Source organism: Erithacus rubecula (assembly GCF_903797595.1).
Source record: "Erithacus rubecula genome assembly, chromosome: 6".
NCBI classification, from domain to species: Eukaryota; Metazoa; Chordata; class Aves; order Passeriformes; family Muscicapidae; genus Erithacus; species Erithacus rubecula.
The window spans coordinates 46,155,208-46,299,386 of record NC_136688.1 but is presented as its reverse complement, the minus strand read 5'-3'; the positions used below and the strand labels follow the sequence as shown (position 1 = coordinate 46,299,386).

The 144,179-nt window shown below is 39.8% G+C and overlaps 5 protein-coding genes and 2 long non-coding RNA genes across 7 annotated transcripts; 5 read left to right on the top strand and 2 right to left on the bottom strand.

Annotated features, from left to right (window-relative positions):
- Positions 1-51,208: 51,208 nt before the first annotated feature.
- On the top strand, positions 51,209-65,305 carry LOC306804102 (alpha-1-antiproteinase F-like). The gene is made up of 5 exons (XM_079310280.1): positions 51,209-51,267; positions 53,158-53,803; positions 59,906-60,176; positions 62,705-62,852; positions 63,979-65,305. The coding sequence occupies exons 2-5, from the start codon at positions 53,170-53,172 to the stop codon at positions 64,165-64,167; spliced, it is 1,242 nt and encodes a 413-aa protein (XP_079166406.1). The 5' UTR covers positions 51,209-51,267; positions 53,158-53,169; the 3' UTR covers positions 64,168-65,305.
- Positions 65,306-75,605: 10,300 nt separating this feature from the next.
- LOC306804100 (alpha-1-antitrypsin-like) lies at positions 75,606-82,493 on the top strand. The gene is made up of 5 exons (XM_079310278.1): positions 75,606-75,758; positions 78,470-79,135; positions 79,931-80,201; positions 80,835-80,982; positions 81,794-82,493. The coding sequence occupies exons 2-5, from the start codon at positions 78,490-78,492 to the stop codon at positions 81,986-81,988; spliced, it is 1,260 nt and encodes a 419-aa protein (XP_079166404.1). The 5' UTR covers positions 75,606-75,758; positions 78,470-78,489; the 3' UTR covers positions 81,989-82,493.
- A 3,913-nt stretch (positions 82,494-86,406) lies between these two features.
- Positions 86,407-105,880, top strand: LOC306803552 (uncharacterized protein). The gene is made up of 10 exons (XM_079309100.1): positions 86,407-86,543; positions 87,271-87,957; positions 88,387-88,657; positions 89,385-89,532; positions 90,264-90,468; positions 91,631-91,688; positions 101,042-101,700; positions 103,175-103,445; positions 104,093-104,240; positions 105,211-105,880. The coding sequence occupies exons 2-10, from the start codon at positions 87,288-87,290 to the stop codon at positions 105,400-105,402; spliced, it is 2,622 nt and encodes an 873-aa protein (XP_079165226.1). The 5' UTR covers positions 86,407-86,543; positions 87,271-87,287; the 3' UTR covers positions 105,403-105,880.
- On the bottom strand, positions 90,851-98,642 carry LOC306804103. The gene is made up of 2 exons (XR_013774800.1): positions 94,485-98,642; positions 90,851-93,844 (listed from the first exon to the last, which is right to left on the bottom strand). It is a non-coding gene; the product is annotated as an uncharacterized lncRNA (long non-coding RNA).
- Positions 105,881-113,972: 8,092 nt separating the features above from the next.
- On the top strand, positions 113,973-116,720 carry LOC306803224 (alpha-1-antitrypsin-like). The gene is made up of 4 exons (XM_079308359.1): positions 113,973-114,614; positions 115,261-115,531; positions 116,060-116,207; positions 116,365-116,720. Exons 1-4 carry the CDS (start codon positions 113,987-113,989, stop codon positions 116,572-116,574), a joined length of 1,257 nt encoding a protein of 418 aa, XP_079164485.1. The 5' UTR covers positions 113,973-113,986; the 3' UTR covers positions 116,575-116,720.
- LOC306803225 lies at positions 116,500-119,749 on the bottom strand. Its single transcript, XR_013774582.1, has 2 exons — positions 117,844-119,749; positions 116,500-117,167 (listed from the first exon to the last, which is right to left on the bottom strand). It is a non-coding gene; the product is annotated as an uncharacterized lncRNA (long non-coding RNA).
- A 16,862-nt stretch (positions 119,750-136,611) lies between these two features.
- Positions 136,612-143,758, top strand: LOC306804101 (alpha-1-antitrypsin-like). Its single transcript, XM_079310279.1, has 5 exons — positions 136,612-136,683; positions 139,514-140,155; positions 140,802-141,072; positions 141,601-141,748; positions 143,430-143,758. The coding sequence occupies exons 2-5, from the start codon at positions 139,528-139,530 to the stop codon at positions 143,637-143,639; spliced, it is 1,257 nt and encodes a 418-aa protein (XP_079166405.1). The 5' UTR covers positions 136,612-136,683; positions 139,514-139,527; the 3' UTR covers positions 143,640-143,758.
- The last annotated feature ends 421 nt before the right edge of the window (positions 143,759-144,179 follow it).

Sequence of the window (144,179 nt, the reverse complement as noted above, 5' to 3'; positions counted from 1 at the left end):
TAAAGCTGCTTATTCCTTCACTCAGTCATCTACTTTCCAAGTTGAAGACTAATAGTCTAACTGATCTTTCATCTAATGGAAACAGTTTAATGTACTTGGTAATTTCTGTAGACATATACTTTCTTCTTTTGTTGTATGTTCTGTTTTCATTGGATGGATGGATTGGGCATGGTCATGGTCATTGGTCATGGTGATGATTTCTAATATTTTCCTATTCTTTTGCTTTTTTGTTTTGTTTTCCTGTTCCTTTTTTGTGTTTTGACTGCTGCTCATGATTTCAGATGATTTCAGAGAACTTTTACAACAGGCTTGCCCCCATATTTAAGGATCTTTAAGCAGCTGTTCTCCCTCCCAATCCTGCATTGCATTTCCTGACACTGAATTACATTTACTCCTCAATTGCATAGACATTCAGTTCCATATGATTCTTTTGCAGTTACTTTGGATCTGTGGCCCTCTGCAATACCAGATGAAGAGTCAGCACTAGAGCAATTGATTTGCCAAACTGAATGCCAGCCATATGATTATATGTGTATCTACATACGTGTGTGTGTGTGTGTGTGTGTGTGTGTGTGTGTGTGTGTGTGTGTGTTTGCTCATGTACTTCCCAAATGATGATGCTGAAGCTCAGGATTGCTTTCAAAGGAGTCTGTTTTTAAGTCAGAGCCAGGACTGATCATGGCTTGTTCTTGGGGATATACATTGTACAGGTTTTTGAAAAATCCTGGCATGTACTAGAGCATATGAGATCACAAAAAATATTAAATAAATAAAATTAAATAAATTAAATAGTCAGGGGAAGAAAAAGAAAGGAACTGTAAGGCTGTGGGTACATAATGGATAAGAAAGAAAAAGAATCAGTTTCTGGTCCTGTTTGTACTGTTTATTTCTTCAGCTCTAAGATGGTAATGGCCACCAACCTCCTCCCAGTATCCTTGGATTATCCTCTGTGTGGAACAACTTCCTTCTGATGGAGGCAGAGCTGGCAGGCTGTAGACACTCATGTTGTCCAGAGAGCCAACAAGCAGCCTGGGGCAGACATTGTCCAGGGGTGATGTGTGGACCCTGAGGAAAGGAGAGATGCACCCAGAGTACATTTTGGGTCTTTGTAGTTGGGCAATAATGCTGCCATGCAGTTCTGTGAAGAGGCAGGCTGAAAAGCATCACTCTCAAGAGAAGGGAGAGAGGTTGTTGTGTTGTCTTGTCTCCTTTTGTACTGTTACTGCTTTTATTTCCAGTTTTTAAAAATATTATCTTAGAGTAATACACTGATTGTGAAATCCCTCTGAAGCTTCCAACGCCTTTCACTACTGGAGAAGAAATACCATTTGCTGTGCTGCCATCTAGTGCTTATGTGTGCTACTAGTGCTGCTTTGATTTCGGGTGCATGCACTCCTTTCTATTTTTCCTCTTGCTTTTGAACGTTCTCTTCCCCATGAAACAGCACTGGACTTACAATTCGAGTCTCTCTCTTAGACTGGAAAACAAAAGAGCATCTTGATCTGGATATCTGCTGCAAAGAATTTGGGAAACAATGAAGAGTTAGTCTTCACATAGGAAGAAGCTCAGACACCCTTTTACAGATGAGTGGGGTTAATGAGGGACAATCCCTACAATTAGGAGAGCTGTTACTCTGAACAGTCAGTTTTCATCTGTTTGCTTTGCAGAATACTTTAATCTAAATCCATTGGCATCCATTTGGTGGGAAAAGAAACTTTCTGGATACCTAAAGAAGCAAGCACAAGTGTGTTCAATGACTTATCTTTTGTTTGTAACAGGTGTGATACAAACAGTTCAAACTACTCTCTGAGGTTAAACAGTTATAGAGAAGAAATCATAGAAAAGATGTATAGCATGCAGCATACAGCAGAGTGCAGTGTAATACAGTTTCCACTGTGGTCTGTTCTGTTTCCAGGCTTTAATACTGTTATGGTTCAGGATAGGTAAATGGAATCAGAAAAAAGTATAAACCCCAGCCTGTTGTGCTCCCCATCTTTTGGGATGCCTGTGAAGGCTGTATGCAGGCACTCATGAGACCCAGCAAATCCTGCTGAACTATCTCCTTAAAATTTAACAGTACACAGGGGTCCAGCTGGAATTTACACCCCCTTGGCCCCCTTCAGAACTGTAAAATCTAGGATTGTGTAAGATTTCTTCTGCCTTCTTCCTGAGAGTTTGGCAGTTTTTGCCAGGAAGGAAAGGTGGGATCCATATATGTTGCAGGATTTTATAGTCCCTCTGCATTGCTGGGGCTGGCCCAGGTTTAGTGGTTGCCCTTGAGTATTCCTGAATTTTCAATGAAAAGTCTGTGCAGCTAATGGGAGGACTGGTGGCTACTGTCAATTTTGCTGAAATGTGTAAAGGGGCCATCCCAAAGCTGCCATTTCATTGGAGTGGAGCAGGCCTGGCCACCTCCTATTTCAGAGGAAGAAAATAAAGGGGAGGAATGTGCTTTATTTCTAGTGAAATCTTTGGCAATATTCTTGCCTTGTATGGTGGTTCACTGATGGTTTGAGTGCACTACCCACTCTACTGGCAGTAAACTTCACAACTTTCTTGTACTTGATGCACTGATGCCTAATTCCTGTGAGGATTTCTGCACAGTGGATCTGAGCCCATATTCTATTTACATGTCAGTTGGAGATACAGAGAAAGACCCAGGAGCTTAAAGGACAGGTTTGCATCTGTGCAATGCCTTACCCATCCTTCTCATGGGTAAAATGTATCCAAAAGGCAGATAGATCCTTCATGCTTTAAAATGCAGTGTTGGTTTGATCCCTCCTTGAATTTTTTTTTTTTTTTTTTGCAAAAGGAATGACTATATAAAAGCAATATACTTCTACCTCTTATACATTCTATAGCTACCTCAGATGTGATTTACCTTTTTGTGCTTTAAAAATTAAATGAAATTGATTTTAAACTAGAAAACTGAAGGGAGAACAGTAAAAGGAAAAAAACCTTAATCAAGACTTTCCCTACAGTCTGCCACAATAACTTGTACACTCTTCTAAGGAGGTAAACAGGAAAAAATAAAATGTAAGAAATATTGTAGTCATAAAAATAATTTTCTGTTTATTTGTCAATATCTGTGATTTAACTTTAAATACTCAAGCCCCACCCTTACCCTCAGGAACTGATTCTGCTGTGCATGAACTTTTCAAATCTAAAGGAAAGAAAACATCTGGTGTATCATCTGGCCAAAAAGACCATACACATTGCACTGCAATAAGTTATGACTGTACATCTGATGGTTTTATTGCATAAATGAATAATGTATTCTTTGTCTATGTATTTGTCATTATAATGTCCCTGCTAAAATTAACCTGTAAATCATGCTGAAGAAATATAGAAATGAATAAATTAGTCAGGTGCTTCACTAATAGCTTGACATCTGAACATGAGAGTTGAAGATGTCTGTGTTTGGAAAGCATTGTCCCTTAGTAATTGCTGGTATTTCTCAGAAGATGAATGTGAATGTGTCCCTTAATGAGTTTTGTATATCATCTGTATTCTTTACTAGTTAATTACATAGCTTTTATGTCATAAAGTCTAATTTAAACTATCTCATCCAATGTCACTTATCTTGTAAATGCTTTTGAAGGACAGAGGCAGATTTCAAATCCTTCACAGTCCTGCAGATGAAGAGTCCAAGGCTTGGGAAACTGATCTGGTTTCTCCTTCAGGCTTCATGGGCATCCACAACCTGGACTTGTTAGTCCACTGGGTGGACACACTGGGTGAGCAAGGACTGAGTTGTGTGTGTTAATCACATTTGTTTCCAGACTTGGATGTGTAAAGGGTGTGAGATACTGGTGTGCCAGTACTGCTTAATTGTGACTTTTTCCTTTTAAAGGACTGGAAATAAGTTTGATCAGTGTGAGGCACAATTTTAGCAGAGGTTAGAATGTATTATGCTAAAGAACAGGCCAAATGAGGCATTTCTGTTAAAAAGAAAAAAAACCAAAAACAAAACAACAAAACAAAAAGACAGACCTACTGGAAGTGTTTATGACAAAACAAAAAAAATCATGAGGTCCAGGCCTTTGGGCACCTGCTCTCCATTTGAACCAACAGGGCACTTGGAAAAATACAAAGCTCTCTGTAAAACCAGTCTGTAGTACATAGCCAGTAAAGTGCACTTTTCATGGCCAGAAGGCCCACAAAGATAATTTTATAATTAATGAAAATCTGGGTGGTAAACATCAAAGTGACAGCAAAACCTCAAAGGAGTTTTTGTTGACACAAGCAGGTGCAGCCAAGGCTTTCATATCACTAAGTCATAATTAATCATCAACGAAGTACAGTTTAATTGTACTTAAGAATTCATATTTATTGAGTCTTCTCCTTGAAGGTGAAATGATGCATTTTGTATATTTTTGCATTATTCAACAGCATGAATAATGTAATCTCAGAAAAGTCACATACAACCTGTATTTATAAGGCTTGAAGACGCTTGTCAGATCAAGACAGCTGAAGTACACATGACAAATGTCATTTTGCAGTGCTTAATACAGTTAATCCTTAAAACATGGAACCAGGAAACCCTTATTCATATTGGTATTTGAAACCTGTAAGCAATCTCATGTTTCTAATGCTGATTTTCTTTTTATTCCACAAAGAAAACAGTACCAAGGCCCTTTTCCTGGAATATTACTTGAGGCTATTCAGAAAAAAGAAAAAAAAAAGCACAACAGGAAATTTGGCTCTTTAGCCCTAATAATGGTCTCTTTATTGAATGGAGACTTACTTTTTCTTTTCTTTTTCTTTTTTTTTTTTTTTTTTTTTTGTTAAACAGATTTTCGTATAAAGGGTTAGAAGTGAATAAACAACAAGTTCAAGCTCATCAGATTTCTTCTGATTTATGTTGACCTTGAAAGAGAGAGAGGTCATGCTGTTGGCAGGCAATAAGAACTAATCTGTTACTAAGTGAGTAATTAAAAGTGAGGCCTTATATATTTTTGTAATGAGTTGACAGCAATTCCAGCCCCATGTCATATGGTTGCTCTAATCAGCATGGTCACAGCACTTAGTGCCAAATGAGAAGTTTGCAAGAAGTCAGATGACAAACTCCAAAATATGCAGCACTTTCAGATGAATAGACTGACTATATTAAAGAGGAGGAAAAACTGCAATAAAAATTAATGTCAAGCTGTGTGCAATTAGGAACTTTGCATTTTTCTAATGAATTGGAGTGGATGCTTATTAGTATGCTCAACTGAAAGAAGTGAAACTCTGCTCAAGAATAAAGATAATATGAGTTTTGGCAGCTGAGTCTACTGTTCAACTGACAGGACTTAAGACTGTTCTGACATCAGACATGACAATTTTGACTTCCACGTCACCAAATAACCTAAAGAATGGTCCATATTTCAAGATGCATTAAGAAGTCTGGTTTTTTAAGTTCAAGGAAATTTTCTAAATTGATCCAGGGTCTGGATATTCTTGCAAAGTACTGAATGACTTGGCCCTAATCCAGCAAAATGTAGTAGATATAACTTCAGTTATTTTTCAGAGTGCTCTGAAGGCTGGGATTGAGGCCAAATTTACTGATCCCTCATGCTTTTCACTGAGAGGACAGCACTGAAGACAGGGTTAGAGACAAGTGGGAAGAGACCCTCAAGTTTGTTTTCTGTGTTTCCTGCCTGATCTTAGATGTTACAGCAGCACTGTTGAGCAGGCAGGCTGTCCTGGGTAGCACAAAGCAATGGATGAGATGTCCCACAGAAGGATTCCACTGCTGCCTGCTATGAAGACTGGCAGCATTTACAGGCTGTTGAGGCTGCTGTAAGAAAATAGGCTGATGGAACACCTTGGGTCTCTGGCCCCTGTCAGAATCAGTAACCTGAGTGTAATTGCTACCTCAAACACCTGCTCAACTGTTTCTTTTTCAGGTAGTAGGATTATATGCATAATGTGCTTTGAGTTTTCAGACATATGCCCAAATACTTTTCCAAATTTGGGCAAGCCCTGGCAATAGTGAACCTCCAAAATCAGAGGTATTGGCATGTGCTGCAGGCAAATCATGGAAGTATTTAGCATACTTGTACTGAAAGCATATCCATTTTTTCCAGCTATACCACTTGGTATAGTTAAAGTATTACCTTACACAGCAAGTTTTGCCTTACCAAAAATAGGGAAGAATGATCTGTCCCAGAGAAATGATAAAAAGTCTTTCACTTTTTATTCTATGGAAGGATTTGTTTTATGTTTCTCAAACATCTGTCTTCTCTTGTTTAAGAAACCACTTAAAGGGGAAACTTTAGTGAAGATATAAATGTTAACTACGAGGAGATTTTTAGCATCACTATCAAATGTGCTGCAAAATCTGCCTGTCATTGAAAGAACAGGAAACACTAGTCTCATTCACAGATTTGCCATCGAGTTTATTAAAATATAATTATGGGTCTCATTTGGGTGTTTTAGTTTTGGTTTATATTTCCTACACCACCATTAACAAGACATCCATGGAACTTGCATTTTAAGGTTTCATGTCAACAATCACACTGCTCATGGTTTGTTCTTATGTTGCTTATCACCATGTGAGATTCAATTATTTAAGCTTAAATCTAATGTTAAAGGTGGGATTAGATGAGTATCATTGCTCATTAGGGCCACTTCTTTGCCCAATTTCCTTAAGTTACTGAGCAGCTTCTCCTCCAGAGCTACGAGTGCCTACAAAGCAGATTTCACATCATCCACTCATGGCTCATTTTGGCTTCAAGTTCTGTTACGTGTGATAAAATCTGCAGAAATATGTGAGATCGGTGTGATTGACATTACAGTCAGGCCAAAGATATTTCCTGCCAGTGGCAGCAGCACAGTTGTGAATCCCAGCCAGCATTTGCTCAGCTTCAGGATGGTTGTGAAACAGGCTGGAGCTGCTTGTGAATGGGTGACTGCAGAACAGATGGTTCCATGTAAAGGCAGCCAGGAGACCATGCATGAGCACTGTGTGTTTGTGGGGGCATGAGCTGTAGCCAGAAATGTCTGTAAAGAATCTGCCCTAAGCTTTCTGGTCCAAGATTAAGCAGATATGTCATTTCTAATCCATTTTTGGGGTAGACTTCAGAATTATTAAAAAAGAATGTTTCTGCAGCTGTTTCTGCAAAGAAAAGAAAAGGGAAAAAAAAAAGAAAAAAAGATGTCCAAAAGAAAAACTTAGCAATGTGGATCAGGGAGCTTGAAAAGGTTGGTTTTTAGAACTGCTTTTTTGCATTTCCTAGTTAGACCTTTGGACACCAGCCAGCTTTCTGCTGAGTAGGTTGGCAGAATTTGGATACACAGCAGTCTGCTGCCTTCCATGTGTAGTGCTCCTGCTGCATAAAGCCATTAGTGACCAGATTACAGAAAACATAGGGCTTTGTTTCAGAGCTTTTATTTGTTGTTCCATTTCCTGTTTCATTTCTATTTAACCTCTGCTCTTTCTAGTTCAGACATTGTATCAAAGTGAATTTGGAAATGAACTTCATATGGATAAGAATTAATTGTAAACCAAACATGCAATATCCAATATCACTTATTTTGGTAGAATAAAACGTATAATTTTTTTTAATAAAAAGAATATATTTTATTAATTTAATAAGTTTTAATAACAGTAAATTTCTCCTCCCGTCTTTCAACCCCATTTTTTTTTAATCAAAACTATCCTCAAAATTAACTCAGATATGCAAAGTCTTTTGGGGCAAGTAGCCTTTGAATTGCATAGATAGAACCTGTAATGAAGTGGGCAACTCAATGTTTTGATTCTCACTTAAGTTCTTTTACTATTATAAATAGCAAAATGTTCGGATTACTATTCACAATATCAGAAAATTACCCGGAGTTAGATGGAAGGGAGGGTTTCAACTGTTACAATATTGGGAAGAAATATGTAGGAGATCTCTCTGAGCATGGTCAGAGGAAAGTGCAGCTACTCTTCACAAATAAATCTTCTTGAGGCGTTCCTTTGTTGTAAAGTTCAATTGATCATAACTTGGTGTTACACTGTTATGGATCCATCTGTTCATGATATTAGGAGTTGCCATCCTGAACCTGAGTCTAGGGGGATGCACCTGAGAACACTGAGTTTCAGATGTTTCAGAGAACAAGGGAAGATATGGCACATGATTTTATTTCATCTGTTAGTACTTAAGAGATTAAGGTCTGATATACATTGTCTGACATGCTCTTCACACAGTTTTTATTGTTGTATTATGGGACTGTCGCTACTACATAAATACGTAGTTGCTTTATCATGTAAGTTCTCACTCTTTTTATCTTTTTGTAAGAAGAAGTTCCCCAATCAGTCATTCTATACACAGACTTTTCTTTTTTACTGCATTTTTATGTTCCATTAATTTTTTTTTTTAGTATTGGCTTAAATTTTTTTTTAAATATTTGTTTATGTTACTTAGATACTTCTTCTTGTATTACAAAACATGACACAAAGATCTAGCGTACTTCATTAAATTTTTGTTTGTTCATCTCCTTTTGAAGATAAAGCTATCCCAATCTTCTCTAGCTCCTTTCATGGAATTTCCAGGTCCAAGATTACTGCTCATATTCTCTCCCCTTCTCTTTTAAATTTTCAGGCCTGTGTCTCTGTGCTATTCCTTTTCACCTGTCTGTTCTGCAGGATCCTTTGAGTCAAATGTTTAGCCTATCTAGGATATGTTCTTGCTGTCCTTTTCTATAAAAATTCTCTATTTTGTCTGTTTCTTGTGCAAAATGACATCGTTGTTACTTATCGTGTGCAATGTAATGCAATCGTGTACAGTGAAACAAAGTTCATTTCCTTTTGAGTTTATGAACATGTAAGTATAAATATATTCAAATATAAAAATCTGTATTTTTTTTGTTTCAGTGCATGTTTAAACTGAAATTACTTCTACTACATGTTTTCAGAAAGTTGAGTATTTTCTAGGTAAAAGATGAAGACTTTGAACTTTGTTGCAGCAAACTAATGTGGCCACTGAAGTGAAGGGAGGATGAGCCAGTTGTTTTTATGGAAGATTGTGCTGTTCATAGGATGTCCTGTGACATTTTGTCCAGCTGGAGCTTCTAAATAAACCTATAATTTCAAATAGACAGCTGGAAATACAAAGAGCTCGTGGTCTTGGAAGTAATGGCTGTTCATTGATATTTATCATTAGATGTCTTCAGACTGAAGGAGTCTATTCACTCTAGAGGACTACCTGGACTGCTAGTCTTTCCCAGGTGTCTGAGCAGTATTTTATTTGAATTATATTGAATTTGAATCTTATGTGTCTTTACAGAAAGAAATTAAATTCACTAAAATGTCATTTTCATCTCCTAGCCTTACGTTCAGGTTGTGCTCTGTGTGAGATACAATCTCACATAAGATATTCTTAGTACAGACTAGAGCTACCTTTCCTAAAAGCTTTCTCATGATTTAAAGGCTTGGAGGTTTGGACAATATCACAACATGGAATGTTTTCTTCTGTGTGTCTTTGGCTCCTGTACTTTTGAAGGACCAAGGAAAGTCTTTTCTGGCAGGCTTGTTGGCTGTTTTAAGACATGACTACCACTAGATATTTTTTTTACCTTGGTATTACAGGTGAGGAAAGAGATAACCTAGATTCACAGTGCTGGTATCATGATTTATGCACACTGCACAAAAAAATTGCAATCCATTAGGTACAGACCTTCCTGTGAGTGCCATGGGCAGAGTGCCTAACATCTTCACTGGAGTCTGGGGGGACATTTTCCTTGGCTTGTGCTGCAAATTAAATTGCATATTTTGAGGAATTATTGTTATTTTATTGTGTCTCTTTCAGCCCTCTGCTGTTAGCACTTGGACAAAATAATTTGTCTTCCCCTGGCAGGCACCTTTCTGGGTGATGAGGAGGGGTAGCTAATACACAATAATAATAATAATGATAATTCACCAAATTAGCAGATCTTTGCCATGTGGATTCTATATGTGCTATGTGCAGTCCATATTTCTATATTTCTATGAGTAGTCTATATTTCATCCTTTAAACTGAGTTAAGGATGTGTCCTGCACTCTTTGTTGTGTGTTGCTTTCCTTGAAAAGAGTTTTACAAAATGGTGGAGTCCATAAATCTTTACTTCGATTAGGTTCTTGAATGGTTCTTGCTTGACAAGTGTTGATTCCTTAGTGCCATCTATTAACGAAGTATTTCTCAACAACAGAGAGAAAAATCAGAGTTTTTGGGTTTGGATTTCACTATAATAAAACTGACACATAGTCAAAAAACAGCAATATTCTAATGACAAATAATTCTTATCATATAAAGAACCAATTCAAAAGAAATATGCTGAAACTGAGTGAGAACAATGTGAATTCTTGCATTTAGGACAGTGAAAATCCAACACAGAGGTGTAATGGGAAATCTAAAAGGAAAGGCCACAGGAGGGACCTTGAGAGAAACCATGGGATTATTGGTTCACAGCTTATTTTTAAATTGCGTGAGTAATGTCTTTGCAAAACTACCAAAACTATCTCTGGAATAAATTTAGCTGAAATGTGTACATAGGAATAGGAGACAGCTATTTTCCTGGTCTGGCATTCATAAGATCTCATCTGGATTACTGTCCAGTGTGGAACATTATTCTTTGAAAATGACTAAAAAAATTTTGAGTTGTTCAGGGGGGAAAATAAAAGCAATGAAAGATCTAATCTAAAATCCTACCCTATGCTAGTCTAAGAAAGAGAACCATTATGAAAGATCCAGTAGTTTATAAATTTCCTTTTGACAAGAAGGCCAACAGTAAAATGCTACCACTGTTGGCTGAGATAAGGCCAGAGATAATCAGCTGACATGAATGAAAGATGTTTGTATTAAATTCTATAAAAGTCTTTTTGTAGGATACTTTAGCAGTCGGACAGGTGAGGTTTTGTTGGTTGTAGAATCTCCATCTTTAGAATTTTTGAGAACAGGGTTTCAGGGACAGTGTGAGTTTAGTCACAAATCACAGGATGGGTCGGGTTGAAAGGCACCACAGTGTCACCTGGTCCAGCCTCCCTTGTCAAGCAGGACAATCCCAGAGCTCATGGCACTGGCTTGTGTGCAGACAGTTCTGGAAAATCTCCAATGCAGGAGACTCCACAAACTCTCTTGGCAATCCATTCCTGTGTGAGGTCACCTGCACACTAAAGTTCTTCCCCATATTCAGGTGGAACTTTCTGTGTACCAGTTTCTGCCCCTTGCCTTTTTCTACTGCTTGGCAGCACTGAGCATCTGTGCCACCTGAGCATCCTCTTGCCACCTTCCCTTCAGATAATTACCCACATTGGCACAAGTATGTATATCTACATTGGTACTCTTCTTTTTCATAGCTAGGAATTAAAATCTCCAACATTTCTGTGGTTTGGTTTCTATGATCTTAACGTTTTAAAGGTGTATAAAAACTGTGCTTTAAATGCAGAATTGACAAAAAACCAGATGTGTTAGGCCTCATGAGCAGGAGTAATAGTGTCTTCTGGACATCAGAGGGAGAGAAAAGAACTTTCAGTTTGGACATCCATCTTTGATAATGTGTGTTGAGTTGGCCCAGAATGACAGATCTTTCATGAGTATCCATATTGAAGTACCACTGGACTGACCTTTAAATTATTTATCTTATGTGACTTCATGTTTAATTGTTTTTATTGTTCAGTAAATGAATCCAGTGGAATTAATCTTATATAAGGACCTGTCTTTTGGGAGATGGTTCATCCTACTTGTGTTGGGTGGAGAATCATTGGTTAGTACAAGGCTTGCAATGTCATCTAGCTGGATCTCAGTGATGCAAGCTGCAGTGGATGATTTGTTGTTAATGACTCAGATATTGTTTGCTCCTGGCAGGTCTTCCATTGAGCATATCTTTTTCTTCATATCTGATTATCATTTGGATTTACTTCCCTTTTTGTTCAGAGTTGTACGTGAAGCTAATCTTAATTTTCTGGGCTTTTTATCTAACTATTTACCAAAAACTTCCCTTTGAAAGACTGCTTATGCCTTTTTATGTTACTTCTTTACTGCTGACATACATAAAATTACATTATCTTCTATTAGTGTTTCAGGTCTTACATGATAACTAATATGTATTAAATAACTTACGAAACTTATGAAACTTATGAAAATCCAATATTCTTAAAAACAGCTGTTCCAAATTTCAATAGCTTTGTCTCCAGTACGAATGTCTCATTAGGAACCAATTCCTGCTTCACTGTAAATATGTAGTATTTTATTAATGATTTTGCAAGGCAGTGTGAAGAAATGAAAGCAGGGCAGGTAGAGTGGGAGGTGGCTCTATAAGGACATCAGCAGGACTCCAAGGACCTTGCTCTTGTGTAAAGCAACCAAATGTTTGAACACTTTACTCAGTTTCAAAACTACTGTAATACAGTAATAGGTAAACACTCATCAGTATTTCAGTGACATAAAATATGTTTACTCAGAAGTAATTAAGAACAATTAAAACTGAATTTTAATTGATCTTCTTGACTTCACATCTGTCTGGCCTTCTATGGTTGCCACTTTGCTTTCACACACTCAGAGAGTTTCATAAAGAGCTTGGGCTGATGCAAAGCCATGCTGCCAACATCATCCATGCCCAGCTTTGCCCTCCTTGTGTGCTCCTGCCTCTTCCTTTTTACAAATTCCAGCTCTCAGGAGGCCGTGGGAAAATCTGAAAGCTCATCCAGATGAAATTTAACTGAAAATTAAGAAGTGGTTTAAATTAGATTAGCGATACGATCTGATGTGCACTGAAATCGAATAATTGCTAGGGCTGAGGCAAAGGATGGGCCAGGACTGCAGAAGAAAAGGAAGGTGACCCATTTGCAGTAGCCTGCAGGCAGATCAATTGAAGAGTTGTAATTTTATTATGCCTGTGTTGTGCTCAGCAATTTGCGTAATACACTTGGTAAATGACAAAAATTCTGTTTGAATTTCCTTTGCATGTGGGTGATTTAATTGCCAAGTTCCTCTGAAGGGTTTACATGCTTTTATAATATTAATCTTGCAATTTGTAAATAATGTTGCTGGTTTGTTTTCATCAGGTAGGTACGTCTCGTACCATACTTAAGTCTATCTTGTTTTGAATCTCACTTCCCTCCCTTTCATTCCTGTTACTTCTGTTTAATAGAGTTTATTGTCTGGATTAATATTGCTTGTTCAGGTATCAATGAAATTTAGGAGGTTGTATAAGGAATTGCTCCTAACAATCACCTAGTAAGTTAGTGCTTAATCCACCATTGTTTCTTCTCTTTTTGATGGTGACAAGTAGGATTCATTGGTTGGTCTAGAAAGAAAAGGTATCACAGCTTATGTCTGATTTCCTTCTCTTCTAATTAGTTGTGCTGCAGACAAGAACCAAAACAGAGGAGACTAAACAAGTGCTATGTAAGGTCTTGGAAATTTCTGAATTGTGGTCATGGTGTAGCATGTAAGTAACCTAGTGACTGAAATAGATTTCAGTTCCCTCTTTATGTGATAAACATCAATTATATTATTTATTTGTCTGCTATACCTGCTTTTTCTGCAGCTAAAAATGCTGACACTCTCAGATGCTTTAAAGATGAAAAATGCAGTTATTGCCACTCTTCTTTTTCTGCTTTTTAAGGTTTAAAAATCCATAATCGTTGACATAAAGATTTTCTTTTCCCTGTATGTTCTTACATACAAATCTTATTTTTTAACTTAGACCAAAGGTGCCACATAAACAAAAAGTTAAGTCCTACTAGTATTGGTAACACCAGAGCAGGTATGTAAGTGCTTGGCTTAGAGGGGTCTCAGCTCAATTTTTGCAATTCAGCCATAGAAGTGCTTATGGGGTAGAAAGTCCCTTAGCAAAGGTCTGGGAAACCTCACACTGAATTCCTCAGCCAGGCAATTAAGCCAGCCTAGAAAGCTCCAGACAACAGTGTGCTTAACAGAATGCAAATTGCATTTCACAGATCTGGTTATTTTAATTCAGAGCAAGACCATCAGTGTGAGTATTCCCTTCAGCATGCTTATAGCCAAATGCCATTGCCTGTTGAACTGTAACTACCCTTTAACATTTGTGGTTTTAACCAAATTCTTTTTTTTAAACATATATCTGTCCTCCTTTTTTGTCAAATATTGCAGCAGAAGTGTTTTAGTAGCAATATCTGCTCACACAGAAAGAAAGGTCCTGGAAACTTTGAAAGGAAAAATATGGGCTCATTTTCGTATCTACTTTCCAACTTTGAGCAAGCTTAGTAAAACATGTGGATTATTAGGTATGTAATTGTACTAAAAGGATCCTCTGGTATCCATGTGGCACCTCATTTCATGGTAATCATTTAAAATAACTGGTAATAGAAATCAGATGAAACAAAGCCAGTTTTTAAAGACATCCAATCTTAAGGCCAGGAACCCCCTGAATCTTGATTGTTATGCTGGTCTTTAAGTGAGAAATGAGTAAAGCTGAATGACAATTATTCTGTTATTTGGAAGTATTATAATGTACTTGGATCTGTATGATTCCTGGAAGGGTTTCTTACAGCCCTCTCTGAGTGCATTCTTAAGCAATTTCTGGGTGAGGACTTGGCACTCCTTGTGAGTACAGTCAAAGCAACCAGTAAAGTACATTCAAGACTCTTTTGAGATGATTTCCAGAACCTACTAATCTATGCTGAAGCAATTTCTTTTCAAAAGGTAAAAGAGACTTCAGCTTTTTCAAACAGGAAGAACTGGGACCTGAAAGTCATGTCTGGAACATTTTGCAAGAAAAAATGGATACTGATGATTGAATGTCATGCATAAATAATTATTTTGGAGAAAGGTTTTGGGGATTGATGTTCTTGAGATGGTAACCTGAAATGGCTGTTTCCTGTTAGAAATAGTGGAAGTTGTTCTGTCTGCAGAGAAATTAGCATATTTTACTCTGCCAGAGTGTAAATTATCATGACAAGTGTAAGAAATGGAATATCCTGTTACATTTTCAATTTTCTTTGCTTGTGCAACAGACAGATTTTTCCTATTAAGTTCATTTGAAAATATTGCATATACACCTCATATATGTTGTTTTGTTTTTCCCCCCTAATGATCTAATCTACAATCTTCTGTTCTGTGTAAATGACCTATGATTCACCATGCATGTTTCAAAGATTTTAAGTCTAGAGCAATATCTGTATTGTGATTCTCAATAAATCTGTGTATTCAGGAAATATGCTACAAGTCTTCATTGTAACTGCAGCTATTGTGTTGTGTATTTGAAAAGTATTTTGGATATGTTTATTACCACCAATCTTATGGAATTTGAATACAGCAGCTGCTATAGAAATATCACCTGTGTCAGTTGTGGAGAGAGTTTTTTCATGTAGGACCAAAGGAAGAAATCTGAGGGATATAAAACATTCTTGGTATTTCAGACATTTAAAAATGGGTAACTTCAAACTATGGTATAGTTCATGCATGTAACAGCTGGAACTGCTGACATCTGTACCCTGGCTGCTCCTTCCTTAAGAATGAGGCTGGATGGTGGCTGACATATGCTTTTCTCTGAAACCCATGATGACCAAAGGCTCCAAGATCTGAGTTATCAGTCAGTGTCCTCTCTTGATACTGGCAGCTAAGATGTTCTACTCACACAGAGCAAAATTGCATGTTTTTATTGCTATGTGCCAGTTCCCAGCTGAAACACAGACCTTTCATTTCTCAAAAGAGGAAACACAGGCATCTGGCACTGTTGTGTCACCAAGCTTGTTGGCCTGAGTTCTCTTTTGCTGCCCATCTATCAGTGAATTTCCTTGGGGGTTACCTGGACAGCACTCAAACTGCAGATACAGGTGCATACAGATGAAGTGCAGGACTGCCGGTAGCTTGCACTTACATTCCTGATTTTAAGTGCATTCATTCTAATTGTGGTCAAGGGAAAGTGTGCAATTTAGCTGGTCTCTCCTGTCCCTGGCAGTCCCAGGCATATATGCCAAGCTCACTTGTGAAAGATTTTTCCCAGCAGCAGCATGTGGCTCTCTTTGGCAACCACGAATCATTTTGTTGGCAGCTGCTAAATGGCCTCTGGATCTCTAACACAGGGAGGCTGCTGCTTTCAGTTCTGCAAATGCTCACTTGCTTTATATTTATAAATTTGGTTCCAAACCCCACATAAGCCTCTCAAAGCATATAGATCCACTTACACTTGAAAGAAAAAATTTACATTCCAGAAATCCATGCTGTCCTTTGCCCTTCAATTTTTCACTTGTACACTGCATTTCCATTGTGTGTCTGTAAAAGCTCTGTGTTCTCCAGAACCCATGTCCTTGCTCCTTATTTGCTTGGTTAGGATATGTGAAATCGATGGGATAGATGCTGGCTGCCTTTGAGTACCAGCTTGAGACCTCAATACGGTCGTTCAACTTTTCTAGCACTTCTGCAGTGGCAAGTCAGATATTTCCCATGACTATTAGCACAGCTAACCATGACTGCAGGAGGTGCCAAGAGAGATTCTCTCTGTATGGCAAGTGCTGACAGGATTGAGCCTGATGGCACTACACCTGTCTAGCAAGAGGAAAGAAGTTGCATTCCATACCCTTTCTCAGGAAACACTTTGCTTCCCCCTTCTTGGCACAGGGAATGCAAATGCAAAGCTAACTGCCCATCTCTTTTAAGTGTTGCCATTTGTACGAGCCTGTCAACTTGCATTTCCTGCTGGCAACCACTGCTCTGCTCTGGGCTGTTACTTCTCATTACACAAAACAGTCACTCCATGGCTGTCTGCTCCTTAGAAACACATGTGAATTAGACCTCAAAACATGTGACTTAATGTATAAAATATATAAGGGAAGGGGAAATATTGTGGAGGCACAGAATCTGTATTAGACAGGAGTTCCAGAATAAATTTCTCTCTGGTCAGAGCAGAGTTCCTTGTGTTTTCTGGCACCGGATTTTTAAGAATGAAGAAAATGGGGATGATAACTTAAAAATCTTGCAAAATGAAAAAAATCCCTCATAAAACCCCCACCATTGCATATAGTTTCTGTGTCATTTGTATAACTACTGTACCATACAAGCTATTCCTGAAACCATAAGGAGGCCTTGAAAGCTGAGAAAAGGATTCCTCTTAATGGAATGTCACAGTTAACTTGTGTCCAAAGCTTGAGTTACACTGCCACAACCTCTCCAAAGATAAAAATAACTTCTTGGGTTAAAATGTGAGTGGAATTCTGCCCTAAACTCCTATCAGGTTATTGTCTGTTTATCATATAAATAACAATAGGTGCAAGCCTTTCTATCTTCTTTTTATTTTTTTCATGTGCTGGAAGAAGGTACTATGCCTGGTCTCAAAATGCATGTACATATGGATAAAAATGAGAAATAAATGGAGAAAAACCTCAGCTTTCTTTATAATCAGGGGTTTGGATGGAAAATACTGCATTTTTCAAACATGCATTTCAAGGTGAGTGAAGTCAAATAATGCCATGCCAGCATTTTTACAGTTAATATATTCCTGCTGTTGACTTTTCTCATGAAGAAACAAAGACAGTTCTCTATTGACTTTTCATGAGCTTTAGATGTGTTGCAGGCAGGAAGCAGATCTGTCATATTTTCTATTCATCAGTGTATAAGTTCAAAAAAGTAATTGTGTAATGTGATGTTGTTTAAAGTGATGCTGTCAATAAAATTTCTCTGTTTGAAGCAGTTAGCCTCCATGGTAAGTTTTGAATTCTCATTAGCTGAATTCTCCTCCTCATCATTGTCCCAAGTGAACGTACCAATCTTATCACTGAAGTATTCTGGCTCAAACTGAGAATGCTTTTGTGAGGTGAGAATTTTCATTCCTTAAAATGCAACAGAAGTGTTTTCTCCTGTGGCAAAACACACTGAAGAGAACCCAGCCATGAAGCTCCCCTCTGCATGTGTTTTTGCAGCCTGTCTAGATGGGAGTGCTGTGAACTGGTGCTGTAAACTCTGTGGTTCCAGTGGCTGCAGGGGAGGTGGCTGCAGCTCAGCACACGCCTCTAAATAGTGCACCACAGTACCAGAGCTTTCTGCTTTGGTGCTGGCTGAACATCATATAAATCTGCAATCACAGCATAAAAGAGCTTTCCCCAGATAATTAGGAATCCTAACACACTCCCCCTCTCTGTCCCCAATGCCAACGAATTGCTGCTATTCATGTACTTGGCTGGAAACCAGCTGTGCCTGCCAAGCCAAATTACTGGAAATTAATTATCTGGAGCCTGATCTGGAAGTTTTGACTCAGCTTTTCAGTAGGCCCATTCAATCCAATGAAAGTTTTTGGAGTAAACTCAGATCTGGAAGCTGTGTTTTTGCTTTGTCAAGCTCTACCACTCTGTGTGGTGAGTAGCAGCATCACACCCTCACACTCCAGCTTGGCTTTCTGTCCATGGCTTAAATCATGGGTTGAGAACATGTAAGGCTAATGAATTTCATTAACTTTCATGTCCATATTAAAGCAAGACAAGGTGCCATCAAGCAGACCTCTCACTGACAGGAATTCATTGACTGCACTCACTCACATTTCTGTTGCTTCACGTAGACATAAACCAGCTGCTTCATATGGTTCAAAGTACAGACAGTCCCTGCTAGATGGAATATGTTCAAGGAAATTTTTAAGGGGTATCTGTGGAGCTATTATTTAGAGTGTTTTTCCTCTCTGCATGCAGAAATGTTCTGATGGGTTCTAAATTAGGTAAGTGCTAGAAGAGAGACTTACCCATGGAGCTATCTCCAAAACACCCTGGCCCCATCAGGAGTACTGACATTATGCAGTGAGTATTTCAGAATGTTTGTATGTACATTAGCATCTACATTGTGCTCAGAGCTGCAACATCAAAATGTGAGGGTTTTTTTTCTGAAACAAGACTGTTAATGCACTCAAAAACTATGATGGCAAAGAGGCAGAATATCACATGGAAGGGTGATTCCTTTGCATTGGGAACTTTGTGTCTCCTGGAAAGAAGTGAGTGCTCTCTCTTGGCATATCCACTGTGTTATGCTCCTTAAGAGTTTCACCTGTTTTTGTCATTGCAGCATTCTCTTTGTAGTCTACCTTTTCATTGTGTGTTTTGCCAGAATCTGTTTCTGTTTTAAGATATAGAGCTGCAAAAGCAAGCATCCAGATTTGCTGTTGATGAGATTTAAGCTATCTTCTTCACCCTCACAGGCAAAGGGTTAGAAGCAAAAGATCATGTAAGGCAGTGAGTAAATTGTTCAGCTGGGAAAATCCAACTGCTTTTGATCTTTTCCCTGCACTCCAAGATTACGGGGTCTTAACATCTGAAGTTAAAAGAAACATTATTGAATTAGCAGTAAAACTTAATTTAGTAGTGGAATAAAGAAATTCAAAGTTAACTTTTGACACCTCAGAAAAGTATCTGTAAAATGCAAATCTTGAGTTTCCTTCAGAACCAATAAAGAAACAGAAAACCCTCACATATTTGCCAGTTTTTGCAATTGCACAGAAGTAAAAAAGCAAGCAAACTATAAAGTGGGAAGCTACTGGTTTTGTGGTCATATCATGGGAGTGAAACTAATGGTTTAAATCTGTATTAAGTAGCAATTACCTTGTCTTAATGATTGCATTCAAAATATTGGGCAATCACAGTTGCAAGCTTCTTTTATTGATTTTTTCAGATCATAAGATCTGCACACATACAAGCATTTTTGGCACAACCCATTTTGTAAGTGGCATGAGCAGTCCTCTATATTACTGTTGTACTAAAGACCAAGAAACCACAGTATCACAACATCTAAGCTGTGGAGGAAACATCAAATGAAGCTGAGAATGACCTCATGTTTCTGGGTGCTAATGTCACAAAATCCAATATGAAAAGTACAATTACATGGAAATAATATTTTCCAGAATTGTATTGCTAAAGGTATTTTCAATTAATCATGCCACATGAATGTTTAGTAGAGAAATAAACAGTTCCTAAAAAAGAAAAAAGAGGAGAATAAGAGATCATTCAAGTGAATAAAGTTTCTGGGTGCACTGATGGGAATCAGACACCTTGTGCTTGAAATGATGAAATCTTATGCTTAAAATAAAGGAAATTATGTAACTCCTCCTGCCATCAGAAAGACAAGAATGATGTGGCTTACTAGTCTCAGTAATGAAACAGTTTAATATATGTTCACATTTATATTTGAACATGTTGCAGAGTGGTCTCATTTCCCCACTGAGGTGTTTTTTGTTTATTTTTTAAGGATGAGAAATAGGGGTATAGTGAACATTTTATTAATTCCTACATAAAGATGTTTAGGGTTTTTTTATGATTCTACTGGCCCATTGCAGAATCTGATCTATGATGTTGTGTAATCACCAGCCAAGCAGCAGTTTAGATTCATGCAATCTAAAATATCTGTGTGCAATCCAAACCAACAGTAATACACTCAGATTTTTCTGAATAGGACATCTGAAGAAACAGAACACTAGTCAAAATGTTTACCTGTCATTTAGAAAATGAAAAGCCCAATTTAAAAAGTTTAGAATTTGCTTCAAGACATACTGTATATAATTGATGGCTATATGGCAATAGCAAACTGTACATCTTCACTGATGGAGGAAAACAGTTACAGAACCATTTTGAAACCCACTTGGGAGCATTCCTATGGCCTGCTTGCTGCCTGCATTATATTCCCCAGCAGCTCTTCTTTTGTTGAGTCTGAAGGGGTGGAAGTAGAAACAAAGCAGGAAGAAATGCTGCAAGTTTCAAGATTTTATAAAGAAAGACATCTGCACACTGTTCCCCAGAGGTTAAGACCAGGCTGGCATTAATGTCTTTATTCCTTTTATTGCCCTGGGGCAGGTGTGGTGAGGGTATTGACCTTTGGGCAAAAAGATACTGCTACAAACTCATGTCCTGCTTGTAGTAATTTTCCCACTAAGCTCAACGGGACTTTCTTGATGCCACTCACTTGACTCAGTTTACACACCCATGTGATAGAGACAGTGCCAGAGGACCTCATCTAGAGCCAGTTTTCTTATATTCCAAATTATTCCACTCTGCCTGGAAAGTGCAGCTGGACACATCAGAGGAATGTTTTCTTGAAATGCCTGATAGATTTTTCTTTCTGTATGTTCTGGCTGTAGAACAGAGTCCAGCCTGGATAAGTGTTTCCAAACAGCAAATCCTTCCAAAAAGGGAAAGATTAGCTAAATATAATTTGAAAGCATATAAAGGCTTTCTTGTATTTCCACTTTTTTTGATTTCAATATGATTCACTTGGACACCTGAACGAAGTAGTTCAAGTATGCTGACACTTTCCTACTTCAGGAAATGAAAATGAAACGATTCTCAGAGGATCCTCATAAAAACTTTTTGCTGTGTGCTTAGTCAGAGACAGCAGGAGGTGCAGAATTCCATCAAGTACCAGGGGAGCTGCACATGTTGTGTTTCCTCTGCTTTTTGTGCCTGGGCTCACAGGCACTCACACTTCCACATCGCTTCCTGAGCACAGAACTGGACTTTGTTATACTCAAATTGTCTCTGCAGCAGCTGGGGAGGGTGAAATGGAAACCCAGATATAAAGGCAGAGTGCTGCTCTTAACGGTATCAGCTGATAGATTTAATTATATGTTTATTTTGGAACTGAGTTTTCAAAAGGGACATATAATTTTGAGAGTTTGGTTTGAGACATTTCAGATATTTTTCTTTTATTCTGAGGTCAACCAGTGTTGGTTGTTTCTGCGCATTACAAGTGGAAGTATGGGGGCTCAGCCAATTCCCCTCCTTTTCAAACAGAACATCATTTATGTTTAAAGCATCCAATGAGTGCAGATACTGGGCAATGTCTCTAACCCATTAAAGTCTTTAGTGTCTCATTTATATGGAAGCATAATCAAAAGGAACATGAGGCACTTAGAAATAAATAATCATCTTTTACCAAGTTACTTACATTGCAAATCATACTTACAGTGACTTTCCCACCTTCTCTTTTTCTGTCACGGTGATTTCTGCTAAACACGACAGATAATTACACCTTAGTTGATCCCTTAGCTATTGTACTTTTAAAATGGTTGGTTTTGCTTAATTCACTTTTGATTCACCAGTTGCCTGCAGCCTACTATAAAAATGAATACAAACTATGTTTATAAGCTTTAGAAGGCAGATCTGACAAATGCACCATAAGATTTAGAGACAAAAGGCAATTGGCCACTCCTACCAAATCATATCCCAACTAATGAGAGGGTTTGGGATCAACAGAACTATTCCATAATTTGGAGTCTTCTGACAGGCAACTAAATCTACTTCTGTCACAAGCTGGACACCATGTTGAAGTCAAAGCAGAGAACATTCTGGGAAATGTGGGAACAGAGGGCTAGCAGGGTTTGTCCAGGTCATCAAGTCCGGTTTTCTACTGTTGTAGACATCCATGTTTCATAATCCCTTTCATTAAGTTACCAAGATCTATCTTAAAACTAGTGAGACTGTGTGCCCCCACCTCTCCCCTTGGCTGGCTGTCACAGAACCTCTTTCTTCCGATGGTTAGGAGCCTTCTAATTTCCAACCTAAATATATTCATGGCCAGCTGACGCCCATTTCTCCTTTCGCCAACACTGTCCTGAAACTGAAAAAACCTCTCCTCTCTCCTCCACTTCCATCCCCTGATGCAAAGATAGCATGTCTCATTTACTCATTCTGCTGCACTATTCAAGTTAGGTCATTTTTATTTTTCTTCTATAAGGGGATCTTCATTTTCCAGGGATGCACTTCCCTGAGGAAGCTGATCACAGGTGGAGTTCAGATTTTTGACTAGGAATCAGAAGATGAATGTTGCAATTCATCAGCAGAAAGATAGGTCATGCTAAAAAATAGGTCTTACCCAGTATCCAGGCTTACTGGGAGAAAATTCTAGTTTTCAACAGGATCATAATCATGTCACTCTAATTAAAGCTGCCCACGAATTAATTTGTCCAACATGGTTTTATCAATCACCTTCACATAATGTGAGCAGTCCTCTTTATCAGGGCACATGAGATTATTTGCAAAGAATCAACACATTTGTATATAGTTAACAACTACTGGAAAAGAGTTTAAATAAGTTTGGTAGTGAATTTTAAGTACTTAGGAGTTGGAAATCCTTGCTTTACCAGTAGATGGCACAAATCTGCTTGGTTTGGTTTCAGAACACATATAAAGAGTACATTGAATAAATGATGAATTAAAAGAATAATAAAATTCTTCTATTTATGTGTCTAGAGGAGTATAAAAATTACAAACAGAGAGTAGCATTTAAATATTCTGTTATATTTTGCTGGTGGGATTTTCAGTTGAAATAATTTATCTGCCAATGTGTCTTAAGGGATCTTGACCGGATTTTGGCCTTCTGAGATCTAAGCAGAAATGCCAAGGCAATCAGTGGGTTTGGATCTGGTCCTGGTTTCATGAGTGCAAATCTTCTTGTTGTCTCTAGATACTTTGCCTTGCACAGAGAGATTTGTGTTTGTTTATTTCGTTGGTAGGGTGGTTTGTTTTGTCTTGTGAGAGAGAACACACTCTCACACTAAATCTTTCATTTCAGCTGTCTAAATACCAGTTGGTGAAGAGTTTCATCCATTAAATTGCCAGCTCCTTTTAATTGGGCTGGTTTTAGCTCAGGGCATTTGGTCCTTTAGAGAACAGCTCTGTATCTGGGAAGCCTCATCCCACACTGAGATGTGGAGGAGTGATTCTGACAGAACTCTTGCCTCATCCTCCACCCCTCCCTTGCCAACCATGTGGCCAAGTTTTTCATGGGGAATCCCAGCCCTGGTGACTGGACAGATTGGCTCCTTACTTTGCAAAACAGGGCCATATTACAGAGCAAGGGGACAGTCCCAGGTCAGCCAGCTACCTCCCTGTCCTCCCAGGTGCTGCTTCCACCCTGCTGACAACCCACCATGGCCCACCTTCTGCCTTTGTCCCTCTCTTTCCTCCTTCCAGCTCTTGTCATTGTAGATTTCTTCCAGACAACATCACAGCACACTTGCTGTAGAATACAAGACCAAAGCCTTCATATGACCTAATTGAAGATATGCCCCGAAAGAGGAGCAGATTCTAAGAAGATAAAAATTGGATATGATAATTAGCCTTGTTTGATATTTGGTTTTTTCATTGTGACAAGATGAATTTGATGCTGTTGTTCAACACAAGGGAATTATAGCTCAACCTAGTTGTTCTGTAAAAGGTAATCAGTAATTGGATGAAACAAATTGTTTCAGTAAAAGAGTTTGGAACACCAACACAAGATCATGAAACAATTTTATATTTTATTCATCGAAGAGTTGATCAATAGCTGATTGGTTTGGGGATAAAAAAAAATCCCTCACAGCCAATTTCTTCTCTCCTGAGCAAAATTTGTTAAAGTCTCCTTCAAATTGTACTGAGTAAACATTACTTGGACAGACATTTATCCAGTTATGAGCTGCTAAATGTGGACTTTTTTTACCAGGGAAAACAGCACATCATGTCATATAATAAAAAAGGCAAAATAATGACCTTTCTTCAAATAATTTAATTTCTTTGTGTGCAATGAATACATTACACTTTGGCCAAGGAAGTCAGTGGAGAAAGCAGGATTTAACCAACAGAATGTGAAAATTGGGATTGAATCATGTTCTAGCTTGAATGCTTTTTTATTCTCCAGTACTGGAGGGGGCTGTGTTGGGATCTCTGCCAGTGTGTGTCACTGTCCTCCACTGTCCTGGAGGAGCTTAGGTGTTAATGGGAAGGTGCTCAGGATTGATGGTCATTCCAGAGAAACTCAAAAATCCCAAAAATACAACACAGAGGTGAGTATGCTACTAATGTCAACATCCTTCAAATTATGTTGCTTCACAGCTCCTGAAAGGTGACTCTGACTTGGCTCAGGTGTGGTAGATCAGAACTTGAATTAAAAAAATAGGTCTGTTTTAGGAGCTGCAAAAGCAAGAAGGCAGAGAAGTGACCCCTCTTTGGTGATGTGAGTGTCTTGGGTCGCTGGTAGGTGGCAGTAGCACACATTTATGGGGCAGAGGTGGTGTGTGTCCGGGCAGGCAGGTTTCCCCTGGGATTCCTGCCAGAGTTCTGACAGCACAACTGATGCACAGTGTCTGCACATCTCCTGAGACTGACCTCTGACCTCATCCCTCCTATTGTGATGGGGTTTTAAGGATGAAAAAACAACTTTCCATTGCTGTAAATAAAAGGTATATTTCAGTGATTTTAAAGTCTAAAGGTGTTTTGTGATTCTTGGAGGATGAAGGATTTTGTGCAAACTTAATTACTATTTTGACACTGGAGAGAGTCTGCACAGCACAAAATACTGCATGGGTGAAACTGGGCTTACACATGAGAGCAGCATTTCAGTGCAAGGCTTTGGACATTTTCATAGACAGGACTATTTTTTAAATGTTCGCAGCAAGCAGAGAAAATTAAATTCAGTCTCATGGGACTCACTGTGCAAATGGAGAGAGAAAACACATAAAAACCATCCTGGATGATCATCAAAGCTTGATAATTATTTTTGTTAGCTGTGCAGCACCATTTCTGATTGCATTGGCAAGCCCAGTAAAAGGCAGTGTGTGCTTTATGAGGGATTAAGATGAAAAAGAGGGTGTCTGCCTTTCCCTGTCCTTGAGGTGGAAGGAGTTTGGTGTAGAAGGGAAGTGGAGGCAGAGGGAGTTCCCGAGGAAGCAGTGCTGCCAGAGGCACTGGCATTACAATGGAAATGAAGAGTAGGAGTAATTAAGAATGGGGGTGCAGGGCAGGGATGGATTTGTGCAGGGTCTGGAAGATTCCCCCTTGCTTCTTCTGATTTTCAGGCAAAGGCACACTCATTCAATCTTTGCTAAGGGGTGTGAATATTGCTCTTAAAATGTATGACTATATCTGAAAGTATCACCTTCCTTCCTTTTCCACATGGCCAAAAAAGCAAATTGGGCTATCCAGACTAGACACTAGCTTCATTTTAATCTGCTGCAGAGTTCTTGTATTGTTTTTATATGCTTGTCAGGTCATATGTACACCTTACACATGAAAGCAGAACTCTTGGGATGCCCACAGCACCATTTGGGCAATATATTCATGGGGTTTATCCAGACACAGGCAGCCGAATTGTTATTAGGGTATATATATTTAAGGGAGTGTATGGAGTTACAGCCAACATGGACTGAGCTCAGGTCTTTCCCAGAAACTGATAGGTAACAAGTTTCGGAGGGTGCGAGATTGATACAAAGATATCCTTTGGGAAGGTTTCACCTTTGACACTTCACTCAAAAGAGAGGATTAAAAAAGGAACCTCATCAGAGTCCAAACTCCATTCAGAAAACTCTTAGGAGTAACCAAGGACGTTGCCTCTTCAGGTAATGATGTCTCAGCTGTTCTTTAATGCCTCTGTGCAGTTGCTGTCCAGGCTTCTGCCACAGGGCAAATCTGAGGAAACAGGATATCTTACAGCACTGCTAGATGTGTAGCTTGAGGCTGTCTGCATGGTTTTGGGTCAGGTTTATGGTAGTTGTAAATGACAACCTTAGTAAAGACACTTTAGGCACAAGGTGCCAGTTATCTGATTGTGATAGAGTGGATGTCTGTGCTGGATTTCTGGGTGCTTTTAACAAAGAACAGGTCTGGGATTTTTCAGTGGAACTACATTGTTGCTGCTATTGTCTGAATATACATTGAAGAGTAAATATCCAAGATGAAATATCAGGCCAGAAATTCTCCATATCTGTGTAGCCAGCCAGCTAATACCAGCCAAACTCTCTTCCCAGGTACAGAGGGATGAAGCCTGCTGAAAGACTCTCCAGAGCCTCCTGGCAGCAGTCAGTCTACACCTGTGTGCTCATGAGCATCGTGTCTCAAGTGAAAGCACAAGAGGCAATAGCCTTGGGTGCACCAATGGAGATTCAGGCTAGATATTAGTGAAATATATTCCCCTGAAAGAGTGGTTAGGCACTGGGATAAGTTACACAAGGGGGTGGTGGAGTCACTGTCTGGAAGTGCTCAGGGGGTCTGGATGTGGGATATGGTTTTGGGGTCATGGTGGTGCTGGGCTGGCACTTGGACTGGGTGACCTCGAGGGCTTCTTCCAACCCTGATGATTCTGTGACTTGTTTCAAATTCAAGCTCTACCAAGCCCTGTTAAATGCAAGTCCTGTTTTCAAAGTTTTCTCTCCATCTGCCAATAAAATTGGAGGTTTCTATGGAGCTGGCAGTTAGCAAAATGTCATTTCATTTACCTGCTAAGGAGAGAGAGGGAACAACAGAAACAAAGTTTTGAGGTGCTGGCAGGAGTTTTTTTATACATGTGATCAAATTTCTGAAGGGGAAAAGAATATATACATTTGGAAGATGATTCTCATTTAAAATGGTAGATAATAGAGAGATTTCAAGCTTGTTTCACAAAATATATTTCCAAATATTTTGAATTTTCTGCATTTTGGTATCTTGTCTCCTTCATATTCTCCTTTATTATGATATATATCATATATATCATATATCATATATATATACATATGTGTATATACACATCTATATTATATATATTTATATTATTATATATTATATATATTATTCTCCTATTATTAGTATAATAGGGCAAGTATTGTCAAAATACGTCAGCTTATTTTCCTTTTTTCTTTTTATTTTCTTTTTTTTGTTTTGTTTCTCTCTCTTTTTTTTTGTTTTCTTCTTCTGGAACTTACTTGCAAGTTTCTAAAATATTTAAGAATTATTTTATAGCTTTTCTCTTTTGGGAAAAGATGTAGGGTAGTGAGGGAGAGTATAATTTTATAACACTCAGTGCTTATATTTTTTAAAATTAGTTTTGATTTTCTTTATTTTCCCTATTATCTTATATTTGGTGGGTATTTTAATGCTTCCAAACTGAGAAAATATTCAAAATATTTAATTGGCCTAAAAAGAAAAAGGAAGGATGAATCCCCAAAATTATTTTTTTGTATTTAGTTAGCAAAAAGAAGTAAGAGGGACAGAGAAAAAATTAAAAGTCAACAGCCTTTCTGAAAGAAATTTGATGACTTTGGTGAAAGTGAGATAGTTTAATGTATGAAGCATTTTCTTGAATTTTGTGTTTCAAACATTTGTGGTTTTTTTATTTATATCTCTATTGCCCTAAGATTAAATCTATATAAAGTATTTTTTTGGCTATGCTAGTCACAGGTAGAATTTAAAATTAATATGAAATGTTAAAATTAGTGATAGTAGTTTCCAAGTCAGAAGTTGCTTACAGCAGCACAAAAAAGTACTTCAACAGACAGCCTCTTACACAACTGTGCCTGATCTAAGGCTCTACTGGTATGTTTAAAACTACATAAGTTTATGTTGTGAAACAAATCTTGTGTTAGACATGCTCTGAATGTTCCCATGGTGTGAGCACACAAAATACTTCTGCATAGCTTAGCTCTTAGGTACACACCTGGTCTGTTATTGGTGTCTAACTAATCTCCATAAACAATTTCATCTAATTGGAATCTAATCTAAACCTATCTAATATTAAATTGTAGGTGATTTCCTTCAAACCCTTTTTTCTGTATATTATTTTAAAGCTCTGTTTCTCATATCACAGTCTTTCTTGTGGACTAATTAGGGTAGAAAACTCCTTTAATGTTGTAGTGATTGTGGCAATAAATACTATTTGCTTATGCTTAAATGTCACTATACTTAACCAACTGAGATGAATAATATAACTCCTTCAATGTTCAATACATTTTAATTAGTGCTAATTAATTAGTAATTTAATTAGTACTTAAACATTAATACTGATATTTTACACAGAAAAGAAATAAGTAATGCATGATGATTTTTAAGGTAGTCTGCTACTCCAGAAATATGTGCTGAGACTAATTGATGTACTCTGCCTGGCACTGACAGCTGCACTGCTGACATGTTGTCTTACTGCTTGCTTATTTAACCTCCTGCCCTCTTACCTCTCACAGTCATGTTTCTAAGCTTTTTCACATCATCACAGAGTAGTTAGGACTGGAAAGGACCTCTGGAGATCCCCTAGTCCAACACCCAGGCCAAGGTACCCCCATATCAATCTTTGGCACAGGTGACTGCTTTTCCATTGCCTGTATTTGGCACAAGGACCCTCCTGGGTGCTCTTGCAGTGCTAGTACTGTAATAATTGGATTGTATAATTATTTGGAGTTAATACCTATATTACCTCCCAACACTGATTAGAAATCAGACAGGTGCTATTAATTCCAGTTATCTTTTGTGAAAGTAGATGCCTGTAATATATCTATGTAAGTTAATGCTCTGCAGAGCATTAGTAAAGAATACCTGTTCTCAAGCTGAACTCTGTATCTTTGAGAAAAAAATTTGGTTGTGTTTGTTAAGAGGGTAGATTGCCCCATTATTGTTACCTATATTTTTATTGGTAAAGCCAATGAACAATTTCTAACATAGAAAAGGGGGGAAAGTTGTTAATGAGAAAAAAGTCTATAGGCAGTATGATTTTTTTTCTGGTTAGTTTTATTAAAGGTTGTGATGGAGGTTCATAGTAAACATTTTGTTACCTTTTTACTGCCTAGCATCAAGAAAAGTTGGTTATTTGAGATCAGATCATTATTTGCATATGGAATTCTCATGGTTTGTGAAGAATCCATGGGACTTCAAAAAAGCAAGGTGATAATTCGACAGCCTACTACTTCTACAAATTCCTTTAAGAAGGATTTAGATACATACAAAGATAATGAGAGAAAGATGGATCATGTAAGAGGGAGCAAGGACAGACAGAGAGAAAGAAGGAGCAGGTCAAGGGAGGTTACTCTTCCTTTCTACTCATCACTGGTGAGGTCACACCTGAGAACAGCTGGGTTCCCTGTATGTGGGAGACCCAGAGCATTGAACAGTGTCCTGAACAGGGCCAGGAAGATGAGTGTGGGAGCAGACCATCTCTCCTGTAAGGAAAAACTAAGGGGATGGGATTGCTCAGCCTGCAGAAGAAATGGCTCAGAGAGGGATCTCATTAAGTGTATAAATATCTGAATGGTACTTGTAAGGAAGATACTGGAGATAATTTGTACAAATGTGTACTTTTGTACACAGTCCCAGTCAAGCTTCTCTAGGTAACCCTATTTGAGCAGGAGGTTGGGGATGGTGACTTCCAATGGTCCTTTCCCACCTCAACCATTATGATTCAGAGTAGAGAAAAAGTGCATGAGGGTGGAAGAGGGGCTTGTTGAACAAGTCTGAGACATAGAGAACATTATACATGGAGCAGGCTAACAGGCAGCCCTGGAGGGGAAGAATATGCCAAGTTGGAAGTGCAGAAAGTTGTCATGAGATTTTTTTAGCCCCTCAGTACCACCAGCCTCCATGCCTGTGGTGGTGCCTATCAGTGGACAGTTCCTCTATCTCAGGACCTGGCCCCTCCCCAGTAACATCCTTTCCACAGTGAATACACCCAGGCAGCAATGCACTGGTCCCAGTGCTCCCATCCAGGCAGCAATGCACTGGTCCCAGTGCTCCCATTCAGGCAGCAATGCGCTGGTTCCAGTGCTCCCAGAGCGGTGAAGTAAGGTCACACAGGGCTTGACTTTCAGGTTAGAAGGGTGTGCAGTGGGACACCAAGGAGCCAGCAGTTGCAGGTATGTAAGTCACCTGCAGATGAGCAATGCCAGAGTTTAGGAATCACAGTGATAAAGTCTAGTAGATAATCAGAGATGGGACTACGCCTACAGGAGCAGAGAAAACAGGACGTACTGCTGGTGACAGTGGTGCTCCACCCAAAGGTTCCTGCTGAACAGGAAATCCCCAAGTGCCATCTGTGCTGCATGCCACCAAAGAGCTTGAAAAGGGAGAAAGAAGGGGAATGACACAAAAATTCTCAGAAGAACTCATAGGAAGTGCAGTAGGAAGTATATACATGTGTGTGTGTATACAGGTATGCACACATACCTGCATCCTGCCCAGCAAATTCCAAGAGATCTTAAGCAAAACTGAGCAACAGTGGGCAATATGGGTGTGCCTGTGTGTAAGCATTTGCAAGATGCAGGAAAACAGAGTATCCAAAACATAATTTTAACTGTGAGCACCATATGGCAAGATATTGCATTGGTAAGATGTTCTGTGTATATACCCTCTCTCCTGGACTTCAAAAACAGTAGAAGTGCAGCAATCTGACAATGGTACCACATATTACTAATTACCAGTAGGTTATTAGGGGCAAACTGAGGGATGTCTTGGTGACAATAGGATTTCTCATGTACAGCCCAGCTCCTATTAGTTCATTCATACTGTGGTTGTCCAAACAGCAGCCAAAACACACTGTGTGATCAGCATCTTCACTATTGTCTCTGTGTTTGCATTGTGGTCTAATCTGTCTTGCCAGATCAGATCCTGGTTTCACAAAAGGCTCTGCATCACACATAGAATGAGTGGTGAGAGACAAGTGAATTTCTTATCCTCCAGCATATCTTTAAAAGCATGCTTTCTCCTGGGAATGTTTGCTGATTTTCTCTTTGTTCAGGCCAGCTCATTCACTAAGCCACTGCTGTACTTCTTTATCACCTGTAGTTTCATGTTCTTGCATCAAATGCTTATAGAAAATCTCTTTTTCATTAATGAAGACTGTGTTACCTCAGTGCTAGAGCCAAGTATTATCCATTCACCTGATAGTGGCAGAATGTAGTTGCATCTCCTTTTATCCTCTGGGAAGAAAATGGACCTTCAGAAATGCTAAAATGTTGGGAAGGTGGCCAAATAACTTCTCCTACTGAAGGAAAGAACTGAGTACAGGGAAAAGGGAAATGCTTCCACTGAAATTGCCTTACAGATCATCTTTTTTCCTGCTGTTTCCCAGTGAAGCTCTCCACACAGGCAGCAATATAAGTTTCTGCTATCCTTACAGCTAGAAAAGATGTGAAACATTATGATAAATAAGATAAAGTAGCATACAAAGTATACTTTATAAACTGCAAATTGATTAATTGTTTTAATTGTTCTCATACGAAGATGAACCTCCGGTGAATAGAGTTTATATTCAGTCAATTAATTTTCTTTGGTAGACAGGGGATATTCAGTAGATTATTTATTTTTCAGTAGGTACACACAAAATATATAGCTTAATTTTGTGCATGGTGGTTAGCTCAGGTCTGTTTTCTTAAATAATTTTCATGTGTCCAAGAGAAATATGTTGATGATGACAGTGATTTGGTGCTTTGATAACTGCATGGTGCTTCACTAGTCACAGGTATCACCACACTTGATTTGTTTCATGGCTTTTGTTGATAGCATCAGCAATGGAGATGCTGAGAACTGAAAGCTTTTCAAGAGGTGCTGCTGGATGCATTTCATACAAGATTTCAACCTATGTTAAAATAAGACTCTTTAACAACATTTATTGGTTTTTTTTACCCCATATCATGACATGTTCTGCAGTCAATTGTTGCAGCACTAAGCAGAAAAGGTTAAATTTTGGAAGCTAGTGACAGCAAGACTTTGTTTTTTTCTTAAATCTCTGAATGCTTTCGTTATTTGAAAAACCAGAAAGAAAGATCCAATTACAGAAAGATCTACAGGTAATATGTACAGATCATGAAAAATGGCACCCCTGGGGATAATTCTTATTATTAGGAGCAGTCTGGACAAGGCACACATTGCTTTCTCACAGCTTCCAGTTTGTTGTTTTCTGGTAGGGCAGAGGCAGGTGAGACATCTGGTTGACAGCTTTTCTGAGGTTGTGGCAGATGAGAAAACCCTCCTAATCATCGTGCAGGATCACTCTGGCTGCAAGAGATAATCAGAAGTCTCTTTAATGGCTTTAGGTATTTTTTTCCTTAAACTTCAACAAGCTCCTATGTGTGCCACATCAAAGATTTTTAGTGAAGTCATTCAAAATGGGAGGCTTGCACATAGCTAACAGTCCCAAGTTAGTTTGTTTGTCACACTGAGAAAAGCTCAGAGGGAACTTTTTTTTGTCAATAGTGTAGTAGTGTGACCTTCCTTGTCACCTGTGTAATCATACATACACCAAACACGAGGATGGTGTGAATGAAGTGATGACAGCACAACTGGCAGTATTATTCCCTTATGCAGAACCATATAATTTGCATTGGTGAGAAATTCAGAAGTGAATCACTCCTGTTCTCTCTAAACTTTTGCAGTATTTCTTATTTGTAGTTGGTACATCCCACATAAGATTGGCATAGACCCCCTTCAGGAGGCAGCACAGTGGCAATACAACAGTGCTGTGGAGTACAGTGCTTACAGAGCAGAGTGATGCTCCAAGTAGATGATTAATTTGATTTGAATTTGCTATAGAGCAATTAGCTATATATAGCTGATTTGATGCAATCAGCTTCATAAGTAAAGAGCCTGGTTTCTTAAAAGTGATAAGACTCATTAGCTTGTTGGTTGTTTGGTTCCTTAACTGCCTAAGAGAAAAAGTACATGAACAATAAAGGACTGCCTTGGCATAGATGGGCAATGGTAGGTTGTGGTTAACAAAACAGGAATGGTGAATCTGTTCTCTGCACCTTTCCAAGCACATTGTAGGATTAGTGTGTATCCTGAATGATGTATGGTACCGTAACAACTGTAACTCAGTTTCTATACAATGTGTATAGCACACAATGGTCAGTCTACAGACCCCTGTGTGTTGTCCCTCTGTTTATGAAAGACTAAAAGAACTGAACCTTGTCCTGTTGGTCAGACACAGTATCTATACCTCACATGCAGTGGTTGCCAGCCACTGAGTGAAGATGCAAGATCTTTATGGTCATTTCCTCTGTTCCTTTCAATTCTGGATGAATTTAGTGCTGTCATAAGACCAATCATTTTGTGCATAAACAACATTTTCTTTCCGTCCAGTGAAACCAGAAGCGGGTGCTTTTTTGGAATAATAAATGCCTTTATTTTCCTGGTAGCCCCATCACCATTAAGAGCAGCCTGGGCTTGGCTAATTAGGGCATTGTCACTCAGCCTCAAGTAATTAACAAATGTATTTTTAGTCTAGGGGTGGGGGGGAAAGTAGTGCATAAATTTTAACTGTTACTATTCTGAGGGAAGACCTCCTGAAGCACCATTTAATTTGCATTTATTAGTATTATATTGGTAATTGCTGCTTATCATTTGCCTAGAATTTGCACAAAGCACTTGTCAAATGAGGTGTAAAATGTCCAACCCAGCAAATTTGTAACCTAATTTTAGGCATGTTCTCAAATGAGTTAGAAAAACAAGAAATGAAAGGAATGCAAACATGAAGCTCATTATAATAAGATCATGTATTAAACAAGCTTTGTCTTGAGTAGACAGAAAGTGTAGGAAATTTCTGAGAAAATAGTGCATTGTAGGACAAGGATATTATGACATCCCAAGTACACACATATGGAAAACCGTAGAAGCACAATATATGAAAGAATAAAGTATTTAGCAAACCAGAGAGGAAGAGAAAGAGCACAGAAAGTCAGGAGTCTTTTGGAGATCCATTGTAGCAATGCAAGAACTTCTCACATTCACGTTTTCTCTGATTGTCCTTCACTCTGTCAAGCCGTAGTGAGGATGGAATTCTTACTGCTGTGTGGCAGAGAAGGTGATAATCACAATAGTGGCCTGTAATATTCTTTATCAACAAGCAGGTGGGAATGAATCACAAAGAGGCTTGCTCATCTGGATGTTGTTACTGCTTTCGAGTGCTCAAGGATGCCATCTTGCAATATTGGTATCAGCAATTTCCCTTTCTATCTTCAGTGAAATCAGGCATGGTTCTTGTGCCATATGTATTTAACATACTAGCTCAGAATAGCTGCTCCTTGGGCCTTGTATCTTCTACTGTGTAGTGGTATCTCATCATTATTTGGTTTTGACATCACTAATCACCAGTACAAAAAAACTTCTGTGCCTAGGAACTCTTAGTTTATTAGAGAAAAGAAGAAATATGAATACAGGCAGGTTGAGGAGCAGCAGTGGCAGCAATGAGACTCTGCTGGCCAGTGTGAGTGGCACCGTTCTCATGGAGTGAGAACAGCATAATCTCTCTTCTTCACCATGGAAGTATCATAACAGAGGAAAATATAAGGAAGATTTTTAAAAGAATAATTAAATAATAGAATTATTTAGGTTGAAAAAGATCCTTGGGATCAGGTCCAACCACTAAACTACCACTGCCAAGTCTGCCACTAAACCATGTCCCCAGGGGTCACATCCACGTGTCTTTCCAATACCTCCCGTGATGGTGGCTCATTCACTTTCATGGGCTGCTTTTACCAATGCTTGAAAACCCTTCCAGTGAAGAATTTTTTTCTAATATCCAACATAAACCTCCTCTAGTGAAACTTGAGGCCATTTCCTTCTGACCTGCCACTTGTTATTTGGGAGAAGAAGACCCCACCTGGCTACAGCCCCTTTCCGGTGATTGTAGAGTGATAAAATCCTCTCTCAGCCTCCTTTTCCCCAGGATAAACATCTCCAGCTCCCTCAGCCCCTACTTATAGGACCAGTGCTCCAGACCCTTCACCTGCTTCAGTGCCTTCTCTGAAGTTGCTCCAGCATCCCAATTTCTGTCTAGTCATGAGGGGCCCAAAACTGAACACAGGATGTGATGTGTGGCCACACCAGTGCCAAGCATTGCTATCACTGTTCTGGGATTTGTTTAGCAAAAGACCAAGAGTTTGTGACCTCATCTATCAGTTTGGTGAGCAGCCCAAAACGAGTTGTTCAACTAGATTAGTTACAGGATGCTGTATTTGAGGAATGTATTGAAGGAAAAATTAAGGAGGTCAGAAAAAAACCAGATCAAGTCCTAGAAATCCAAGGAGAATAAAACTGCCTTTTCCCCTCAAGCCCTGAGATGCCCTGTCCCTTATATTTTGCTTAGCTTGTAATTATTCAGGGCTAAGTACCTGCAGCTATGCAGAATACATCACTCCTGCCCAAAGCTTCCTGTTCATTACTGTCACTCTATCCAGCCTCTGAATATGATTTCCTTCCTTGAAGGCCTGGCTTCCTTTTTCTGCTCTGCATTTAATCCAGAATTGTTATTCAGCTAGTTTCTTTCGACTTCATTCAACTAATTGTGCCAGAGGTGTGTTATAAAGTTATAACAACTCATTTTTGTGCTTTGGGAAGGATTTGATGCAGCCTTTGAAAACAAATAGTGAATTCCCCATATAATAAGGTCTTCTACAATTCAAGAGTTTTTTAACAACTGTACAACATCAAACTGAATGTGTATCTTGTACACAAGATATACAATTCCATAAATACACTTTCCCATAAATCACAGGTTATGATGTACCTCTTGGCTACAGAAGAATTATTAGCTATTCTGGTAAAAATGTCTCCATCTGTAAAGAGAAGGAGCCACACAAGCAGAGAAGCCCTGGGTTGAAATTCTAAAGGTTGTGTTCAAAGAGCTGCAGGTTGGAGTGAAGCTGGAGTGACACTGATGGAACAAGTTGGCTCAAGTGGGATGTTTTTATAATGGGAGTGGTCAAAGCAAGCTCTGGTGAGGGGATAATCCTAGGGAGAGTGCGAAGTTACACATGGTGAAAAGTAAGCGATGAGGAAGTATATGATGGAGATCAGGACAGACTGGGCTATAAAAGCAGGTGGAGATTGGAGCACACAAGAAGAGGAAGTTCTGCTTTCCAGGCTGTCCAGGTATGCACTGGTCTCCACCCGAGTCCAGTAGGTCTGGAGTTATCCCTGGAGTTATCAGGGAGAACCGTGCACTCCTGTGTTCCTCTGTGTTAGTAGGCACATGACACACTTCTGATGTTGCCATAATGCCAACAGGCAAGTTCAGGGCATTTGCTACATCAGATGGTATCTTTGGGCCTCGTGTTGTTTGTGCCTTACATTGCTCTAACTCCTTTGAAGTTGACATTGGCACATATTTTAGCCATTTGTTTCTGTTGTGGGCTTTATCTTGCGGCTTGACCTCTTTTCATGCTCTCTGGGCTGTGCCTTCCCCCATGACAGGGTGTGGGCAGGCCTGTTAACTTGTGCCATAAACACATTCTTTCAGGGTGGTACTGAGGATGAAGCAAGAGTTTAATAGGAACTTCTCCAAATAGTTACAGAGTTTTGTATGGCGGGATGTACTCCGTGCTCTGGTGTCCTATCCTGCCATACTGGCCCTGCGTGCCTCGCTTAAGTAAATCTCTCTCCAGTCATTGATGTGGGTGTGTCTGTCACCCCAGCTCTGGGAGGGAGATAGAGCCAAGCCTTATGTGCAGGGATTGTCTAACTGTAGGCCTGGAGCTGGCTCTGTGCTGGCTGCTCTGTGCCCTCGTATTGACACAGAGCAGATGACTCTAGCGTTGTTGAGGTCATGGAAGGTGTTGTTCTCTTTGGCCTTCCATACTGCAGGTCTCTGTGTAGTTCAAGGGGTTTATTTTGCACTGCATTTCTGCATCGTGATGCATGACCAGATATTTGTTTGCTTTTCAAGCCACAAAATTCAAACAGAACAAGAGAGTTCTTGGAGCGTAACAAACTCATATGCAAGGAAAATAATTCAAGTTAACGAGTGAGGGTAATGATGTAGTTAGTCAGCCAGTTTAAGACTGTGTGGGCTGGAAGATTCAGGCATTCAAATAAACACTCTTTTACTTTTCTGCTAATCCCTCTCTGCTCCCTCTTACTTTTTTTTTCCCCCTGACTTCCTCCTCCTGTGAGTTATTAATTGGTATAATACTCCACAGGGTATGTCTTTGATCTGAGGTACACATCTTAAGTAAGAAGAGTAGCTAAAAACGTTGTAACACTTTGACCCAAAAACATTTTGAGTGTTTTCTTGCTGTGATTCTACTCTATTTTCTGCCTAAAAATATCCTTTAAAATTTAAGATGATTCCTGCAACACTTACTGAGATGAGGTAATTGCTATTCCAAGGGTGAAAGCTGTATAAAGAATCATACTGCCAAAAGGCTGGACACTGGCTTTTGATCTTTAAATCTGATGTGTTTTTATAACCAAATATCAAATAAATGTAACTTGAGCTGTGTCTAACAAAAAAAACATGGCTGCAGGTAAGTGCAACTGCAAAGTGAGTTTAGCCAACAGATGTATGCTGATAAACATACTAATTTTGTGCATAGCAATATTAATTTGTAATCTTTCATTTACAAATGCAACTATGTTTGGAAAACAAAGCCTTTTTCAGAACTATAAGATACAAAAACATAACCCCTCAAATCCCAAGCAATTAGAAATACTCTCTCACTTATATATATATTGACTCATTAAAATGATAAATATATGTATAAGTCATAAGAAAAATAAAATATAGTTTGCCTAGGTAACAGAGTTCTGACTATATAAATTTAGTTTACTACAGAGGGTAGTGCTTGGTCATTCAGGGTATAACTTTGTGTCATTTTGAGGGAGGGAGCATCATTGGTCTCATATATGTCAGCTCTCTTTCATGCTAGGGACTCCTGAGTCCACAACTGTTTCAAAATCTAACATTTATTTTGAAAATCAGAATGTGGGTTTCTATTAGAAGATTTTAAAATTGGTTTTCAATTTTACAAGAATGGAAGAGAATAGGTTGTTATAAATTAGTTGTAAGCAGCTGTCTGCCTAGAGCTAAATTTTCACTTATGACTTCTAACTTTTCACTTATTAGCAAGTGAAGTGTCTTGCACTTTCTATAAACATTTCCTTTTGTCATTCACCAGGTACAATTTCCTTGTTTTCTTTGAAGAGGGAAAGAACATCCATCTCCAGGCAACCCAAAGGATAACTTCATGGACAAATTACCATGAAGCAAGGGAGGGTGTGGATTTACAGCATGTTACCTACTCCACCCAATGGCTTCTCTTCACGGTACATGTAAGGTCTGTGCCTCCCATCCATTGGGGTGCAAACTGCATTTTCCCCACTGGGGCTGGGATTGCATGGGCATCCAAGGGAAGTTGCTGCTCTGTACTGTAATTTCACAATCTGTGTTATCTCTTAGCAACTTGTTTGTGTGGTACACACTTGCCACAGCAAAAGGTTGCATGCAAAGAGAAAGGGAGTTTAGAAGGATGTTACCTTCACCCAGTATCATCTTAGCAAGAGGCAAAGCACATCTGCATTTGATGCAGTGCAGCATATTTGTTATTGTGAAATTCCCTGGTGGGGTGAAATATCCACAAGGAGAATTTTAGGAAAAGATCTTAGCTAAATAGTATTCTATATAGACTTTTTACTGAAATATTTTTCTACGGGGATTAGAGACATTGAGATATTCAGTCGTTGCAAGGAGACAAGAAATGTATCTAATATTTTGCTTCATGAATTAATGAGAGATTTGGAGAAACTTCTGCATCTTAAACCAAGGTTGATTTTTTTATCTCCTACAAAGTTCTTCATTATATTTTAAGAAAGCAAATAAGACTACTGTGAATAGTTTTAAGTTATTTTTTATAGATATAAAACTCTTTATGAAGATTATAGGAGGTGGCTAACATATTTAACTCAATTTTCAAAAGACCCTTGTTTTCTCTGTTTCTCCCTTCTTTTACCTTATTTTCCTGTTATTCACTCTAACTTGTTGTCACTCAGCTTTTCAATGGTTTCACTTTGTTTCCTCTTTATATATTTTTAAAACACATGCCCAATATTTCTTGGTTTGTCAAAGAGGACAACAGAAATCATACAATATAATAAAAGAAATCAAATCAAATCTATACTTATAGTTGCTAGTGCTGAAATGTCTGTAACTATGGTTTAATTATTAAACCCTATGATCAATGGGTCTCTAATTACTTAACTGCATTTGTAACTTCAGATTTCCTTTCTCTTTTTTTAATACTTTACTTCTGGAAAAAATAAAAAGAAAAATCTCAAAATGTTTTCAGATTTGCGCATTAATTTTTTAAAACTTTGCAACTGCAGTTTTCAGGGAGTGGGGTTTTGAAAATATTTATGCATATATAAAAATATGTCCTTTGTTTTCAATGGGCTCAAATTGGTTACATGCCTGCATATATGCTACTGAAAACTTAAATTTCTTTTTATACTAAATACCTTTGAAAATCTGGCTGGCAGTTAAAATCTCATTCACATTTGAAAATGGGACATAGGCTCTGAAAACATTATTATATTTTTCGCAGGATGCCTTCCCATCAACATTTATCTGCAGAGACTGCTGATAATGGTTGCTTTATCCAGAGAATGTTTACTTTGGCAAGCCCAGGTTCTTTTAGAAAAATGTAATAATTGGAAGAGTATTTTTAGAAGTGCATTTTTAGAGGAAGTATGAAAGGAATCCATTTAAGCATCCAAATCCATTGGATTAAAAGTGGCAGAGGACGAGAACAAAATGTATATTTTAGTATTTGGAGTTATTTAGCAATATGTGTTAATCATCACATGATGTGATATCTTTTTATATGTAATATATAGCCCATTTACTCAAGAAGCCTGTAAAAACTACTCCAGTAGTCTTTGAACCAATCTCACCACAAAGAGAGGAGCTGCTGTCTGCTTTTTTTGCAGTGTTTGGACTGGGGTATGAAAGCCTCTTCATTGGACTCTGCCATGTTTATATTTGCATGAGTGGCCATTGTTACCCTGCAATGAATGAAAGGTAACCTGCAACAAAATGCCAGAAAAGGAGATTTAGCACAATTTTACTGCTGGACTTGAGCACATATACAGGAGCTTAGTGGAGAGTATCTGGTGCCTACAAACTTCCTGCTTTGCTTATCTTGCAATAACCTGTTCTAAGCTCCATAGGCTCAGGAAAATATTGCAATGGGCAAAACAGTAAGTAAAGCTTGTGTTACATGATGGAAACTCATAGAGATTCCAACTTGATTCCCTTGAAAATTTTCAGAAAGCTGTAACAATTGGTGCTTTCACTGCTGACTTCAACTTGAATTTGTCTTTTGGTAACAAAAATAGGCTGGTGCAGCCTTGCAGGTTTTCAGGCTGTGAAGTGTCGAGGTAAATTTTAAAATCTCAACATGATTTTGGTATGCCACAAGCCAATCCTGCAATTTGCCCTGCAGACTGCTGGGCAGCCAGGGGGAGTGCAGAACCCAGCCCAGACCCTGCTGAAATCAGGGACGAGGGAGGGCAATTACTCTCATTAGGTTGCTTGGATGAGAACCTCTCCAGGAAGCAGCAGCCACCACCAGATGAGTCCAAAATGCAATTTTCTTTATTTCTTTTTCTGTTCTGCAGCTGCCAGAGCTCCTCCTGCTTTAGTAGCTGTTGAAGTGTCTCTTCACTTTGCAGCTCTTGAGCAACTGATGTATTTTTCCTTTCCTTTCAATGGGCCACAGCCCATTATTAAGCAACTTTTAAAATACATAGATACACAGATCTATAATATATACATTCTTCAATGACTGGCTTATACACTGATTGAAGGGGAAGAAGAGGCATGTGTCTATGGGAGGTTTTTGATCTTACTATGGCTTGAGAAAAACAAATTTACCAGATTTTCTTATTGCTTTCTTTCTCCAGAGGTTATGCCCCTCCCCTTTTGACACTTGAGAATTTTTCCTAGCCAATTGACCTTTTTGGTATTCCCACATATTCTCCTGTGCTCAGGAACACTTGGCCTATAGGGGAGGTGACAGAGGAAGGTGCCCAGCAAGACAAGGTGGTGCCTGTGCATACAAGATCTGAAATACTGTTTGTGGACCAATGAAACATCCAGTGTAAGGATACTGAATCCTCCTCCCAGCAGTGCAGTGGGAAGCACAGCAGCTGTGCTGTGCTGCTGATCATGGCTCTGCCAAGAATCCTAAGTCACCCAGCTTTCCCATGCCCAGTGCCAATGCAGTTAAAATCTCTCTGCTTCCAAACAGGTTTAAAGGCATATTTAGCTTCTGAAGATTTTCACAAATTACTGTAAAAAAAAAAAAAAGCATTTGTGAAATAATTGAGCTGAATCATTTGGGACATACATCATCTAGTGTGTGTTACATGGCAATTATGATGAATGCAATTCCCTTTTCAGTTAGTACCGCAGATATAACTCACATTACTTGTTTGGTGCTACACCCCACATTTTCTGTGTCTACCAAGTTAAACTACTGTAAGTACAATTCTCATCACTACACCTATTCTTCCCCCCTCAGACATATTAGCCATGCTGCAAAACAGATCCAGCCAGCCAGAAAGAGTTTACTATCTACCTGAATAAACAAGTGCAGTGCACCCCTGAGTTCCTTGGTCTTCTGGATATGTAGCTCTCTCTTTCAATATCATTACTATTTATTCCCATTGTTTATTGTCCTAGAGCTCATTTTCTTTGCTATTGTCAAAATTACCTAACAGAAACCTTTTCAGGCAGAGCAACAAATTCTATCCCTTTTATTTTTCTTTCAGAATTTGGAGATGTTTCTTAAACCTGTCTGTCCTTGAATTATGATCTTCATGAACCACTGAATATGTGCTTGTTATGATCATTAATTTCTAAGTGTGATTTTCATCATGATCCTGAAGCGAGGAATGAACTCAACATCCCAAATAAACAATTTAATTTCTTTTGAGATGTGCAGGACTAATGTTTCCTTGGCTGTGTCTTAAAGACTTTAAAGGTATTCACATTGTTTGCTTTCTGCTAAATTAAATATCTGTACCTGACAAATCTCATTTTGATCATTTGCTTGCCGATTGCAAAGTGCAAAGTCCAGATGAGAATTAAACTTTTCAGTCTGTCAGAGCTGATATAATGGAGTTCAATCTTCTGACTACAGTGGCAAATAGTTGCAGCAGCATAGCTGGAAACAGCATAACTGCTCATACAGTTGGTGTGATGGACCAGCAGCACAACCACATGTGTAGCTGTAATATAGCCCTAAGGCTATTTCTCAGGAGAGAAAATAACACTTTGGGGAAAAAAATCCAATATTATTTTTTCAACCAATGTGAATAAACCTTCAACTACAACTTTCCAAAAGGGAAAAAATTGCTTCTTTTGAAGTAAAAAGTGTGCCTTGCTAAGAAGTATGTTAAGTCCAAAGTATGTCCTGTGGAGAGGTCAGGTCTCAGATATAATTGGCATTCCATAGAGTGTCTTGCTCAAGGACACATGCTCAAGTTTTTGCTCAGTTGTTTCATTTGATTTCCACTTCCAATGAGTTTGTTGTCCTGAGTTTGGTGATCAAGGGCATAATGTATTTTTACTCATGAAAGGAGTATGCATTTCCCCCCTCAATTTATTTATCCATACATGTAATTCACATATTTCATCCTTGGACATCAGTTTGTTGGATTTCACTTGCATGATTTCCACTCCCTGAAGTTTTTTAGTTGCAATTTCAGAGTTTTAATCATCAAATGAGTCTATACACCAGGATCCAATCTACAAAGAGCAATGACCTCTCTGTTTTCTAATTATCAGTAATTCATGTCCTGGTGCAACATTGCCTAGTGCTTCTATAAAAAAATCCTTTGCAATAGAAGTCAGCAAGGACAAGGACCTCACTATGCTAATCCAATTGCTGTGGCTCATAAATTGTTCCAAAGTTACATAATCAATTACATTATTGCTTCTTTCTTCAAGTCTGCATTGCCCTGGGCTGGTTGTCACACGAGGCATCATGAGCTAGATCTTCTCACTTCCCAGAGTGTTTACTCTGTGCAAAACAGCTGTTTGCAGGGATTTCTAAGGGAGCAAGCAGCATGCTGTGTAGAGCTCAACTACTGAGCAGTAGTGCAGACACATCAGCATAATTAGTCTGAAGTCCAGAGGCTGCACCTCTCAGAGTCTCAGTTGTCTTAATTTCAGTTCTGGCATTACAAAGTGATCTGCTGCCCAACATGGCAATGTCGAGGGTAAATTCCTCAAGTGGGAAAATTTACATTTCAGCCCTGCTTTCTCACAGCTGTTTTCTTAGTTTTCTTTTCCCTTTGATCCCACAATAAAGTGCCTTCTTTTCATGTTTCAATCCTACATGGAAAGCAGTATTTGCCTTGTGAGACATAGCTTATTAATTGCCCTCATCAACTGGTAATCCCTGAGGTGTCACTGCATGTCTAGTAGAAGCAGCTCCAGAAAGTATGATGCTGAAGTCCAGATTAATCTCTGATGTTTCCCTCCTGCCCCCATGTCAAGTGCTAATGGATCAAACAACTTCAAGTACACTGCATGAGCAATAGCTCCTAACTAAATTATTACACCTGTTTCCAAAGTAATTAGATCATTGACTCTCAATGGTTTTCAGATAATTCAACATTTAACTAAACTCTTCAGAACTTGCTCTTATCCCTCACAAAAGAAAGGAATTTTTATGATGACTGTCATCCTCCTCCTTGGTTTCTGTTGTTAGTGCTGACTCAGTAAAGCTGTAAAGAACGTGTTGCCTGCATGTTCTTTAAGAAACAACTATTGATGTTTCTTTGATATGAAATGCCTTGAGATTTATTGCTAGTGTCTATTACCTGAGTAAACACTTTTTTTTCCCAGCTGCATGTTTCTAATGTAATTGAAGACTTTGGAATTGCCACCAGTCTGATTATCTGTGCAGGACACAAGACTCTTTAGTTTTGTTTATTTTGAGAAAGCTATTCAGAATGGAAGTCAAAGCTGGAGAGAGGAAGGAAGAAAAAGGAAATAATATATTCTTGGTATGATTGTCTGTGTATGGTTCATTAATTTAATATTGGGACTTTTCTCTTGATAGTCAGCTCACTTTGAACATAGGGGATTTTTCTGCACTGTTTTTGCCTCCACATTTACTTAAAATGTCAAGAGCTGATGATAAGAACTGACACTAGAAAGCAAACAGCCTTAGTGTCTGCTATCAAGGTGTTATGGGACAATGAGATTGTTGAAACTAACAGGAAAAGAATATGCAAATTTTCTTAGCAGATAGAAACTCAAAAGCTATAAAATTTCACCAAAGGTAAATCAAAGAAAATTTGAAAGAGCAAGCCATTTAAAAAGCCAAGGATATGAATTGTAGGTCAGTGTTTCACAGACCTCTTGGGAAGAGAAAAATGAAAAGATTTTTGGAGGTTTTGTTTTGTTTTTGTTTTTGTGGGGGTTTTTTTGGTGTTTTTTTTTTGTTTTTTTTTTTTTTTTTTTTTAGCAAGTCAGTCACATTTAACTGAAGGACTTGCTAAGGAGAAAGGCAGCTAATTTCATGGGAGAAATAAATCCTGGGGCTTCGAGGAGAAAAATAAGGAAACCAATACCAGTTTTGCAAATGTGTTTAGCTTTCTTGAAGCAACTGCTACCTACATCTTGTCCTGACCCATTTCTCTTCCCTTTGTGTAACACTGATTCTACAGGAGCTGCTGAAGTTGAGGGTGAAAGTGTCAGTACAATTTGGCAGTGAGTCTTTTAAGGAGGCAGTAACTGGAGTGGGGTTGGTGCTTGGAGGGCTTCTGGTGGGGGATTTAAGAGGGCATGAGAAGAGAGGACCAGAAAGACTCAGTTTCACTGTGTGAGGCAGTGTGAGGTTTACTCTCTTATTCAGTAGAAGTGTTACAGAGAGGAGGCCAATTGTGTCTAGAATTTCTTTATTCTTCCCGCCTCCTTCCCTGGTGCCCTTACTTCTGGCTAGGAAAGCAAGAGCAGCCAAAAGAGGGTAGAGGAGTCAGGGATTCCTGAGGGAATTGGTTGATGTAGTTGTGAAGCTGCTCTCCACGTTATTAGAAAAGTCATGCCAGTCAGGTGAAGTCCCAGGTGACTGGAAAACCAGAAACATTGTGCCCATCTTTTAAAGGGATAGAAAGGCAGACCCTGGATACTATTCCCCTGTTAGCATCAGCTCTGTCCCTGGGGAAGATCAGGGAACAGATCCTCCTAGACACTCTGCTAAGGCACTTCAGGGACAGGGAGGTGATTTGGGAGAGCCAGCAGAGCTTTACCAAGGGCAAGTCCTGCCTCATCAGCCTATGACTTTCTATGATGGAGTGACTGCCTCAGTGGAGAAGGGAAGGGTCACAGGTGTAATTTATCTGGACTTCTGTAGAGCCTTTGACATGGCCCCCCTCAACATCCTTCTCTCTAAATTGGAGAGAGATGGATTTGGTGAATGGGCTGTTAGATGGATAAGAAATTGGCTGGACAGCCTGATCCAGAGGGTCATGGTCAGTGGCTCAGAGTCCCAATGGACCTCAGTGACAAGTGCTGTCCCTCAGGGGACCAGCTTCATTCAGTATCTTCATTAATGACATGGATGAAGGGATCAAGGGCACCCTCTACAGATTTGCAGATGACACCCAACAGAGTGATGTGGTTGACACACCTGAAGAGCAGAGTGTCATCCATGGGGACCTGGACAAGCTTGAGCAATGGACCCATGGGAATATCATGGGGTTTAACAAGACCAAGTTCAAGGTGCTGCACCTGGGTGAGGGCAACCCCCAGTATGAACACAAACTGTGGGATCAGAGCAGCCCTGCTGGGAAGGACCTGGGGGTGCCGGTGGATGAGAGGATGGACATGACCCAGCCATGTGCACTCCCAGCCCAGAAAGCCAAATGTGTCCTGGGCTGCCTCCAAAGCAGTGTGGGCAGGAGGACAAGGGAGGGGATTCTGTTCCTCTGTTCTGCCCTCGTGAGACCTCTGCAGTGCTGCATCCAGCTCTGGGGTTCTCAGCACAAGAAAGACACAAACCTGTTGGAGTGAGTCCAGAGCAGGGGCACCAAGGTAATCAGAGGGATGGAGATCCTCTCCTAAGAGATTCTCTCACTCAGAGAATTGTGACTGTTCAGCCTAGAACAGAGACAGCTCTGTAGTGACCTAATTCAATAAAAGCTCATAGTGGTGTTACAAGAGAGTTGCATGTATTTGCATAGAGCCAAGCAATTCCAGTAATAGGAATCACTAAGTGTACTCGGGAAATATTGAAGAGTAAAATGCATGTATTTGTTAGTGTATAGCACAGGTCCTTGAAGAGAGAATGTAGGCCAAATGCAACTTTTAATCTGCTGTCTAAGGAGAAGGAAAAGACTGGAAATTAAGGAAAGCATTGACCAAGATTCTGGGGACAAAATATTCTCTCTTTCATTGAGTGATGAAAGAGAGGATCGAGAGATTGAGAAAGGTCTTGGGAAAGAAAAAAAAAAAAAAAGAGTTTGAAAGAAAAGAACACTTCAGCCTTTGGGCGATTGGGAGTAGTATTTGTCAATTATTTGGATTTATGTTTCTTTATAATTTCTTTTTAAAGGAGCTTAAAATAAGAAAATTCACTCTATTGAACTCAAACAATGTGGGCCTGTGAGAATCTTGCCCAAAGGCTGTTAGGGTGAGGCTCTCAGGTGAAGGAATGCTTCAGATAGTTGTGGGAACAGAAATTTTGGACATGCCAGCCAATTCCAAGCTATCCCAAACTTTGATGTTTTGGTGAATTCTTCAATTTGTTTGTTGTGTAGTGCAATAGATTGACTGGTAAGGAATCCTACAACTAAAAGAATTGTGAAAAGTCCCATAACTAAATATATTACTATCTAGTGCTTACTATCTCTGTAGGTCATCTCTAACAGTGCTCTACTTAATAAGCAATAATTTTTGAGAGATTCCTCAAGTCCAGAGCTGTTTATAAAAGATCATGTTTACATTATTGTAAAGAAACAGATGCCCTAAATCAGAATGATCACGCCTCAGTTTACAAAGGCTGCACACTCTCCCCTATTATGTTTTCAGGAGAAAGTATTACTAGGTTCAGAAAAGAACAACTTAATATAGATTTGTTTTCCAGTCCACGTTGCCTCCCTTTTTTAATTATGGTTATGAGGAAGTGCTTTAGTTTCAATGAGACAACAAATTAAGAAATTCCTCCAACTCTTTGAAGGTATATACACACCTGGTATCTGTGGTTTAGCACTGGCTAAGGAGAGTCTCTGAGGCCTTGTTTTTGCAGTAGAACACCCTGCTCGTGTCATCAATGGTTACTATATATAGCAGAGATAGAAACTTTGCATAAACAAACCGCTTTCCACTTCTTGGCTCAAAGCACATATATTTACACTAAATTTTGCCAGCTGGGGCTTAAGTACCTATGAACAGTTAAGTGCTAGCAGTGTAAGAGCTGTGGAACTTTTAGAAAAGTCCCCAGTGTAAGTGAGGAAATTCCCTGTTCACTATATGTGTCATATCTTCAACACAGGCAACATTACTCCGAAGTAGCCCAGTCTTCAAAACTCAGCAAAATGGCTAAACTATTTGTAAATCAATATTGTGCTTATAATTATGATAAAAATCCTTGTTGAAAATTTTTCATCAAATACAGATATTATACAGCTGGGTCTAGACCTGATACCCGTTCCTTTACTTCCCTTTCTGTCATGGCTTGACAATGGAAACATACGAAAGAAAAATTTTGACTTCCCTTATTATTAATGTCCAGAGATTCACATTATTCACAGACATTGAAACTGTATTTGTTTTTTCTGCTTTCTTTCCAATCACAGGGCAGCTTTCCCATGTTCAGCAGCAGCCTTTCTCCTGCAAGTGCTGTGAGGTGTGGCCTAGGTGTGTTCAAATCTGTCTTAGTCATTCGTCCGTCACCTTGTCATTAGCATGGCGTCTGTATTTAATTGGGCTTCCTTCCTTCATCAGAAATCAGTTTTTATATACCATGAAAACTGTAGCCCATTATTAAAAGCCAGCTCTAAGCAAGATTCTTGGCTCTTATTTATACAAGAAGCAGTGAAAATAGTATCTCATGTGCTCCTTCAGGTGAGTGGCGTGTGTGAAGAACACACTATGTGTGAGTCCTGTATCCTGACTCAAAGCTGGCTATTTCTAAAGTTTTACCTCATAAGAAACTTGTTTAAGGGGTTTTCTGCAATCTGTTGAACCTCTTGATAGGTCATAATCATCAACAACTTTCACTGGTGTCTTTGCCTCACAGAAAATATTGCTGAATTATTGTTGTGGTTAGTATTTCAATTGTCCTTAGAAACAGCATGGAGATCAGCACTCTATTTGTGTGTAGTAAGGATTGGTCATTCCCTCAAAATTGTTGCATTTTGAAGGGAAAATGAGAGAAAATATTATTCTAGTTTTAGAAAAAGAGATTCTGTGCCTGGGGATTAGAGGCTCCTGGTAGAGCAGGAGCTAGCAGTAATCCTTGCAGGAAATACAGACAGCACCACCACGCTGAGTGGTGCAGTCACCATGCCTGAAGGATGGATGTCATCCAAAGGGACCTGGACAAGCCTGAGCAGTGGGCCCATGGGAACCTCAGGAGGTTTAACAAGGCCAGGTGCAAGGGGCTGCACCTGGGTCAGGCAAGCCCCAATATAAACACAGGCAGGGAATGAACAGATCAGAGCAGCCCTGCTGGGAAGGATTTGGGGGTGCTGGTGGATGAGAGGCTGGACATGACCTGGCAATGTGCATTCCCAACCAAGAGAGCCAATTGTGCCTGGGCTGCATCCAAAATAGTGTGGGCAGGAGGGTGAGGGAAGGGATTCTGCCCCTCCACTCTGCTCTGGTGAGATCCCACCTGCAGTGCTGCATCCAGCTCTGGGGTCCCCAACAAAAGGATGGGGATCTGTCCAGAAGAGAACCTTTCCACAAAGTTGATCAGAGGACTTGGACATCTCTCCTGGAAAGACAGGCTGGAAGGGCTGAGGTCATTCTTCCTGGAGAAGGCTCCATGGTGACCTTGTTGTGGCCTTCTAATACCTAAAAATGTCCTACAGGAGAGCTGCAGAGAGGCTTTTCATAAAGACTTGTAGTGATAGGACAAGGCTTTAAACAGAAAGACAGTAGGTTTAGATTAGACATAAGCAAGAAATTCTTCACTATGAGAGTGGTCAGACATTGAAATAGATTGCCCACAGAAGCTGTGGCTGCCCCATCTCTGGAACTGTTCCAAGTGAGGTTGGATGGGGCTTTGATCAACCTGGCCTAGTGGAAGGTGGCTTGGAACTAGATGATCTTTGAGGTCCCTTCCAACACAAACTATTCCATTATTCTGAGTGTGTAATTCCAGCTTGAGCTGCATTAAGAAGAGTATTGCCAGCAAGGAATCCTTTCTCTCTACTCTTCCCTGCCATACATGTCTGGACAGCTGTAACCATTGCTAGGGCTCCACAGTGCAAGGAGGACATGGACATACCAGAACGACTCCATTAAAGTACCAGGACTGTCATTGAAGAATTGCAGCATCTGACATGTGAGGAGAGGCTACAAGAATAAAGGCTAGTAATGTTTAGCCCAGAGAAAAAAAGGCCTGTGTAGGTCTCAACAATGTATAATCACCCACTTTTTGATGAGAATAATAAAGGCAGAGATAGCCTCAGTGGCATCTAGTGACAAGAGGCAATGAGCACAAATTAAAATACAAGAAGTTCCATTTAAATGTAGAGAAAACTTGTTAACCTGATTTTGTGTTGGTGTTGTCAAACACTGAAATAGACATTACCCAGAGAGCTTGTGGAGTCTCCATTGCTGGGGGAGTCAAACCCAGCAGGACACCATCCTGAGCTCAGTGTCTATGACCTGGTTTTGGCAAGGGTTTGAGCTGTGTGGTCCCCAGAGCTCCCTTCCTTGATGCTGTGCACCCAGGAATAAAGCTGAGCCCAGGATACTAGGCTGTGTGATCTGACCCAGCTGAACTTGGCACATGATCAGAGGGGGTTGCTCCCCACATCCCAGATCATAAGATAGTAAGCTGATCCAAAGACTTGCTCTATTTAACACCCATGTTCCTGGCTTCCACCCCCTGTCCCCAGGCCATGCTTGTAACCTCGATCACCTGTGTCCAATGGCATCCCAGCCACATTCCTCCTCTCTGGGCACAGGGCCATTCCAGTGGCCCAGGAGTCAGTATCACAGCTCTTGCTGCCAGTGGATTCCCCATCTGGGAGTGGATAGCCAGGTACACCTCTGACAGCATTTGCTAGTGTGGCACAACAGTGTTTTAAACCCTGCACCCATTGGAATCATCACCGGCTTCACCTGGAGACAATCAACCTCAGCCTGGGTATGCAGGAATAAGACAAAGCAGGGTAGATCACAAAAATTCAGATTGTCCTGGTGAATTGAGCCTTCTCCTCCTGCCTTAGTGGCAGCAATGCTATTGGAAATTCTGGAAATTATGCAAATTATATTTCTCTGTAATTATTATTACTTCTGGTGACTTATTAATAAAATAGTCGATTCAGACAACTGAGATATGTATGAATGTTTAGTGTTAAACAGTAAGCTCAGTTTGAGGAAAATGGGTTTGAATCTAACCAGAGTGATCAGATAGTCATGAATAATAAGAAGTCACGTGTGAAACATATTCAGTAAAGTTAGGTGTCCAGTAAAACTAGTTTCGACATCATACTAATCTCTAAAATTATAATGTGTGAGTCACAGCCCTTAGATGATCTTAACCTTTACTAGAGGATACCCTGCTTTGTGTTCAGCAGCATAAACAACTGAGCAAGGACCCGTGCAGACGTAGTGAATACAACAGGACCCTTTTGAATTCACTGTAAGTAATGTTTTGTTTTGTTGGTTTTTTTGTTTTTTTTTTTTAATGTGGAAAAATTGTAAAAAATCATATTCAGGAAAAAAAATTGAATAGTCAGTTGAGAAATTATTTTGTTCATATTCAAGTTTTAGCTTAAAGCTCCTGTATTGTTTAATTATGATTCTGGGGATTTTTAAATAGAAAAGATAAGTCCTCTTTGAGATTGGCACATTCATAAGGCATGACTCTCCTTAGGAAAACTGCATTTCTAAGTGTTTTAAATTAAGTAAATTGATGATAATAACAAATGTAGGGCATGAAATGAAATGAAATGGAAGTGAGGACTTAAGCAATCTAGAGAGCATAAAAAATAGAAGCGGACTAAAAGAATTAGAGTAAGAGTGATGTTGGGGCAAGTCACAAACAAATCAGAGCTCAAATTTAAATGTGTTCTAGATATGAAAGTGCACTATCTGAAAGTGGTTTGTCATGTGGTTCAGGCCCTTCCTAGTAGTATTTCTATGACTATGATATTCAGAGTGTGAATTAAGGAGTATTTAAAGCATCTATTACTAAAGCTGAGGTCAGCATTCTGAGTTCACTGGGTTTTGGAGAAACAAAATGATGGAAGGTGGAGAACACAAATGTGGGATCATGGTGGGAGATGATAAGGATTCAGAGCTTTTACAAGGCAGAGGCTGCATTTCTCAGTGCAAGTCAAAAACCTGAGGTGTTTTTCCCCTAGAGAGCACTTAGTTTCATTAAAGGTTCTGTAGGTCAAATGATCACATATCACAGGAGGATGTTTTAGATTTCCACATCTTTACTTCTCTCTATTGACAGAAGTTATTGAACAAATTGTGATACAGTATTAATTTCTAGAGGTAAAAGCTTGCCATAGATGTGGAATGAATGGCTTCCATGCTGCTTAGGAAAAGGCTTTCCCATTCTATCTGTAATTTTTAGTGTCTTTGTTCCTCCAGAATTCACTCACTCATCTTCACTTTCAACCACTGCAGGCTTCTCTGCCAAATCACTCTTTTTCTACCTTTCTGATGACAAAGACAGTGATTTATCTGGAGTTTATCTGGGTTTTTTGGTTTCATTTTTTTTATTTGTTTCTTTGTTTTTGTTTGGTTTGGTTTTGTTTTTTAGTTTTGTTTTTAGGTGATTTTCATGCAGCAGGCACACTTATTTCCTTTTGTTGCTGTATGTACTTACTTATTTTCCCTTTCTTTATAAGCAGTACTGTATTCCAAGGGTCTTGATAACATCCTAATTGCTATTTCTTTCTTTTGTTATTTTTGTGGAATTTGTTTTTTTTTTCTTTTAGTTGTGCTCAACTGTTCAAGCTTTATGAAATCACCGTAAATGTTCACCACTTCCTCAGTGCATTTGCTTTCTCTTAGGTGCCTGCCCTAGGGGTTTACATGCAGCCCATTCAAAAATGTATGTTTCAGTTTTCACAAAAGAGGCATATTTTGCCTTTCTTCTGCTTTGATTTTTCATCTGTTAAATTTCCAAATTTAACTGATTACCTTTGACTGCATCCCTTGCTTTCTGCTCTATAAACCTATACTTCTGACTCTTTTGTCACTTAAAGCCACATTGAAAACAGAATATTGGTGAAAAAAAACCCAGTTTAAAATGAATTGTAAGTTCACTTTAATGAGGGCGTCTTTGGAATTACCTCATCCCTCTTGGACTTCAATTTTTATTATTTCATAACCTCTTTAGTTGGTTGAGTAATTTTCCAGAGCCTGCTTCCTTGAAATAGAAAGCTCATTTCCCTCAATTCAAATATCTCAGTCTCTGGTGCTAAGCTAACTCTACATAGTGAAGGGATTGATGTATTGCTAAACACAAGGTGAAAAGATTTCTAAGCCAAATATAACTTTTCTTCTATTACAGAATCACATAAATATGAAGATGTTGCTTTTCCTGTGTCTTTTACTTGTTGGAATCCATTCCAACAGTTACTGCTATGAGCTTTATCAACAAGGGGTAAGAAACCAGAATCAAAGAGCACAAGGAAACCAAAACATGCCATGGCAGGGTGTGAGCTACAGCGTTTGTCGATTTGCATGTTGTTTCTACAAAGAGATTTCTTCTCGTGAAAACAATAGGAATGTTTTCTTCTCTCCTTTGAGCATCTCTACTGCCTTTGCCATGCTGACTCTGGGTGCCAGATCAGACACCCTGACACAGATCCTTAGGGTGCTTTGCTTTAACCCTCGTCAGATTTCTGAAAAGGACATACACGAAGGTTATCGTCAGCTCATGCAGATGGTGAACAGAAGGAATGGGGGGTTACAGCTGAATATGGGAAATGTTCTCTTTGTGCTTGATCGACTGAAGCCACAAGAAAAATTTTTAAGCAATCTCAGAAACTTCTATGAAGGAGAAGCTTATCCTATGAACTTCAAGAAGTCTGATCAAGCCCAGCAAAAGATCAATGAATATGTAGCAAGAAGAACGAATGGAAAAATCAAGGACCTCATAAATAACCTAGATCCACTCACTGAAATTCTCCTTATTAGCTATATTTATTTTAACGGTAAGATATACATATCATGTTCTTCTACTCCATGAATTATTTCCTCAGGTCAGTCTTGAACTTCATCTTATTTTGCTATATGGTTTTTCAGATGGACTCATATCTTGTTTTCCTTTTGGTCCTCATTTATATTTAATTAGAAGCAAAGTTATTGGAAATTATGTCCTACTTGACACTGATAACTCCTAGCAAAATGCATGGCAAATTTTCCCATGTCTTTTAATATATAAACTTCTTTCCTTCAGAAAATTAAGTGCAATATATACATATATTGAGGAAGGCATCTCTAAGCAGTAAAGCATCAAATCCTGTACAATCTATTTGGATTCAAGCACTTTATTAAATGCTTGGTTGAAATCCGTTTCTGGAAATTTCAATCCAGCTGGTTGGGTTTTTTTTTTGTTCAGCAAGTTCAGAGTTAAATGCTAAGAATGCTATTAAAGGAAAACTAAGCATCTTATCAAACAGAATATATGTTTGGACAACAGCTTTGCTGCTACTGTGTATTCAAAACAAAACATGCTACAATAGCTTTAGTTTCACACTCATTCTCCTTAATTTTGCTAACTATGCCTTTTCCAATAGCATATCTGAAGTCCTAGTGTGTCTAGAGGCATAGGTTTCAACCTTTTTTTTTTGATTTGCAGATTATAATATTTTCCAGTGAAGAGATGGACCCACCAGTATCAAATACAAGCCTATTGACAATAAGCTTGTTTTTCTTAATTAACTTGTGCAGTCTGCTTAGATACAGTCTTCAGATCTTCCCAGAGCTTTTCAGACTTCTGATCTAATGAGAAGAAGAGGATCAAGGCTGTAAGGCTCAATCAGTGGTCTAATAACAGATATTGCATCTTATTTCAAACTTTCTCTCTCTTACTGATCATATGCTGAAAGCAAAGTATTTGTAGTAAAAAAAAAAAAATATTCTGTAATTTATCTGATAAAAGTATAATCAAGCTTTTTAATGGAAATAGAGATGGCATATTAGATTTTTTTTTAAGAAAAGCTATCCTTTTAGAAGTATTAACTTGGATGCTTGCACTTTACAACATAAGGCTTCCCTTGAAAATAATTTAGAATTATATTTCTGTTTTGTTTTGCTTTCCATTTGCATCTCTGCTCCTTGTATTATTGTCTGAAGATTTGGCCACATCTAAATGGAGCTAATTGAAATACAGATGATTGTTGTTTCTTAGTTATCTTGAAAACCTACTTGTTTATCTGAAATAGTGTTTCTATTTAGACTTTTATTAAGCATCAGGTATATCTTTCAAAACAGGCAAAAAACCTGATGATTTTTCTTTTACTGAAAGCTGTTTGAAGAATGAGCAATGAATTTAGAAGTACAATGGGGACAAAAGCCTGGGAAACCTTGTATTAAAAATAACTTTGTATTCATTAACTTTTACATGTTCTAACAATAAGGATTGTTGGGTTTTTTTATGAGATGTTCAGTTTACTACTGCAAAGATTTCCTAGCTCCTCTAAAGATGGTGGAGTTTCAGTTTTAGCTCTCCAACTTTAAAGCAAATGGATTAAAGAACAGCATTAATCACAATATTATATTAACATTTTTTAATGTTGAAATCAGGAGTAGGTTAATTATCTAGAGCTAGGATTAATCTGGAGAGGATTTCTAAACCTCACTTAGCTGTATAACCAGTCCATACTTTTAGGTGCTTGTCCTCTTTTTGTGCATTGCAAACTTACTCGCACATTACTGGTGACAATTTTTTTTTTCAAGGTGTAGTAAAGTACAGAATTCTTCAAGGACAAAAGTCTGGCAATATTTTCCTGACTCTGACCTACAAGACATGTTATTCCACTATATTGCACCAATCCCTTTTCATGCCTTAGTTAAGCTGGTAACAACAAATACTTCAAATTTCATTTTGCCACTTGAGCACTGTGAAGAACTTGATGAAGGTGCCTAAAGGTATCCCCCTGAGGCAAAAGTGAGAACAGGAATAAGAGTGCCTTTGAAATAGGAGGAAAGTATCAGTGAATATCATCTCTGTCTAATCTCTGTGTTAACTGATAGCCATGGTTTGGGACTTTAATGATCATCTAGTTCCAACCCCCCTGTGATGGGCAGGGACACCTTCCACAACAGAGAGCTCAAAGAGCTGTTCAACCTGGCCTTGATCACTGCCAGGGATGGGGCATCTACAATTTCTCTATTCCAGCCTTACCATCCTCATAGTGAAGGATTTATTCCTTATATCTAATGTGAATTTAAATTTGTCCTCTTTCAGTTCAAAGTCATTCCCCTTTACCCTATCACTGTCTGCCTGTATAAAAAGTCTTCCCCCCCTTTGTAGGCCCCCTTTAGGTACTGGAAGGGACTCCAAGGTGTCCCTGGATCCTCCTCTTCCAGGCTGAATAACCCCAACTCTCTCAGCCTGTCTTCGTGGGAGAGGAGCCCCAGCCCTCAGATGTTTTCCATGGCCCTGATCTGGGTTACTCCAACAGGTCCACATCCTTCTTTTATTGGAGACTCCAGAGCTGAGTGCAGTACTCCAGGTGGGATCTTGCCAGACTGAAGCAGAAGTTGAGCTGATCACGTTTTTTTTTATGCAGATCATCACGTGTTTGGCTTTCTGGGCTGCAAGCACACATTGCTGGGCCATGTGAGATTCTGATCTTGAGATTCTCATCAACCAATAGGACAGGTCCTTCTTTTCAGGTCTGCTTTCAACTCCATTATTTTCCAGTTGTATTTGTGTTTGGGATTGCCCTAAGCCACATGCAGGACCTTGGCCTTGTTGAACTTTGTGATATTCTAATGGGGCCACCTCCCGAGCCTGTCTCACTCTCCCTGGATGGCACCTCTCTGTCTGGGTGGCATGCCTTTCCTCTGGAGGGCATCCTTTCCTTACAGCATGTCAACAGAACACCATCTTGGTGTCACTGGCAAACTTGCTGAGGGTGCACTCAATTCCACTGTTCACTTCAGCAACAATGATATTGAACAGCACTGGTCCCAACACCAAAATCTCCAAGGAGCACTGACCATCCCTGATCTCCTCTTGGACAGCAAGCTTTGACTTCAAGCCATCAAATGCAAGCACCCAGACAATTCCTTATCCACAGAGTGGGATATCTGTCACACTCATCTCTCCAGTGTAGAGCCAAGGATGTCATGCAGGGCAGTGTGAAATGCTTAGCACAGCTCCAGGTAGATGACATCAATTGTTCCTCCGTACCACAGTTTACCCTTAGTGAAATCATGCTGGCTGTCACCAATCACTTCCTAATTTTCCATGTGTCTTAGCATAGTTTACAGCAGGATCTGCTCCCTATCTTGCTACTCAAAAATGTGAGAAAGACTGGTAGTTTTCTGGGTCTTCCTTTTCTTCATTTTTCAAAATGAGAGCTCTCATTTATCATTTTCAGTCAGTGGGAATTTCACTGGACTGCTGTAAATTCTCAAATACAATGGATAGTGGTGTAGCTGTTCCATCTATTTCCCTCAGGATCTGCAGATGCATTTCATCAGGTCCCATGGACAGGTTCATCTTCAGGTTCTTCTCATGGTCTTGAACCTGATCTTCTTCTACAGTGGACAGTTTTTCATTCTCCCAGTCCCTGCACTTTCCAGTGTAGACTGAGCCAAAAATGTGATTTGAGTACCTTATCCTTGTCCACATTCTGGGTAACCAGGTTTCCCATTTCCTTCTGGAGGGAGTTCACATTTCCCTTAGTCTTCCTTTCATCATTTTCATACCTATAGAAGCTTTTCTTGGTGCTCTCAAAGTCGCTGCCCAGATTTAATTCTATCACACATTTAACTTTCTTAACCTAATCCCTGGAGGCTCATAAAATCTTTTTTTATACTTCCCAGGTTACCTGTCTTTGCTTCCACTCTCTGTAGGCTACCTGTTTGTGCTTAAATTCACCAAAGAACTCCTTGTTCATCCACACAGGCCTCCTGGCATTTTTACCTGACTTCTTTTTTAGGATGAATGACTCCTGTGTTTGGTGGAGGTCATCCTTAAATAATAATAGAATCATAGGATAGATCATAGATTCAATAACATAGTATATCAAAGATCCAATATCTTGGAGTTCAACCTTTGACTGAACACCACCCTGTCAAATAAACTATTTGAAGTGAATTCCAAGTCCAGTAATTTCTTGAACATTTCCAGTGATCATAAATCTACCATATCCCTGGGCAGCCTTTTAAAATGCTTGACAACCACTCCAGTGAAAAAATTCTTCCTGACATCCAACCTGAACCTCCCCTGAAACAGCTTGAGGCCATTTCCTCTTGTCCTATTGCTTGTTGCCTGGGAGAATAGACTCAACCTGACCTGGCCACAGCCTCTTTCCTGGCAGTTGTAGAAAGAAATTACCCCTCCACAGCCTCCTCTTCTCCAGCTTAAAACACCCCAGCTCCCCCAGTTTCTCCTCATAAGGCTGACTCTCTAGACTCCTCCCCAGCTCTGTTGCCCTCAATGCTCCAGCAATTCAACATCTTTCTCATTGTGAGGGGCCAAAAATTGGACACAGAACTCGAGGTGTGGTCTCCCCTGTACTGAGTGTAGGGGGCAATCCCTGCCCAGGATACCATTGGCTTTCTTGGCCACCTGGGCACAGCTGGCTCATGCTCAGCTGCTCCTTCCAGCCACTCTGCCCCCATCCTTTAGTGCTCCATGAGATTGTTGTGACAAACCTGCTTTCTTGGGGCCCTCTTCCCCCCATGACTTTACCCCAAGCAGATCTCTGGAGAGGCCAAAGTTTGCCCTCCTGAAGCCCAGAGTAGTGGTCCTAACATCCTATTCAGTTTTCAAGCAAAGTTCATCTTGAAATCAGTTGGCTTTCCCTGAGTTGAGCACTAGGTAAATGCTGTTAAAGTTTTTCAGGACTTTCACTTTTTCAGTGATTCATTCTGCTTTTTTTTCACGCTTAAGCATAATAATGTCCTATGTGCTATATATCTGACGATCGAAGTCACTATTAATGAAGTATGTAAAAGTATATAAAATATATAAAAGTATCTACTTTTTCCTGTCCAGAGTATTGTGGTTGTCAGTCTATGCTTTCAGAGACAATACATGCACTGAAGAAGTTTAATTTCACTTTTTCAAAAGTTATTTAGTAGTGCAGGCTATGTCAGATGGTGGAAACAGCAGATGATAATTATTTCATTTCAACAAGTTGCCTAGTAATCAGTGTTCAAATAGAATCAGAAGTTAAAAGGGATTGCATCTCATTTAATGGTGTTCTTGATGCCACTTATTTTATTTAGTGTCACAGCTCTACTTTTGTAACATTTGATAAAATGTTAGTTTTGCTCTAGAAGGCAAAATTTACTACGGAGCAACAAGGCTTCTTAAAAATTAAAATAAAATAAATAAAAAACCCTTTCCAAAATGCCACAATTTTCCCCTTTTGTAAAAATTTGCTCAGCCTCTGAAACGTATGCTGTGGATACCTGGAATATGGCTTTGAAATTCCTCTCCACTGAGGATAAGAATCTTTCAGATTTTCAGTGTAGACGGTTTGTTTCATGACTAAGTGAGGAACTTTTGAAAATTTAATATGGTGAAGATGACAGTGCAAAAAGTTTCTGCTGTTGCTGTTTTGTTTCTTAACTCAGCACCCTGGTAAAAATAAGTTTTCTTGACTCTATACATTATCAGCTAATGTGAGGTATCAACACCTCCTGCAAGTAACCCAAATACTTTCAATTTTCTGGACAATTCATCCCTTGTGTCACCCTTGACAAGCCTATTTTGGTCTGGGAATAAGAAAATGAGAGAATTTTCTTCTGAGCTTAGACAAAGGCTGCATTATATGAGGATTTTACAGGCTCTTCTAAACTGCTATCAGGGAAGAAATTGCAAGTTAGAACCCTTGATAACTCATCTAAATAAATGTAAGGTCTGCTGTAAGGTCCGAGGGAGTGTTTATACATTACATTCTACCAGCTGTGTGTTCCTTGTTAGATCAAGTGATCATTGCAAATTGTTTTGCTTTTGAAGCTGATCCAACTATGCCAATTTCTGTCAACTAAGAATGTGTCCTATGTTAATACCTCCTATGGTTTCATGTCCTCAAAATATCCTGTAACTCTGTCTCTTATATTTCAAGCTGAATGGGAAAAACCTTTTGATCCAAAATACACTAAAATGAGCAAATTTTTTGTGGATGGGAGCAAGGCTGTTGAAGTCCCAATGATGTTTGGAATGGGCCTGTTCAAGCACGGCTACGATGAGCAGCTGTCTTCCACTGTGGTGCAAATGGATTACAAAGGAGGTGCTTCAGCATTTTTTATTCTGCCTGATAGAGGAAGAATGAGGAAGCTGGAGAAAAGATTGTCCTGTGAGCGTTTGTCAAGGTGGAGGACGTTAGTCACAAAAAGGTAAAATTCTGCAGTTCTTGTTTCAGATGGTAGCCAAGGGAACAAATGTGCTGGGGTGTAACACAGAATCTGTGTGCCAGTTTTAGTTCAGCTTTAACCAGAAGAAATCCCCTGAAAGTTGAATCTGGCTCTTTAGTGTCCATGTGTTTTCTCATTCAGAACTGCACACACTGGAAACCTTCACAGATTAGGACTTTTGCTATTTCTGCACTTTGTTTCCCATCTTCAGCTCTCAATGGGCCCAAGTTTTTTGACTTAGACCTCTTCTCACTTTTCTGGTGGGAGGTTTTCTGCCTTCTATTTACAAGTAAATTCCTACCACTTTGGCCTTTTTTCTTGTCTCTTTCTTAATTTCTACCTATTAATATTAACAGTAATTGTACAGTTAGTGCTGAAATAACAACTTCCATCCAGTAATTGTGAGGGCAAAGCTCAATGATATAGAGCAGAGCCACTTAACCAAGCTCTCTGAGGACTTAGGCAAAATAGGAGTAAGCCACACTCATTTCAAGGTAGCTTTGAGGCTAGAAGGCAGAAAGTTTATATGCTTTCAAAAATTATAGAATCTTTACATTTAGTGTCATGTATGGCAGTAGCCTTTCACAAAATACAAGCATAGGCACAATATGTTTACAACATCATGTCCTTGTATTCATTCATGAGTTTGATGTGTCACATTAGTGACCTTCACACAGACATTTGAAAATCATGTTTTAGATGGTCCCTTCTCAAGAAAAAAATTACATCTGAAATGCAGGAACCCAAAACTGGTTTTATGCTTGTAACTCTGATTCACTGTTAAATATTATCACAAGAATGAAACTTCTTTTTCATATGGGGAAAAACAAACAAACAAACAAACAAAAACAACAATAGGAAAAACTATGTAATTCTCTGTGCATCTTTGCAGTTTTGAAACTTTTGGGAATAGCTATGTGGGTTGTGACTATAGGACAAATAAGATGGTGAATCAAGATACTTATGTAAAATTTTTGCCAAAGAAAAATTTCCTTTACAATTATTAAGACAAATGCTAAATACAATTGGAGGGATTTCTATTTCCTCTCTCCACCTGATAATGAAAAATAATCACAGTCAAAGACAAGTTTGTTTCATGCTGCTCCCCATTTTTCATCATAACCATTCTCTCCTACAAAATAATCACACAAACTCCTCCTTTTCCCTTTAATCTTTAAAACAATTGATTGTATTTGCTACTATTTGGTGTCTCTGGGAGGTCTTAATAAATGAAAGTATTATATGGAATCATGTAAAGGCCGTGGGTTACCTATGTTTATCCCTTCTTCTCTGTCTGCAAACTGATGTTGATATTAGTGGCAGAAGTGTTGTGAAAGATATCTTTCATTTCTGGTGGCTGACAAAGAGGATATTGCTGAAGTGTCACCAGTGCAGACAGCTGAGATCTTTTAAATGGCTGAACAATAGAGAAAATGACACTTTCACTCCTGGAAGGTGTATCCTACTGATCCTTTCCTGGTTGCTGCTGTCTGTGGCTTTCCCTTTCCTCTGTATTGGAAGCACCTGGAAGGAGTGGGTTTAGGTAGCTGCAAGGCAGATGATTCAGTGATAGCTGCATCCTCATTTGGGGCAGCAATCTGCACAGACTGAAATCAGGGAGAAGAAAGAGATCAGCAGTTTGTTATCAATCCACCAGCCAGATACAGCCAGAGCTGGCATTAGATGCTGTGCAATGCTGGAGGTTTTTGCCTTTTGCTTCCCACTTGCCACTGGATGACTTTCTCTTTGGCTGGCTTCATTAAGGGCCCCACATCTCCCTGACCTAAAGCCCAGGAGAGCTATCCTGGCTTCTCACCAGAAAGCAGCACCTCATGTCAGCACTATCACCAACCTCTGTCTCATTATGCTGCCTCTAGCTGTAAATGTTGGGCTTAACTTTTGAAAAGTAATTGCAAGACACTTAGGGGAAAAACAAGGAAGAAATTAGTAAGAAACATAGAGTTTTGGTTAATTTATGGAAAGCAGCAGCCTAGTCACTTAAAATTGAGTAGGTCAGGCACCGGGCTTGACACAGAAAAATAATTATCTATTGACTAACTATATTCCATAAATTTGCTTTTATCTTTTATTTTGCCATGCCTACTATCACTAATTACTGTTGTTCTGCTTCTTCAGCGGATATAGTTCTGTCTGTCCTGTTTTATCTGATAAATACACAAGACCAGTTTTTACACCAAAACTAACCAGTGAAATTGATTGTGTTGGATTTTTTTTTTTTTGTGCTCAGCTTGAGACACCTAAAGAAATCTCTTTTTCACAAGATGAATCCTCTGCATCCTCAGTAACGGCTCATGATTAAGGTAGTTTCAGCAAATTGCACAAGAGATTAATAACTTCAGCAAATGTGCATCTCCTGTGAAGGCTAGAGAGAAGCTGCAGGCAAAATGTCTTTAGGGAAAAAGCAGAATCAGTTTGTCTCTTATGGCTCTATGTTATTCTGTGATAACTGATCAAATATTTCACCATTTTCTTTCACTCTTTTCTTGCAGCTCAGTAAATTTGTATCTTCCAAAATTCACGCTTTATGGGACATATAACCTAAAAGATATCTTGTATAAAATGGGCATCATGGATCTATTCACTGATAAGGCTGACCTCTCTGGGATCACAGGGCAGCCCCAGCACAGAATTTCCCAGGTAAGTCATGCTGCTTTTTGTTTTATGGGCCCATGGTTACTGATACTTGCTTCACTTTCTGCACAACTATTCTTGGTGCAAAACTTATGTAAAGAGTCTTTGCTTCACGTGAAAAGGCAGCTGATGGCATACAGAGTATTTTGTCCATGCTAGTTCTACTGTATGAGCAATGGGGTTGGAGCAAGTTACAAGTCTGTAATTTTTTAATTTAGGAGGCTATTTTGACCTGCATGGGACAACTTTATAAAACAGACACGACCAAATCATCATCTATGAATCTATATGCCCTTACAGTCACTACTGGATGCTTCTGTTTGTGTCTGCCTTCTTTAGCCTGCTTGTGGGCAAGTAGGGAGCTGTAGGATGTATCACTGCCTGTATTTTATGGAGGTGAGGGAAGAGGAAAACCACTGCTTGCTTTTAAACTGTTTGGGAGAAATGAAAATGCAGTTATTACAAACATTTGGATTAAGAATATGAACAATGACTGCCAGGCTCATACAAAAGCTACAGATACATCATGCTTCAATAAACCTGACAATTCAGGGCAAGCTTAATTGTCTAATGAAGAAAACAACAACCCTCATGACCTCAGGTGGACATTAGTGAATCAGGATCTATCAAGGTCAAACTTGTGTGTTTCTGTGCTTTAACCCTCCATTTCTGGCCCTTCACCTTTGCTCTCATTTTCCCCAAAACCCGAAGGAACTCAGAAAACATAATTTAGATTTCTATTCATTTTGCTAATCTGCATGTTATTTCTTCAGCTTCTAATGAACTTCTAATGCACAGTTAAATATGGTCTTACTCTCTTAACATTTGGTCTAGCTACTGATCTCCATGAGTGGATGGATGCAAGGAATAAGAAAAGAAACAAAGCAAAAGTTTTCACTAACAGGGACATGCCCCCAGTGAAGAGTAACTTTTCCTCTCTAGGGTTAGAAAGCTGTACTGTATATAGCTTGCTGATTTTTATTTTTTTTTTCTAACTTTCCTGTCTTTAAGCAGTGAACTCCCAGTCCATCTGGCACTTGTTTCTTACCAGTAACTTATTCAGGCACTTTTAACTCTCATTCTTGTTTAGTTTTGTATCCCTGTGACTTGTAAAATGTCTGTTTCTTCACAGGCTATTCATAAGGCTGTGGTAAAGGTGGATGAGACTGGCACAGAAGCAGCAGCTGCCACAGGCATGGAAATGGTGCCCATGTCTGTTCCAATCACCATTACATTCAACAGGCCCTTCCTCATGGTCATATCTATGGAGAACACCATACTCTTCATGGGGAAAATTGTGAATCCTCTGAAAAAAGAATAAGTTCATGCACAAATTAGATATGTGATGATGACCACTCTTAAATCAAGTATTAGATCTGATGAGTAGGGCATGGCTACAGAGGGGCTGTCCACCTCTTAACTGATGTTATTCACTGTTTTTTGTAGATGAGACTATTCATCAATTTAAGTTGTCATAGTTGCATGTTTGTTTGGGCCTTGCTTCTTTTTTTTTTTTTTTTTTTTAATTTTTTTTTTTTTAAGAAGGTTGCATTCATGCAGAACTGTCATTAGCTCTGGGACAAAACAGGCCTGTGTGATACTGACAGCACACAGACACATCTTCTAGCAGGGAAGGTGAGGAGCGTGTGGGTGGAGAGGGTTGTGTATGTCTGCTTCTTCCCTCATGGCTGCCTTCTCTCCTGTTTTTTTTTTTTATGTTGACTGACAAATAGGTACAAGTTATGTCACTTTACTGTTTGTGTGCATTTTCCTACCAACATGAAGTTTATAACCAGCATAGACCTTATCATGCATAATGCTTATTACCTTGCATAGTACCATTGTTGTCCAGTGAGTCTATGACACCCTTGCCTGTCAGCTGCTGTCCCAGCTTGGCTGCTCCAAAGGGGTCTCAAAGAAGGGGTGTTGTCCCCCTGCACATATATTCTGCCCTGCCTACTGTTTCTGTGAAATCTATAATCCAGATTCATTCCAGGGCAAACTTTAGAGAATCTAAGAACTTGGTCTAAGAAAATAAGAGATAGATTTGATCTCTGCACTTTGGCACCCTGGAGACAACCACTGTGAAACAAATATACAGCTCAGAGCATCCAGAAGAATACTTCTAGCTTATGCCTGCACCTAAAGCAGCTCCCAAAAGTCCCCAGGCAGCAGGAAGCACATCTCCCCTGGTGCCAGTGTCTGCACCATTACTGTCTGTACCTGGAAGATCACCCATGGCAGCAAGCACCATTCCAGCATTTTCTGTAGGATCAGGCACCCTACCAACAACACCCATACCCCAGCAGTGGTATTTGCTGTGTCTCTTGATATAACCCCTTCTGTCTGGGAATACAACATTGGTACTCTTTTTCTATCTGCTTCATGGTTAGTATAGCCACAATATTATAAAGAGCTGTTTTCATTATTAAGAGACACAATAATCAGTCACATTCACAATGAACCTGCTTATTTTATTTCCTTGTCCACTTTCCTATCTATTTTTTTCTTCTGGTTTTTACATCTATTATTATTATTTTATTTCTTTCCTCATGGTCCTGGTATATATCCAATCTCTGGTTGCAGGAGGGGTAAATTATTGACTAAAGTGGGTTAGTCTGTTAAGAGGTATTAAGCACTTACACCAGTCTTTGTACAACCTTGAAATATGCAGACAAATGTACTATGGTAGAACAACAACAATTAATAAACCTGACATAAAAAACTTCCTAATTTTGCTATTTTACTTCTCTAATTCAGAGTTAAGAATTAAGTACAGTTCAAGCAGGTTTTTTTGAAGAGTGTTGACAAATAACTATTAATTTACTGCTCATATACATTAAATCATAATAGTAATGCCAGTAATGAGTTTCAGAAGGCCCTCTGCCTTTACCTGAGCAAGAAATAGTAGGTTATCTCTGCTAGGCAGAGAACATTTTGGGAAGGCTGGACATTAATTTCATGCAAAGATGTTTATTCAGAAAGTGTGCTGCTTCTACCTTAGCAAGTGCACAGCTTCCATGTGTCTCTCATCTCTCTTCTAAATAGTTCTCTCTTGACTCCTTCTAATACCTGTATTATCAGTCTTGGCATGTTTTTGAGCTGCAGTTCCTTTTATTCCATAAACAAAATACAGGCCATCTATATCATACCATTTGGGGTTTTAATAAATTAGGATAGGATGAGAAAATTAAAGTAAATCCAAGAAAACCTAACTTGGAAAAAGAAAAAAAGCATGTATACACAGAAAACTGAACTAGAATTAGGAAGAAAGATTTCAGGAATGGAAGTCATTATCAACTCAGGGAATGCCCCCTTGCCAAAAAGAACAATCCCAGAACATTAAAACTGTAATAAGAAAGGACAACTTTGAGGGAAAGAAACTTGCAAAAGTCATGCCACAAAATAATATATTCTTTTAAAAAAAGATCATTTCAAAGAGATTGAGGGACTAGTAGATGTTCAAAGTGTAAAACAGATGTTTGAGGGAGGCACTGATAAAACAGAAAAGCTCAATCCATTGCACATGGGTTTCTTTTGCAGTGGCTGAGCTTAAACCACTATTCCAAGTTGACCTAGCAATAAAATAGTATTCATGGGGTGAAAAAAAGCAGTCAAAGAGCAAGTAGCAACAAATTACCCTGATTATTTAGTATGCATGCTAGAGCTCTTAGCTGTCTCAAGAAGAAAAATGTTAAGCTTTCCACACTGATGCAACAGTTAAATTGACTGCATACCGCACTAACAGGAAGTGACAAATGCAATGTTCCATTCTTTCAATAAGATGCAGTTGGGTGTCTGAAACACTGAATAGTTATTTCAACTTCAGGTTTTTTCAAACTGAAGAATTTCTGCCATAGAAACAGAATCTTCTAGATTGGAAGATCAATCCTTAAAATGAACTCTAGCCCTTAATCCAGAGCAGTCAAGCCCAACCCTGTGCCTAAGTGCCACTGGGGTAGTGACCCAACCACTTCCCTGGGTGGCCTGTTCCCACGTTTGACAGCCTTTCCATGAAGAATTATTTCCTAATACTCAATTTAACCCCCCACACCCCCCACTTGAGGCCATATTTCTTCTTCTGTCATTTGTAACTTGGGATAAGAAACTGACCCCCCGCTGACTGCAGCTCTCCCTTAAGAGAATTGTAGAGTGATAAGGTCCCCCGTCAGTCTTCCTTTCTCCAGGCTGAACACCCTCAGCTCCTTCAGCCCCTGTTCATATGACTGATTATCCAGACCCTTCCCCAGCTCCATTGCCCTTCTCTGGACATGCTCCAGCCTCTCAGTGTCTTTCTTGTACTGAGGGGCCCAGAACTGAGCACAGGATTTGAGGTGTGGCCTCACCAGGGCCAAGGTGGTGTACAAGTACAGGGGGACAATCCCTGCCCTGGTGGCCACACTATTGCTGACACAGCCAGGATGCCATTGGGCTTCTTGGCCACCTGGGCACAGCTGGCTCATGTTCAGCTGCTGTCAAATGGCACCCCCAGGTCCTTTCCAGGCAGCTTTCCAAGCACTCTGCAGTAGTGCAGGTGGTTGTTCTGACTTGATGCTTTGGGACACAGTATCTTAGACTTTACTACAGTCCAGGTACCCAACATGCACAGCCATTCCTCATTCACTCTCTCATTCACCAGGGAAGGAGGTCACGTCAGTCCAAGGTTGGTTCCTGCCTTTCATAAACCTGTGCTGGCTGGGCCTGATCACCCAGTTGTCCTCTGCATGCCATGCCATGGCACTCACGAGGATCTGCTCCAAACCCTTCCCTGGCTCTGAGGTCAGGCTGTGTCCTGCAATGCCCCAGATCCTCCTGGCCCTTCTGTAGATGGACAGCCCATCTACCAATTCTATTTGTCTGGGGCCTTCCTGGTGAGCCAGAACTGCTGATAAAGGATTGGAAGTGGCTTGGTGAGCTCTTCCACCAGCTCCCTCAGCACTTCTGTGTGTGCCTAAGTGCTGCAAGAGGTTGCTGAGCATTTTCCCTTGGTTTATGGGGTTTTCATTCTTCTCCATGTGCCTGTCTTGAAGCTCAGGTGTCTGGGTACCCTGCGAACAAACGGTCTTATTATTAACAACTGAGACAAAGAAGGCACTGGGAATCTCAGTGTTTTCCTCATCCACTGTCATAGTCTTCCTTCTTGTATCCAATTAAGGATGGAGATTCTCTTTAGCTTCTTATTGCTAATGTGTTTATAGAAATATTTTATTGTCTTTTACAGCAGTAGCCAGAATCCTTTGCCAAAGAATTCTTTGAAGAGTTGATATGTCCATATATTGTAATGGTTTGGTTGGTATATGCCACATTCTTCTGAAAATGTATAAAGTTCCTCAAGGCAGCACCTAAACCAATCATACAGTAATAGGGAGGGAATACTGTTTATAAGCATTGAGTTCAGGCATGTGTTGTTAAGAGAAGTCAGAGGTGATGTGGGACTTTATTAAATTATGACATGACACATTTTGCTGGTGGTTTCACTTTGCTCATTGTGAAGGATCTCACAGTACTCAGTGGCCAGCTGATCAGAAAAGAGTCACTGCCACTAAACACAAGGCAAAGAATTCAAGGGGAACAGCCCTTGGTTTACATTTGGCATGATGGACTCAGGTTAATCATTGCCACTCAGCACAGAGATTTTGCAGCAATACTGGATATGCCATTCCTATGCTCAGTGACAAAGAGAAAGGAAAGCAAACAGTGGGAGATATGAAGAAAGGGAAAGAGAGAAAGCTTGTGTAAATGTGTATATATACACTATATGTATGTACTCTGCTGTGTATGTATAGCCTCTGCTTACTGCCAAAGCCTAAGTGTTTGTTCCTCTTGCTGTGCCCAAGGGTGTCCAAAATCTTTTAAAGAATTTTTATTTCCTCAATTAACATCAACACTTCTATCAGCTCAATGGTTCAGTAGGAAATTGTTAAAAATCTAAGCCAATTTGTACGACTTATTTGTTTAGGAGCATTCATTACTAAAAACAAAACAAAAAAAAAAATAAGTGTGGGTTTTTCTGAGAGCTTAAAAGGGCCTTTTCATCACTTTGAATTGTTGAAGTAGGTGAATTTGCATTTGCTTTCATATTTGCAGTTTTGTTATTTTTGCAGCCATTAGTTATACTTCTTACAATCACATGAATGCCTTGCTATTTACCAGAGAACCTTCACAAAGATTCTAACTAGATCTCTTATCTCTCTTATTTAATTTTTCTGTGTTTTGTTATTTTATTCTTCTATCAAATGTATGTATATTTTAAAAAATGGGAATATCTCATTAGTAATCAGTTTTTCCCATCAGATTCATAACAAACTTGAATAAAATATATTTTTTAATGTGAATTAGCTGTCAGTATACCAGTTTTTCTTCAACATCTATTACCCTATATATGATAAATCTGGTTTTAGTTCACAAAAAAAAAAAAAAAAAAGAGAATAAAAATATCAGTGACAAAATAATGATATTCTCATTCCTCAGTTCCTGTACAACTGATATAGAGGATTTTCCATTCTGACTTGAAGAATTAGGTACACAATCAAAACTTTATTATAAGCAATTGCTTTCTTTCCAATCAGGCTTTCCTACAATTGTCTTTAAATAATGTTCATAGTCCCTTATTTGTATTAACCTCACATAAAATAAATTACCTTTCTCTCCCAAGAGAAATTTCAATATATTTTCACAAGTTGTGGCAAAAAAATTAAATATTCAGCAAATTGCCTAAAAATTATTTTAAATTTTCTATTTTATAGTTAAACAGTAGCAAAATGTATTGCTTCACATTATCTTATGAAATGAAAATTAGCATGGAGCATTTTCATAATTTCTCTTTCAAAATGTTGACAAAGTCAAATAGTCATGAAAATGTTAAAGTTTCTCAGGCTCTGCTTTCTGGTATGGAATTTCTTTCTCAGAAAACTTCCAAGAAGATTTTCTGAGAAAAGATTTCTGCATGGAATATTAAGAGCTACAGGAATAATCTGGATATTTGTGCAATCTAGGAAATTTTCTCAGGTGTGGGAAAAATGTAGAGCATTTGTGAGGTTGTAAGTAATAGAACACTGAAGTTATAGCTCGGGTATAACCCTGCTTCCATCAGAGATAAGCATGAGCCTCCAGCTCAAAGGATTTAGGGACTCCTTAGCTCTGGTTGGCCACTGAATGCCAATAGAGAAGTAAAAATAATTACTTTTACACTAAACTGCAAATAGAAATATGTTTAGAACATGCTGGTAAAAAATATCCTCCTTTGTAGACAGGGAGTCCTCTTAGACATAGTCTTGGCTTCCAGGATTCTGTTTCTGGTGAGAAGACCTTATTCACGGAGTTTCAGAAATTACCTCAGGAGGGATCCCAATAATTCAGAGATTTCCGGAGATCAGGGAAGACTAAGTGCCATCTGTGCTGTAATATTTGGGTGTTGGGTTTGGAGCTATAGTGATTAAGTGTGTGGAGGCGAATTAGAAAAACAAACGTGTTTGTTAAGAGATTAATTCAATCATCATTAGTATGAGAGTCGGAGCATTCACAAAGGCCAGAGACCGGTTCAGACTGGTTTTTATAATCCCCACCCACCTAAGTTCTACCAAAGGCATTAATTTAAAAACATTGCATCATCAAGAAAAATAAAATACTCTCACTGGCTGATCAATGACCCTCAGAGCAGGACATTGTCACCTAGAAGCTCGTGTGACCTGATTAACCTTTTTGCTCTCTACGGCTGACCCCGTTCCTGCTGACCCCAGCCCTAGAAGTGCCATAATGCTGTGCTGCTCTATGCAAAAACACACCTGGGTCCTCTGTGAAAATCAGCCTGGCCTTTCCCTCATCCCCAGAGGTTAAGTTTCAAGGAAGGGTCTTGCTCTGACTCCTTTGGGAATGCCTTCCTCTGCAGTTCTTCAACAGGCTCTATTTGCTATTGCTCTCCAAGATAATGGAGGAAGCAGGAGTAGAGGAATGGGGTGCCAAGATAAGAGTGGTCTGCAAGTGACTGTGTGTGATGTAGGGAAAGGCAGGAAAAGAACATCAGAAAAGATATCAGTATGTAGGAGACAACACTAGACAGGGTATCGTCAAGTTTGGATTGGGGAAGTTTTGTCACAGTTCCAACAGTTTTGCTTTTAAAAGTAACAGTTTTGAGATGCTTGTGTAATAGTTGATTACATTGAAAAATGGCTTTGTTTAATTTGTCTGCATATTCATCTAGAGTAGGATTTTTAAAAGCTATGTGGTGTTGGTCTAAATGTTCTCCCAACATGATTAAAAGTAGTGGCCACAGCAAAATTTAATCTACTCTGTATCCATTAAAAAAAAATTTGGAACCTGCCTCCCTCCTGCACTCATTCCCTGGTGCATTCCTGTGTTTGCTCCCTCGTTTTCAACAGAGCTATTCTGTATGAGTCTGAGGGAGATTGACAAGGTGTAATAAACAGGGTAAATTGACTCTGTGGCTTGCAAGACCACTTTCTGTGTCCTTTCTTTGAGCATTAGCCAAGATCCATATGGTGTGTTTGGACAGCTGAGCTTCTGAGTTACAGAATAATGTCATTACTGTTTACCTCAATCCACTTTGACCAATTTTACTTGATCAGCTGTGTGACTAAAGGTAGACATTTGATTCAGTATCAGTCAGGAATTCACAGGAGGTAAAGAGAGCAATTTGTAGGAGATGGTCCCAGATAGCAGGGTCAGTGGACAAATAGGAAGGCGAAGAAGAACTTTTTAATGAAGGCTTTCAGAATAATGTAAGTTGCTTAAGTATTGAATTACTCATTGGGATGGTTCTTGTTAACTATATTTTCATATTGTATAGGCACACATTTATTAAAATTTTAAGTACTATATTGCTGTTGGAAACCCATAATTAATTGATTAATTCCTTTCTTTCTTTAACGCAAGAACATTATTAGGAAAGAAGGACAGACCAGTAGTTACAAAGCATTGGGTTGGGACTTGGGAGTTTCTGCTTCCCTTCCCAGCCCAGTCACAGGTATGTGTTGCAGAAATTTAGCTTCTTGGCTGTGTATAGCAACCCACTAAGTCTGACCATCCTTCCTCTCTTACCTTACATAGTCAGAGCAGGAGTTAGGTGCCTTACCATAGGCAAATAATATGATTTTTAAAGCACAATACTGATGGGTAATAGATGAAGAGGTTCAGGTGAAACAATCCCTGCTGGCATGATGCTTGGGTCAAATTGAAAGACAGAAAACTTCAGTGAGCACAATGGTCTTATCCTTCTCTATTTTCTGTGCAAGAGTCTTATGCTGTAGGTCCTGGCAATGGGTATTTGCATTTTCTAGACATGAAAGAAAAATGTCTGGTAAAAGGATTGGCTTGTGCAGTGTCATGTGATGCACACAGGTTATTAATACTTGTAATACTTGGGTGTGCTTAATCACCTGTGCCCATGCTGTACTGTACTTCATTACTACTATCCCTTGAATAAAAGTGCTAAGCATGGAAATAAGACACTTTCTGTAAAGTCTAGAGGATGTTTTATGGAAACTTGCAATTGAAGAAACTTTCAAATTTCATTTTGAAGCTGTATAAAGCTGCACCCTGCAGACCACATATTTTTAAATTATCTATCACTGCTACCAAGTGAGATGTCATGAAATAAAACTGATAAAAATGATTCTGTCTTCATTAAAATCAATAAAGAACTAATGTAATGCTCAAGACCTCTGAAAGTAATTTTTTATTTTCACATCTAATGTCAGTGAGGAAGTTAGATATGTCATTTTTTATTTTACAGATGAGAAAATAGAAGCCTATTAGTGTTAGTGATGCTCCCAAGGCCAAAACTGGCTGCTCAACAGAGATATCATCTATCCTGAATTTTCAGCAATTCTCTCATCAGGTGGTCCATCACAATCTGAAATCATTCCAGCATCCTGAACAGTACGTGGCCAATGAAAGATATTATTGGAGATCTTTATGGTCAATATGATTATTTTGTCACCTATTTTGGCAGTTAGGAAAAAAAAAAAAAAAGAATGCATACTATTCTTTCACAATAACCCTGATGGAAGTCACCCAGATATTATTAATATTAATATTAATATTATTCATATTAGTGTTACAGAAATATTCAGGTCTGAAAAGAAAATCTATGGTAAAGCTGTTACATGTAAAATTAATGAAAAATCAGCCTTCTTTTGAAATATTCTTTGGCCTAAATAAAGATTTCTAATGCTAGACCAACCTGCCTACTCTCCTGCCCCTTTTACAGGAGACTGTGGTTCCTGTGTCATTCCTGCCAACCTGTACACACCAAAGCAGCAATAGGGGTTCAGTTGTTTTTAGCAGCGCACCATACATTTATACATTATATATTTAGTGTATAATTTACAACTGGAATTGGTTTTCCAACTGAAAAATTATGATGAGTGTTCACTATTGGTCATTGCCATTGGTAATTTTTTTTAAACTCTTGTCCCTGTTCTCTACTTAGTTCATATGAACGATGCTGATTGAAATGAAAAAACGTTCTGTGAGCAGAATTTACCCCTCCTTGTGCAAATTTTCTTCAATATATATAGACTATATTTCATCCTAATTTCACAGTCCCTTTCTACTGAATTTTGTCTTGCTGACAAGACAGCAGAGAAGATTCTCCAATAAATATTGAAAGCATGGCATGACCACTATGAGCAGATTGTGCCTTTATTTTTCATTATATATCTCATCCAGACTAGAAAAAACATAGTTCATCAGATATATGTACATCCCCAGTCTTTACAATTTTTCATCACTCTGAGTGCCCTATCCTTTCCAAAGACTATTACATAGCTCAAGGCTATCAGCAAGGAAATGAAGGGGAAGGCAATATCCATTTTCTTCCTGATTCCATACTCTATTTCCTTCATATTGCTGCTCTGTCATGCTTGTGGTCTATGTTCTTTGCACTAAAAAGTGTAAGCTATGACGTAATAGATTTATAGGTATACAATTTCTTGATATTGGAAGTAATTTGTGTAATTGTGAGCCATAATCCCAGAATTTTATTGTTGCTTTATTGCTGCTAAATTGACACAAAAAGTCTAATTTTCTTACCTAAGGTATAGAAGCATAACAAGAACACTGGACAAGCTGATTGCTTCTTTTGCCATTGAATATACCAGCCACTGGTTAATTAAGAACTCTTTAAACCCACTTTGGAATGTTCTATCCAAAACAAAACAAAACAAACTGTCATGAAGATGTTTGCAAGGTATTAGTAAATGCATGAAATCAATATATGGCTCAATTTCTTCTAAAGACATCAAAATGTGAGCTGAGCTGTGGTGTAGAAATTGACCTATATGAACTATATAGCAGCAATATGGACTCAAGCAATGTAGACTTTATGGTGGTTTTAATTATCAGAAGGAATAAAACACATCTGTTTTGTTATTTCTGTGTTCTGTACTTTTCTTCCTATAAAAAATAAATAGTAGAGCTACAGAACAGGTTCACTGGATAAATGACCAGCATGAAGCTGGTTAACATGGTTTCATGGCAGAGTTGAAGCTGTGGTCAGCAGGGAGGTGGGACTGCAAAGGCTCCTGGCAGTGCGTGCTGCACCTGGCATGCCTGTGTCTGTCTGCTCATCATTTTCATTTCCAGCTGCTGTACTGCCTTATTTCTGCTGCTATAATGAAATGGTAAGGAAATGCCTTGTTAAAGTTTAGCTTAACATTATTAAAAACAAAACAGTAATTACAAGGCATCACAAATGAAAGAGAAAACAAGAGGCTTATGACCATTTTGTAACACACTTCGCCCTTGACCACCATGACCTGTTATTCACCTGGGCTTTGATGAGTAAAATAATCTCTGTGTTTGTGACCTTTACAACCAGAGTTAGAAGGAGCAAGTAAAAAGGGAAGAGAGGAGGAGGGAGAAGGGAAGAAATATAGAGGAAAACAAAGAAGGGGAGTGTCCAGACAATATTTATCTATGCTCTGTCTCCACGTTTATCTATGTTTGTAACAACAAAATTACACATGTGAGTAAACAAGTACAAAGAAAAGAGTCATCACAAATGGGGAAATGTATTTTATGTCACCATGCAATCATGGTCTTTGTTGTTAACTGGAAAAATTCAGTCATCTTGATTCATCAGCGTTTCTTTCCTATTGGGAAAAGTTAATAGAAACAAACAGCACTTGTTTTCATTTGAACAATTTAAAAGTGTGTGAGAGGGCAAGAAGAATGAGAAGTGGGTGCACACATGCAGTATGCCAACATGTGGGAGTAAACACCTGCTGCTTGTATTCCCACACCTGCCCAAGGCAGAGACTGAGATGCACACAGGACTGAGATAGATGAAGGGACCGCATCAGCCAGGGTGGGAAACCTGCCATGGAAATGTGTCTACCACTTACCCCCTCAGTGGTGTTAAGCTACAGAGTGAGAAGGTGCAGGCTGTTCCTCTGCCATCCACAGACAGGCTGAGGATCGTGGAGAAGATTTGCCTGTGGATAGATTTTGGAAGAGCACCAAGGCGATGCGATCCGTGGCTCTCAGCTCCATGTGTGCTTCAACACAACACACAAAGTCTGGCTTCTGGCACCAAGACTTAGCACCTGTTTCTAGTGATTCCAGCCACAACCTACTGGTTTCCAGTAGGGTCCCAAACACACAACATTTGCACAAAAGCTCCTCCACATGGTCAGAGGCTACAGAGAGGATGGCACAGCTGCTGTTGAGATGGCTGAAGATCGTCAGTTTCTTTGGCTGAATAACAGAGACGATCCTTGCGAGCCCTGTTTCATCAATATTTGCTTTGTTCCCTCCTTTTTTTTGGTTGGCTCTAATTTTTATCAGGTCTGTGTAATGTTTAACATCTCAAATGAAGCAGAAGATGAAGCAGTATAAGTAACCGTGTGGGGAACACCGTGGTCTGCTGAATGCAACGGGGCTTCTGATTTTGTAAGTACAAAATGCATTTTTTAAATGCATTTTTTTAGAGAGTTGGAAATTGTGTTTTCTGCAGTCAATGGAATTTTAATATTAGGTTAATTTCATATTTTCTGTTTGTGATTTGGCTCTATGTGGATGCTGCAATGAAATATTAACCAAGCAGACATGCAAGGGACCAGTGGGACCTGCTGTTCTGGGGGAATATGCTTAGACTGAGATCAAACTAAAAACCCTTTGAAGTCATGGGGACTTATTAAGTACTTGTTAAAAGAGAATACTGATGTAATCACCTTTCAGGTTGGAAACAGCTTTCACAGTGACTCAAAATTAGTATAATCCCTCTAGTGACTGAACAACCAGGTCCAATTTAAAAACTCTTCTAGTGACTTAATTTATAAAGCAACAATTGAATTGCTCAGGCCAGGCTCTCTAATTAGGACTGAATGTAGGGGGTGGGTGGAAGGCCACAATTTAAATTTAATTGCCCCTTTTACTCCCATAGACAAACTAATATGTGGTCTGGAAGAGAATTGTTTTTGAATTTTCAGTTTGCATAAAAAGGTTCTTCCAGATTTGACTAAGCCTTTACAATTTCTTCAGCTTTCAAATGTTAACAAAAATATTGGTGTCAGAAATTTTCTAATCTCAAAATGTTGAAATTGACATGATTTTCATCCCTAAAAGGAAAAGTATGTGAGGAAAACTTGATGAAAATATTCAGTGTGTTCCAGCTTTTGATAGAAGTACTTATTTTAGATTTCTGTTGAGAGTTATGATACCAGGAGAAGTTTTTTAACTGATCTGTTACAGCAGAAGTTAAAAACAAAGCCATGCCTAATATAAATTTGCTGCAGAAAAAAACAAAAAAACAAAAAAACACACTCTTTGCTTCAGAAATTCTTTAAAATTTAGGCTAAGCTCTATATGGACACAAGAAGTAAAGTTATTTTTTTTCTTTCTCACTTAAGTGTCCAGTATCTCAAATACTAGAGAAAAATAGACTATGACATGTTAAACATCAAATACTTTTGAAACACCTTTCGTGCTGTATTATTCCTTCTTTTTTTCACATACATAAGGGTTGTTTGGATTTTGCCTTTCAAATTTTTTTTTTGGCTGTGAAAAAGAGGCAGAGTTCTGCTTAAAAGAGACACAAATAGTTAAATCATATTACTGTCTAGGGCCATACTCCATCTTTTGTTTTAAGGAGTTTCAAATTTAGTGTTACCACTTGTTACTGGGGTCCCTGCAGTGGGCCCTGGCTGCTCTTGGGCAGACAGTACACTCAGATCCTGGCAGATAGGAGAACACACAGCAATCTATATGTTTGCTATGAAAACAAGAAAAAAACATAAATATAAAAACAAAATAACTGGTTAATCGCCCAGAATCCTTGAATTTGGGTTGCCATCAGAAACTCTAAAACTTTAAATAATATATACAGCCATCTTTCACATTTAGGAATGAATGTAGGACATGGACATGGGAAAATACATTCCTGAAAGAAAAGAATACAAACAGGTTGTATTGGCTGAGAAGAAGAAGAGGACCCATGACAGTAGAAAAGTAGAAACGTTTTCATGCTGAATATGTGAGGGCAAAAAGCTTATTTTCATTGATAGCTCGTTACAGCTCTGAAGAAGTTTTATATGAGATGCCTCCCCAGAGGTGCAGGGAACTGAACTCAGTGAACCAGAGTCTTGTTCCAGCCTGTGGGGAGAGCACGTGGCTCGTGTGAAGTATATCATGTCAGCTTTAGGAGAACAAGCACAATGAAGAAACCTGTAATCTCCAAGGGAATTAATCTGTGTCCTTTGATGTCCAAATGGGATGAGTGCTCCTCTTCCTCTTTGACCCAGGTCCTTCCCACATTCCTTGCAGGTTAACCCATGGTGAGGGGCAAAACCACCATTTAAGAAGTTACAAACTCTTGTTGCAGCTCTCCCAAAAGGAGGATGCCTTCATTCCAAACATTCACTCTTTATCTGATGCAAACCTGCTGCTTGCCACATGCCATTGTGCCCACCTCTCTGTGCACTGCTGTCATGGCACAGGGTGCTCCAGGCTTTTGCCTTGAAGTTCATGTAGATGACCTTCTTCCATCACTTATCAGTTGTGGCCAGTAACTGGCCATGTGAGTAACCATGAAGTAAACAGGGCTGTGAATTTAACAAGCAGAGCACAGTCCATGATAGCTCTCTGTCCATGTACCACTGCCCTGAGGAAAGTGAGAGAATTTATTCAGTCCCAGTGAGTTGTGAGCTGCCTCACATTTCCTCACATTTATCAAATTGCTTTTGGGATGATGCTGTGGAGTATTTGATTTCTTTGAACCCCACACTCTGTTTTACCTTGCAATAACTTCTTTGTTTAGATGTACTCTATAGGAGATGGTGTTTTGGGAAGATGACATCATTATTAAAAAAGATTATTATGGACTGTAGCTTTATATTTTCATTGCCAATGGAAAAAAAAGTATTGCTTCTTAGAGCAGTCACCATGGAATGCTTATACTTTATTATGCCTGACATTTAAATCTATAATCTATTTGAATTTGTTAAATAAGTTTGACATTGTGCCCATGAGAACTTTAAGCATGTCATGTATGGTAGATATTTACAGTTGAACTATGCAACATTTATGCTAACAAACTATTCATTATTTCTTACTACCAAGCACATCATTACCATCTGCTCATTTAATGACTGTTTATTTTGTAGCAGAATAATTGGAAAAGAAGATGAAGTGTCTCCTGTGCCTGTGTTTACTCCTTGCTGCTTTTTGTGCTGTAACCCACTGCTGCCCTGAAGACATTTGCCGTGAAGTCAACAATACCAACCTGAAGGACGGAAGAGAAAATTTATTAACATATAGTTGTGACAAGAAAGGTTCTAACTATGCAGATTTTGTATTTAGATTTTACAAGCAGGCTTCATCAAATGAAGCAGATAAAAATGTTTTCTTTTCTCCCATGAGCATCTCCACTGCCTTTGCCATGCTGGCAGTTGGTGCTAAATCAACCACTCTGTCTCAGATTTTTGAAGGACTGGGCTTTGACAACCTGACTGAGACTCGCACACATGATGTACATGAAAGTTTTCACAAAGTTTTGTCAGTACTGAACTGTGGTGATGTCAATATCACATTAAATATAGGGAATGCCCTTTTTACAGCTACTGGGTATGAACCACAGGAGTCATTTTTACAAAATACCAAAGAATTTTATGATGCAGATTTTTTCTCCAGTAATTTTCATAAACCAGAAGAAGCTACAGTGCAAATCAATAAATATGTAGATGAGAAAACCAAGGGGAAAATTCCTGAATTAGTTGGTCATCTTGATCCAAGTACTGTACTGGTTCTTGTTAACTATATTTACTTTAAAGGTAAGATACTTAACATAATATTTAAATTGATAGTTTTGAAACAAAATAAAAATTTTAGGGAACTTCTGATGACTTATTACTAGAGTGACAATTTAGGAAAGAGCTAGAATGTGCAGGACCGTTCAATTAAAGATTAGATCTGGCCAAAAGCAGAGCATCTGACTGTTGAGAAATAGTGATTTCTTGTGTTTGACTTAATTTGCTTGAAAGCTACTCTAGCTTGAGGGTCTACTCTACTGGATCCTCATAGACAAGGATCCACATAGTGTCACCAGTCAGAATTGGTGGACTGGCACCCTTGCACAGTGACCCCAGTTTTATGGTAGATCTACTAGGTGGTCTTCATGAAAACCTGGGACATAGCATCTCTATGGCGTGTTCTTCTGGAGCCTTGCTGAAATGTTAGCACTGATAAATTCCATACCAGGCTGAGTGCAGTCAGCTTGCATGGGGTACAGCCCAACTGAAAAGGCATAAGAAGGTCCTGTGACTGAATGCTTAAATGATTGCCTTTAAAATGGGATGAAAGGCATCACATAGGCTTACAGTAGAAGAAGGATTCTCAAGTGGTCATCAGTCTTTGGTGTTCTTCAGCAAGACATGATGTGCTCACATGAAATATGATGAGCTTACTGCACAGCTATAATGCTCTATTGTGTGTTATGGAGGAGATTGGAGTCATTTAGTGAGCCCCTTCCCCCATCAATATACCTCCACATTAAAGCTGATCTAATTTAGATGTGCCTTTTTTTGTGATCTTCACATTTGAGTACAACATCTCTTTTTCCCCATCAGCTGCCTGGGAAAAGTCCTTCGATCCTTTCCTTACATTCGAGGATGACTTTTTTGTGAACACAAATGCATCTGTTAGAGTCAACATGATGCAGCGTGAGGGTACTTCAGACATTTACTATGACCAGGATCTCTCCTGTGTGGTGGTAGAGCTGCCTTACCAGGGCACTGCACGAGCCTTGCTTATTCTGCCTGATGAAGGGAAGATGAAGCAAGTGGAGGACGCTCTCTCCAAGGAAACTGTTTGTAAATGGGACAGCAGACTTAGGGCCAGGTAACTCTAAGTTTGGATTGCTGTATTTGGGGATAGATCACTGTTTTTAACAGAAAATGCTAATTTCAGATCACCTCCAACTGGACATAATGCTCTGATTTCAAAAAGGGAAGTTTTAAGCAATTCCCCAAATGAGCCAGAACAGAACATAATCACTAAGAAACTGCAGTCTCTGAGACCTGACAGAAGGGGCCACAGCCTTGTAACAGCTGCCTCAAAACTTGCTTGGCTACTTTTTGACTTCTTACTTCTTTTTTCATGGTGGTAACACAATTAATTTCCTTCACCATGTCTTAGATTTTATCCTCCTTTTCCCTTACTTTAGGCTTTCCACTAGTGGTCTGCTCACTCTCTGTAACCCTTTAGCCAAAAAAACTCTACTAGCTGGGCATGTGGCACTGGGATGAAAGAGTGACAATGAAGAAATTTGTTTCTTTTCCCAATATCAGGTAGAGAATGTAGGTGCAAGAAGCTGGTGCATCTCTCAGGATGCCAAAATTGCTCAAGGAATACAAAGACTACCATCAAACAAATCTGCAATCCAAAGAATGCTTTCAAGTGCTGCTGAGTTGTGTACTATCCACCCTGCTGGCTGCAAGGGCTCACTGCTCTTTTGTTCCCTTTGATCAACAGGAGATTAAATCTGCAGTTACCAAAGTTTTCTATTAGCGGTTCTTACGACGTTAAAACCCTGTTGCAGCAGATGGGCATTACTGAAGTGTTCTCAGGAAATGCTGACCTGTCTGGAATTAGTGGCAAGCATGATCTCCAGGTTTCACAAGTAAGTAGACAGAGCAGGTGATGGGATGGTGGTTGGTTGTTTTGATCAGATGTGTCTGGGATTTTTAAAGACTTTATTTCCTTCTTTATATTGCTGAAGTTATAAGTAAAACTCACCATGACATGTAGAGTCCAGCTCAGTAGTTGTGTTTTTTTACAGAAAGAATCTTCTGGCTCACTTTTGCATTACTTTAATGCTGTTATTAAAAAGCTGGATATTAAATATGTAGAAAAATTGGGCAACGTTACAAATGACTTCTTGGCACTGGAATACAATAGTTTACATGAAGTTGTGTCAAGTAAACTACAAAGGAGGATTTCATTTTGATATTTGTATTGATTAATATCTCAATTTTAAATCCCAAAGTTTTCAGGAAATCTCCAGTTTGCAGTAGCAGAATTTGTCCATGTCAGTTTGAGCTATGATTTAATGCTAAAGGTGGCAAATGCTGCCCTATATTGGCATTTAAATAGAAGGTTTTAATTAACCTTGAAATAAGAGAAAATGTTTCCAATAGAAGTCCAAACCATCTAAGAAAATAAACTAGCTTGAAATAGGATATTTTTATCCCACTCTATTCAGCACTGGCAAGAATGCATTTCAATGTGTCCATGCTAATTTTTGGCCCTACTTGCTCCCTCCTGGCATAGAAAATACTCTTGCTTCAAACTGTTGATTTACCATACAATACAGTTTCATCCTGGTTTTATTACTTCTTTCTTCTCCTAAATGTTCAGTGAGAAGACAATTTATTTTATTCCTGCTTCCTGTCCCGTATATAACTCACAGCGTTTTCTCCTATTCTGTGCAGGCAATTCACAAGGCCTTGCTGGAAGTTGATGAGGCTGGAACTGAAGCTGCAGGAGCCACTGCCATAGTCCTCAACAGATTTTCCTATATTTCTCATACCATCAAATTCAACAGGCCCTTCCTCATTTTGATCTCTGACAAACAAACTGGCACCACACTTTTCATGGGGAAAATTGTTGATCCTACTCAGGAGTAATTGCTGGGTTATTTGGCATACTGATACTGGGTATGGATTATAATGGCTACAGCATTTGCAGTTTTGGGCTAGGTAGTGCTGCTAACTAGTCTCTGATTGATATTCAGAAGTAATTGAGAAATTTTCTTTTCAAATTAATAGGAAAAAATTGTAAAAAATCACCATCAACTGACACTTTTAAAATGTAACATTTTCTCCAGCTGAATAATTGTATTGGGCTTGCATGGCAAGGTTTTGGTAGTGGGGGCCTATAGGGGTAACTTCATTAAGAAGCTTCCCTCATATCTGACAGAGCCACTGCCAAGCAGCTCCAGGATGGATCTGCTGCTGCTGAAGGCTGAGCCTATCAGGAATGGTAGTAACACTGCTGTGGTAACATATTTGAGAAGGGAATAAAGTTATTTCACAGAAGTCATTGTGGCCAGAGGAGAGCAGAGTGAGAAAAAATGACAGAAACCACCCTCCAGTGGAGAAAACGAGGGGAGGAGGTGCTCAGGGGCCAAAGCAAAGATGCAGCTGCAGGTGTGGTGCAGACCATGGTGAGCTGGCTGTCACCATGCATGCATGCAGCCTGTGGAGGACTGTCTTTTCATTGTCCTGCTCTGGTTTTGATTGGTAATAAATTCAATTAATTTCTCAAAGTTGAGTCTGTTTTGCCTGTGACAGTAATCAGTTTATGATCTCTCCCTATACTAATCTCATGAACCTTTAGCCCTAATACTTTTTTATCTGGCTTTGGAACTTTAAGTGTAATTCCAAAATATCTATATTAGGGATTTTCTTAGTGCTTGATTAAAGCCATGTTTCATCACAAAATATAGAATGTAAGACATCAATTTAATTTTATTTAACACCAAGAGATTTCTCTGGATAGACAACTTCATTTCAAAATAATAATTTTTGTTCTCTGGTGAACTTGTTATTCTAAAAGTTTTTTTGCATAAGAAGGGCTTTTTTACACCAAGAGAAAAAGGTCTATAGGGCAAATTCTACTAGTAAAATGTACTATGAATGCAATAATGATTTCAGTATATCAGCTATGATATACTGATCCTTGCAAGAAGCCAGCCTTTCAGGGTGATTCTTCTACTGTTATCTGCAAGTAGAACTGTTATGCAAGGAGCCCCAAGTTCTGGGGATTATAGGAAAAAGAGCCCTGTGCCACCATCTCCTGGTAAAATAAAGGAATGGACATGACAAATTCTGACTCATTTTCAAACCAGATAGAACAGTATCTTTCTGGTTTGTTATTGTGTTGATAGGGAGTTTTATTTTCTTGCTAAGTTTTAGCTGCAGGTTTGGCAAAATGCTGCAATTGAACATACTGCTGTCACACAAGATTGATGGTTTGGTATTCTGGCAGGTTGTACATATACAGATCAGATCAGCAGTGGAAAAGAGGCAAATTAAATATTAGAAATTTCTGGGAAAGGAAAAAAGAGCAAATCGCATAGCAAATCTAAATCTCTGGGTCACCCACACATGGACCTGTAATAACAGAGGGATAAATGAGAGCTATTAAATCTTCAGAAAAACTGTAAAGTTAATCAAAGGTCTGGAACAGCTCCTGTTGGAGGTGATTGATTTTCAGCCTCGAAAAGAGACAACCTAGAAGTCATAATGACGGCAAAATTTATTTGTGGCAGAGTTTGGGCAAAGGGTTACATTACCATACCTGATGCCAGAGCCACAGACCATCAGCTGAAGCACGTAGGAGCCAGGTTCTCTGCCAGAAAAAAGTGATGGTTCTGCACACACAGCCAGTGTGTGTGGAGCAGCACATTGCAGGGTGATGCTGCAATTCCAAAGGTGCATCAGCACACCACCTGCTCCTCCTGTTCCTGACACAAATTACCAATGATCAGTATGGCTTTTCTTTTTAAACTTGTATCTTTGTCCACAATGCAGCCTACAAAAGTAGGGATTGCATACACTGCTTTTCCATTTAATGTTGTGTCTGTTACATATTTCACAGGAGTAAGCCCTGCTAAGCTGCTCCTTTTTCAGGGGCCCAGGTTGCTGGTGGACTCAGGAAAGGCAGGACCAAGGTGCAAATAAAGGGCATTTGGTTGGAGGCAGGTGGGGAATGGGGAAGAGTTTGGAATGCAAGCTTAGAGGAGAGAGTATGGAGGTTTCTCCACAATATGTTCATCTTCCATTGTAAATACCTTTTTTTTTTTTTTTTTTTTTTTTTTTTACGAGAAAGATTGATGAAGTTTTGCATTCAAAATGCTGTGAGGATGATGAAGGGTGAAGCAATTTGCATTTGCTCCTCATGCACTCCTCCTGGTGCTGCCCTGAATGACAGACCTGGGTTTACAGCACTTTTTGTGGAAAATGTTAGGCCCAACCCAAAGAGACAAAATAATAAAAGCCCTTTACCTCTCAACCATCTCTTGCACTGCCACCCTCAGGCTTTTCCTTTTGAGGGAAAATTGAGCTAATACAAAAGGAAAGATTAAAAAATACCTGTTTACTCAGTCAGATTGACAGACTCTGTACTAAGGGCTCCAGAAAGCAATGCATTGTGTCCTTCCACTACATTAGCACTCTCCCCAGAAGGTGCTCTCCCTGCATGAGAAACAAGTGAGATTTGGATTATTTTCCATTCTAATATTAAGCGATATAAAAATATTTTAAACCTGAGGATCACTTTCAGATGTAAATGAAATTATAAAATAAATAAAAGTAAGACAATTAAGTTGATTAGGCTACAAATAATAAGGCTGAGAGACATTAACTCTCTCAGACAATCTGTCATCAGAAAAGAAAATGCCCCTTTATATTGCTTCATATCAGTATGGAAAAGAACACTCTCATTTTTACTAGCTTTTAGAAAAAGAAAAAGGTTTAAAACAAATTATATAAAATCTACCAAATGTGTGATTCTTCAAAGTTCATAAAATTTTTGGGGCTATTATTTATATTTCTATATTATTTTTATATTATCATATATCATATGATATATTTATCTATACATTACCAAAGTATCACAAGTAATTTGAGATAGCATTTCTTCTTTCTTTCAGTTCCAGTCATATCATATAAATTATTATTGTCACAGGTTCTGTTCAAATTTAACAAAGGCAATGATTCTCTTTAGCAGAACTACTGCTATGACTAGAATTAATAACACTTTCACCTCTTCATCAATAATTTATCACATTCAGAAACAATTCCTAGGTTCTTTGCTTCTTCTTCTATTTTAATTGTTCTCAGAGGGCAGCCCAAGTTTCCTGTCTGCCAGACTTGTGCATGTATTATTACACTAACACATCACACTTACTAGATGATCTTTTTCCACTACTGTGAATACTTAAAGGTGGGTGCATTCACATACATGTCTTTCACAGATAGATAAAAACACATACAGTTATTCACACACCATTTTCTATACATATCACATAAGTAATTTTATATTTTACTTGATTTTTAAGCAGAAGATCCCCAGAAGGAGAGCTGTGAATTGCCTTTCCCCTCACTTTCTTGTCAACCTCTTCAAGCCTGTATATGAACCAAGTGACTTGGTGTCTGATGGTCTCAGGTAGAATGGTTTGAGGGTCTTGGAACCAGATCAAGTGATCAGGTGTTCCAGCCCCTAGGTTTGTTTGCAGAGTGATTAACACTGCTGAATTCAAAATAAGAAGGGTCTGTCCTGTCCTGTTTTGCTGCTTGACTATGCAGCCATATTAAACAACCACAGACAAGAACCTTGATTTGGGATTGAGGGGAAGAAAGTCCAGCTCCCTTTCCAGCATTGCCTTTGTTGCGTATTTTCTACAAAGCCAGGTGAAAGCTCTTCCCCAGTTTCCCAAATACTTAGTCACAGGTGATGGCCAACAGCAATGACTAAAAGCTTTATTGATTGTCAATGTCTCACTAGAGTGATAATGTCACGTTATTCTCCTAAGAAACTTAGACTGTTCACCAATCACACAGAGTCTGCTCTGCATAGGAAAATCCCCAGAACCATTAAACAAGGTGTTGAAGGTTGTGACTGAGGTATACAGTAAGGCAGAAGGATTTTCTAAATCCAAACCCATTTTGAAATCCTGCCAGAGAGAGGTTATGGCTCCAGCAGTGCCCCAGGACGAATTGAAGAGGACATTGTGGCAGGGATGCTGTGATCACTGTGAGTGGTGCTGGTCAGACAGAGCCAGCCATGACAGGTATGGCTGTGGCTGTGGCTGTGCCTGTGCCTGTGCCTGTGCCTGTGGCTGTGCCTGTGCCTGTGGCTGTGCCTGTGGCTGTGGCTGTGCTGTGGCTCTCTTGCCAAACACCCACAGCAGCAGGTTTCTCCTGTCTATCCACAAGCATGGAAGCAGCAGAGATGCAGTCTCTGCTCCATTCCCTCTTGTCTGTAGCCCCATTCCCCAGCACTGCTAGCATTTCTCTGGGTTGGACAAATGTCCAAAATATTCAATGTCATTACTGCTTGCTGTGCATCCTCACAGGCAACTTTTATTTGAACTAATTAATGATTAACAAAGTGATCTGATTATCTGTGTTTAATGGTACTGAAGAGAACAAGCAGACAAGACCAGACCCTATCAATGTAAGTACCCTTTTAGTTTTCCCTTGGATCTCACACTTCATTTGGGGGGAAGTTGTTGCCTGGGTGTGGTGCATGTGAATAGGGAATAGACATCTTATGAAAAAAATCAATACACTTCAAAAGCCAGAAAGAACCGATACTAAAGAAGATACTTCTCATACTAAAGTAAAAATTTGGTTTGGAAACAGTAGAAATGCCTATAGAATTTTATACCACAAAGACCAGAAATCTAGTCTTTCACCTTTGAAGAAACTGTAAGAGTATTTTGTAATTTTGGTTCTAGATAGTATGATCTACGTTTATATCACATTTTTGTTTAAAACAGATTAAATTCTCTAACTATTTGATGAATTGAGGAAGATTAACAAAGCTGCAGTGACCTTCCTGCAGTATTGAGAACAAAACCAACTCATGCCAGTTACTCTGGGGAAAAGATCATAAGCTCCGAGTTATTTACAAATTTTAAAAGAATGTGCAAATATTAAAGTTAATATAAGTTTTAAATTACCTCTTTTGAAAGAGAATGAGACTATATATATATGTAAATAGTGAATCAGGGGGTGTATTCTTTCCAGGGAACACTGGCTTGCATCAGAAATGTGAATTATAAGTGTGTGGGGCTTTGGAGAACAGGTGTGTTCTGAAAGCCTTGGTTCACTAGACTGGAGGACACAGTACAAACGAATTCATTTCCATGATGTGTTTTGCATATCTATTTATTTTCCAGAAACAGCTGAGAGCAAAATGAAGCCCACTTTCTCCTTGTGTTTATTGCTGGTTGGTTTGCATACTGTTGCCCTGTGTCAGCGTCCTCGCTACCATAAAAAGCAGGGTGATGCTAAAGGGACATATTTTCCAGAACATGGTCCTCAGTGGGAAGAAGCTTCTCCACTTAAGAACAAAACCTTTGTCAAAGTAGTTTTCAGCAATGCTGACTTTGCATTTTCCTTTTACAAGCTGGTCGCATCTGAAGCAATGGACAAAAATATTTTCTTTTCGCCCATAAGTATCTCTGCCTCCTTTGCAATGCTGGCACTTGGTGCCAAGGCTGTGACGCTGACACAGATTTTGGAAGGGCTTGCCTTTAACCTGAAAAAGACTCAGAAGCAGGAAATACATGAAGGTTTTTGCCAACTCCTCCACAGCCTGAACCGTTCAGACAGTGAGCTCCAGCTGACCCTGGGCAGTGCCCTTTTTATAGAAGAGACACTAAAACCTCTACAGAAGTTCTTGGATGATGTCAAAAGCTTTTATGAATCTGAAGTGCTTTCTACTGACTTTAACAACTCTGTTGGTGCTGAGAGTCAGATCAATGGTTACATTGAGGAAAAGACAAATGGGAAAATTGTTAAACTAGTGGAAAATCTTGATCCTCTGACTGCAATGGTTCTCGTTAACTATGTCTTCTTTAAAGGTAAGATGTAACAAAGGGTGCAAAGCTAATGGTTATTACAGAGAATGAAAAGAGAAAAAATTTAAATATTTTAATTAGCAGAAATAATGTTCAGTATCTGGAAAGTATTGCTATAAACCCCTGTATATTTATTGACAGTAGAAATATGTCCTCACCTTCTTTAATGGTATTTTAAAACACATATCTTTATTGAGTTTGATTAACTTTGTCATGTGATCAAGACTCATGCTGTAGTGAAATATAGTGTTTTCAGTATCATCTGTCCGTAATTTCCTTTAAGCACCTAAAAATGAGATACACCAGAGGATGCAGTAACATGAAAAGGATATTTACTCTAACAAAAGAAAGGCTGTAAGACTAGGTCCTGTTTTATTCACCGTGACTGTTCCTCTTTATATTCCACTGAATGAATTTTCTTCTTGTCATAAGCCCATTGGGAGAAACCCTTCAGTACAGCACAGACAACACAGGAGGATTTTTTTGTGGATCAGAAAACATCTGTAAAAGTTGACATGATGTATCGAAAGGGTTACTACAGAAATTACTTTGATGAAGAGCTGTCCTGCTGGCTGGTTCAGATACCTTACAATGGAAATGTCGCAGCATTATTTGTTTTGCCTGATGAAGGGAAGATGCAGCAGGTAGAAGATGCCCTCTTGAAAAAAACTGTAACTAAATGGGAGAAGTCCCTCCAAGACAGGTAAGTATTTTTTTGCAAAGGTGAGAGGTGATCATGTTACAGATTAGTAGTGTCTATCTCACCAAGACAGAACATTAAAAGACAGTTTATTTGACTGAACTCTATACACTTACTGGTTCCTCTGTGATGGACTTCCCTTATCTTAGTTGGAAACTGAAAATGAAAAAGAGCTATGGCTAGTGAACAAATAGGTCATTGAACTTGGGATTCATCTTGGGTTAAGCACCTGGTTCTACCAAAGGTTACTTAGCACCATGATGAGGCAAACAGTCCCTTGCTTCATACAAGCATTGGGAAGCTACAATGGAGTAGCTGTTGGGTGTTGAGGGCATTCTGTGCAAAAGTGGATTAATTCACTATTACTACAGCTATATCTGTGATGGCACACAAATACTCTGTTGTGTATTTGAACAGCCTTAGGTCAGCTAGCTACAATCTTTTGAAAAAGCCCTCCTACCTGGCAGCAGTAGCTCTGTTTGCCACTGAGTTGGTATAGCTGTGTCTTCTACCCCACTCCTTGAACCCCAAAGCAGAGGCAAGAACTAGCACAGACCTACTCTGTTCCAACCCTCCACATTAAGTAGCTAACCTGATCAGAAGTGCTATCTGAACCCTGAGAGAAGGCTGCAAACATTTAGAAAAACAAATGTGAAGTGTCAGTATACTGAAGCCTGTGAAGAGTGTTGGCTAGATGATGATTTGTCCCTATTTGTGTTGTTTGTTACAGAAAAATACATCTGCACATTCCAAAATTTTCTATTTCTGGTACCTATGATGTGAAAAATATAGTTGAACAGATGGGTATGGTCAATCTGTTTACTGAACAAGCTGATCTCTCAGGGATTGCTGAGGAGCCCGGACTGATGGTTTCAAAAGTAAGTCAGCATGTGAAAGCAACCACAGGATTTGCCTGTTCCCAGGAACCTGACATTAATATCCCATGAAAAGCTTATCCCAGTCTCTCTGAAACATCACTCAGACATCAATAGCTGCCAGTCTGGGGGCAAAGAAAGCCCTCTCTTTTATAAACCTGAAGCCAAACATGCTTGCAAGGGGTTAGAAAGGCATGGTTGGAGGACAAGGATGAAAACACACATATAATTAAATGTTCTTTTGGCTACTAAACAAAATTATCTAAATGTAGTGCATTAGCTTTGGTAAAATTTCCTCTAATTCTTCCTACAAAGGGCAAAGTATTTTATTCCTGCCCTTTCAGTGTTCTCAAAAAGTTATTTTTTTCAGATAGATGACAGGGTAAATTCACAATAATACATGAAGTTGCCAAAGACAAAATTGAGTCTCAGCTAAATTACCAGGTTTCTTTGCTTCCAGAGTTTCTTGTCATCAGTCATCTTGAGCGCTCTTTGGCTGCCTGCAGTTTGAGGGCTCCTCTCTGCAGAGGCAGGGAGGAGGATGGCTCGAGGGGTGTGATGGCTGCTGGTGCTGCAATGGGAACGGGAGCAATGGGTGATGACCTTCCCAGAAGCTGCTGCTGCTCAGTCTGGCCCCAGGCAGGGCCCCCTTGGCTGGCCAAAGTGAAGAGGGTGCAGGCTGCTCTCCTGTTGCTGGGCTGTCAGCTGGAGGCTGTTTGCTGTGCTCCTTGCAGGTGATCCACAGAGCCACGCTGAGCGTTCACGAGAATGGCACTGAGGCCGCCGGGGCCACGGTGAAGGAGGTCACCTGGAGATCTGGGGATTTTCCTCGCCCACCTCGAGTCAGATTCAACAGGCCATTTCTCCTGATGATTCTGGACAAGTTCACCCACACTGTCCTCTTCATTGGGAAAATTGTAAACCCTCAGAAAAATGACTGATTGGCAAAACTCACGCACACCACTGGCTAATTCCTGTGATCCAGTGAAACACTGATGTATGCATACCACTCTGTGCTAGTGCTCATCTTTCAACCCTTTTCCTTACAAACCTTATTAATCCCTTAAAACACAAAAACTACTTTTTCCTTGTCCAAAAGTCACTAGGATTTCCCAAGCCTACACCTGAATATAGCACATAGTGTTAATGAAATACAAGTCACTCTTCACCAGTTTTGTAAGAAGCCCTTTCTGACATGCTCCTGTGGGGTATTCAGTTGGTTCAAAGTCTCCAGTTAATATAGGTATTGCTGTACAGTCACAGGGTGTGCATGTGGAAGGAGAAATGGGAAAAAGGAGGTGCAAGTTGTAAGTCCTGTCTGTTTAACCCTTGATAACTACTCTTAGATGCAGATTTCTTTAATATCAGGGTGAATTTTCATTAACTTCTTTGGGTTTTGTAACCAAGTATGGCATGAAACTGCAGGATCAGTGACTGAGACTTTGGAGGACACAGCAATGTAAAGGGCTGATGAGTGCAGCTGTTTGAGCCTGCCTTCCTCTGTCTCCTCAGCAGAAACCCTCCACATGGAGACAAGAAGCTGCTTTTGCTGTACAGATAATTTTAATTCTACTGAGGAAGGAATCCATGGCAGAAAAAATACTTCTGTTTTATCCTACTAAGATAATGATTGTTGCTAATGCCTTGAGATAAAAGCTTGATGGAATAGTCCATGACATAGCATCAGTTTTATTTTCATAGATTTGTTGTCACTGTCATTTCTTGTTTCTAAGGATGCTGCCTTTGGTATGCACTTTCCAGCAAGACTTGACAGATTGGGTTGAAAAAAGAAGGAATAAAAATTATAACTTCAGAAAGATTGCATTTCCTCAGTAGGAACAGCAGAGTTTTCCTAGGGACTGTTAAATTGATTTAAGCTATCATAAGCACACATAAAATTGCAGGAAACATTTCAGAAGTAACTTTTCTAAATCTTAGCAGTGGATTACTGTTATAGAGTAAAAACAGACTGGGAATTGATATTTGTACCTTTTCTTAAGGTTCCTTGAATCCAACTACACTAGATAGTTGCATGGTTATGAGAGAAACATACCTTTACTTATTTTAAAGTTTTAAATTATCTTATTATCTTTTGCTTTAGTTTTTAAATCAACATCTTCAGCACATCTTATTAAAATACGGAAATCCAAAGAAAGCTTGTATGGATTAAATCTCTTTTTACAGAATATCTCAAACAGGTGGAAAAAATATAAATATTTTACATCCTAGTGTCTTAAGATGTCTGTGAAGAATGTAATAAAACTGTGGTGAATATTTCTAAAACACAATTTTATGGGGGTTCTTCTTGTTTGTGGATCTTTATTTTCTTTCATGTTAAATCAGTGTCATCAATATGAGTAAATTGTAGCATAAGAATACCAATAAGCAATAGAAAAAACATTCCATGTCTATCTGCAGACAGGTAACACTTGAATCTTGTCCTCCTCAAAATCACATAAATCAATGACAAAAGTTTCTTACTCATAACTGTATTTAGTATGTTCCATATCCAGTAACAAGTAGTTGGCTTCATGCCTCTAAACATAGGGACTTGGTCTTGGTGCAGTACAGACACTTTTATTTTACAGAAGATCATTTAAAACTTCTTGCAAAATCTCAGGGGTAACTCAGGATGAATTGTCAAAGTCCAGATTTGCAATGACAAATAACTCTGTAGGCAAATATCAAGAAATATGTTTGTTGTTCCTCATGGACCTCAGATCAATAGTCTCTGTTTGTGAGTAGGAAAAAAATATTTAAATGCTATTTTGCCAAACACATCTCACTTTGAGAAGTAACCTGCCTCTTAACTCATTTGAAAGTGGATAGAGAAAAATGAAACTGATTTAAGAACTGGATGACCAGAAACCATCTTGATAAGGAAACATCTTTAGATGGGTGTAGAAACCATACACGTCTTGTCTCGGTTTTCTTTCTATTTTGGCAAAAACATGCCCCTCACTGCAAATGTGCAGCAAATTTGTGTATTAAATAACGAGCACAGAAGAATTGCACAACCAAAAATGTCATCATTAAGGTTGTCACAAACCCTCTGCAGTCATGGTTTGCTCAGAATGGTGTTTCCTTTTTTTTTTTTTTTTTTTTTTTGTTTGCTGCTTTTTTGCTTGTTCTTTCATGGGTTTTTGTTTCTTGGTTGGCTCTCTGGCTGTGAGTATTATGGCCAAGGAACCTCAGAGTAACCAGGGAAGGGTTTTAATCGGAGCTAGTCAAGAGCTGCTGCTGCTTTTGCATGCAAGAGCTGTGAGGGCCAATGCAGGGGCATTGCTGGAGGCTGGAGCTGGTGTGAGGAGCCACATGAGGGACAAAGTGCAAAGGACATCTCTAATGCAGCCTGCTCTGGTGTCCACACCCAGATGTGATGTGGGAGTGCTTGCAACCATGAACACAAATGACCTGCAGCCTCAGCACTGCCTGTGCAGACCCTGAGGGAAATCTGGGATGGTATGGATCAAAGTAGTCTCTGTAGAGGCTGAAAGCATCTTCTCTTTCAGGTTAACAGCCACAGAAAAAGAATTGCCAACATGGCAGAAACTTTGGAACAGCACACACTGAGCAGCCCTCTGCAATAAGGAGAAAAAGGAAAACAAGCAGTGTGGAAATAGCAGTAAACTGTATTTGTTGCCATATTTAGGAACTACAAGTTTCTAAACAAAGACTGAAAATGTAAATGAAGAACTCAGAAACCCAGGCTAAACCATGGTGGAGATGGATTTAAGAGTTATGTACAAATTATGTGAAGTTCAACAGACATTGGAGAAAAGCCAAGAGGCAATTTTGAGCAGTGTTAAAGACCATAAAAGAAGGAACAAGCAAAAGCGGGAAACTCTATATTGTTGTGGGGCCAGAGAGAGAAATAGTATGCTTGAGGTATAAAAGAAAATTACATATTTCCAACAGTCAGTGCTTAGTGCCAGTGCACAGGTCTGTCATTGTTCCCAGTGTTGTACAGAACCAGCTAGGGAGAAATTAAAAGCACATAGCAGAAGCAACAATCTTAAATGTCATGGGCTGTAAAGAAATTACATATTCTTCTGTAAAGACCAACTAATACTCTGTAAAATGCACAAAATAAGGATGGAACACCTCTCCTATGAGAAAATGCTGAGAGAATTGGAATTGTTCAGCCTGGAGAAGAGAAGGCTTTGGGTTACCTAATTGCAGCCTTGCAGCACCTGAAGAGATGATGCAGGAAAGATGGAGAGGGACTTTTTACAAGGCCCTAGAGTAGCACGACAAGGGAAAATCACTTCAAATGGAGAGTAGGTTAGATTGGATATTAAGATGGAATTTTTTACTGTGAAGGTGATAAGTTGTGGGAGCCCAGGCCATACCCCTGGCCTCCTTGGGGGTCTCAAAACCCACCTGGCGAGGTTCTCAAAGACCTCTGAGTGAGGCCCTGGTGCCACAGGTGCTAAATTCTAACCCCTGGGGGAAGTTGTCAGCACAAAGAGAATAGAAACAGGTCGCCAAAATTAGTGAAGTGTAAATTAGATTGTTGGAACATAGATAAATAGACTTTTGGGAATGTTTATGATAAGGGACACGTGGCCAAGATGGAGAATTTGGGGGGTGGACACCATTTCCTCCTTCTTCTCCCTGTCATCCATGTTGGGTGACATGTTGGCACTCTTGGATTGGATGGAGTCAGGGCTGGACCATTTAATAAAACTGTATTGTATTGGTAAAATTTTGTAAACATGTAATACGTAGTGCAAACAATATAAGATAAACCCTGCCTTCACCAGGCAGATTCCACCATGGATGCCAGGCTGAGCAGACCGCTGCTGGCCAGGCAAAACGTCCCTGAGATATGAAACAATAAACAATCCTTGGAAAAAGAGCAATCTCTCTTCTGCTGCTTCAGAGAAAACCAGGGTTTGAACCACCCTCATGTCCCTCTGGGGTGATCTTGGGGCCAAGGAGAAACCCCAGACTGGGACAATAAGTCACTGAAATAGGCTGCTCAGAGAAGTGATGGACGCCCCACCCCTGGTAGTGTCAATGGCCTGGCTGGATGGGGCCCTGAGAAAACCTGGTGTAGTGGAAATTGTCCTTGCCCATGGCAGGGGCTGGGAACTAGATGATCTTCAAGGTCCCTTCTAACCCAAACCATTCTATGATTCTATGATATCATGTATTTAATTTTGTTTTCTGATAGTCTAGTAATTGTCACACAATTAGCAATTAACAGATATTCCTGGGAAATATGAAGTGAAGAACTTGGTGATTAATCAGGGCTGAAAATGTGGTTTTTATTGCCATCACAAACTTGGTGGCTATGAAGTTGCCATGGCCAAGATCCTCATAGCCAGCATCCATCACCTGCTAATCACAATAGCCTCTAGGCTCAGGAAATCCCTGTGATAGATATATGCCTCAAAGTAGTGCTCTTCCACAACCTTCAAAGAGCTTTGGTAACCTCAAATGCCCCCTGCATACTCCTGGTATATCAGAATGAGTTACCAGCAGCAGAATCTCCTGTGCTCAGGGACACCTGAGCAGCAGCCCAGAGCCCACAAGCTCCTGTGAGCCAGTCTGGTGAGCAGGGGAGGTTTCCAGGGCATCCACAGGAGATATAAATGGCTCTGGCAGTGTGTGACCAGGACATGTCACATTGGATGTGGTGCAGCACTCAGTGTGGGCAGGGCGTGCAGGGAGGGCACTGCAGGCTGCCAGGATCAGCCCAGGTAAGTGCTAAGTGCTCTAGGTCTCTGCTGTAAAGGTGGGCTCCTGCCTCAGAGCCAAAACCAGTGTCAGCTGAGACATCCCTGAGGAGCCTGGTGCTTCCACCCGATGGGACTGTAAGGAAGGAGATGTCAGTACAGGTGGCAGCTTGCAGGATGCCCAGATGCTTCCACTGGAGAAAGGGCTGCTACCTGCACAAAGTGTGCAGGGGCTGATGTGAAGTGTCATTTTGTGACACATTCATTTGCATTGTCTTTTATGTACTTCAGAGCATATATAAGGCTTTAAGCTTTTAATTTCCTTGAACTTTGGCACTGGCTTCCTGAACTTTTCCCCCGAGGCAAGATCATGTGTAGGAGCTGACAGTTGATGTGACACAAGCACTTCTTGTCCTTCTTCCTTATTTTGGGAGTACAGGGGCTCTCTCTGCACCAAGCCATGTAGCATTTGCAGAGCACTGCAGCAGTTTCTTTCCTGAGGCATTTATATCTGTTCTAACTGCTGGTAATATCTGCTATTATCTGCTCAAAGACTCCTCCCTCTGTCTCCTTGATTCTGTACATCTGGTGTGGTAAGGTTAAACCCAGCCTTTAGTTCAGGCTCCAACTCATTCCATACACTGCTATGAATCATAAATGAAACTCAGACCCATTCCAATCTGAGATGACTCACTTTTTGGCCAGTTTTGGCGTAGTATAACATGGGGGTTCCTTAAAGAAATAAGTCACTTTCTTTACAAAAAAAGAAATTTAAAAAAGAGGAGTCAGGAGTCAAAAAAACACAGTTGGGTAAACACACAGTTTTAATTCTTATTTCTTTAAAAGGTGTCCTTTTTTCTATACTTGTATTGCTGTGCAGATGAAGGCACTACAGATATCTACATCTTTCTTTAATTCAACACAGCAAAATTGAAAAAGCAAGTTAGTTCAGAGGCAGTAAGAACAGTCAGATATATCTTCCATTTCTATATCTAAAAGCCAAATCCGTTTATCTATTTTTTTTTACTGACATTGATTCTCAAAATGTTCTTCACTTGATCCCCATGATGCCCAGCTCCATTTTCTTTCCAAGGCACTCCAGCTGGATGTGACATGTCTGCTTTGGATGGAGGTGGAATTTGGGTGGGGGAAGATGATGAAAGGTCAAGAGAAATTTAAGGGGAAAACAGCCTCTCAAAAAACTTCAGTATTCACGGAGCCTGGCACCACTGAACTGACCACTGAGATCTAAGCCTTGTAACTCATTTTTGTGGGAAGAATGAGCAATTATTTTTGGCACTCTGTGGATTTTTTGGGTGTTCCAATCTTTCTTTAGAAATTACTTCAAACATATTAGCTAAAATATTTTTTTATTATTATTTTCACTCTGATCTTTGAGTTCATAGATCTGAACTAGCATAAAATTAACCTCTGTAACAAATATTGATGGCTTTCTGTGTAGTGGTGGGGAATTTTTGTTATGCTTTCTCACTCAGATGTTAATTCCCTTCCTCACTATCTTGTAAATGACAGCCAGCAAATAAAATCTACTGTGTGATTTGGTTTCAATCCCATAAATTAATTGATGATTCCACAAAAGAGTAACTCTCGAGAGCTGTAAATTTCCTACTTTTCCTGGAAAGCAGTAGTGTAGTCAAAACCTGACTCTAATGAAGGTAGGCAGCACCAGCAATGCTTATTTTACATTTTGGCTTTTTTTTGGCAGATCTAGGCAATAGCAGGTGACAAGAACATTTAATTTTCTCCTTTGAGTCTTTTTGTGAGGCCCTCCTGGGGTAAGGTGGGGGGGGGGTAAAGTATCCCTGTGGATTTGGCTTCACAAAGACCTCCCCTGAGATAAACGCAAGAGCAGAAGATCCATGGAAGTTTTCTCTCAATTAATGCTAAGCAAGGTCCAGCTGAGAAAATGCAATGGCTTCTCTGTGAAATGACAGCCCAGAAGTTCTGGATCATGGCAAAGACATGTCTGATGCTGGAGCTGGAAGACACTGCAGTTCAGAGGACAGAACTGTTTGAATGCAGACAGTTCTTACAAGGAACATGCTTTTACCATGCAGTGGTTAAGTGCTGGAATATGAGGTCCAAAGAGGTTGTAAAATACCTGTGCTTGGAGACATGTACCTGAGAAACCTGGTGTTTGGTGCAAAGGGCTGGACTAGATGGTCTCTGGAGGAGGAGTGGAGTCCACTGACCAAGGTTCCTCCTCTGCTGTGACCAAACCAAAGCTCAAAGAGAGCCTCTGAATGTAGAACAATTCCGAACTGCTGCCAAGTTCATTTGTGGGGAAAAAAACCAAGTTACATGTTAATTACCTCTTCTGATCTGCTTTTCTGAGTACCATGTTGAAGCAGCTGCCCAAGCTGCTTGGACAAAAATCTAAAGCCCCTTAGCACACTCCAGGAGGTGCCTTAGCACTCGTGTCACTAGAGGCACTAAGCTAGGGGGGTATCTGTTAGTGCAGCTGCTCATGGCCACGGAACTCTCCTCCTCAGTGTGTGTTTGCAGATGGCCATTATGCATGTTTGGGGGCAAGAAACATTAAAGCCAGCTGGCCCAGCAAGCACTGACTTCTACCTTCTCTGCGTGGCTACATCAGCATTTATCTGTGTCCTCAGACAGGCGTTTGTTTGGTTTTTTTTTAATCCATGTAATGTTTCACAGAAGTGTAAATATTTAACACTGCTCACCTCTATGACTAAAGAAGTGCCCAGAACCACCAACAGCCTGACTGCCTTGGACCACCACGAGCACCTCTCCTTTTTTCCCTGGAAGACTGCACTTGTGCCATTGGGCATTCTGGATTATACACTCATTTAAGTGCAGAGTTTTTGTGTCTGGCAAAAGGAGAAAACAGGCTATTCCATCAAGCCTCATCTGACCTTCACAAGTATTCCAAGGGACAGCTGCAATTAGTATTCTAATAAGAAAAAGTACTAATTCAAAATCAAAACACTTAACAGCAAACTTTGGCTATATCTGAGGAAAACATGCAGAGTTAAGCTGTATTCTGAAATTAAAACAAAAAAAAACCCAAGAAAACAAAAGAAAGAAAAAAAGTGTTGAGTCTGTAAATACCATGCAGGGAACCTATTGCATGACCAAGACCATGAGTCCCAGCAGGTGAAGAATGTTCCCTGAAAGCAGCACAGCTGGGGCTGGGGCTGCTGTGCTTACACAGTTTTACACAGACAGCTCCTTGGTTCTACAGTATCAAGGGGATTGTGGTTGGCTGATCAAACCATACACCTGGACAGCTCATCCATTCCTGAATATGGTAAACCTGCTTCACAGAACTTACCTTCATCTTCCTTTGGAAGATTCCTGGGAAATACATCTTTATAAGAAGGGTGAGACTGCCTTGATTTATTACTGGTTAATATTTCTGGGTTATTCTCTTCCATCATTTGCTGTTGTTTGATATATTTGAGACTAGGTTGCTGTTCATATACATTACAGTATACGTGGTTTAGTACTGTCTTTGGGCACTTGCAGTCATGGCACATATTTTATATAGCTTTTTCAAGTGCTGAATCTACATTAAGTATTTTTCTTGATAGGCTAGATTGTCCTTAACAGAATACAGAAAGAATAATTTGATTGTGAGGAGACCATTCAGTAAATTGCCACAGATCAAAAATTCACCATTCTTACAAGACTCTCTTTGTTTATGAGGCCAAGAGGACTCAATGGCTTCTGAGTAGCAACCAGTGGGGTTTCTACTACATAGAAATAAAAGATGAGATGTTGACACATAAGTGGAGTCCAATAAGCTTGGTAGTATGCCTTAGGTGTTGCTCCTGGTAGCTCCCTCACCCTGGACTTCACAGCTTAGTGCTGGACAAAATTGTGCCTCCAGACAAACAGTTACATTCATCTCAGGTAGCACATAGGGCAGGGCAGTTGTTCTTGACACCAAAATGCCATTTCCAATAAATATTTGCTTAGGAGTTGCATACTCTTTGGGATGTAACACTGTACTCTACTGACCAGCCTGGGCCCTGTGGTCTTTGTTCTGTTTGGAGTGAAGACATGTGGACACATGCATACAAGGTCGAAGAACACTGGCTTCATCAGCATTCAGCTTTGTGCTTCCAGATAACATGCATCTGAAGCCATGTAATGTTTAACAGAGGAAAACAGCAGTTTGAGTAAAGCAGCAAGAAACAGCACAGCCCATTCAGAGCAAGAGCCTTCTGAATGTAAAGTAAGTACCCAGTTATCTTTATCTTAATGGTTTTGACCCAGCTGTGTAGTATTTAGCTAAGTGAGTCGTAAAGCACCTCTGCTTTCAAGGGTGAAACCTAGTTTCTAAGTACTCAAATGACAGCTGAAGTAAATTTCAAGAAATATTGCATAGCAAATTCTGGGGATTCATTATAACAGCTTGACAGAGTATAACTCTGCTCTGAATATTCATCCTAAATAGCTCAAAAACATCTAGAACAAATACGATTCAATAACAGAGGTATTCTTACTTCTCAACTGACAATATTTTTTAATCATTACTAATTTTCCCTAAACTTACACTCAAATAACCAAAACTGAAGTGAATGAGTAAATGTCTTGCTTACACTAAGATGGCCCAGACAGAATTCACAAATGCCAATGTCCTCTGTAAATTCCAGTTTACCCAGATCACCCAGAGCAAAGCTGCAGAAATACAAGCTGGTTCCTTTTCACCCACACCTTAGAGGTCAGAGTGCTGTCCCAGGGTGGAGAAAATTCCAATAAATATCTCATCTGTTCTGCTGAACCCCTGTCTTTGAGTGCCTTTACCATTGACTGGGGGCAAGCAGACAGCTTTTGATCTCCTGCCTGAAGCTCTTCTGTTTCAAGTAGGACATTAGGTGAGGGTTATTTTGAGCTTTTCTACTCACTGGTACCATATTTTTTAATGGGAATAGCTCTTAGTTGTTTTCTGACAGGTTGAGCATCTTAAATACCACAAATCATCCCAGCATGTTCTTGGTGTAACTGTTAAAAGAGAAAGTAAACAAGAAGGGGTCACAGTCAGTACAAATATCCAAGATGCCCTGATCTAATCTTGCTGCTGAGCACTACTCTGGCCTTAGGCATATTTACCTTACAAGAGGATACTTTCCTGCTGAAATGAAGCTTGGAAAGACAGGAGAGGTCAAGTTCACACTAATGGTCTCACCTTCCCCTAGCCAGATGTGGGATACGCACAAGAAGGAGCCCATCTGGAAGACAAGTGACACATGAGTGGCCATTTAAAACAGACAAGCACATTCTAATTTACTCAAGTATTGAAGCAGAAAAATTTTACCAGCTCTTATGATTAACCACTTTGTATGGTAAAATGAGCCAGGAATAAAAGAAATTAGCACTTTTGAATTCTGCAATCTCATATTATTTTCCTTTGCTATAGCAGTGTAGCCCTGTAATTTAACAAAAACCTAATTGAAATCCTAATAACAATAATCGTAGGTCTTAAAAGATAATTACAAAATAACTAACTAGAATGCTTCTAATGTGTTGTTTTGCCATTTAAAAAAGGCACCTTTTCATTTCTTCTCTTGCTTGTACTCATTTTTCTTTAATACTCACATGTTTCTTTCCCCATTAACAAGGAACTTTTGTAGCTGAAGTAGAAGTGAAGTAGGCAGGAATGGATAGAAATTACAGGTAAACTCAGAAGGATTTAAAAAAGCAAAGGAGGAGGTCAGGAGATAACAGTGATTTCCACTTGAAGGCAGTAGCATGCAGAAATAAAAGATGAGATATCAATACAGGCATCCTCCATCATCCAAGACCTTTTGCTCTTTGTGCACACAGTATCTGTGAAGAATGACGAAGGCCATGCTCCCCCTGTGCCTGCTGGTGGCTGTGCTTCACCTCAGTGTCCACAGTCTGGCTCAGACTGATCACCACACTGACCAGCACGAGACAACTGACCCCCAGGAGCTGCATTCCCACCAGGGAGATCCTCTTGAGTCCTGCCAAAGGATAGTCCCAAGCAACACAGACTTTGCCTTTCAGTTTTACAGGCAAGCAGCCGCTCAAGACCCCCCAAAGAACGTTTTCTTCTCCCCAGTCAGCATCTCTGCTGCCTTTGCCCTCCTGGCCCTGGGCTCCCGAGGCAGCAGCCAGGCCCAGGTGCTGGAAGGACTGTCCTTTAACCTCAGCAGCATCCAGGAGCAGGAGATCCATGGTGGCTTCAGTCAGCTCCTGCTCCTGCTGAGCCGCCCTGGGAGCCAGGTGCAGCTGAGCATGGGCAGCACACTCTTCATGGACAAACGCCTCAAGCCAATGAAAACCTTCCTGAAGGACATCAAAAATCTCTACAGAGGAAAAGCTGTCTCCACTAGCTTCCAGAATTCCACTGAAGCTAGAAAAGAGATCAATGATTATGTAAAGAATAAAACCCGTGGGAATATAAACCAAATACTTGAGGACCTTGATCCGAACACTCTGATGGTAATTGTTAACTATATTTATTTCAAAGGTAAGTCACAGAGATACTACTTAGATCTCCATTAGTGGTGTTTCACCTAAAGTAAAACAAATACACCAAGTTATTTCTGAATAATTTTTAAATGAATGTGTTTAGATGAGACTATTATGAAAAAAAATTGAAAGTGTTCAACTCTGAAACCTCTTCCACATCAAAATTTTTCTAACATATATTTAAACTTCTAAGCACAAAAGTTCACTTACTTGCAAGATTCAGGTTCAGGAATTGCCAGGGCACAACAGATTCATGCATTGTTAAATTATCCTGTCAGACTTCATCTACTTATTATTTCAAAAATTAAAATGTTTTCACATTGTATCTGTGAAGACGGAAACTAAATTCTGAAGATGATGATCAACAAAAATTGCCAAAAACTTTAATTTACTTACAGTCCAGGACTAGTAACGGGATAGGTACCTCTGGAGTTGGAGCCCAAATGTTTTACACCCTGTCATCATATCACACATATCCCAAGAGGTATTTGAATGTATTGCTTTGGAAATTATTAACTTCTTATTGGGTGTTCATTTGTAACAGCATGCAGGACATGGAATTTTCCCCTCAGAAATGAATATTTGGAAAATATTTTGAAGTTATGAACTTTCAGCAAAATGAAATAAATATTGTATTACAAATATTTTTAAAATTTGGTTGACCTAATCTCAGGTTCCCTAGCCTGACTACCATACCAGAGAATATTTCTTTCCTGGAGGGCAAGGGAGGAGGCTTAATCTTGTAAAATAAGCAGAATACTATGGAGTTTACATCCCATTATTTATTTTTCAAATTAGGCTATTTCTATTCAACATTAAAAAAAAAAAAGGAAAACAACAGCAAAACATACTTACAGAAGGGCAAGCCGTAATTCCTGTCTATTTGTTTAGTGAATGACCTCTTTTATTACAAAATAAAATAGCATAGAAAATTTAATTGAATAAACCTCAAGAGCAAACCATTTTGAAGACTAAAGACCTTGAGGCCCTATTCCATTTACCACAATGAAGTTATGTTCAGGTCCAAAAGTTTGTGTTTCTCTGGCATGTAAGCTTTTCCTTAGCACTACAAAATGAAAAACATAGAAAAACCACGTGAGGAGCATAACATGCTACCTTTTAAATGTCAGACATCTGCTCTGAAACTTGCCTTACAAGCAGTATTCTGAAAGCAGACAGAAAATCCCAGAATTCTGTTTCCATTTGCTTCAAATAGAACATAAGGTAATATGATGAAGTTACAGCATTTATCTGAATTAGAAATATAGTGTACAAGTCCATACAGAATTTAACCTGTGATATTTAGTTGTTACAGAGAACAAGATATTTAATAAACTTGAAATACTTTTCATCCTCAAGTATAAGTGTAAATCTTCAGATATGGTTTTATTTATTGCACATTAGTCTGGACTATATTAATGTATCCTTGTTGAAATACATATTCAATTCCATTTTTCTCTTTTGTTTTTAAGCCTACTGGGAAAATCCTTTCAGTATTGAGGGGACTCGCAAGGACTATTTCCATGTGAATGCAAAGACCTCAGTTGAAGTGGAGATGATGGTTCGAGATGGATTCTATAAAGCACACTCTGACAGGAGGCTGTCATGCAAGGTGGTGCAGATTCCTTACAAGGGAGATGTTGCAGCAATGTTTATTCTGCCCAATAAAGGGAAAATTAAACAGTTGGAACATGCCCTGACAAAAGACACTGTTGCTAAATGGGAAAGATCTCTTCGAAGATGGTAAATATAAAATTTTGATTTGATGATTCAAGGTGATCAGAATCCAAAGTCTAAATGATATGGTCAGGTTTTACAGTTTGTATTTTTGATCAGAGGTTTAAACAATAAAATAAGTAAAAAGGATCAGACCAAATTATTTGATCCTTTCAGCAAAAATTAGAATCAGCATTGACTTGTGATGAGAGAAGAGATCTCTGCAGTGGGAAATTTAATTCCTTTTTCCCCATACATTTTTAGTTGATGCTAAGTGTCTCCATTTTCTTTGTCTCAAGCAAAATATTTTGAGTGGTCTGTGACATAGCAGTCAGACCCCTCTGAGGGAATGGGGTGTGAATTCCAAAAACAGAACCTTCAAGGTTAGAAAAACAATGCAAACTTTGTCCCAAAAGTGCTGTCAGCACTACTGTTTACTGGCTCATAAAGTGACTGTATTACAGAATCATACAAGACACATGAACTCATGTCTTCCTCCTTCCATACTCTCTAATTCTCCAGACCAGCATCTTCCTATCTTCTTTTCCTTGCCATGTTTTTTAGATGACAAGACCAGCATTTTAGGACAGAAGAAACACCATCAAGTTAGGAATTTTCAGTCCAAGGCCTGCTCTGATTGTAATAACTCCCATAATTTACTTTTGAATTGACAGGAGGATGGAGTTGCATATTCCAAAACTCTCAATTTCAGGCACCTATGACTTAAAGAGGATCTTAATGAATATGGGTGTAACTGATGTGTTTTCTGAACGGGCTGATCTATCTGGAATCACAGGAAACCCTGATATGAAGGTTTCAAAAGTAAGTTTATCAGCAGAAACAACCATCTATGGGTTCCTTAACAGCCAATTGCTTTACCCTGAACTCACCTGTGAAATTTGAATTATTGCTAGTGCTGATACTCTGAAAAAGAAAATTTATCTGAAAATGTCCCTTTAAACCCCCTCAGATTTCTCCAATATCTGGAGATAAGGATATTTTCCTTTGTCTGACAAGCAATGTTGGAGGGTAGATGGAGGGTGGGTTTAACATTTAACCAGGAAATTAACACAGCTTATTTTTTGCATGTAAAAGAAGTGCTTATGGGTAACTGTGCTGTGCATGTCTTGCATCAGCATATCCACCAATAAAGTGGTCTTTTTCTAACATGTATTCTATAATTTTAAAGGATTTAGAAACTGCTGTTACCATTGAAGGTTTTGTTGAGTGCTAATGTAAAATGTACCAGACCTGAGAAAAACATTCCATTTACTGAAAATAATGTGAAGATAAAAAGTAGCATTTTACAGCTGAAAACAGCAACCTCTAATTTTCTAACACTTTGGGGTTAGTAAAAGAAAAGATTAAAAATGCTGAACAATAATTTAACAAAAAAAAAATTGTATCAAGATTGACTTTCTACCTGGCTAAACTTGAATGTTTGTGCTATTAGGAATACTTACAGAGAAGTTTTGGGCCCCATTTCTTTGCCTTTTGAATCTGACATTCCTGGTGAATTTGCTTGGCTCTTTTGCTTTCAATTAATTTCACAAGGTGTGCAGTTGTTAAGGTCTGCATTGATATACCTGTGGTGAGGAACACTCTATAAATATTTGCTTATTGAGACAACATTGCTAAAAACCCCACAGTGGGCTGTAGCACCCTTCGTCCTGGTTCCTGGCTTACCAACAACTCTTGAGAAAGGCAGTAGTTGAATTAACTTTGTATTAATTTGAATTATTTTCACACCACATCTTCCACATCCATTAATTCTTGCTGTATTTTATTGTAGGCTACTCACAAGGCCCTGCTGAAGATTCATGAGAATGGCACAGATGCTGCAGCAGTCAGCAGCACAGATTTTCTTCCTCACTCTGTTCCTCCCGTTGTTAAATTCAATCATCCATTCTTGCTGTTGATTGTTGATCAGTATACTCAGAGCATCCTATTCATGGGAAAAATTGTAGACCCAACTGAACAATGACTGGTCAGTGGCTGGTCTTATTGATTTGAATTGCATTTTTTGGAATTATTGTCCATTGTCATTAAAATTATATCCCAACAGTTACTAAAATTTTTCTTTTTCCAAAATAATCAGGAAAGAGTGCGGTCATTCTTAGGAACATCCTTGTTGTTTCATCTTTCCATAGAAAAACCACTACCTATTAGTGAACTGTGAAGAATTTGATAAATCAGCCTTTTAATGATTAGTGTCATCATTGAAAAGCAAGGTAGTTATCCAGCTGAGAGAATCAGTTAAAACACTGTAAGCAAATAAAATTTGAGTGGATAAATCCAAATGAATTCTCTGCAAACTACAGGTTGGTTTCTGACATTGGTAGTGTTTCCAGTAGAAGGATGGCATAGCTGGAAATTACACACTGGGATAGTCAGTCACTTTAGACCAGGCCTGGGCACTTCCTTTGGAGGCCAAGTCTTATTCCATACTCTCCTTTAGGACATTCACATTGTTGGCTTCTTTGAGCTGGCCATTGATGTAACCAACTCTACACAAATATCCTATGTGGAAGCATAGGAGATTGTTTTAGTTGGCTAGATATCCAGAAACTTCTGCTAGCATTGCATTATAGATTTAATCTTGTGTTTCTTGTAAATAGAAGTCCCTTGCAAGTGGATGTTCAAAAGGAATAGCATATGAATACCTGGAAGGGGAAAAAACAAACATTTAGATTAATCCTATCTCTAGAGTTTGCATCTATTCTGGTAAATAAAGTGCTCTAAGATCTGTTCTCTAGCCATGAGGTCAACTGGCTAATCACAGGTCATATCCACATTGCTTAACTCTGACCCTGCAAGTTATCCCATCTACTTACTGGAAATAAGTCCCTTGGCCTGTGCTAACCCCAAAACACATGCTTAGCACTTCTTTGGAAGAATCATATGGTGGCATGTGTCTGAAATTGAGCTGAAAGTGTAAGAACATGAATGTCTCCAGGCTGATGCTCCCCAGAACTGCTCTGTGTGCTGGGACAAACGGAGCCAGAGGCAACAGAGGAGTAGGAAAATGTCCCTTCATCACTCAGCCCCATCAGCTCCCCCTCTGCTGGCAATCTGCATTTTGTTGAATAACACCAAGTTCCAGATAGTGCTGATAGGCCTTCACAACTGCTTCTCAGAAATGAGGGAACTGGAGACCCTGATGTGGAATCAGACCAGGCAGTTCAATAAAAGCCCTTCTAAACTTCTTCAAGTCAGACTGTGAGACTCCTACATACTTAGTACAGATGTGTTTGGGTGGTCTCTCCTGATTACTACTGTGCACTTGCTGTAATTGTGTATGCTTATTTTCACAGTAAATGTGAGTGCTTATTTGAAAAGGCTGCTCTTCATTAAGGATTTGGGCTGCTCCTTAGATGATGCTGCAATGCTTTGATGATGCAGATACCAGGAATACTTCAAAGCTGAGCACATAGAAACTACCATGAAACATAAAATATGAAAGTTTAATTCTGTTATGTTGTAACATAAATGAACTCAAATATAATTTAAAATGTGATACAACATACTATGGAAGCATAGGCGTTGTCCATCATCTATATCCTCTTTCCTCCTTAAAAATACTGATTTAAAATACTTTAAAAAACCAAGATTTTTGTTATGATCCAGAAAGTCCTTCACAAGTTCAAGGACTCAGCTACTTGCTAAGTGAGGCTTGGTGCTGTAAAACTGGAATGAGCTGGCAGTAAAAGGCCATTGGAGAGTCTCCCTTGATAGATGTACCCTTTGTTGAGGGCTCAGGACCCAAGGCCAGTATCATGCAGCTGTCCTTCCAAGAGCTGTGCAGGGAAAACAGGCAGAGATGGAAGTGATAAAGAGCAGAGCTCCCCTCTCCTCAGACCTGGCAGTGATGCTAAAGCAGAGCATGACTGCAGTAATACTATTGCCAAATTAGCGCTGAGTCAGAGAGATACAGCCAAATCTCAGGTGACCAATACATTCTAAAAGACAGTGCCAGAACAAAAGGAAAGTAATATTTTTTTGATTGCTAAAATTTTTTAGAAGTTATTTTACTGACATATCAGAATGACGAAGGTGGCTATAACTTGATAAAGTAATAACTGTAGAAGTTCTCAAAGGGCCAGATGGATTAATCTAAAATTTTATTTTTCTTTATCCATGACTGCATGAAATGCTCCTTTGCTGCATGTGAGCCATTGTCCTTAACTGTTAACAGCTCAGTGGCCACAAGCAGAGTAAGAAAACAAAGCCCCATAGGAACAGGAGGCCCTCAATAGAATCCCTTTGGGTGCTGCCAGTGGATAGTCCTCAGAAACTTGGACTCCTCCTTACAGTTTTACAGGCAACTGACTGCTCAAAAACCTGGCAAGAGTGTTTTCTTCTCCCTGGTCGGCTTCTCTACTGCTTTGCTCAGCTCTCCCTGGTCTCTGGAGTCTCCAGTCAGGCTCAGGTGCTGGAAGGGATAGGCTTTAACCTCACTGGCACTCAGGAGGACACAATATTTTTCATTTTCTGTCATTTGTTTTAATTCTGGGAGTTGCACATGCCATCTCTAAGTTCTTGTACCATTGTCATTAATTCATGGTTTTGGTCTGTAGTCTTAACTACTTGAGTTTGATGCATCTTTGAAAAAATAAATCCTAGATAAGATACATTTTGAGAGGAAAATTTTGGTCTTGAATTCTGCCTACTATTACATATTTTTGGCCCTGTTTTATTTGAAGTGCTTTTTCTAAAACTTCTAACAACTAATTTTGATGAGCTTTGGAAGTGTCAGGTATGTCTACAGCTCTACTATCTTCAGCTGGGATCTTAATGGAAAATACATCAGGAAAATCTGAGATGAGCTGTCAGTGACAGATTACCCATATTGAACATTGCAATGCTGGCTGATTGACTCCAATGGAATCCACATCAGGCCTTAAATGTTTGTATGCTCTTGGAAACACTTTTTCATTCAATACTAGGAAATTATGTATGGACAAAGTAGAGAATATGAAATACTATTTTCTGAACACTGATGAAATTATTGTCTGAGGTAAAATATGTGTTATGAGAAAAAGAATCACATGTGATAGTAAAAGGACTTTATTTTCTTCTGAGATATAACACAGAAGGAGTAAATAGACTATTTGGTTCTGTTTATACAGCTTTCTTCTAGCAGACTATGAGTTTATATGAAAATTCAATGCAAAGATTCCTATTGCATTGGTGAAAGAAGCTGGAGACAAAGTAGGAAAGGTCAAGTTTCTATTCCCAGTTCTGTCACAGAGTTTTGCTTAGCCTTCAGATATTTTTTTATTTCTGTTAGTCATGCTGGTTTTTGAAATGAGAGCTTAAAGCATTTTCATTATTTGAGGAGAAACGGATGAAATATTTGTAAGACATGGAGAGTGTATTTGGGATGCCCTCTAGAGAAAAAGATAAAATTACTGAAAGGAGATGATTTTTATTCTACTTACACCAGTTCTGCAGTGATACCAGTCACCAGATTTTAATGGAGCTACAAATGTCAAGAAGTCAATTTAGATGAACTTCTGCAGACATACCTTAAATGACAGATCTTTATAGGGAATCAAGAAACAGTTGCATGAGAATTTATCATGCAATGTACACATTCATCTTGCTGAACTTTTGTTTTACAGTCAGAAATTCTTTCCCTTGGAAAGCCCTCAAACATAACTTTCAAAGCCTGCATATAATAATCAGATGACCAAGCAGCAACTGCAACATGATAATCTGATGACCAAGCAGCAACAGAAATAAGTTAATGATATGGGATGAAACTGCTCCTATCAGGAGGAACAGGACACATTGCATATAGCTGAGCAGAGTCACTGTCAGAGTAGGGAGAGAGAGAGACAATGAAATTATTCCTTCATTCCTTCCTTATAGACCATTATCAGGACAAGTTTGTCAGTCCTTTATATGACTCCACTGCTTCCTGGAGCCACTTGTCTCAAAGCCTCCAGAAACTCCACACTCCCTTCTGTGCACTTCCCCTGGATGGCTCTCCTTTTGCAAAACTACACAAAATTTATAGTTTGGCCTTGCATTTCCCTGTGGTCTGGGGATGCAGCCATTTTTAACAACAGGAATGTGCAGTGAAATAACAAACTGCTTTCCTCTCCCTGTGTTTTCACATTCTTGCCACCTGGCTGACATGCACGTGACACCTATGTATGCTGACTCAGCCTCATTTTCCATTGCCTTCAACAGAAGCAACATATATTATCCAAGAGTTTCTGTTTCTGCCATCTATGACCTAAGGGAGATTTCCAAAGGACTGGGCATGACTGATGGATTCATTAACCATGCTCATCTGTCTGGAATTGCTGGGAAGCTGATTCTTTGAAAATAATAGTTGTTGATCTGCTATAAACTGCTGATCTTAACTCTGTCCAGGAAGAGACTAGGGCCAGGATCAGAGGATCTGGTGCCTGGGAGTTGTGAGCAGGGACTGAAGCAACTTTACACTGACATGCTGAGTGCTGCTGCATCTCCTGGGAGAAAGGAGAGGAATCACTGCAGCAGCTTTTCCAGGAATTCTTCTCAAGAAACAGTGGCATCCTTCAGATGGTTAGCCAAGCATTAGGACTGGGCTGAAAGATTAATGCTATCTATGGAGGGCAGGCCTAGGCTTGAGAAAAATGTCTTGTCTTTGCTAGAGTTAAGCAACAGCATATTTACTACTCCTGAGACTTGGTCATTTTACATAATACTGCAATAAACTTTCTGGGTGCTGGCACATATCATGAATAAAACCCTCTCTCTAAATTCTTATTTTCTGACCAACCCTGCCACTGTCTTGTAAGAGAGTGTAGTTACATAGCAACAACAGTGATGGTTGATTCCCATGTGTAGATAAGTTGTAAGTTTACCTGGGGCAAAATCATGTACCTGCAATGGAAATAATTAGTCATTGCTAATTAGGATAAGTGCCATGCACCTCATCCTTAAATAACCCTCTAAATAGCCAAATTGTGCCTGTTTCAGTTCCTCTGAGGGGAATCCCAGTTTAAGGTACAAAGGATATGTATGTAATTCATACTTATCCTATGCATAGATGGCACAAGGGGTTAACATCTTCTCTCTTCTCCCCAGTTAACATTTTGCTGTGGAAAAGTTTGTCTATTTCCTTCTTCCATTTGTTTTCTCATTTTGGTCATTTTTCAAGGCATGCTATGCTTTGTTTTTCACTTTAGTAATTTCTGAAATACTCATCAAAGGTGCCTCTAACCAGTGTTCTGAGCCCACCAAATAATGCCATTGAGGGCAGGATGGAGCTGCACCTGAACAAACTTGCTGCTGCCTTGGGTGCTCAATTAGATGGCATTGTTGCATTAGGGTATCCTGTGCAGAAATTCAGTGGGATGGGACATCCATGTTTTTGGCCTTTTCTTAGCTTTCTAGTTCTGTTCTGTTTTCAGGAACTCATTTACCACAGTTATTGGTAAAGCTCTTTTACTTACAGTTTAGGTTGAGCCAAGAGCAGCAAAGTGCCAGGTCTTTCTCTTTCTTTGGAGACCTAGGTGCTGGCATCATTCTGGCTGTGTGATGGGAAAAAGACTTTAAATATTTGATATCCAGGAAAAATAGTTTACTCAATCTTTGCTTTGCAAACATTCCTTGTTTGCCCTGTTAATCTTTACCAGAGGACATTATCTTCAGACCAGGAAGCAAATGAATAAGAGGGAAGAAGCACTCTTGTAAGAGTTCTTTCTCATGAAAGCAAAGTCCAGCACAGTAAGTACCACATTATGCCTTCTTAGAAGTCTTTGAATGTATGCTGTGTGTCATCCCTGCTATTTACTGGAGAGATTAATTTGTTTTGTACAATAATTGGAAATTATTTTACTTTCTGGAAGCGTGTTCTGAATGTTTGAAGCAGAATTCATTCAGTGATTCAGCTGCTAGCTATAGTGACAGGATGACAGGGATAGGAGGTCCAAAATGAATGCCCAACAACCAATACCAAGATGAAGAACAAAACCTTGTCTCTGCTCCCAGAGGAATAAATTTAGCTGGAATCTCAATGTCCCAACTATTCCAGGCTGATGCAGGGCTAATGAGAGTAGCTCCATTTCTGTCTAGTTTACCTAAAGACCAGGATACTTGCAGTCAACTGGCCTGGAAATCAGTATCTCTTAAAGCCAGATTTGGGGAATTATGAAATGAGTTTTTCCAGAACAAAATGAGTTATCAAGTGCTAAAATGCCTTTTTTTTCTTGAGTTAGTCTTTATACCAAGCATTGTAGACATGCTGAGCATAGCTGCCATACTCAGCACTTCAAGATCTTATATCTCCAGGTTATTTTTCATAATGGACATCCAGAAAAGAGGGAAAACTGAAATAACAACTCCCCAGAATAAGTCTGGTACAAGGGCTGAACCTGGCATTAGACACACAGCCTGAGGCAGATTCTGGACAGAATCTCATTCTCCAGAAGAGCAGCTATACAGCTGCAATGAACAGTATTCAGTCCATCTCTATGTCCCTGAGGGCCACTGCTTGCTTCATGGGTTTGAGTTTCTGCCTTTTGAGATAATTTAGGTGAGGCACTATATATGTAAGAGAATAGTTTGTAAGTGTAGGAGAATGGCTTGTAAGGATAGTGCAGGAGGCAATATTTCCTAATGAATTAAAGCTGTACTGGTTAATGAGGAGTGGAAACAACTATGCCTGCCCAATGAGGATGGGGGTTATTGAAACACTAATCTAAGAAAAATTAGGGTTTTAGTTAAAAGTTAGTGATTTAGTACAATTAATTGAAAAGCAAATGCATAGATAGGCCTTCCTGAAAACAATTAAAAGTTAGAAGGAAAATTAGAAGTTAGAAGAAAAACCGGGTTTGAGATAGTTATCTGAAACTTAAATAATTGATTGCTGTCATCTTATGTTTGCTCAGCTGTGCTTGCAATGGGAAAATACGAAACTAGTAAATAGATCCAAAGAAACAGACAATGCAACCAGAAACCCATTCTTTGAAAAATTGGACTGTCCCCAGAAACCATTTGTATTGTCATTGATAGACAATGGTCAAGAGTTCAGGGCAAAGAAGACTCACCTCACTTCCTCCTTTTAAGATCCGTCCCCACAAAAACGACCCCAGACTTATTAAAAGAAGTCAATCACACATGCTTAAAAGCTATTCAAGCTGATTACAACAGGCAGCAGGGAATGGGAGGGGCTGTTATTATGAATATGTATTTGTTTGAATCCTTTGTCAACAAACAGACTTTGTGATCACCTGTAATTTAGCAGTGCATATCAGAGGATTACCTCACACTGTTGCTCAGTGCTGAATCAACACACACTTTCTAAATTTATATTGTTAGAGAGTCTTTTGTCCATCACAGTTGAGTATCACTATTAGACCAATACTCTTATTCTGGTAAATCATTATAAAAGAGTGGGTCAGCTAGTTGAGAGTGAGTTGAAGCTTGAGAGTCTGTTGCAGTTTGGGATGGAGTGTGCTGCAACTTGGGATGGAGGCTGCTGGCTGTGCTGTGTGCAGGTAAGGGACGTGTGGTTGTGCAAGGAACAGATAAGGTAATAAGATGCTGTGTGAGGGACAGACAGGGTTATGTGGCTGGTAAGGGACAGGAGTTAGCCAGACATGCAGAAGAGGGAAACTTGCAGAGAGGAGAGGAGTCAGTGCTGTGTGGAGCTGCCTGTGAGTGAAAGAGTCAGAGTTTCCTGAGAGAAGTTCACTGAAAGAAGGCATGAAAATTTTTAATAAAAGACTGGTGTTGGCGCCAGTCATGTCTGTCTTGATACAATTACTATGTATATGGAGAGCATTCTTCTCCATAAATGTTGCAGAATTCTTTCCCCAAATGGAGAGAAGAGAGATTGTGGGGTTATGTAGACTTTGCTTATGTCAGTTGAAGGAAAAGTAGTCCAATTAAATGTACACAGCAAGCCAGATTCCACTGCAGCTATTTCTAAGCTCTTGAGTCTTGAGCTTTGCAACTTTATGGATAGCTTATGTGCAGTATAGAGTGTCAATAAACTTTCTCAATTTTGCCTCAGTTTCAAAGGTCTCTAGTCAGAGCTGTTATATAAGTGGCAGAAATATAAAAAAAATTTAAGGGCTGGGCATTTAGGTGGCTTTTGTACACTACTATAACAGAATATCTCTGCAGTGCTTGAAAACCAAAATCATATCAAGACCATGGGTACCACAGAAACATATCAGCAAAAGCTGGTTCCTCTGCCAGGTACTTAGCAGAGAGATGGGTGCCAAAACATGAATTCAGCATGTACCCAAGGCACTCAGGAATGCACTGAGGCCGTCCTGGCCAGAAGCAAGAACTATTTCACACATAATGCCTCAGAAAAGCTGATTCTTCCCTGGCGATAACACATTATTATTTCAATGCTCTTTGGAATCAAACTAAGAGAACTGACAAGAAATAGACTGTCCAGAAGACAAGTGGAAGAGTATTCCTAAAAAGAATAGTAGTACTAGAGACTGGCATCTGAAAATCAGTATCTAGAATAAAAAATCTGTTTATCCGGTAAAGAAAAACTTCTCGAGATCTAAAAGTTGCTCTGTTCTTTCCTAACAGAACTATTCAAGACAATGAAGGCTGCATTGTATTTCTGTTTGTTGCTTCTTGGACTTCAAGTCCAGGGTCTTCAGCAGGAACAAATACAGCACTCCCCAGAAGCCCAGAACCAGGCTGATGCTGAAAACTTGCCTTATGTCAAGCTGGCTCCCAGCAATGCTGACTTTGCATTCAAGCTTTACAAGCAGATCAGAGATGAGCGGGGCGACAAGAACATTTTCTTCTCTCCTCTGAGCATCTCCACTGCCTTTGCAATGCTCAGCCTGGGGGCCAGATCAAACACACTCAGAGAGCTGCACGAAGGCCTTGCCTTCAACCTGACACGGATGGAGGAGCAGGAGATCCACGAGGGATTCCAGCACATCCTGCAGCTGCTGAATGACCCTCACCGAGAAGCCCAGCTGAGCATGGGCAATGCCCTGTTCCTGGATAAACAAGTGGAATTGCTTCAAGACTTTTCAGATCGTGTCACAAATTTTTATTATGCTGAGGCTGTTTCTACCAACTTCCAGAATCCTGCAGAAGCTATAAAGGAAATCAATAAGTATGTGGAAACCAAAACACATGGCAAATTTGTTGATTTAGTCCAGAGTCTTGAGCCGGATACTGTGATGGTTCTCCTTAACTACATTTTCTTTAGAGGTGAGTGGCAGACATGGGTAGCAGCTATACAAAAAAGCTCTCAAAGTTCTAAGAAACACATTTCTTTCACTCATCCTATCATCTAATTTAAACCACATCTTTCTACTTTTAAATCACACAGGGAAATATTTGAACGACAGCTGTGAAGAATAGTTTTCTATATAAGAAATTTAAAAAATAATGGAAAAATACAAGACTCAGCAGAAGTACTGATCAGTGTCATACAAATTTTAGGCCAAGTTCAGTGCTGAAAATATTCAGAATTTATGATCATTTGTTGAAAGGCACAGGTGTTTAGCTGGGCAGGACATGGTCAAACACAGATGACATGTGCAGGAAAGGAATATGCCTGAAGCTTGCATAGTTGGAGTCTGTGAAAGATTTACCATTATCAGAACATGCAAAGACTCATCTCTTTTCCACTGCAAGCCTCAGCCTAAACTTTTCTTATGTGATTTTATTAAAATCATTGAAAAGAGGTGAAACTTCTTTCTGTGGCCAGGGAACAAGCATCCTTAAAATGAGACAAGCTTGTTGCTGTCTCTATGGTTCAAATATATTATTTTAAGCATCAATTAAATGTGACATGCCATTATTAGTCCCTTTTTTTTCCAATCCTATATGTTTTTTTCTTTTTTTTTTAAAGGCTCCTGGGAAAGACCTTTCAGTAATCTCAGCACCAGAGATGATGACTTCTTTTTGGATGCCAAGAATTCTGTTAAGGTCAAAATGATGCATCAAAACAAGCACTTCAATGTGCACAGGGATGACAAGTTGTCTTGCTGGGTAGTAGAAATCCCATACAAAGGAAACGTTACTTCATTTTTTGTTCTGCCTGATGAAGGGTCAATGAAACAGGTGGAAGATGCTCTGCTAAAAGAAACAGTGTCTGACTGGTTGAGATCATTTCAAAAAAGGTAATTCTTTAATTGTGGCTTTGTTTAAATATTGAACAGGCTAAAACTACTCATCCACTAAAGGTAAAGCTTGGGATACCATGATGAGTTGCCAGGTACAGCTCTGAGGAACAAGCACTACTCAGCTCAGACAAGCTGTCATGGGATTTCTCACCAAAGGGAACCCTCTGAGCTCCCCCAGTCACAGCTCCCAGCTGTCAGCATCCTGCACATGGGTAGATTCCCCTCAGGAACCTGCCCTCAGTAGGAGGAATCCAGTTTAAAAGAAAATACAATTTCTTTTCCTCCAGTCTGGATTAGACTTTATAGTAGTCACTTTCATAAACCACCACTCTACCCCTGCACCATGGATCAGACTGTGGCTGCTGACACAGGTACCTCAGTGTCTGCTCCTCTAACATGAGTTTTATCACTTAGAAAGACAAGCCTTAGCTCCATCAGCATTTGGGATGGATATATACCTGCAACAGATTTTGCTTCAAGGGATCTTGATATAACCAACTCACATTTTTCTTTCTCTTTGAATAGAAATATCTACTTGGACCTTCCAAGATTCTCTGTCTCCAGCTCCTTGGATCTTAAGAGCCTGTTTGTGAAAATGGGTGTGACAAGGGTGTTCAGTGACGAGGCTGATCTCTCTGGAGTGGCAAAAGATCTTCTTCTGAAGGTTTCCAAAGTAAGTATGCAAGCAGGGATTGTAATCAAGAGATTTTTCTGCTCCATTTCTACATTAATAATTTAAGAACTACCTTACCACAGTGTTAAATCAAGCAAATTTTCCCCAGACGCTTCTCTCTCTTCTGTGCCTGGATTATAATGTGTTTTCCTTGCAGGCAATTCACAAGGCCACAGTGGATGTGAGAGAGAATGGCACAGAGGCTGCTGCAGTGACCAAGATGGAATTAATGCCATTGAGCATGCCCTTTCCTCCTCCTCCTCATATCACCTTCAACAAACCCTTCCTGATGATGATTATTGACAAAACCACTGATGCCCTGCTCTTCCTGGGGAAAATTGTGAACCCACTTGCCAAGGAAGACTAGGCCAGAGCATTTATACTCTCCAGTGCAGAGAAGAGAGCTTGTCCACATCCCAGGAAATTCTCGTCAAAGTAGAACTAGAACTGATCTTATGCATAATAAATAAATAAATAAATAAATCTTCTGTCAAGTTCTTCCTTACTTCAAAATGGGCATTTGGTTACAAACATTGTAGGCTGTTTATACAGAATTACTCAGCCCAATAGGCAGCCATGGGATCTTCAACAGATACACTTTTTCTGTGTAGTTATCATGGTGTCAGGGTTTTTTGTATGCAGATACAACTTCCTACTCTTAGCTGAGAAACTTCCTGTGGGAACTGGTCATGTCCAGCACAGGACAGCCCCAACCTGTCCTCACAGAGAGAGCAGCCCCCTCCCCTGCAGCCCCCTCTGCCAGCACCAGGGACACAGAACCCAGTCCTCAGCTGGGGTTCACAATGGGTAACCCCATTTAATGGATGGGCAGAACACTCTGATAGTGCCAATGAACTGTCAGGAGCTCCTTCAGTGTCCTCTCAGCACCAGCAGCTGGAGGGCATTTCTCCAACACAGCCTGAGCTGAGCCTCAGCACAGCTCAGCTCAGCTCAGCACAGCTCAGCTCAGCACAGCTCAGCTCACACAGCTCAGCACAGCTCAGCACAGCCCAGCACAGCTCAGCTCAGCTCAGCTCAGCTCAGCACAGCTCAGCACAGCACAGCACAGCTCAGCTCAGCTCAGCACAGCTCAGCACAGCTCAGCTCAGCACAGCACAGCTCAGCACAGCACAGCTCAGCACAGCTCAGCACAGCTCAGCTCAGCTCAGCACAGCCCAGCACAGCTCAGCTCAGCTCAGCTCAGCTCAGCTCAGCACAGCTCAGCTCAGCTCAGCTCAGCTCAGCACAGCTCAGCACAGCTCAGCTCAGCTCAGCTCAGCCCAGCACAGCTCAGCTCAGCTCACACAGCTCAGCACAGCCCAGCTCAGCCCAGCTCAGCTCAGCTCAGCTCAGCACAGCTCAGCACAGCTCAGCACAGCTCAGCTCAGCTCAGCACAGCTCAGCACAGCTCAGCTCAGCTCAGCACAGCTCAGCTCAGCACAGCTCAGCTCAGCTCAGCTCAGCTCACACAGCTCAGCTCAGCTCAGCACAGCTCAGCTCAGCACAGCTCAGCACAGCTCAGCTCAGCTCAGCTCAGCACAGCTCAGCTCAGCACAGCTCAGCACAGCACAGCACAGCTCAGCTCAGCTCACACAGCTCAGCACAGCTCAGCACAGCTCAGCACAGCTCAGGCCACTGCTTCTTCCCTGGGTTTCCAGCCTCAGCTCTGCCCTCCTCCTCAGGAGGAGCTGGAATCAGAGTCCACTGAGGGTGCCTGGGGATCCCTGACACTCCTGGAGGGCTTTAGCTTCTGGCTAGGCTGGGTCAGAGCTGCTAAATGCTTCTGCAATGTGGTTTGGTTTGGGAGAGCCCTGGCAGGTCATGTGGTGGACAGAAAACCATAGTGTGCTTTTTTTGCAGTGGGAGACAATAAAGCCTTTCCTGTGAGCAAGCACAGACCTTCCCGCAGTCCTACAGGAGAAAAACCCCAGCCTCCAGCCAACCTATTCACACAGACCTAGACTTGCTTAATGCAAAATATTTTCTCTATAATCATCCCTTTTTATCCTCCATCTCCAGATTTTATAGAAAGAAAACCAGCAATGCTCCATGGAAAATCTGAGTCATTTATTCCTGTCTAATACAGTCCAGGAAAAACCCCAATTTTGTTGTTTCCTAATAAGTATTAGTTAACTGAAATAGAAACCTTTGTAAAAATTCTTCATTATCCTATTATCACAATAGTGAGGTTTTCTTATGGAAAACAATGCAAGTTCACTTGATGTCTAATGGGTTAAATGCAGTTTTTTGAGGGTGGAAAAATTATTGCAGCTGAGAGGATAGTTCCCAGTCATGCTTTGGTAACTTCCTTGGAACTGAAATTAAGAACAATTAAAAAATGAAAAAAGTTTTAAAACGGCAGACCAGTGATCTCTCAAATTAGCAGTTAAGTTCAAAGACCTTATTGGAAACCTAGATTTTGGAAAGAAGCTCAAAGAGCTGGAAGAGAACAGGAGTGTTGAGCTGATTTGCTCAGTTATTTTAGCTCCATGCTGGAGCTAGAGGGAGTACAGCAAGAACATGATGATTTAACAGAAAAAGTGAAAGCTTTAAAAATGTTCACAAAGTCTACCTTAAAACCAAAGGCAGCACTGATCCAGCTGTACATACCCTGAATCAGCTCTGGCTGAAACTGAAATTCTACCAAGAGGAAAACATATCACCCTGAGCCAAGATAACACCAACAGTCTGAGAAACTTCGTATTTTCAGGAGCAGCATGGAAAGAAGAGAAGAGGGAGAGTAAAATCTCTCTGAAGAGCACAAGGAACCATTGGCCACACTTCAACTAATGCCCCCATCTTTCAGACATACCCACCCAAGGGAGAGAAAACCTGGAGCCAGCACACGAGTGGGCTGCCCATGTGCTGTGGCCCAGTGTTATCAGGATAACCAGCCTCACCTCATCCTCCAGCAGCACAGCCCCTACAGACAACTGATTAAAATCTCAAAGATATGCATTTGATCCTTCATGACTTCCCTTGTTAACCAAAAAAAAATCATCTACCCCTACCATACTGGAGTATTGGGCATACAGGATGCACAATGAGGGATAACACGAAACTGCAATAACTTTGCAATGTTTGACCTCCATTTTGTACAGATTTTACCAGAGGTCTGCCTGTTCCTTCATTAATCATCTGTCTCTGATGCTTTTGGTGTCAAGGCCCCACCTGAGGCAAAATGCATTTCTGAAGTGTTTTAGAGACAGCAGCACTGTAGCTGAAGTCACAGGAGAATTAACCTAAAACTCCCCACATTCAGCCCTAAGTGGGGATGGAGATTATTGAGCAGTGCTTTTGTTCTGTATTCCCAAACTGTCTGGCCTGACATTTAGCAAAATTAAAGCTTTTGAGAAGCAATAGGAATGTTGTAGGCAGCAAGTTGTCATATTTGAAAAGCAACAAATTGCACTTCAAAGTTACTGTTAACTCTCTCGATTTGTCTGAAATGCACCTATTGAAAAAAGAACCATAAATAGCCACCAAATCAGAAAAAGTCTGAAAAGAGACCACCATGATTTGCCCTTGGCTAACATAAGATCATATATGTACTACAACAGCTTATTATGTTGGATTCTTTTCCTGCTCTAGGTCTCTTCAAGCCTCTCTTTTTGTAGGGTAGAAGTGTCTTCCAGTTTACTAAAGTATCACTTTTGCAACTGCCTTTCAAGGAAGGAGATGCATCTGGGGATCTCAGGTCTATGCATTAAAGGAGTTCCACAAGACTGTGGAGAAGGCCAATGCCCTTGATTTCCTTGGTCAGAGGTTGATAAGTTGGCTCCTTGTCCAATTGCAGTTTGAGTTGGTGTGGTCACTCCATGATGTGACCCTCTAGCAAGTTCCAACCGAACAGCCAACTGAGCACCTTCCAGCCCTTCCCACAGTGGACACACACCCACATTGCAGCATTTTTATCCCAACAGTTCATCATTATTATAACCCGCCCCCAACAACCCATTAACAACTTACCCACAACAACTAATTAACAGGTTACAATTCCATTAATTAACAATTTTCAATTCCACCTAGGAACATTCACTGATTTATAACAATTCCCCCCTCTAAAACTTTGAGCAGGCCTAAGCCCACATCAACTCATTCAGTTTTTACAAGACTTTCATAGAACTTCCTTAAGCACCTGGTATTTTTCCTAAGTTTCTTTCACTCTTCCCAGGATTTCCTTTTTTAGATGGACTTGTACTTTCAAGATTTTTTCAATTTCTCACCACTTAATTGTTCCAGGGAGCTTCATACCATTTCACTTAGGTCTGGTGTTGTGGACCTCTTCTCCATAAGCATTCTTTCCCAATCACTTCCAACCTCAAGATCCATACTTCTTCATTATCCCTTTTATCCTTCTCAGATTACATAGTTATTTCCTGCTTTTCTTTTTTCAGGAATTTTAATGTCTCCTGTGAATTCAATGCTGTCCCCTCCCACAGCCAAATTTCAGCCATTCTAGTGTCCCCACAAATCCAGCAGTTAGTTACACTAAATTCATTACTTATGCCTTCAACTAGGTCTATGAATAGGTTTTTACCACTCAAGATAGCCCTTGTCTTCTTCTTGATTACCCCTCTCATTTCTTTTTCTTTAATGATATCTGGTTCGTAAACTCCTTTTTTTCCATGTATCACTTGTTGGATTTTTTCACTACACATCCATTTTTCCCTCATAGGGCATTCTCCAACCAGTTTCTGCTTAAAATTCCCTACGTTTTTGAGAAGCCAATATGTTTTGCCATCTTCTATACAAGTTTTTAAATGTAAAAATAATGTCAGTACAATCAGGACTCAGATTGGTATGTATTCTCAAGACAGCACTTCGAGAGTCTCCCACATATAAAGGACAATAACTCTCCACAGGGATTGGTTTGATTTCCCTGAGCACTCATTAGAAAGAGCATCAGCATCCACAGGGGTCTGGTACAGGAGACATTCTTTGTGGCTCCCGTCCTCTTTCAGGTACAGTCTCACGAGTGTAGCCTGATCCAGTCTTGCCCCCTGCAACCCTGTCCTTACCAGACACTGTGTTTCCTTGCGGTGACTTGCTTTTCGTCCTTGTATTTGTATCGGCTTGTATCTTCACTTTAGGGCCTGATTACTAAATATGTGGAGAGTGATCTATTTCTGGGAATCCTCAGAATCTGTAGAAAAAATACCAGTAATTAATCCCTATTATAGTTGCCAACATTAAATAACCATTAACTTTTTTTTTTTAACTTTAACAATAATTATAGCAGACAACTTGAAGAACAATTTTAACTTCCAGGAATTCATCACTCTTTTTTAGATTGCTGCCACAGGGTTAATTTTAGATCAGTTTGGTTAGTCACTGCCCATTCAATGGGAGCAGGTACTGGTCCTTTTACCCTTGTGGCCTGAGTCCATCCTTGTTCCTGTGCCCTTACTGCAGTCTCTGCAGTTGGTAATACTTGAAAGGGACCCTCCCAACGTGGAACGAGTGGTTGTTCCTTCCAGACTTTAATTAGAACCCAATCCCCTGGTCGAAATGGATGGATTTAAAAATCAATCAGAGTGCTCGGAGAAAGATATCCTTTTTCCCTTAAGTTTTCTAAAGTGTGTGCAACAGTGCAAATGTACCTTTTTATATTTAATTCCTCTTCCTCAAGGTCCCAATATGATCCATAGCCATCAAGAACAGCAAACCAAACATCATTTCATATGGGGATAGTCCCACATCTGCCCTGGGTCTCGTCCGTATCCTTAGCAACACTAGTGGAAGACATCTCAACCAACTCATTTTTGTTTCCTTCATCAATTTTGTGAGGGCTGTCTTCAAGGTTTGGTTCATCCTTTCTACTTTCCCTGAGCTCTGGGGTCACTGCAGAGTGTGGAGTTTCCACGCGATACCTGAAGTTTCAATTATGTAAAACTTTTGCTGTGAAGTGGAGGCCTCGATCTGAGTCTATGGTATTAACAATTCCACATCTTGGCACAATTTGTTCTAGTAATATCTTACTCACCACCTCAGCTGTTTCTCTTACAGTTAGAAATGCCTCAATCCAGTGGGTCAGGTGGTCCACAATAACTAACAGGTATTTGAACTTCTGAACCTGAAAGAGTTCTGTGAAATCAATTTGGATATTCTGAAAAGGTCTCCAGACCAGCTCCCTCCCACCTGATGGTACCTTTTATCTCATTATCTTTACTTTTTGGCAAATTATACATCCCCTTGTAACAGTCCGAGCAATTTCAAAAGTTCTAATTCGTGCATAAGTCCGTAAGAAGTGATCACAAAGGGCCTGTGTTCCCCAGTGTGTTGAAGCATCTATACTCTCTATGATTTTTTTGGCCAGCACCTTGCAAACTATTTGTCTTCCATTAAGTAATACCCACTCTCCATTTTCATTCTTAATGCCACCTATTTTATGTAATTCTTTCTCCTCAAACTCACTGAAAACCGGGACTTCCTCATTCCCTCTTTTCTCCCCTCCAAGGTCTTTCAGCTGTAAAATCCTTTCTTCTCCCTCTAATGCTGCCTTCTTAGCCATCCTGTCCACTAGGTTATTCCCCAATGCCTCTACTGAGGTCTTGGTTTGGTGAGCTTTAACATGGACTACTGCAATTTTCACTGGGTCTTTTAGGGCTTCTAATACTTCTTTTATTAGACTTTCATGAATTAGGGTTTTTCCTTTTGAGTTAACAAATACTTTCTTCCCAGATTTTGCCAAATGTATGTACTACCCCATAAGCATACTTTGAATCCGTATAGATGGCACCTTTCCAATATTTTAACTGTTGTAGACCCTTCAATAAAACAAACATTTCACAACATTGGGCAGACCACTTGGCCGGTAGTTTCCCTTTTTTAACCACTGCCATATCTTTCCCATCTACCACTGCATATCCTGATGCTCTTTTTCCCTCTACTATCCTCGATGAACCACACAAACAGTATTTCCCCTTCTGGCAAAGGCTGATCATACAAATCTGGTGTTACTTTTGTTTGTAAATCAATTACTTCTAGACACCAGTGTTCCAAATCTCCTTCAGGCTCTCCATACAAAAATTGGGCTGGGTTTTGGGTCTTTGTTGTGGCCAATTCCGGATTGTCAAGGTTAGTTAATATCAGTTCATATTTTAGCAGTCTGCTGTCTATTATCCACTGACTAGCTTTTTTACTCAAGATGATCTTGAGATCGTGAGGAACGTATACTTTGTCTTCCTCCCAAATGTTAGTTTGTACGCCTCCTCCATTAATGTTACAGTAGCTACCACCTACTACAAACATGTTGGCCAACCCCTAACTACTGGGTCTTAACTACTGGGTCTAACAGCTTTGACAAATAAGCCATGGTTTTCTCACTTGGCACCATTTTTGGGTCAGCACACCATATGTAATCCCTTCTTCCGCGTTAACAAATAGTTCAAATGGCTTATCCAGATCTGGTAAACTTAAAACAGTGGCTTCTCATCACTTTTCTTTCAATTTTTCAAACTGCTCCTCATCTTCCATCTTCCAATCAAAAGGCTCTTCCCTTGCCAATTTATCGTACAGAAACATCACTAATTTAGTATGTCAGTCTATCCAAAATTTCCAATATCCAACCAGTCCTAATGATTTCTGTACATCCCTTTTTGTCTTCGGAGCCAGCAATGGAAGTATTCCCTGAATTTGAGTGGCTTTTAGTTTCTTATACCTGCACCCGATTAGATGGCCCAAGTATTCTACTTCAGGTTCAACAAATTGCAACTTCTTTTTTGATACTTTCAAACCCTTTTCTCCCAGGAAATTCAGTAGCTTTACTGTTGTTTCTGGTACCTGTTCCTTCTTTCCAGATACTAACAAATCATCCACATATTGCAAGATTTGAACTTCCCCGTCAGGCTGGACTTGTTTTAACATTCCTCTAGGGCCTGTCCAAATAAATTGGGGGATTCAGTAAATTCTTGTGGCGAGTCCATCTGAGTTGCTGCTTTCTTCCTATAGTCTCATCCTCCCACTCAAAGGCAAACCAGTTCCTACTTTCCTTTGTCAATGGACAAGACTAGAAAGCATCTTTCAAATCTATGGCACTGAACCAGGCGTGTTTTGCTGGTATCCTGCTTAAAAAAGTGTATGGGTTAGCCACAACTTGATCCATGGTAATTGTCTGTTTATCGACCTCTCTGAGATCTTGAACCAGCCGGTAGCTACCATCAGATTTCTTGACCAGCAGTATAGGAGTGTTGTGTGGTGACATGCATGATTCCAGAATCCCACCTCTTATTAAGTCCCTTATTACTGGTCTCAAACCTTGTTTACCCTCAGCCAAAATAAGGTACTGTTTTATTCTAATCGAGGGAATTCCTGGCTTCATTTTGATTTCAATAGGGGTATTTCCAATAGGCTCCGCCCTCCCCCTTCTGCCCACACTCTGTTATCAATCCTTTTCTCATCTTCCACTCTCAACACTAGCAGCTTTGCAATCATTTTCTTCCCTTTAGGTACCATTCCTAGTTTCACTTGCAGGTCCCAGCCTAATAAGTTATGATCTGCCCACAGTATATACAGTAAATCCACACATGTTTCTCTAAAATTCACTTTCACAGTGACTTTCTCTATCACTGGTGCATCAAATGGTTCATTACTAACACCTTTCACTCTGCAGGTGCGTTTACTTGATTGGCAGACTTTTGGAAATGTTAATACACATGATCTATCCGCTCCAGTGTCTGCTAAAAACTCAAACTCCTCCCCCTGGGGTCCAACTTCCAAAGTTATCAAGGGCTCTATTGCTTCTTCATCAGATACTCTTCCCAGGGGATAGAGCCCCTGACATCCCTAATCGTCAGCCTCACCATTTCAGTTTCTTTATACACTCTCAAACCCTGTTTCCATTTTGGACAATCCCTCTTCTAGTCCCCTCTTTCTTACAGTAAAAACACTCTCCATCAAAGGATTCTCTAGGAGTCCTCTGTGGTCTTTTCCCTCTTCCTCCATTTTCTCCTTTTTGCTCTCCTCTTTCCTCATCCCTACTTTCTCGACCTATTGCCACCATTATTCTGGCTTTTGATTTCATCTTTTCCTCCTCCCTCCTCAGGTATACCTTCTGTGCTTCTCTCAACAACTCATTTAACCTGTTTTCTTGCCAATATTCCGTTTTCTCAAATTTCCTCCTTATGTCATTCCATGATCTTATGACAAACTGAACTTTGACCAACACTTGCCCCTCCATGCTCTTGGGGTCCACACTTGAATATAACTGAAAATTTCTCTTAAGTTTAGCCGATCAAGAACTTGGGGTTTCATCTTTTTCTTGTTGGCTATCGAAAGCCAATTTTGCATTACTGGTTTGGGGCACTGCTTCTGTAATTCCTTTTACCATTAAAGATCTATAATCTCTCATATTTCTTCTGTCAGTCTCATCATTCGGACTCCAATTCAGTTGATTTAGGGGCATCTTTTCCTCCCGTGGGGGACCAAGCCTTTCTCTCTCTCACATATTCTCATTCCAGCAGTCCGCATTAATTGCACTTCTTCTGGGCAAAAAGGATTCCTAATAGTGAATTGAGTTCTTCCCAGATATATATATACTCCAGCCTAAAAATTGATGAACCTCATTAGCTATTCCCACTGGATCTTCTAACAAACTTTTGAACTCTTTCTTAAAATTCACAGTTCCAAGGCTGTTAAAGGGGCATTCAAAAATCCTGTGCCTCCTTGGACACCTCCCATCAGAACCTCCCTCAGTGGGAATAAATTCCCTGTCCTTTCCTCTCCTTGTGTGCTTCTCCCAGCCTGATATCTAGTGTTGTAACCATGGCTTTTTGAGGGTTTTTTTCTGTTTTTCCTTCACCCTCGATCGCCATGCATTCAACATGACTGACTTCCTGTATTCTCTCGTTCACCTTGGGTGTCTTTACTGCATGTTTATCTTCTGGGGTAACTTGGGGTATGATGGACAGCAGAGGTGATAAAGGGAGAACTGGGGGATAGCAAGGAAGGGGTTGAAGTACAGAAGAAGGAGGAGGAAAGGGCTGAGGGATGGGTGAAACTGGGGGATCTGGGTGGTGAGGTACAGGAGGACAGAGCTGGGCTACTGGAGGGGTAGGAGGGGAAGGCATTCTAATGGATCCCATTTCCCAGCGTGCTCTGCCTCTACTTCTTTATTCTCTTTCAACATCTCACATATTTTAATATTCTCATTCCAGACTTTATCTTTCAGCCAACAAGCCGCATACTATACCTCTTCTTCATTCTCAGTCCCTTTTAAGTTAACATGTTTATTCAGAGCTAGACATAGCCATCTTTCCCTGGACCCATACCAAGGCCAACAGCATGAAGTTTAATAAGTCTAAGTGCCGAGTTCTGCATTTTGGCCACAAAAATTCCCTACAAGGTTACAAGCTGGGGACAGTGTGGCTGGATAGTGTGCAGATGGAAAGGGAGCTGGGGGTGCTGGTTGACAGCCAGCTGAATATGTGCCAGCAATGTGCCTTGGTGGCCAAGAAGGCCAACGGCATCCTGGCCTGCATTAGGAATTGTGTGGCCAGCAGGAGCAGGGAGGTCATTCTTCCCCTGCACTTGGCACTGGTGTGACCATATCTTGAGTGCTGTGTCCAGTTCTGGGGCCCTCAGTTTAGGAAGGATGTTGAGATGCTTGAACGTGTCCAGGGAGGGCAACAAGGCTGGTGAAGAGCTTGGAACACAAGCCTTATGAGGAATATTTGAAGGAGCTAGGGTTGTTTAGCCTGGAGAAGAGGAAGCTTAGAGGTGACCTTATTACTCTCTACAGCTCCTGAAGGGAGGCTGTAGACAGGTGGGGGTCAGTCTCTTCCACGGGAAGCAACTGACAGAACCAGAGGACACAGTCTCAAGCTACATCAGGGAAGGTATAAGTTGGATGTTAGGAAAAAAATTTTCACCAAAAGAATAATAAAGTACTGGAACGCTCTTTCCAGAGAGGTGGTGGAATCACCATCTCTGGATGTGTTTAAGAAAAGGCTGGACATGGACTTGGTGCTATAGTCTAGACTCTGAGTTGAGGTGTTAGGATATAGGTTGGACTTGATGATCTTAGAGGTCTCTTCCAACCTCATTATTCTGTGATTCTGTGAATAAGAATACATGGAAGGGAAAAAAGACAAACATTTAGACTAATCCTATCTGCAAAGTTTACATATATGCTGGTAAATAAAGTGCTTTAAGATCTGTTCTCTAACCATGAGGTCAACTGGCTCATCACAGGACATATCCACGTTGCTTAACTCTGACCCTGCAAGTTATCCCATCTACTTACTGGAAATGTCCCTTGGCCTGTGCTAACCCCAAAACACATGCTTAGCACATCTTAGCACATCTTTGGAAGAATCATATGTGTCTGAAACTGAGCTGAAAGTGTAAGAATGTGAGTGTCTGAAGGCTGATGCTCTCTAGAACTGTTCTGTGTACTGAGGCAAACAGAGCGAGGGAATAGAGGAGGGAGGAAGTGTCACTTCATCACTCAGCCCTTTAAGCAAATTCTGGGGATTCATTATAGCAGCTTGACAGAGTATAACAATGCTCTGAATATTCATCCCAAATAGCTCAAAAACATCTAGAACAAATACGATTCAATAACAGAGGTATTCTTACTTCTCAACTGACAATATTTTTTAATTATTACTAATTTTCCCTAAACTTACACTCAAATAACCAAAACTGAAGTGAATGAATAAATGTTTTGCTTACATTAAGATGGCCCAGACACAATTCACAAACTGATTTTGCTATGCTAATGTCCTCTGTAAATTCCAGTTTAACCACATCACCCAGAGGAAAGCTGCAGAAATACAAGCTGGTTCCTTTTTACCCACACCTTAGAGGTCAGAGTGCTGTCTCAGGGTGGAGAAAATCCCAATAAACATCTCATCTGTTCTGCTGAACCCCTGTCTTTGAGTGCCTTTACCATTGACTGGGGGCAAGCAGACAGCTTTTGATCTTCTGCCTGAAGCTCTTCTGTTTCAAGTAGGACATTTGGTGAAGGATGTTTTGAGCTTTTCTACTCACTGGTACCATATTTTTTAATGGGAATAGCTCTTAGTTGTTTTCTGACAGGTTGAGCGTCTTAAATACCACAAATCATCCCAGCATGTTCTTGGTGTATCTGTTAAAAGAGAAAGTAAACAAGAAGGGGTCACAGTCAGTACAAATATCCAAGATGCCCTGATCTAATCTTGCTGCTGAGCACTACTCTGGCCTTAGGCATATTTACCTTACAAGAGGATACTTTCCTGCTGAAAAGAGGCTTGGAAAGACAGGAGAGGTCAAGTTCACACTAATGGTCTCACCTTCCCCTAGCCAGATGTGGGATATACACAAGAAGGAGCCCATCTGGAAGACAAGTGACACATGAGTGGCCATTTAAAACAGACAAGCACATTCTAATTTACTCAAGTATTGAAGCAGAAAAATTTTACCAGCTCTTATGATTAACCACTTTGTATGGTAAAATGAGCCAGGAATAAAAGAAATTAGCACTTTTGAATTCTGCAATCTCATAATATTTTCCTTTGCTATAGCAGTGTAGCACTGTTATTTAACAAAAACCTAATTCAAACCCTAATAACATAATAATCCTAGGAGGTCTTAAGAGGTAAGCACAAACAAATTAATCAGAATGCTTCTAATGTGTTAAAAGAAAAAAAATGCCATCAAAAAAATATATACTTTTTCTCTCGCTTGGACTCATTTTTCTTTAATACTCACATGTTTCTTTCCCCACTAACAAGGAACTTTTGTAGCTAGAGTAAAGTAGAACTGAAATAGGCAGCAATGGATAGAAATTACAGGTAAACTCAGAAGGATTTTTTTTTTTAAAAATCCACTTCTGTAGCAAAGGAGGAGGTCAGGAGATAACAGTGATTTCCACTTGAAGGCAGTAGCAAGCAGAAATAAAAGATGAGATATCAATACAGGCATCCTCCATCATCCAAGACCTTTTGCTCTTTGTGCACACAGTATCTGTGAAGAATGACGAAGGCCATGCTCCCCCTGTGCCTGCTGGTGGCTGTGCTTCACCTCAGTGTCCACAGCCTGGCTCAGACTGATCACCACACTGACCAGCACGAGACAACTGACCCCCAGGAGCTGCATTCCCACCAGGGAGATCCTCTTGAGTCCTGCCAAAGGATAGTCCCAAGTGTGGCTACAGCCACTGGGCACCAGATGTGGTATCTGGTGTGGGGTTCTTTCTGACCCCCAGGTGCTCTTAGGCACCTAACTCCTGGAGCTCTCTAGGCTTCTGCTCTGAGCTCTTAGGCTCTTACTTGTCGGGTACTCTTAAGTAAGCAAAGCAGATAATAGTTAAAAAGGTTATTTATTACAAAGCACATCTTAGTAAAAAGCACATCAGTCTCAACAGGCAATAGCAAAAGCATTGGCAAGCAGTGGCAAAAGCAGCAGCAATAAGCAAATGGCTAGAAGCCAGAAGGGCTAAAGCAAGTGGCTAGAAGCTAGTGGCTAAAATCCACAATGCCTGAAAGCAACAACTCTCTGAATACATACTGTTATATAGGGTTTTCCCCACAAGCTAAGATGCAAGTTCGGACCACTACTCATTAACCTATTAGAATTCCAGTTGCTTAGCTCACCAGGTTACGTACAGAACTACACATACACTCTGTTGTGTTCTATCTAAGAAGTGTAAGCAATATCCTTGCTATAACTCTGTTTTGTCTAAGACCTATCTACAACTGTGGTTCTGGAGCCTCTACTGAAGATATCAATGTGTTTACAACCTTCATTAGGACACTCTCTGCTACTGTGGTATCTGAAGCCTTTTACTTACTAAAAACACTGCAGCTCCTACTATACCTTATTCAATCCCTGCACTTTAGGCTTAGGGAATGTCTTCACTTCCACAATCTTCATCTGCCCGGATCTGCAAAATACGATTTCCTCCCATCCCCACAGTCTCTTCAGAGCTGTGCTATGGGTTATGCTGCACACTTGGGGTCCTACTTTTAAAGGCAAGCTGCTGAAAAACAAAATTCTCTTCATCTCTTTTTTTATTAAACATCTCTTTTCATATTTCCAGTTCCACAACACAGACCCCCATTTCCTCAAGGCAAAAGGTCCTCTTTTCAAGCACTTTAACCTCCCCAAGTATATTTCACAGTTTAAAGGAATTTTAGTGTAGTCACAGTCCCCTTATAGCCCACCAAAAGAGAAAAAAAAAAGGTTTTCAGCTACATATCAGTGGCATCTTTTCAATCTCTTCCCATATGGAAAACTTAGCTTTCATTTCACTGACTTCGGTGGACTTCTTGCTTTATTCTTTTCATTCCAGGGAGCTCATGAGATCTAGAGTCTTATCCAGGCATTAAAAGGATTAGACTTGCATCCACATAGTGAAGGAGCTGGGTTAAGCCAGGCTGGGAAAGATGTGGCCGCAGGAACCACGTGGAAAAAGCTGGACTTGTTTCTGCTGCGTGGTCAGCTGGAGGCCTCTCCTGTCAGGACAAGGAGAAGGGAGAGGGCTTCAGTGGCTCCCCCATCCCTCGCTCGGCCATGCCGCATGGAGAGGGGAGCTGGAACTGAGCCGAGCTGAGCTGAGGCCAAGCCAAACCAAGCCTAGGCCAAGCTGAGCAGAGACAGAGCAGAACTGAGCCGGGAGCTGGGCCGGGTCAGGCGCAGGGCAGGGCCGGGGGACCAAGTTGGACTGAGCCAAAGCCCTGCCGAGCTGAGCTGAGGGCACACTGAGCAGAGCAGGAGCTGAGCAGAGCCAGAGCAGAGCCAGAGCAGAGCCAGAGCAGAGCCGAGCCGAGCCAGGCCAGGCGCCAAGCAGAGCCGGGGGGCCGAGCCAGGCTGAGCCGAAGCCCCGCCGAGCTGAGCTGAGGGCACACTGAGCCGGGCCCCACGGGTTGCTACCTGCCTTGAGGACAGAAGGCCAAAGAGAACGAATCAACCTTACCCATGTGATTTATGAAAGCGAAATAACTTTTCACTGGTTACTTGGAATGTCAACAAATCATCATCCTGATAGGTCCCCTCAGAGGAAGCTCCCAGAGAGGGACAGCCCTCCTGTTTCTGGGCCCTGTGCTCTTCCCTCAGGCGGATCCCCCGCCCTCCATGTGAAACCGGCACAGGAACACACCAGAGAATATGTTTTCTCTGGAGGGCAAGAGAGGAGGCTTAAACTTTTAAGTAAGCAGAATACTATGGAGTTTACATTCCATTATTTAATTTACCAAATTAGGATATTTGCATTTAACATTAAAAAAAACAGCCAGGAAAACATACTTACAGAATGGCAAGCTGTAATCCCTGTCTATTTGTTTAGTGAATGACCTCTTTTATTACAAAATAAAATAGCATAGAAAATTTAATTGAATAAACCTCAAGAGCAAACCATTTTAAAGACTAAAGACCTTGAGGCCCTATTCCATTTACCACAATGAAGTTATGCTCAGGTCCAAAAGTTTGTGTTTCTCTGGCACGTAAGCTTTTCCTCAGCACTACAAAATGAAAAACATGTAAAAAACCACGTGAGAAGCATAACATGCTACCTTTTAAAAGTCAGACATCTGCTCTGAAACTTGCCTTACAAGCAGTATTCTGAAAGCAGACAGAAAATCCCAGAATTCTGTTTCCATTTGCTTCAGATAGAACATAAAGTAATAGGATGAAGTTACAGCATTTAATTTATCTGACTTAGAAAGATGGTGTACAAGTCCATACAGAATTTAACCTGTGATATTTAGTTGTTACAGAGAACAAGATATATGGGAGGTTTAAACAATAAAATAAGTATAAAGGATCAGACCAAATTATTTGATCCTTTCAGCAAAAATTAGAATCAGCATTGCCTTGTGATGAGAGAAGAGATCTCTGCAGTGGGAAATTTAATTCCTTTTTCCCCATACATTTTTAGTTGATGCTAAGTGTCTCCATTTCCCTTGTCTCAAGCAAAATATTTTGAGTGGTCTGTGACATAGCAGTCAGACCCCTCTGAGGGAATGGGGTGTGAATTCCAAAAACAGAACCTTCAAGGTTAGAAAAACAATGCAAACTTTGTCCCAAAAGTGCTGTCAGCACTACTGTTTACTGACTCATAAAGTGACTGTATTGCAGAATCATACAAGACACATAAACTCATGTCTCCCTCCTTCCATACTCTCCAATCCTCCAGACCAGCATCTTCCTATCTTCTTTTCCTTGCCATGTTTTTTAGATGACAAGACCAGCATTTTAGGACAGAAGAAACACCATCAAGTTAGGAATTTTCAGTCCAAGGCCTGCTCTGATTGTAATAACTCCCATAATTTACTTTTGAATTGACAGGAGGATGGAGTTGCATATTCCAAAACTCTCAATTTCAGGCACCTATGACTTAAAGAGGATCTTAATGAATATGGGTGTAACTGATGTGTTTTCTGAACGGGCTGATCTATCTGGAATCACAGGAAACCCTGTGATATGAAGGTTTCAAAAGTAAGTTTATCAGCAGAAACAACCATCTATGGTTTCCTTAACAGCCAATTGCTTTACCCTGAGCTCACCTGTGAAATTTGAATTATTGCTATTGCTGGCTGATAATCCGAAAAAGAACATTTATCTGTTAATGTCCCTTTAAACCCCCTCAGATTTCTCCAAGATCTGGAGATAAGGATATTTTCCTTTGTCTGACAAGCAATGTTGGAGGGTAGATGGAGGGTGGGTTTAGCATTTAACCTGGAAACTAAACACAGCATATTTTCTGCATGTAAAAGAAGTGCCTATGGGTAACTGTGCAGAAGCTTCTGCTGGCATTGCATTATAGATTTAATCTTGTGTTTCTTGTAAATAGAAGTCCCTTGTAATTGGATGTTCAAAAGGAATAACATATGAATAACTGGAAAGGGGAAAAAAAAATATTTGCATTAATCCTATCTGCAAAGTTTACATATATGCTGGTAAATAAAGTGCTTTAAGACCTGTTCTCTAACCATGAGGTCAACTGGCTAATCACAGGACATATCCACGTTGCTTAACTCTGACCCTGCAAGTTATCCCATCTACTTACTGGAAATGTCCCTTGGCCTGTGCTAACCCCAAAACACATGCTTAGCAAGTCTTTGGAAGAATCATATGGTGGCATGTGTCTGAAACTGAGCTGAAAGTGTAAGAATGTGAGTGTCTGCAGGCTGATGCTCCCCAGAACTGCTCTGCGAACTGGAACAGAGGAGTGGGGAAGTGCCACTTCATCAACAGAGCTCTCCCTCTGCTTTAACCTCACTGGCACTCAGAAGGGCAAAACAATTTTCATTTTCTGTCATTTGTTTTAATTCTGGGAGTTGCACATGCCATCTCTAAGTTCTTGTACCATTGTCATTAATTCATGGTTTTGGTCTGTAGTTTTAATTACTTGACTTTGATGCATCTTTGAAAAAATAAATCCTAGATAAGATACATTTTGAGAGGAAAATTTTGGTCATGAATTCTGCCTACTATTACTTATTTTCAGCCCTGTTTTATTTGAAGTGCTTTTTCTAAAACTTCTAACAACTAATTTTGATGAGCTTTGGAAGCGTCAGGTATGTCTACAGCTCTACTATCTTCAGCTGGGATCTTAAAGGAAAATACATCAGGAAAATCTGAGATGAGCTGTCAGTGACAGATTACCCATATTGAACATTGCAATGCTGGCTGATTGACTCCAATGGAATCCACATCAGGCCTTAAATGTTTGTATGCTCTTGGAAACACTTTTTCATTCAATACTAGGAGATTAAGTATGGACAAAGTAGAGAATATGAAATACTATTTTCTGAACACTGATGAAATTATTATCTGAGGTAAAATGTGTGTTATGAGAACAAGAATCACGTGATAGTAAAAGGACTTTATTTTCTTCTGAGATATAACACAGAAGGAGTAAATAGACTATTTGGTTCTGCTTAGACAGCTTTCTTCTAGCAGACTATGAGTTTATATGAAAATTCAATGCAAAGATTCCTATTGCATTGGTGAAAGAAGCTGGAGACAAAGTAGGAAAGGTCAAGTTTCTATTCCCAGTTCTGTCACAAAGTTTTGCTTAGCCTTCAGATATTTTTTTATTTCTGTTAGTCATGCTGGTTTTTGAAATGAGAGCTTAAAGCATTTTCATTATTTGAGGAGAAAAGGATGAAATATTTGTAAGACATGGAGAGCGTATTTGGGATGCCCTCTAGAGAAAAAGATAAAATTACTGAAAGGAGATGATTTTTATTCTACTTACACCAGTTCTGCAGTGATACCAGTCACCTGATTTTAATGGAGCTACAAATGTCAAGAAGTCAATGATGAACTTTTGTAGACATACCTTGAATGATAGATCTTTATAGGGAAACAATAAACAAGAAAGCTGCATAAGAATTTATCATGCAATGTACACATTCATCTTGCTGAACTTTTGTTTTACAGTCAGAAATCCTTTCCCCTGGAAAGCCCTCAAACATAACTTTCAAAGCCTGCATATAATAATCAGATGACCAAGCAGCAACTGCAACATGATAATCTGATGACCAAGCAGCAACAGAAATAAGTTAATGATATGGGATGAAACTGCTCCTATCAGGAGGAACAGGACACATTGCATATAGCTGAGCAGAGTCACTGTCAGAGTAGGGAGAGACAGAGACAATGAAATTATTCCTTCATTCCTTCCTTATAGACCATTATCAGGATAAGTTTGTCAGTCCTTTATATGACTCCACTGCTTCCTGGAGCCACTTGTCTCAAAGCCTCCAGAAACTCCACACTCCCTTCTGTGCACTTCCCCTGGATGGCTCTCCTTTTGCAAAACTACACAAAATTTATAGTTTGGCCTTGCATTTCCCTGTGGTCTGGGGATGCAGCCATTTTTAACAACAGGAATGTGCAGTGAAATAACAAACTGCTTTCCTCTCCCTATGTTTTCACATTCTTGCCACCTGGCTGACATGCACGTGACACCTATGTATGCTGACTCAGCCACATTTTCCATTGCCTTCAACAGAAGCATCATATATTATCCAAGAGTTTCTGTTTCTGCCATCTATGACCTAAGGGAGATTTCCAAAGGACTGGGCATGACTGATGGATTCATTAACCATGCTCATCTGTCTGGAATTGCTGGGAAGCTGATTCTTTGAAAATGATAGTTGTTGATCTGCTATAAACTGCTGATCTTAACTCTGTCCAGGAAGAGACTAGGGCCAGGATCAGAGGATCTGGTGCCTGGGAGTTGTGAGCAGGGACTGAAGCAACTTTACACTGACATGCTGAGTGCTGCTGCATCTCCTGGGAGAAAGGAGAGGAATCACTGCAGCAGCTTTTCCAGGAATTCTTCTCAAGAAACAGTGGCATCCTTCAGATGGTTAGCCAAGCATTAGGACTGGGCTGAAAGATTAATGCTATCTATGGAGGGCAGGCCTAGGCTTGAGAAAAATGTCTTGTCTTTGCTAGAGTTAAGCAACAGCATATTTACTACTCCTGAGACTTGGTCATTTTACATAATACTGCAATAAACTTTCTGGGTGCTGGCACATATCATGAATAAAACCCTCTCTGTAAATTCTTATTTTCTGACCAACCCTGCCACTGTCTTGTAAGAGAGAATAGTTACATAGCAACAACAGTGATGGTTGATTCCCATGTGTAGATAAGTTGTAAGTTTACCTGGGGCAAAATCATGTACCTGCAATGGAAATAATTAGTCATTGCTAATTAGGATAAGTGCCATGCACCTCATCCTTAAATAACCCTCTAAATAGCCAAATTGTGCCTGTTTCAGTTCCTCTGAGGGGAATCCCAGTTTAAGGTACAAAGGATATGTATGTAATTCATACTTATCCTATGCATAGATGGCACAAGGGGTTAACATCTTCTCTCTTCTCCCCAGTTAACATTTAGCTGTGGAAAAGTTTGTCTATTTCCTCCTTCCATTTGTTTTCTCATTTTGGTCATTTTTCAAGGCATGCTATGCCTTGTTTTTCACTTTAGTAATTTCTAAAATACTCATCAGAGGTTCCTCTAACCAGTGTTCTGAGCCCACCAAATAATGCCATTGAGGGCAGGATGGAGCTGCACCTGAACAAACTTGCTGCTGCCTTGGGTGCTCAATTAGATGGCATTGTTGCATTAGGGTATCCTGTGCAGAAATTCAGTGGGATGGGACATCCATGTTTTTGGCCTTTTCTTAGCTTTCTAGTTCTTCTCATGTTCTGTTTTCAGGAACTCATTTACCACAGTTATTGGTAAAGCTCTTTTACTTAGAGTTTAGTTTGAGCCAAGAGCAGCAAAGTGCCAGGTCTTTCTCTTTCTTTGGAGACCTAGGTGCTGGCATCATTCTGGCTGTGTGATGGGAAAAAGACTTTAAATATTTGATATCCAGGAAAAATAGTTTACTCAATCTTTGCTTTGCAAACAACTCTTGTTTGCCCTGTTAATCTTTACCAGAGGACATTATCTTCAGACCAGGAAGCAAATGAATAAGAGGGAAGAAGCACTCTTGTAAGAGTTCTTTCTCATGAAAGCAAAGTCCAGCACAGTAAGTACCACATTATGCTTTCTTAGAAGTCTTTGAACGTATGCTGTGTGTCATCCCTGCTATTTACTGGAGAGATTAATTTGTTTTGTACAACAATTGGAAATTATTTTACCTTCTGGAAGCGTGTTCTGAATGTTTGAAGCAGAATTCATTCAGTGATCCAGCTGCTAGCTATAGTCACAGGATGACAGGGATATGAGGTCCAAAATGAATGCCCAACAACCAATACCAAGATGAAGAACAAAATCGTGTCTCTGCTCCCAGAGGAATAAATTTAGCTGGAATCTCAATGTCCCAACTATTCCAGGCTGATGCAGGGCTAATGAGAGTAGCTCCATTTCTGTCTAGTTTGCCTAAAGACCAGGATACTTGCAGTCAACTGGCCTGGAAATCAGTATCTCTTAAAGGCAAATTTGGGGAATTATGAAATGAGTTTTCCAGAACAAAATGAGTTATCAAGTGCTAGAATGCCTTTTTTTTCTTGAGTTAGTCTTTATACCAAGCATTGTAGATGTGCTGAGCATCTCTGCCATATTCAGCACTTCAAGAACTTATATCTCCAGGTTATTTTTCATAATGGACATCCAGAAAAGAGGGAAAACTGAAATAACAACTCCCCAGAATAAGTCTGGTACAAGGGCTGAACCTGGCATTAGACACACAGCCTGAGGCAGATTCTGGACAGAATCTCATTCTCCAGAAGAGCAGCTATACAGCTGCAATGAACAGTATTCAGTCCATCTCTATGTCCCTGAGGGCCACTGCTTGCTTCATGGGTTTGAGTTTTTGTCTTTTGAGATAATTTAGGTGAGGCACTATATATGTAGTAAAATAGTTTGTAAGTGTAGGGGAATGGCTTGTAAGGATAGTGCAGGAGTCAATTTCCTTATGAATTAAAGCTGTACTGGTTAGTGAGGAGTGGAAACAGCCATGCCTGCCCAATGAAGATGGGGGTTATTGAAACACTAATCTAAGAAAAATTAGGATTTTAGTTAAAAGTTAGTGATTTAGTACAATTAATTAAAAAGCAAATGCATAGATAGGCCTTGTTGAAATAATTTAGAGTTAGAAGTTAGAAGGAAAGATGGGCTTGAGATAGTTATCTGAAACTTAAATAATTGATTGCCTGTCATCTTATGTTTGCTCAGCTGTGCTTGCAATGGGAAAAGACGAAACTAGTAAATAGATCCAAAGAAACAGACAATGCAACCAGAAATCCATTCTTTGAAAAATTGGACTGTCCCCAGAAACCATTTGTATTGTCATTGATAAACAATGGTCAAGAGCTCAGGGCAAAGAAGACTCACCTCACTTCCTCCTTTTAAGATCCGTCCCCACAAAAACGACCCCAGACTTATTAAAATAAGTCAATCACACATGCTTAAAAGCTATTCAAGCTGATTACAACAGGCAGCAGGGGATGGGAGGGGCTGTTATTATGAATATGTATTTGTTTGAATCCTTTGTCAACAAACAGACTTTGTGATCACCTGTAATTTAGCAGTGCATATCAGAGGATTACCTCACACTGTTGCTCAGTGCTGAATCAACACACACTTTCTAAATTTATATTGTTGGAGAGTCTTTTGTCCATCACAGTTGAGTATCACTATTAGACCAATACTCTTATTCTGGTAAATCATTATAAAAAAGTGGGTCAGCTAGTTGAGAGTGAGTTGAAGCTTGAGAGTCTGTTGCAGTTTGGGATGGAGTGTGCTGCAGTTTGGGATGGAGTGTGCTGCAGTTTGGGATGGAGGCTGCTGGCTGTGCTGTGTGCAGGTAAGGGACGTGTGGTTGTGCAAGGAACAGATAAGGTAATAAGATGCTGTGTGAGGGACAGACAGGGTTATGTGGCTGGTAAGGAACAGGGGTTAGCCAGACATGCAGAAGAGGGAAACTTGCAGAGAGGAGAGGAGTCAGTGCTGTGTGGAGCTGCCTGTGAGTGAAAGAGTCAGAGTTTCCTGAGAGAAGTTCACTGAAAAATGCATGAAAATTTTTAATAAAAGACTGGTGTTGGTGCCAGTCGTGTCTGTCTTGATACAATTACTATGTATATGGAGAGCATTCTTCTCCATAAATGTTGCAGAATTCTTTCCCCAAATGGAGAGAAGAGAGATTGTGGGGTTATGTAGACTTTGCTTATGTTGAAGGAAAAGTTGTCCAATTAAATGTACACAGCAAGCCAGATTCCACTGCAGCTATTTCTAAGCTCTTGAGTCTTGAGCTTTGCAACTTTATGGATAGCTTATGTGCAGTGTAGTGTCAATAAACTTTCTCAATTTTGCCTCAGTTTCAAAGGTCTCTAGTCAGAGCTGTTATATAAGTGGCAGAAATATAAAAAAAATTTAAGGGCTGAGCATTTAGGTGGCTTTTGTACACTACTATAACAGAATATCTCTGCAGTGCTTGAAAACCAAAATCATATCAAGACCATGAGTACCACAGAAACATATCAGCAAAAGCTGGTTCCTCTGCCAGGTACTTAGCAGAGAGATGGGTGCCAAAACATGAATTCAGCATGTACCCAAGGCACTCAGGAATGCACTGAGGCCGTCCTGGCCAGAAGCAAGAACTATTTCACACATAATGCCTCAGAAAAGCTGATTCTTCCCTGGCAATAACACATTATTATTTCAATGCTCTTTGGAATCAAACTAAGAGAACTGACAAGAAATAGACTGTCCAGAAGACAAGTGGAAGAGTATTCCTAAAAAGAATAGTAGTACTAGAGACTGGCATCTGAAAAATCAGTATCTAGAATAAAAAATCTGTTTATCCGGTAAAGAAAAACTTCTCGAGATCTAAAAGTTGCTCTGTTCTTTCCTAACAGAACTATTCAAGACAATGAAGTCTGCATTGTATTTGTGTTTGTTGCTTCTTGGACTTCAAGTCCAGGGTCTTCAGCAGGAACAAATACAGCACTCCCCAGAAGCCCAGAACCAGGCTGATGCTGAAAACTTGCCTTATGTCAAGCTGGCTCCCAGCAATGCTGACTTTGCATTCAAGCTTTACAAGCAGATCAGAGATGAGCGGGGCGACAAGAACATTTTCTTCTCTCCTCTGAGCATCTCCACTGCCTTTGCAATGCTCAGCCTGGGGGCCAGATCAAACACACTCAGAGAGCTGCACGAAGGCCTTGCCTTCAACCTGACACGGATGGAGGAGCAGGAGATCCACGAGGGATTCCAGCACATCCTGCAGCTGCTGAATGACCCTCACCGAGAAGCCCAGCTGAGCATGGGCAATGCCCTGTTCCTGGATAAGCAAGTGGAATTGCTTCAAGACTTTTCGGATCGTGTCACAAATTTTTATTATGCTGAGGCTGTTTCTACCAACTTCCAGAATCCTGCAGAGGCTATAAAGGAAATCAATAAGTATGTGGAAACCAAAACACATGGCAAATTTGTTGATTTAGTCCAGAGTCTTGAGCCGGGTACTGTGATGGTTCTCCTTAACTACATTTTCTTTAGAGGTGAGTGGCAGACATGGGTAGCAGCTATACAAAAAAGCTCTCAAAGTTCTAAGAAACACATTTCTTTCACTCATCCTATCATCTAATTTAAACCACATCTTTCTACTTTTAAATCACACAGGAAAATATTTGAAAGACAGCTGTGAAGAATAGTTTTCTATATAAGAAATTTAAAAAATAATGGAAAAATACAAGACTCAGCAGAAGTACTGATCAGTGTCATACAAATTTTAGGCCAAGTTCAGTGCTGAAAATATTCAGAATTTATGATCATTTGTTGAAAGACACAGGTGTTTAGCTGGGCAGGACATGGTCAAACACAGATGACATGTGCAGGAAAGCAATAAGCCTGAAGCTTGCATAGTTGGAGTCTGTGAAAGATTTACCATTATCAGAACATGCAAAGACTCATCTGTTTTCCACTGCAAGCCTCAGCCTAAACTTTTCTTATATGATTTTATTAAAATCATTGAAAAGAGGTGAAACTTCTTTCTGTGGCCAGGGAACAAGCATCCTTAAAATGAGACAAGCTTGTTGCTGTCTCTATGGTTCAAATATATTATTTTAAGCATCAATTAAATGTGACATGCCATTATTAGTCCCTTTTTTTCCCAATCCTATATGTTTTTTTCTTTTTTTTTTAAAGGCTCCTGGGAAAGACCTTTCAGTAATCTCAGCACCAGAGATGATGACTTCTTTTTGGATGCCAAGAATTCTGTTAAGGTCAAAATGATGCATCAAAACAAGCACTTCAATGTGCACAGGGATGACAAGTTGTCTTGCTGGGTAGTAGAAATCCCATACAAAGGAAACGTTACTTCATTTTTTGTTCTGCCTGATGAAGGGTCAATGAAACAGGTGGAAGATGCTCTGCTAAAAGAAACAGTGTCTGACTGGTTGAGATCATTTCAAAAAAGGTAATTCTTTAATTGTGGCTTTGTTTAAATATTGAACAGGCTAAAACTACTCATCCACTAAAGGTAAAGCTTGGGATACCATGATGAGTTGCCAGGTACAGCTCTGAGGAACAAGCACTACTCAGCTCAGACAAGCTGTCATGGGATTTCTCACCAAAGGGAACCCTCTGAGCTCCCCCAGTCACAGCTCCCAGCTGTCAGCATCCTGCACATGGGTAGATTCCCCTCAGGAACCTGCCCTCAGTAGGAGGAAGCCAGTTTAAAAGAAAATACAATTTCTTTTCCTCCAGTCTGGATTAGACTTTATAGTAGTCACTTTCATAAACCATCACTCTACCCCTGCACCATGGATCAGACTGTGGCTGCTGACACAGGTACCTCAGTGTCTGCTCCTCTAACATGAGATTTATCACTTAGAAAGACAAGCCTTAGCTCCATCAGCATTTGGGATGGATATATACCTGCAACAGATTTTGCTTCAAGGGATCTTGCAATAGCAAACTCACATTTTTCTTTCTTTTTGAAAAGAAATATCTACTTGGACCTTCCAAGATTCTCTGTCTCCAGCTCCTTGGATCTTAAGAGCCTGTTTGAGAAAATGGGTGTGACAAGGGTGTTCAGTGACCAGGCTGATCTCTCTGGAGTGGCAAAAGATCTTCTTCTGAAGGTTTCCAAAGTAAGTATGCAAGCAGGGACGGCAATCAAGAGATTTTTCTGCCTGTGTGTATGCTGGTTTAATCCCACAAATAGGCTGATCCTACGTCTGGATTGTGGTCAATGCTTAATGATTGCAATAAAGGAAGGAAAAGATTAGGCATTAAATGCCTGTTGTTCCTACAGTCTAATATTAAATTGGTTACTGCACAGTGATCCTACAAACTTAGCTGAACGTCTCTGGAGAAGAAAACAACTGGAAAGCATAGCAGGAATAATTTCAAAAAAAATCTGGTGTTAGAGAAGTAATGCATGACAAGAATCGTAGTTATGACACAAGTCTGGGAATAGTCATTCTTATGCTATGTATACACCTTTCATTATTACATTGTCTGAGCAATTCAGAATTTATATGGACAACTGGCTTGTGGGACAGGGATAGCCCCATTTCACAAACAAGGAATGAGCACACAGATAAACAAAATTATTTCTCTGGAGTCCCAAGGACACATGCCTTGTGTCATGAGGGAGGTGAGCCTTCCCTCTATTCCTCACCTGTGAGACTCCTCTGGAGTTCAACACAGTCAGTTTGGGGTTGCCTAGCACGAGGGACATGTGGACACTTGGAGCAGAGTCTAGTGCAGGGTGAGCTGTCTGCCTGGAGCGCTGGATGAATTAAGAGAGGCTGGCAGAGCTGGAGTTGCCAGCCAGGAGAAGGAGGGTGAAGGGGGGTTCTTAGCACAGGCTACAAATATTGATTACAAAAGTGCAGACGAGATGGACACAGACTCTTCTTGCAGATGAACTGTGATATATCAAGGGGCAACACACAAATGAGAGAAAATAGGATATTCTGATGTGTGTTATGTAAAAAAATTCACCATGAGGATGATCAAAAACAAGTATGGGGTACTTATGGAATTTCCACCCTTGGAAATACTCAGATCCTGACTGGATTAGATCCTGAGGAACCTCCTCTGGTGTCAGAGGTGACACAGTGCAGGGAGTTGGTGCCATTCAATGGCCTTTAGAGGTCCTTCCATGGTATATTGTTTGTGATTCCTCACATTTCTCCCTATGTCATCTGCAAACACTGGGATTGTAGATAGGGGATTGAAGCCTGGAAAGCCAAGTAAATTGGTGAATGGTAAGAGACTCTTGAGAGGAGATTTTAGACATGTTTCAGACAATGAAGGAAGAAAACAGAAGGCTGTCCAAAGAAATGAAATAGCTCCTGTGAATTCCTAAATACAAATTTGCTATACCCACCACAGAAAGCCCTGAAAAATCCTATCCATGAGCTGTGCTACAGAAAGACACTCTATAAAGCTTGTCACTATTGTTTTGGCAGAGAGAATTATTTTGCTTACACAGAAATTGATACAAAATGAAAAAACTTCTTCTTTGGTATTCAGTATTAAAGATAAAATCTTACTCTGAGAAACAACAGAATAAAAAAACATCCTCTATGTTGCTCACTCTCTGCAAGCAGGCATGTTTAACTCTGGCTGTTGAATAGAACTTTTCCTGAACTCAGAGCAAATTTTGCTTGTCTTGGAAAGGCTGGACACTAGTAATTTTTTTTGCTCCAGTTCTACATTCATAATTTAAGAACTACCTTCTCACAGTGTTAAAGCAAGCAAATTTCTCCCCAGCTGCTTTTCTCTCTTCTGTGCCTGGATCACAATGTGTTTTCCTTGCAGGCAATTCACAAAGCTACAGTGGATGTGAGAGAGAATGGCACAGAGGCTGCTGCAGTGACTAAGATGGAAATCATGCCAATAAGCATGCCCTTTCCTCCTCCTCCTCACATCACCTTCAACAAACCCTTCCTGATGATGATTATTGACAAAACCACTGATGCCCTGCTCTTCCTGGGGAAAATTGTGAACCCACTTGCCAAGGAAGACTAGGCCAGAGCATTTATACTCTCCAGTGCAGAGAGGAGAGCTTGTCCACATCCCAGGAAATTCTTGTCAAAGTAGGACTAGAACTGATCTAATGAATAATTAATAAATAAAGAAATCTTCTGAAATGTTCTTTACTTCAAAATGGGCATTTGGTTACAAACATTGTAGGCTGTTTATACAGAAATACTCAGCCCAATAGGCAGCCATGGGATCTTCAACAGATACACTTTTTCTGTGTAGTTATCATGGTGTCAGGGTTTTTTGTATGCAGATACAACTTCCTACTCTTAGCTGAGAAACTTCCTGTGGGAACTGGTCATGTCCAGCACAGGACAGCCCCAACCTGTCCTCACAGAGAGAGCAGCCCCCTCCCCTGCAGCCCCCTCTGCCAGCACCAGGGACACAGAACCCAGTCCTCAGCTGGGGTTCACAATGGGTAACCCCATTTAATGGATGGGCAGAACACTCTGATAGTGCCAATGAACTGTCAGGAGCTCCTTCAGTGTCCTCTCAGCACCAGCAGCTGGAGGGCATTTCTCCAAC

Excerpts from the sequence above, each read along its gene's own strand:
- LOC306804102 (XM_079310280.1), top strand. The coding sequence starts at position 53,170 with ATGAAGATGTTGCTTTTCCTGTGTCTTTTACTTGTTGGAATCCATTCC. Across the intron at positions 53,804-59,905 it reads TAGCTATATTTATTTTAACG|CTGAATGGGAAAAACCTTTT; the intron begins GTAAGATATACA and ends TTATATTTCAAG. Across the intron at positions 62,853-63,978 it reads CCCAGCACAGAATTTCCCAG|GCTATTCATAAGGCTGTGGT; the intron begins GTAAGTCATGCT and ends GTTTCTTCACAG.
- LOC306804100 (XM_079310278.1), top strand. The coding sequence starts at position 78,490 with ATGAAGTGTCTCCTGTGCCTGTGTTTACTCCTTGCTGCTTTTTGTGCT. Across the intron at positions 79,136-79,930 it reads TAACTATATTTACTTTAAAG|CTGCCTGGGAAAAGTCCTTC; the intron begins GTAAGATACTTA and ends TTTCCCCATCAG. Across the intron at positions 80,202-80,834 it reads GACAGCAGACTTAGGGCCAG|GAGATTAAATCTGCAGTTAC; the intron begins GTAACTCTAAGT and ends TTTGATCAACAG.
- LOC306803552 (XM_079309100.1), top strand. The coding sequence starts at position 87,288 with ATGAAGCCCACTTTCTCCTTGTGTTTATTGCTGGTTGGTTTGCATACT. Across the intron at positions 90,469-91,630 it reads AAACCCTCAGAAAAATGACT|TTTTTAAATCAACATCTTCA; the intron begins GATTGGCAAAAC and ends CTTTTGCTTTAG. Across the intron at positions 104,241-105,210 it reads CTGATATGAAGGTTTCAAAA|GCTACTCACAAGGCCCTGCT; the intron begins GTAAGTTTATCA and ends ATTTTATTGTAG.
- LOC306803224 (XM_079308359.1), top strand. The coding sequence starts at position 113,987 with ATGAAGGCTGCATTGTATTTCTGTTTGTTGCTTCTTGGACTTCAAGTC. Across the intron at positions 114,615-115,260 it reads TAACTACATTTTCTTTAGAG|GCTCCTGGGAAAGACCTTTC; the intron begins GTGAGTGGCAGA and ends TTTTTTTTAAAG. Across the intron at positions 116,208-116,364 it reads TTCTTCTGAAGGTTTCCAAA|GCAATTCACAAGGCCACAGT; the intron begins GTAAGTATGCAA and ends TTTTCCTTGCAG.
- LOC306804101 (XM_079310279.1), top strand. The coding sequence starts at position 139,528 with ATGAAGTCTGCATTGTATTTGTGTTTGTTGCTTCTTGGACTTCAAGTC. Across the intron at positions 141,073-141,600 it reads TTGAGATCATTTCAAAAAAG|AAATATCTACTTGGACCTTC; the intron begins GTAATTCTTTAA and ends CTTTTTGAAAAG. Across the intron at positions 141,749-143,429 it reads TTCTTCTGAAGGTTTCCAAA|GCAATTCACAAAGCTACAGT; the intron begins GTAAGTATGCAA and ends TTTTCCTTGCAG.